Raw genomic sequence first — 144,179 nt, 5'->3', positions numbered from 1 at the left:
ATGTTACAGTCCTGGTGGTGGGAAGTACAGTGCCTATACTCTGAAGGATGAGTGAGGATGTTACAGTCCTGGTGGTGGGAAGTACAGTGCCTGTACTCTGAAGGATGAGTGAGGATGTTACAGTCCTGGTGGTGGGAAGTACAGTGGCTATACTCTGAAGGATGAGTGAGGATGTTACAGTCCTGATGGTGGGAAGTACAGTGCCTGTACTCTGAAGGATGAGTAAGGATGTTACAGTCCTGGTGGTGGGAAGTACAGTGCCTGTACTCTGAAGAATGAGTGAAGATGTTACAGTCCTGGTGGTGGGAAGTACAGTACCTGTACTCTGAAGGATGAGTGAGGATGTTACAGTCCTGGTGGTGGGAAGTACAGTGCCTGTACTCTGAAGGATGAGTGAGGATGTTACAGTCCTGGTGGTGGGAAGTACAGTGCCTATACTCTGAAGGATGAGTGAGGATGTTACAGTCCTGGTGGTGGGAAGTACAGTGCCTGTACTCTGAAGGATGAGTGAGGATGTTACAGTCCTGGTGGTGGGAAGTACAGTGGCTATACTCTGAAGGATGAGTGAGGATGTTACAGTCCTGATGGTGGGAAGTACAGTGCCTGTACTCTGAAGGATGAGTAAGGATGTTACAGTCCTGGTGGTGGGAAGTACAGTGCCTATACTCTGAAGGATGAGTGAGGATGTTACAGTCCTGGTGGTGGGAAGTACAGTGCCTGTACTCTGAAGGATGAGTGAGGATGTTACAGTCCTGGTGGTGGGAAGTACAGTGCCTGTACTCTGAAGGATGAGTGAGGATGTTACAGTCCTGGTGGTGGGAAGTACAGTGCCTATACTCTGAAGGATGAGTGAGGATGTTACAGTCCTGGTGGTGGGAAGTACAGTGCCTGTACTCTGAAGGATGAGTGAGGATGTTACAGTCCTGGTGGTGGGAAGTACAGTGGCTATACTCTGAAGGATGAGTGAGGATGTTACAGTCCTGATGGTGGGAAGTACAGTGCCTGTACTCTGAAGGATGAGTAAGGATGTTACAGTCCTGGTGGTGGGAAGTACAGTGCCTGTACTCTGAAGAATGAGTGAAGATGTTACAGTCCTGGTGGTGGGAAGTACAGTACCTGTACTCTGAAGGATGAGTGAGGATGTTACAGTCCTGGTGGTGGGAAGTACAGTGCCTGTACTCTGAAGGATGAGTGAGGATGTTACAGTCCTGGTGGTGGGAAGTACAGTGCCTATACTCTGAAGGATGAGTGAGGATGTTACAGTCCTGGTGGTGGGAAGTACAGTGCCTGTACTCTGAAGGATGAGTGAGGATGTTACAGTCCTGGTGGTGGGAAGTACAGTGGCTATACTCTGAAGGATGAGTGAGGATGTTACAGTCCTGATGGTGGGAAGTACAGTGCCTGTACTCTGAAGGATGAGTAAGGATGTTACAGTCCTGGTGGTGGGAAGTACAGTGCCTGTACTCTGAAGAATGAGTGAAGATGTTACAGTCCTGGTGGTGGGAAGTACAGTACCTGTACTCTGAAGGATGAGTGAGGATGTTACAGTCCTGATGGTGGGAAGTAAAGTACCTGTACTCTGAAGGATGAGTGAGGATGTTACAGTCCTGGTGGTGGGAAGTACAGTGCCTGTACTCTGAAGAATGAGTAAGGATGTTACAGTCCTGGTGGTGGGAAGTACAGTGCCTATACTCTGAAGGATGAGTGAGGATGTTACAGTCCTGGTGGTGGGAAGTACAGTGCCTGTACTCTGAAGGATGAGTGAGGATGTTACAGTCCTGGTGGTGGGAAGTACAGTGCCTGTACTCTGAAGGATGAGTGAGGATGTTACAGTCCTGATGGTGGGAAGTACAGTACCTGTACTCTGAAGGATGAGTGAGAATGTTACAGTACTGGTGGTGGGAAGTACAGTGCCTGTACTCTGAAGGATGAGTGAGGATGTTACAGTCCTGGTGGTGGGAAGTACAATGCCTGTACTCTGAAGGATGAGTGAGAATGTTACAGTACTTGTGGTGGGACGTACAGTGCCTGTACTCTGAAGGATGAGTGAGGATGTTACAGTACTGGTGGTGGGAAGTACAGTGCCTGTACTCTGAAGGATGAGTGAGGATGTTACAGTCCTGGTGGTGGGAAGTACAGTACCTGTACTCTGAAGGATGAGTGAGGATGTTACAGTCCTGGTCGTGGGAAGTAAGATAAGATAAGATTTCATTCGGATTTTTAACCCCGGAGGGTTAGCCACCCAGGATAACCCAAGGAAGTCAGTGCGTCATTGAGGACTGTCTAACTTATTTCCATTGGGGTCCTTAATCTTGTCCCCCAGGATGCGACCCACACCAGTTGACTAACACCCAGGTACCTATTTGCTGCTAGGTGAACAGGACAACAGGTGTAAGGGAACGTGTCAAAATGTTTCCACCCGCCGGGAATCGAACCCGGGCCCTCCGTGTGTGAAGCGGGAGCTTTAGCCACCAGGCCACCGGGCCACCTGTACTCTGAAGGATGAGTGAGGATGTTACAGTTCGGAGGATCATCTGAACTGATATATCAGCACACTTCTGGCAAGATTGGGATTGAATGAGCAATGGTGTTTCCCCTATGTTAGGTCACCCTACCTCAGTAGGAGACATCTAAAAATATGGTGGAACCTCGGTATATGACCAGCTCCCTACTTTTATTTATTTATTTAATAATTTGAACATACATACAGAGGTACAAAAAAATACAGGTAAGAGCAGCATGCCAAAGCCACTTGTATACATAGCATTACGGGCTGGCTTAAAATTAACTTAACTAAGCAATGATGTAATCAGTGATAAAACATTATTGTAAACAGTTAACAATAAAGCACAAATGAGTATTACAAAGACAAGTCATATGGTTGCATGCATTGTTGTACATTCAGTAGAATGGAGTATTCTGTTAGGTAGTGTATTTAAAAAATAACAAAGTTATATTGGGTCTTAGGTTTAACATTTATGTGATATAATTGTGAGAAACATTTAAGATATACAATTTATAAGGTTCAGTTATTCAGTATTTATTTGGTTTTGAGTGAGTAAGTGATCTTTGAGAAGAGACTTGAATTTATAAACAGTGTTTCTTTTATATTTACAGGTAATGAATTCCAGATTTTAGGGCCTTTTATGTGCATTGAGGTTTTGTATAGCGTGAGATGGACACGAGGAACATCAAAGAGTGATCTGTGCCTTGTGTTATGGTCATGTGTTCTGTTGAGGTTGGCAAGGAGATGTTTGAGGGGAGGGTTAATATCAGAGTTAAGTGTTCTATGTATGTAGTAGGTGCAGTAATAAGTATGGATGTTTTGTATGGTGAGTAGGTTTAGAGTTTTGACCAAACAAATATGACCTGCCAGAACTTCACTGTAAACTATTTTGTGTTTCTTCGCATTTTTTGTTTTCTTGTATTATTTGTATAAATAAGTCACCATGGGGCCTACGATGATTAGTGATAACAGCCAACCAAACAGAAAATTGGTTGGGAAGAACTTTGTTTGATACTCAAACAAAGTGGCACTCGAACAGCCATCTAGAATGAATTAAGGTCGCACGCCGAAGTTCCACCGTATATGTTTCATCTACTTACAGTTATTCCTCGCACACTAGCATTTCCAGCTTTCAAATGCACACACTTTTCCATCACATTTCGTATTTAGAATACACTACTGTGTGGTGATCCTTTCCTTACGTTGAATAGGGGTATAAAACAGCTCCAGTTAGCCAGAGTTACTTCATTTTCTGGCATATAAGGCACCCTTTTTCCCTACAAAGGTCTTAGAAAGTCAGCCTGAGCCTTATATGCTCATGGTTAGGATCAAGAGTATGTATTATGTTACACTTTACAAGTTGTTTACTAATGTTACGGTGCTGGAAACATCATCTTATATTTCTTATACTTTTGTGAGCCTTACATGCCACAAAATACAGTAACCAGTTAACAGGTCGTCATTTGACTACGACGCATGACAGGGGACACTGCCCTCTTTCCTGACAAACTAACCACCATCACTGCCCCCCCAGTTTTCATTTTAGTAATCTGTCAACAGAGCCATTAAAAGAAGAAGTGCTGCCGGAAAATAACGATATTTGCTATGAACTTGCTGATGCAGAATCCACTGAAGATCCGCCATCTGTTGTGGGCGACGACGACTCCAGCAACTTGTCATTGGTGACATCTGTCGGCACTCAGGTGAGGAGCTGCCAAGTTCTGGTTGGTTCCTCGTGTATTTCATTAATCATAGGCTAATGTGCCATATTTCTTTTTTTGTAGATTTTGATGTGCTACAAATGTTGTTTCATAGATTTTGATGTCTTACATGTCATTTTTCGTATATTTTGATGTCTTACGTGTCATTTTTCGTATATTTTGATGTCTTATGTGTCATTTTTTGTATATTTTGATGTCTTACGTGTCATTTTTCATATATTTTGATGTCTTACATGTCATTTTTCATATATTTTGATGTCTTACATGTCATTTTTCATATATTTTGATGTCTTACGTGTCATTTTTCATATATTTTGATGTCTTACGTGTTTTTTATAGATTTTGATGTGTTACATATTTCCTTTTTCATCAGTTTTGATGTTTGACATTCTTCTTGATCATACCCTTTTTTTTTTTAACATTTTACTGTCTTCCACTGAGGCAGAGTGACCCAAAAAAGAAGAAACACTTTCACCATCATTCACTTTATCACTGTCTTGCCAGAGACACACAAATACCACAGTACAGATGCCTCTCCAAATTGCAAATATCCCCACCCCTCCTTCAGAGTGCCGGCACTATACTTACCACCACCACCCCTCCTTCAGAGTGCCGGCACTATACTTACCACCACCACCCCCCCTTCAGAGTGCCGGCACTATACTTACCACCACCACCCCTCCTTCAGAGTGCCGACACTATACTTACTACCACCATCCCTCCTTCAGAGTGCCGGCACTATACTTACCACCACCACCCCTCCTTCAGAGTGCCGGCACTATACTTACCACCACCATCCCTCCTTCAGAGTGCCGGCACTATACTTACCACCACCATCCCTCCTTCAGAGTGCCGACACTATACTTACCACCACCACCCCTCCTTCAGAGTGCCGGCACTATACTTACCACCACCACCCCCCCTTCAGAGTGCAGGCACTATACTTACCACCACCACCCCTCCTTCAGAGTGCCGACACTATACTTACCACCACCATCCCTCCTTCAGAGTGCAGGCACTGTATTTACTACCACCATCCCTCCTTCAGAGTGCCGACACTATACTTACCACCACCATCCCTCCTTCAGAGTGCCGGCACTGTACTTACCACCACCGTCCCTCCTTCAGAGTGCAGGCACTGTACTTACCACCACCGTCCCTCCTTCAGAGTGCCGGCACTGTACTTACCACCACCGTCCCTCCTTCAGAGTGCAGGCACTATACTTACCACCACCATCCCTCCTTCAGAGTGCCAGCACTATACTTACCACCACCATCCCTCCTTCAGAGTGCCGGGACTATACTTACCACCACCATCCCTCCTTCAGAGTGCCGGCACTATACTTACCACCACCATCCCTCCTTCAGAGTGCAGGCACTGTACTTACCACCACCATCCCTCCTTCAGAGTGCCGGGACTATACTTACCACCACCATCCCTCCTTCAGAGTGCCGGGACTATACTTACCACCACCATCCCTCCTTCAGAGTGCAGGCACTATACTTACCACCACCATCCCTCCTTCAGAGTGCAGGCACTATACTTACCACCACCATCCCTCCTTCAGAGTGCAGGCACTATACTTACCACCACCACCCCTCCTTCAGAGTGCCGACACTATACTTACCACCATCCCTCCTTCAGAGTGCAGGCACTGTATTTACTACCACCATCCCTCCTTCAGAGTGCCGACACTATACTTACCACCACCATCCCTCCTTCAGAGTGCCGGCACTGTACTTACCACCACCGTCCCTCCTTCAGAGTGCAGGCACTGTACTTACCACCACCGTCCCTCCTTCAGAGTGCCGGCACTGTACTTACCACCACCGTCCCTCCTTCAGAGTGCAGGCACTATACTTACCACCACCATCCCTCCTTCAGAGTGCCAGCACTATACTTACCACCACCATCCCTCCTTCAGAGTGCCGGGACTATACTTACCACCACCATCCCTCCTTCAGAGTGCCGGCACTATACTTACCACCACCATCCCTCCTTCAGAGTGCAGGCACTATACTTACCACCACCATCCCTCCTTCAGAGTGCCGGGACTATACTTACCACCACCATCCCTCCTTCAGAGTGCCGGGACTATACTTACCACCACCATCCCTCCTTCAGAGTGCAGGCACTATACTTACCACCACCATCCCTCCTTCAGAGTGCAGGCACTATACTTACCACCACCATCCCTCCTTCAGAGTGCAGGCACTATACTTACCACCACCATCCCTCCTTCAGAGTGCAGGCACTATACTTACCACCACCATCCCTCCTTCAGAGTGCAGGCACTATACTTACCACCACCGTCCCTCCTTCAGAGTGCAGGCACTATACTTACCACCACCATCCCTCCTTCAGAGTGCTGGCACTATACTTACCACCACCGTCCCTCCTTCAGAGTGCAGGCACTATACTTACCACCACCATCCCTCCTTCAGAGTGCAGGCACTATACTTACCACCACCATCCCTCCTTCAGAGTGCCGGGACTATACTTACCACCACCATCCCTCCTTCAGAGTGCAGGCACTATACTTACCACCACCATCCCTCCTTCAGAGTGCAGGCACTATACTTACCACCACCATCCCTCCTTCAGAGTGCCGGGACTATACTTACCACCACCATCCCTCCTTCAGAGTGCCGGCACTATACTTACCACCACCGTCCCTCCTTCAGAGTGCAGGCACTATACTTACCACCACCATCCCTCCTTCAGAGTGCAGGCACTATACTTACCACCACCGTCCCTCCTTCAGAGTGCAGGCACTATACTTACCACCACCATCCCTCCTTCAGAGTGCACACTATACTTACCACCACCATCCCTCCTTCAGAGTGCAGGCACTATACTTACCACCACCGTCCCTCCTTCAGAGTGCAGGCACTATACTTACCACCACCATCCCTCCTTCAGAGTGCAGGCACAATACTTACCACCACCATCCCTCCTTCAGAGTGCAGGCACTATACTTACCACCACCATCCCTCCTTCAGAGTGCAGGCACTATACTTACCACCACCATCCCTCCTTCAGAGTGCAGGCACTATACTTACCACCACCATCCCTCCTTCAGAGTGCAGGCACTATACTTACCACCACCATCCCTCCTTCAGAGTGCAGGCACTATACTTACCACCACCGTCCCTCCTTCAGAGTGCAGGCACTATACTTACCACCACCATCCCTCCTTCAGAGTGCAGGCACTATACTTACCACCACCATCCCTCCTTCAGAGTGCAGGCACTATACTTACCACCACCGTCCCTCCTTCAGAGTGCAGGCACTATACTTACCACCACCATCCCTCCTTCAGAGTGCAGGCACTATACTTACCACCACCATCCCTCCTTCAGAGTGCAGGCACTATACTTACCACCACCATCCCTCCTTCAGAGTGCCGGCACTATACTTACCACCACCATCCCTCCTTCAGAGTGCAGGCACTATACTTACCACCACCATCCCTCCTTCAGAGTGCAGGCACTATACTTACCACCACCATCCCTCCTTCAGAGTGCTGGGACTATACTTACCACCACCATCCCTCCTTCAGAGTGCTGGGACTATACTTACCACCACCATCCCTCCTTCAGAGTGCTGGGACTATACTTACCACCACCATCCCTCCTTCAGAGTGCCGACACTATACTTACCACCACCGTCCCTCCTTCAGAGTGCAGGCACTATACTTACCACCACCATCCCTCCTTCAGAGTGCCGGCACTATACTTACCACCACCATCCCTCCTTCAGAGTGCTGGGACTATACTTACCACCACCATCCCTCCTTCAGAGTGCAGGCACTATACTTACCACCACCGTCCCTCCTTCAGAGTGCAGGCACTATACTTACCACCACCGTCCCTCCTTCAGAGTGCAGGCACTATACTTACCACCACCGTCCCTCCTTCAGAGTGCTGGCACTATACTTACCACCACCATCCCTCCTTCAGAGTGCTGGGACTATACTTACCACCACCATCCCTCCTTCAGAGTGCTGGGACTATACTTACCACCACCATCCCTCCTTCAGAGTGCCGGCACTATACTTACCACCACCATCCCTCCTTCAGAGTGCCGGCACTATACTTACCACCACCATCCCTCCTTCAGAGTGCTGGGACTATACTTACCACCACCATCCCTCCTTCAGAGTGCTGGGACTATACTTACCACCACCATCCCTCCTTCAGAGTGCCGGCACTATACTTACCACCACCATCCCTCCTTCAGAGTGCTGGGACTATACTTACCACCACCATCCCTCCTTCAGAGTGCAGACACTAAACTTACCACCACCATCCCTCTATACTTCAGAGTGCCGGCACTATACTTACCACCACCATCCCTCCTTCAGAGTGCTGGGACTATACTTACCACCACCATCCCTCCTTCAGAGTGCTGGGACTATACTTACCACCACCATCCCTCCTTCAGAGTGCCGGCACTATACTTACCACCACCATCCCTCCTTCAGAGTGCTGGGACTATACTTACCACCACCATCCCTCCTTCAGAGTGCAGGCACTATACTTACCACCACCATCCCTCCTTCAGAGTGCTGGGACTATACTTACCACCACCATCCCTCCTTCAGAGTGCTGGGACTATACTTACCACCACCATCCCTCCTTCAGAGTGCTGGGACTATACTTACCACCACCATCCCTCCTTCAGAGTGCTGGGACTATACTTACCACCACCATCCCTCCTTCAGAGTGCTGGGACTATACTTACCACCACCATCCCTCCTTCAGAGTGCTGGGACTATACTTACCACCACCATCCCTCCTTCAGAGTGCAGGCACTATACTTACCACCACCATCCCTCCTTCAGAGTGCTGGGACTATACTTACCACCACCATCCCTCCTTCAGAGTGCTGGGACTATACTTACCACCACCATCCCTCCTTCAGAGTGCTGGGACTATACTTACCACCACCATCCCTCCTTCAGAGTGCTGGGACTATACTTACCACCACCATCCCTCCTTCAGAGTGCTGGGACTATACTTACCACCACCATCCCTCCTTCAGAGTGCTGGCACTATACTTACCACCACCATCCCTCCTTCAGAGTGCAGGCACTATACTTACCACCACCATCCCTCCTTCAGAGTGCTGGGACTATACTTACCACCACCATCCCTCCTTCAGAGTGCAGGCACTATACTTACCACCACCATCCCTCCTTCAGAGTGCCGGCACTATACTTACCACCACCATCCCTCCTTCAGAGTGCTGGGACTATACTTACCACCACCATCCCTCCTTCAGAGTGCAGGCACTATACTTACCACCACCATCCCTCCTTCAGAGTGCTGGGACTATACTTACCACCACCATCCCTCCTTCAGAGTGCCGGCACTATACTTACCACCACCATCCCTCCTTCAGAGTGCTGGGACTATACTTACCACCACCATCCCTCCTTCAGAGTGCAGGCACTATACTTACCACCACCATCCCTCCTTCAGAGTGCTGGGACTATACTTACCACCACCATCCCTCCTTCAGAGTGCTGGGACTATACTTACCACCACCATCCCTCCTTCAGAGTGCAGGCACTGTACTTACCACCACCATCCCTCCTTCAGAGTGCCGGCACTATACTTACCACCACCATCCCTCCTTCAGAGTGCCGGGACTATACTTACCACCACCATCCCTCCTTCAGAGTGCAGGCACTATACTTACCACCACCATCCCTCCTTCAGAGTGCCGGCACTATACTTACCACCACCATCCCTCCTTCAGAGTGCTGGGACTATACTTACCACCACCATCCCTCCTTCAGAGTGCTGGGACTATACTTACCACCACCATCCCTCCTTCAGAGTGCTGGGACTATACTTACCACCACCATCCCTCCTTCAGAGTGCAGGCACTATACTTACCACCACCATCCCTCCTTCAGAGTGCCGGCACTATACTTACCACCACCATCCCTCCTTCAGAGTGCCGGGACTATACTTACCACCACCATCCCTCCTTCAGAGTGCAGGCACTATACTTACCACCACCATCCCTCCTTCAGAGTGCCGGCACTATACTTACCACCACCATCCCTCCTTCAGAGTGCTGGGACTATACTTACCACCACCATCCCTCCTTCAGAGTGCTGGGACTATACTTACCACCACCATCCCTCCTTCAGAGTGCTGGGACTATACTTACCACCACCATCCCTCCTTCAGAGTGCAGGCACTGTACTTACCACCACCATCCCTCCTTCAGAGTGCCGGCACTATACTTACCACCACCATCCCTCCTTCAGAGTGCCGGGACTATACTTACCACCACCATCCCTCCTTCAGAGTGCAGGCACTATACTTACCACCACCATCCCTCCTTCAGAGTGCCGGCACTATACTTACCACCACCATCCCTCCTTCAGAGTGCCGGGACTATACTTACCACCACCATCCCTCCTTCAGAGTGCTGGCACTATACTTACCACCACCATCCCTCCTTCAGAGTGCTGGGACTATACTTACCACCACCATCCCTCCTTCAGAGTGCTGGGACTATACTTACCACCACCATCCCTCCTTCAGAGTGCTGGGACTATACTTACCACCACCATCCCTCCTTCAGAGTGCAGGCACTATACTTACCACCACCATCCCTCCTTCAGAGTGCAGGCACTATACTTACCACCACCATCCCTCCTTCAGAGTGCTGGGACTATACTTACCACCACCATCCCTCCTTCAGAGTGCAGGCACTATACTTACCACCACCATCCCTCCTTCAGAGTGCAGGCACTATACTTACCACCACCATCCCTCCTTCAGAGTGCAGGCACTATACTTACCACCACCATCCCTCCTTCAGAGTGCCGGCACTATACTTACCACCACCATCCCTCCTTCAGAGTGCTGGGACTATACTTACCACCACCATCCCTCCTTCAGAGTGCAGGCACTATACTTACCACCACCATCCCTCCTTCAGAGTGCAGGCACTATACTTACCACCACCATCCCTCCTTCAGAGTGCTGGCACTATACTTACCACCACCATCCCTCCTTCAGAGTGCAGGCACTATACTTACCACCACCATCCCTCCTTCAGAGTGCAGGCACTATACTTACCACCACCATCCCTCCTTCAGAGTGCAGGCACTATACTTACCACCACCATCCCTCCTTCAGAGTGCAGGCACTATACTTACCACCACCATCCCTCCTTCAGAGTGCAGGCACTATACTTACCACCACCATCCCTCCTTCAGAGTGCCGGGACTATACTTACCACCACCATCCCTCCTTCAGAGTGCTGGCACTATACTTACCACCACCGTCCCTCCTTCAGAGTGCAGGCACTATACTTACCACCACCATCCCTCCTTCAGAGTGCAGGCACAATACTTACCACCACCATCCCTCCTTCAGAGTGCAGACACTATACTTACCACCACCATCCCTCCTTCAGAGTGCCAGCACTATACTTACCACCACCATCCCTCCTTCAGAGTGCAGGCACTATACTTACCACCACCATCCCTCCTTCAGAGTGCTGGCACTATACTTACCACCACCATCCCTCCTTCAGAGTGCAGGCACTATACTTACCACCACCATCCCTCCTTCAGAGTGCAGGCACTATACTTACCACCACCATCCCTCCTTCAGAGTGCAGGCACTATACTTACCACCACCATCCCTCCTTCAGAGTGCTGGGACTATACTTACCACCACCATCCCTCCTTCAGAGTGCTGGGACTATACTTACCACCACCATCCCTCCTTCAGAGTGCTGGGACTATACTTACCACCACCATCCCTCCTTCAGAGTGCTGGGACTATACTTACCACCACCATCCCTCCTTCAGAGTGCTGGGACTATACTTACCACCACCATCCCTCCTTCAGAGTGCAGGCACTATACTTACCACCACCATCCCTCCTTCAGAGTGCAGGCACTATACTTACCACCACCATCCCTCCTTCAGAGTGCTGGGACTATACTTACCACCACCATCCCTCCTTCAGAGTGCAGGCACTATACTTACCACCACCATCCCTCCTTCAGAGTGCCGGGACTATACTTACCACCACCATCCCTCCTTCAGAGTGCTGGCACTATACTTACCACCACCATCCCTCCTTCAGAGTGCTGGGACTATACTTACCACCACCATCCCTCCTTCAGAGTGCAGGCACTATACTTACCACCACCATCCCTCCTTCAGAGTGCCGGGACTATACTTACCACCACCATCCCTCCTTCAGAGTGCTGGGACTATACTTACCACCACCATCCCTCCTTCAGAGTGCAGGCACTATACTTACCACCACCGTCCCTCCTTCAGAGTGCCGGGACTATACTTACCACCACCGTCCCTCCTTCAGAGTGCAGGCACTATACTTACCACCACCGTCCCTCCTTCAGAGTGCAGGCACTATACTTACCACCACCGTCCCTCCTTCAGAGTGCCGACACTATACTTACCACCACCGTCCCTCCTTCAGAGTGCAGGCACTATACTTACCACCACCATCCCTCCTTCAGAGTGCAGGCACTATACTTACCACCACCGTCCCTCCTTCAGAGTGCCGACACTATACTTACCACCACCGTCCCTCCTTCAGAGTGCAGGCACTATACTTACCACCACCATCCCTCCTTCAGAGTGCTGGCACTATACTTACCACCACCATCCCTCCTTCAGAGTGCTGGGACTATACTTACCACCACCATCCCTCCTTCAGAGTGCTGGCACTATACTTACCACCACCATCCCTCCTTCAGAGTGCAGGCACTATACTTACCACCACCATCCCTCCTTCAGAGTGCCGGGACTATACTTACCACCACCATCCCTCCTTCAGAGTGCTGGCACTATACTTACCACCACCATCCCTCCTTCAGAGTGCCGGGACTATACTTACCACCACCATCCCTCCTTCAGAGTGCTGGCACTATACTTACCACCACCATCCCTCCTTCAGAGTGCTGGCACTATACTTACCACCACCATCCCTCCTTCAGAGTGCAGGCACTATACTTACCACCACCATCCCTCCTTCAGAGTGCAGGCACTATACTTACCACCACCATCCCTCCTTCAGAGTGCTGGGACTATACTTACCACCACCATCCCTCCTTCAGAGTGCTGGCACTATACTTACCACCACCATCCCTCCTTCAGAGTGCTGGCACTATACTTACCACCACCATCCCTCCTTCAGAGTGCAGGCACTATACTTACCACCACCATCCCTCCTTCAGAGTGCAGGCACTATACTTACCACCACCATCCCTCCTTCAGAGTGCTGGGACTATACTTACCACCACCATCCCTCCTTCAGAGTGCTGGGACTATACTTACCACCACCATCCCTCCTTCAGAGTGCTGGGACTATACTTACCACCACCATCCCTCCTTCAGAGTGCAGGCACTATACTTACCACCACCATCCCTCCTTCAGAGTGCTGGGACTATACTTACCACCACCATCCCTCCTTCAGAGTGCAGGCACTATACTTACCACCACCATCCCTCCTTCAGAGTGCTGGGACTATACTTACCACCACCATCCCTCCTTCAGAGTGCAGGCACTATACTTACCACCACCATCCCTCCTTCAGAGTGCTGGGACTATACTTACCACCACCATCCCTCCTTCAGAGTGCAGGCACTATACTTACCACCACCATCCCTCCTTCAGAGTGCTGGGACTATACTTACCACCACCATCCCTCCTTCAGAGTGCTGGCACTATACTTACCACCACCGTCCCTCCTTCAGAGTGCAGGCACTATACTTACCACCACCATCCCTCCTTCAGAGTGCTGGCACTATACTTACCACCACCATCCCTCCTTCAGAGTGCTGGCACTATACTTACCACCACCGTCCCTCCTTCAGAGTGCTGGCACTATACTTACCACCACCATCCCTCCTTCAGAGTGCTGGCACTATACTTACCACCACCATCCCTCCTTCAGAGTGCTGGGACTATACTTACCACCACCATCCCTCCTTCAGAGTGCTGGCACTATACTTACCACCACCATCCCTCCTTCAGAGTGCAGACACTATACTTACCACCACCATCCCTCCTTCAGAGTGCCGGGACTATACTTACCACCACCATCCCTCCTTCAGAGTGCTGGGACTATACTTACCACCACCATCCCTCCTTCAGAGTGCAGGCACTGTACTTACCACCACCATCCCTCCTTCAGAGTGCTGGCACTATACTTACCACCACCATCCCTCCTTCAGAGTGCTGGGACTATACTTACCACCACCATCCCTCCTTCAGAGTGCCGGGACTATACTTACCACCACCATCCCTCCTTCAGAGTGCTGGGACTATACTTACCACCACCATCCCTCCTTCAGAGTGCTGGCACTATACTTACCACCACCATCCCTCCTTCAGAGTGCAGGCACTATACTTACCACCACCATCCCTCCTTCAGAGTGCCGGGACTATACTTACCACCACCATCCCTCCTTCAGAGTGCAGGCACTATACTTACCACCACCATCCCTCCTTCAGAGTGCTGGGACTATACTTACCACCACCATCCCTCCTTCAGAGTGCTGGGACTATACTTACCACCACCATCCCTCCTTCAGAGTGCTGGCACTATACTTACCACCACCATCCCTCCTTCAGAGTGCCGGCACTATACTTACCACCACCATCCCTCCTTCAGAGTGCAGGCACTATACTTACCACCACCACCCCTCCTTCAGAGTGCTGGCACTATACTTACCACCACCATCCCTCCTTCAGAGTGCTGGGACTATACTTACCACCACCATCCCTCCTTCAGAGTGCTGGGACTATACTTACCACCACCATCCCTCCTTCAGAGTGCAGGCACTATACTTACCACCACCACCCCTCCTTCAGAGTGCCGGCACTATACTTACCACCACCATCCCTCCTTCAGAGTGCTGGGACTATACTTACCACCACCATCCCTCCTTCAGAGTGCTGGCACTATACTTACCACCACCATCCCTCCTTCAGAGTGCAGGCACTATACTTACCACCACCATCCCTCCTTCAGAGTGCTGGCACTATACTTACCACCACCATCCCTCCTTCAGAGTGCCGGCACTATACTTACCACCACCATCCCTCCTTCAGAGTGCTGGCACTATACTTACCACCACCACCCCTCCTTCAGAGTGCCGGCACTATACTTACCACCACCATCCCTCCTTCAGAGTGCTGGCACTATACTTACCACCACCATCCCTCCTTCAGAGTGCTGGGACTATACTTACCACCACCGTCCCTCCTTCAGAGTGCCGGGACTATACTTACCACCACCATCCCTCCTTCAGAGTGCAGACACTATACTTACCACCACCATCCCTCCTTCAGAGTGCCGGGACTATACTTACCACCACCATCCCTCCTTCAGAGTGCTGGGACTATACTTACCACCACCATCCCTCCTTCAGAGTGCAGGCACTGTACTTACCACCACCATCCCTCCTTCAGAGTGCTGGCACTATACTTACCACCACCATCCCTCCTTCAGAGTGCTGGGACTATACTTACCACCACCATCCCTCCTTCAGAGTGCCGGGACTATACTTACCACCACCATCCCTCCTTCAGAGTGCTGGGACTATACTTACCACCACCATCCCTCCTTCAGAGTGCTGGCACTATACTTACCACCACCATCCCTCCTTCAGAGTGCAGGCACTATACTTACCACCACCATCCCTCCTTCAGAGTGCCGGGACTATACTTACCACCACCATCCCTCCTTCAGAGTGCAGGCACTATACTTACCACCACCATCCCTCCTTCAGAGTGCCGGGACTATACTTACCACCACCATCCCTCCTTCAGAGTGCTGGCACTATACTTACCACCACCATCCCTCCTTCAGAGTGCTGGGACTATACTTACCACCACCGTCCCTCCTTCAGAGTGCTGGCACTATACTTACCACCACCATCCCTCCTTCAGAGTGCTGGGACTATACTTACCACCACCATCCCTCCTTCAGAGTGCCGGCACTATACTTACCACCACCATCCCTCCTTCAGAGTGCTGGGACTATACTTACCACCACCATCCCTCCTTCAGAGTGCTGGCACTATACTTACCACCACCATCCCTCCTTCAGAGTGCTGGGACTATACTTACCACCACCATCCCTCCTTCAGAGTGCAGGCACTATACTTACCACCACCATCCCTCCTTCAGAGTGCTGGGACTATACTTACCACCACCATCCCTCCTTCAGAGTGCTGGGACTATACTTACCACCACCATCCCTCCTTCAGAGTGCTGGCACTATACTTACCACCACCATCCCTCCTTCAGAGTGCTGGGACTATACTTACCACCACCATCCCTCCTTCATTGTGCTGGCACTGTACTTACCACCTGCATCCCCCCTTCATTGTGCTGGCACTGTACTTACCACCTGCATCCCCCCTTCATTGTGCTGGCACTGTACTTACCACCTGCATCCCTCCTTCATTGTGCTGGCACTGTACTTACCACCTGCATCCCCCCTTCATTGTGCTGGCACTGTAGTTACCACCACCATCCCTCCTTCAGAGTGCAGGCACTATACTTACCACCACCATCCCTCCTTCAGAGTGCAGGCACTATACTTACCACCACCACCCCTCCTTCAGAGTGCAGGCACTGTACTTACCACCACCATCCCTCCTTCAGAGTGCCGGGACTATACTTACCACCACCATCCCTCCTTCAGAGTGCAGGCACTATACTTACCACCACCATCCCTCCTTCAGAGTGCAGGCACTATACTTACCACCACCATCCCTCCTTCAGAGTGTTGGGACTATACTTACCACCACCATCCCTCCTTCAGAGTGCTGGGACTATACTTACCACCACCATCCCTCCTTCAGAGTGCTGGGACTATACTTACCACCACCATCCCTCCTTCAGAGTGCTGGCACTATACTTACCACCACCATCCCTCCTTCAGAGTGCAGGCACTATACTTACCACCACCATCCCTCCTTCAGAGTGCTGGGACTATACTTACCACCACCATCCCTCCTTCAGAGTGCAGGCACTATACTTACCACCACCATCCCTCCTTCAGAGTGCTGGGACTATACTTACCACCACCATCCCTCCTTCAGAGTGCTGGCACTATACTTACCACCACCATCCCTCCTTCAGAGTGCTGGCACTATACTTACCACCACCATCCCTCCTTCAGAGTGCAGGCACTATACTTACCACCACCATCCCTCCTTCAGAGTGCTGGGACTATACTTACCACCACCATCCCTCCTTCAGAGTGCTGGCACTATACTTACCACCACCATCCCTCCTTCAGAGTGCTGGCACTATACTTACCACCACCATCCCTCCTTCAGAGTGCAGGCACTATACTTACCACCACCATCCCTCCTTCAGAGTGCTGGGACTATACTTACCACCACCATCCCTCCTTCAGAGTGCTGGCACTATACTTACCACCACCATCCCTCCTTCAGAGTGCTGGGACTATACTTACCACCACCATCCCTCCTTCAGAGTGCTGGCACTATACTTACCACCACCATCCCTCCTTCAGAGTGCTGGGACTATACTTACCACCACCATCCCTCCTTCAGAGTGCTGGGACTATACTTACCACCACCATCCCTCCTTCAGAGTGCTGGCACTATACTTACCACCACCATCCCTCCTTCAGAGTGCTGGCACTATACTTACCACCACCATCCCTCCTTCAGAGTGCTGGGACTATACTTACCACCACCGTCCCTCCTTCAGAGTGCTGGCACTATACTTACCACCACCATCCCTCCTTCAGAGTGCTGGGACTATACTTACCACCACCATCCCTCCTTCAGAGTGCTGGGACTATACTTACCACCACCATCCCTCCTTCAGAGTGCTGGGACTATACTTACCACCACCATCCCTCCTTCAGAGTGCTGGGACTATACTTACCACCACCATCCCTCCTTCAGAGTGCTGGCACTATACTTACCACCACCATCCCTCCTTCAGAGTGCTGGGACTATACTTACCACCACCATCCCTCCTTCAGAGTGCTGGGACTATACTTACCACCACCATCCCTCCTTCAGAGTGCTGGCACTATACTTACCACCACCATCCCTCCTTCAGAGTGCAGGCACTATACTTACCACCACCATCCCTCCTTCAGAGTGCTGGGACTATACTTACCACCACCATCCCTCCTTCAGAGTGCTGGCACTATACTTACCACCACCATCCCTCCTTCAGAGTGCTGGCACTATACTTACCACCACCATCCCTCCTTCAGAGTGCTGGGACTATACTTACCACCACCATCCCTCCTTCAGAGTGCAGGCACTATACTTACCACCACCATCCCTCCTTCAGAGTGCTGGGACTATACTTACCACCACCATCCCTCCTTCAGAGTGCCGGGACTATACTTACCACCACCATCCCTCCTTCAGAGTGCCGGCACTATACTTACCACCACCATCCCTCCTTCAGAGTGCTGGGACTATACTTACCACCACCATCCCTCCTTCAGAGTGCAGGCACTATACTTACCACCACCATCCCTCCTTCAGAGTGCTGGGACTATACTTACCACCACCATCCCTCCTTCAGAGTGCTGGCACTATACTTACCACCACCATCCCTCCTTCAGAGTGCCGGGACTATACTTACCACCACCATCCCTCCTTCAGAGTGCAGGCACTATACTTACCACCACCATCCCTCCTTCAGAGTGCTGGCACTATACTTACCACCACCATCCCTCCTTCAGAGTGCCGGGACTATACTTACCACCACCATCCCTCCTTCAGAGTGCAGGCACTATACTTACCACCACCATCCCTCCTTCAGAGTGCAGGCACTGTACTTACCACCACCATCCCTCCTTCAGAGTGCTGGGACTATACTTACCACCACCATCCCTCCTTCAGAGTGCAGGCACTATACTTACTACCACCATCCCTCCTTCAGAGTGCTGGCACTATACTTACCACCACCATCCCTCCTTCAGAGTGCTGGGACTATACTTACCACCACCATCCCTCCTTCAGAGTGCAGGCACTATACTTACCACCACCATCCCTCCTTCAGAGTGCAGGCACTATACTTACCACCACCACCCCTCCTTCAGAGTGCTGGCACTATACTTACCACCACCATCCCTCCTTCAGAGTGCTGGGACTATACTTACCACCACCATCCCTCCTTCAGAGTGCTGGGACTATACTTACCACCACCATCCCTCCTTCAGAGTGCTGGGACTATACTTACCACCACCATCCCTCCTTCAGAGTGCTGGGACTATACTTACCACCACCATCCCTCCTTCAGAGTGCAGGCACTGTACTTACCACCACCATCCCTCCTTCAGAGTGCTGGGACTATACTTACCACCACCATCCCTCCTTCAGAGTGCAGGCACTATACTTACTACCACCATCCCTCCTTCAGAGTGCTGGGACTATACTTACCACCACCGTCCCTCCTTCAGAGTGCTGGCACTATACTTACCACCACCATCCCTCCTTCAGAGTGCTGGGACTATACTTACCACCACCATCCCTCCTTCAGAGTGCTGGGACTATACTTACCACCACCATCCCTCCTTCAGAGTGCTGGGACTATACTTACCACCACCATCCCTCCTTCAGAGTGCTGGGACTATACTTACCACCACCATCCCTCCTTCAGAGTGCTGGGACTATACTTACCACCACCATCCCTCCTTCAGAGTGCTGGGACTATACTTACCACCACCATCCCTCCTTCAGAGTGCAGGCACTATACTTACCACCACCATCCCTCCTTCAGAGTGCAGGCACTGTACTTACCACCACCATCCCTCCTTCAGAGTGCAGGCACTGTACTTACCACTACCATCCCTCCTTCAGAGTGCAGGCACTGTACTTACTACCACCATCTCTCCTTCAGAGTGCAGGCACTGTACTTACTACCACCATCCCTCATTTAGAGTGCCAGCACTATACTTACCACCACCGTCCCTCCTTCAGAGTGCTGGCACTATACTCACCACCACCATCCCTCCTTCAGAGTGCTGGCACTATACTTACCACCACCGTCCCTCCTTCAGAGTGCAGGCACTATACTTACCACCACCATCCCTCCTTCAGAGTGCCAGCACTATACTTACCACCACCATCCCTCCTTCAGAGTGCCAGCACTATACTTACCACCACCATCCCTCCTTCAGAGTGCTGGCACTATACTTACCACCACCGTCCCTCCTTCAGAGTGCTGGCACTATACTCACCACCACCATCCCTCCTTCAGAGTGCCAGCACTATACTTACCACCACCATCCCTCCTTCAGAGTGCCGGGACTATACTTACCACCACCATCCCCCCTTCAGAGTGCCGGCACTATATTTACCACCACCATCCCTCCTTCAGAGTGCAGGCACTGTACTTACTACCACCATCCCTCCTTCAGAGTGCAGGCACTATACTTACTACCACCATCCCTCCTTCAAAGTGCAGGCACTGTACTTACTACCACCACCCCTCCTTCAAAGTGCAGGCACTATACTTCCCACCTCCAGGACTCAAGTCCGACTAACTGGTATCACTGAATCACTTCACAAAATGTTAACTTGTTCACACTCTAACAGCACATCAGGTCCAGAAATCAATTTCCTCCACTCATTCCCACCTAACACTCTTAAACCTGTATGGCTATACATTAATCTGTTCAGAATGTACAATCGTACTCCGAGTTTCGACCATAATTCGTTCCCGAAGGCTGTTCGAGTGCCGTTACCGAACGAATTTGCTCCCATAAGGAATAATAAATTAGATTAGTCGGTTTCAGACCCCCAAAAATACACTTACAAAAGTACACTTACAAAAATACACTTACAAAAATACACTTACAAAAATACACTTACAAAAATACACTTACAAAAGTACACTTACAAAAATACACTTACAAAAATACACTTACAAAAGTACACTTACAAAAATACACTTACAAAAATACACTTACAAAAATACACTTACAAAAATACACTTACAAAAATACACTTACAAAAGTACACTTACAAAAATACACTTACAAAAATACACTTACAAAAGTACACTTACAAAAGTACACTTACAAAAATACACTTACAAAAATACACTTACAAAAATACACTTACAAAAATACACTTACAAAAGTACACTTACAAAAGTACACTTACAAAAATACACTTACAAAAATACACTTACAAAAGTACACTTACAAAAGTACACTTACAAAAATACACTTACAAAAATACACTTACAAAAGTACACTTACAAAAGTACACTTACAAAAATACACTTACAAAAATACACTTACAAAAATACACTTACAAAAATACACTTACAAAAATACACTTACAAAAATACACTTACAAAAATACACTTACAAAAGTACACTTACAAAAATACACTTACAAAAATACACTTACAAAAATACACTTACAAAAATACACTTACAAAAGTACACTTACAAAAATACACTTACAAAAATACACTTACAAAAGTACACTTACAAAAATACACTTACAAAAATACACTTACAAAAGTACACTTACAAAAATACACTTACAAAAATACACTTACAAAAATACACTTACAAAAATACACTTACAAAAATACACTTACAAAAATACACTTACAAAAATACACTTACAAAAGCACTTACATAATTGTTCGAGTTGGGAGCCGTACGAAACTTGAGGTACCACTGTACGTTTATACACAATTTTATTGTTTCTAATAAGATACAATCATAAAACTGTACAATGAATGATGAATATAATAATGTGCATTTTTTTGGTGCTGGTTTATTCTTAAGATTTTATAAATACTCTGTGAGTTATTGGAGAAATTATTTTTTTTGTTTTTTCATTTTTATTTGTCAGCAAGGGTCAGGTTTTAATTTTCTTGTCTTAGGTTTGTCGGGAAACAGGACAAGTGTTAGGTAAGGTCTGTCAGGGAACTGGACGAGTGTTAGGTAAGGTCTGTCAGGGAACTGGACGAGTGTTAGGTAAGGTCTGTCAGGGAACTGGACGAGTGTTAGGTAAGGTCTGTCAGGGAACTGGACGAGTGTTAGGTAAGGTCTGTCGGAACTGGACGAGTGTTAGGTAAGGTCTGTCAGGGAACTGGACGAGTGTTAGGTAAGGTCTGTCAGGGAACAGGACAAGTGTTAGGTAAGGTTTGTCAGGAAACAGGACAAGTGTTAGGTAAGGTCTGTCAGGAAACAGGACAAAGTGTTAGGTAAGGTCTGTCAGGAAACATGACAGGTGCTTCCTGACACAGGTCTTAGTCATATGACGACCGACAGCTGGAGCGTTTGGTCATCTGGCTGAGACCTTCCACTGGCTTACCTCTCTACCACTTCAAAAACTATAATTATAATTATAACCATTAGATCTATTTATTCTCTGCTTCCTTAGAATTGTAACTTTTTCAATGTCTATTTTATGACATTTTACCCACACTGGGGCTTTGTCAGTACAGTAAAGGCGCTTCTCGACTTACGAAGGTTCGGTTTATGGTATTTCAACTTTACGATGGTGCAGCAGCAATTACCTTGGAGATGAGACTTAAGATAATTACCCAACATGAAGGCAACAAGTCCATAACTTGTATTCATTTGTTGAATACAAGTTATGGACTGGTATTTAGTTACAGTAATTACAGTGGACCCCCGGTTAACGATATTTTTTCACTCCAGAAGTATGTTCAGGTGCCAGTACTGACCGAATTTGTTCCCATAAGGAATATTGTGAAGTAGATTAGTCCATTTCAGACCCCCAAACATACACGTACAAACGCACTTACATAAATACACTTACATAATTGGTCGCATTCGGAGGTAATCGTTATGCGGGGGTCCACTGTATTTGCTTATTTATTAAGTGACATTGGAACATAATGCCATCGTAAGTCAAGGACCACCTATAGTTATAAAGCCCTACTATAGGTGATTAAACCCCACTGGCATTATGTAACCCCCACTGGGATTATATAACCATCCACCACTGGGATTATATAACTTCCCACTGTGGGTGTAATGTGTATTCACATCACTGCCTTACTTACACCATTGTTATCTGACTTTGTGGTTTCTCACGTAGGAACACTCCGATTGTCTGCCGCCTCTACCCGCCGCATGCAGTGGTGTTTCCGAAGCTACCAGCTGTCAGCCTACAACAGTCGGAGTCACGCAAACAGGTGATGACTTACAGATGGAGTTTATGCTGTTTAAATATAGATATTTAAATCTGATGTAGGTAGTAGGTTGGTAGGCAGCAACCGCCCAGGGAGGTACTACCGTCCTGCCAAGTGAGTGTAAAACGGAAACCTGTAATTGTTTTACATGATGGTAGGATTGCTGGTGTCTTTTTTCTGTCTCATAAACATGCAAGATTTCAGGTACGTCTTGCTACTACTTCTTACACTTAGGTCACACTACACATACATTTTTTTTTTTTCAACAAACCAGCTGTATCCCACCAAGGCAGGGTAGCCCAAAAAGAAAAACGAAACACATACACGTACATGTACAAGCATATATATATACACACCCCTCTGGGTTTTCTTCTATTTTCTTTCTAGTTCTTATTCTTGTTTATTTCCTCTTATCTCCATGGGGAAGTGGAACAGAATTCTTCCTCCGTAAGCCATGCGTGTTGTAAGAGGCGACTAAAATGCCGGGAGCAAGGGGCTAGTAACCCCTTTTCCTGTATAAATTACTAAATTTAAAAAGAGAAACTTTCGTTTTTCTTTTTGGGCCACCCTGCCTTGGTGGGATATGGCTGGTGTGTTGAAAGAAAAAGAGAATATGGCAAGCATGTGTGAGAGTGTGCTAGATGGGAGTGAGTTGAGACAAATGGTTTTTGGGACTTGAGCTGTTGGAATGTGAGCATGGTAATATTTTATGAAGGGATTCAGGGAAACCGGTTAGCCAGACTTGAGTCCTGGAGGTGGGAAGCACAATGCCTGCACTTTAAAGGAAGGGTTTGGGATATTTGCTGTTTGGAGGGAAAATCCTAGAGGGACTAGTACCGAACTTGCACACGAAAATCACTCACTACGAAAGCAAAAGACTTGGCAGACGATGCACCATCCCCCCAATGAAAAGCAGGGGTGTCACTAGCACGTTAAGAGACCATACAATAAGTGTCAGGGGCCCGAGACTGTTCAACTGCCTCCCAGCACACATAAGGGGGATTACCAACAGACCCCTGGCAGTCTTCAAGCTGGCACTGGACAAGCACCTAAAGTCAGTTCCGGATCAGCCGGGCTGTGGCTCATACGTTGGTTTGCGTGCAGCCAGCAGCAACAGCCTGGTTGATCAGGCTCTGATCCACCAGGAGGCCTGGTCACAGACCGGGCCGCGGGGGCGTTGACCCCCGGAACTCTCTCCAGGTAAACTCCAGGTAAACATCCAAACTGTCGTATCTGAGTGCCTTTGGCAAGACAGTGATAGTGTCGCCGTTCTGCAGTAGGAAACAGCCAGCGTGCTGAAAAAAACAGAGTTCAACCCTTTCACTGTCGAGACCGCTGCTCACAAACTTGCTGTCAGTATCAAAGAATTAAAAAACAAAATAATTTTTTCTTATGAAATGATAAGAGAATCTTTTCCCAGTGGTAATGACACCAAAAGTACGAAATTTGATGGAAAACTTAGGGAATTATGATCTCGCAAAGTTAGCAGTCATGATGATATTTACGCTTCGGCGATTTTACCTGCTTTAACCCTTTGACTGTCGCGGCCGTATATATACGTTTGCGAGGTACCGTGTTTGACGTATATATACTCATAAATTCTAGCGGCTTCAAATCAGGCAGGAGAAAGCTAGTAGGCCCACATGTGAGAGAATGGGTCTGTGTGGTCAGTGTGCACCACATAAAAAAAATCCTGGAGCACGCAGTGCATAATGAGAAAAAAAAAACTCCGACCGTTTTTTTTAATTAAAATGCCGACTTTGTGGTCTATTTTCGTATAGTATTTGTGGTTGTATTCTCGTTTTCTTGGTCTCATTTGATAGAATGGAAACTATATTATAGAAATGGAGGTGATTTTGATTAATTTTACTATAAAAAGAACCTGAAAATGGAGCACAAAGTACAGGAAATGTTTGATTTTTGCCGATGTTCAAAAGTGAACAAATGATGTCATTTTCCAATAAATGTCCAACTAGCCATTCTAATACGCAGTCATGAATGGGTTGATGTAATTTTTACAATTATTACAGTATTGCAGTAGTCTGCATAACAGTAAATCTTCTATTTTTTGTTTGAATAAAATTTCAAAATAAAAAGCAAGAGTAATATCACAGGGACCTGGAGACATGACTGATGAACAAAGAAAATGTTATTTTAGAGCCAGGAATGTCTGCATTGTTCATTCTGGACCTTATTTTGAAATTGTCGTATTTTTTAATTTTCGTGAAATTGGCCAAATTGCAAATTTCTGACCATGTTATTGGGTAGTTGAAATCGGTAAATGGGCAGTTTCTTGTACTCAATCGATAGAAAAAATCGAGTTCTGAAGAAATAGTTATGAGTTTGGTTGACTGGAATAACGGAATTAGCCGAAAATAGGGCTCAAAGTGGGCGAAATTGCCGATTTTTAAATATCGCCGAAGTCGCTAACTTCGCGAGAGCGTAATTCCGTCAGTTTTCCACCAAATTTCGTTTTTTTGGTGTCTTTACAATCGGGAAAAGAATCTCTATCATTTCATAAGAAAAAATAATTTTTTTTTTTTTCGAATATTTTGCGACACCAGAAGCAACTTCAGGATTTGGCCCTTCGACAGTCAAAGGGTTAAACCCTATTTTCAGCCAGTTCCATTGTTCCAGTCGACCAAACTCAGCTATTTCACTAGAACTCCTTTTGTTCTATCGGCTGAGTACAAGAAATTGCCCATTTACTTATTTCAGCTACCCAATAAAGTGATTAGAAATTGGTAATTTGGCCAATTTCATACACAATTTAAGAAATGACAATTTCAAAATAGGGTCCAGAATTAGCAGTGCAAACATTCCTAGCACTAACATAACATTTTCTCTGTTCACTAGTCATGTCTCCAGACCCTCTTATATTACACTTGCTTTCCATTTTGAATTTTATTCACACAAAAAACAGATTTATTGTTATGTAGACCACTGCATTATTGCACAGATGGTATAAATATTATCAGTGAATTTGTGAAAGCATATTAGACCCACCAGTTGACGTGTATTGGACACGTGACGTGATTTATTTACTCTTGAACGTTTCTGCTACTTTGAGCTGAATTTCAATTTTTTTTATCTGTAAGCCATTCAAAATCATCTCTAGTTCTGTAATATATCTTCCAATCTATCAAATGAGATCAAGAAAACGAGAATACAACCATAAATACCATACGAAAATACACCACAAAGTCGCTGTTTTAAATGAAAAACACAGTCGGGATTTTTTCTCTCATTACGCACTGTGTGCTGCAGGATTTTTTTTTATACTGTGCACACTGACCACTCAGACCCATTCTCTCATATGTAGGCCTATCAGTTTTCTCCCGCAAGATTGGAAGCCACTAGAATTTTGGCATACTATTACAGGACCGACACTGGCTTGCAAGCCGTAATATTACGGGACCAACAGTGAAAGGGTTAAATCTGAAATATGGGCAGAAGGTTGCAGTTCAGTAGATTGGTTAAATTTTGACATCATTGTATATTGAAATATAGCGATTATGGAAATATAGCGATTATGGAAATATAGCTGTTATGGAAATATAGCTGTTATGGAAATATAGCTGTTATGGAAATATAGCTGTTATGGAAATATAGCTGTTATGGAAATATAGCTGTTATGGAAATATAGCTGTTATGGAAATATAGCTGTTATGGAAATATATAGCTGTTATGGAAATATAGCTGTTATGGAAATATAGCTGTTATGGAAATATATCTGTTATGGAAATATAGCTGTTATGGAAATATATCTGTTATGGAAATATAGCTGTTATGGAAATATAGCTGTTATGGAAATATAGCTGTTATGGAAATATAGCTGTTATGGAAATATAGCTGTTATGGAAATATATCTGTTATGGAAATATAGCTGTTATGGAAATATAGCTGTTATGGAAATATAGCTGTTATGGAAATATAGCTGTTATGGAAATATAGCTGTTATGGTTTAGAACACTTGTGCAACATCTTAGAATCCTTGTTGTGGAATCGTTTCATCAGTCAGTGGCTTCTTCAGGCCAATACAGAGAAAGGCGGAAGACGAGGAGGAGTTTGAGGTAATCAGTCCCCCAGCCTGGATGTGATGTGTCCGGTCCATCGATCTCGGACTGAAGAAAGTTGCATCAAACTGGTCCATGGTTGAGAGAAATGTGATTTAATTAAGTTTCATTAAAAATAGCTTTGATTTCACTATAAATATTAGTTCAGGGTTATATAAATTAGATTCTTTTATAAATAGAATTTGTGAGGAATTTCAGTGCTATTCTATTATTTTTACATTTCCTTGATAATGTGAAAAATCATTTAGTAATTTATACAGGAGAGGGGGTTACTAGCCCCTTGCTCTTGCCATTTGAGTTAATTCTTATAACGCATGGCTTATGGACGAAAAATTCTGTTCCACTTCCCCATGGAGATAAGAGGAAAGAAGAACAGGAACTAGTAAGAAAATAGAAGAAAATCCCGCTGGGTATGTATGTATATATGCTTGTACGTGTATGTGTAGTGTGACCTAAGTGTAAGTAGAAGTAGCAAGATGTACCTGAAATCTTGCATGTTTATGAGACAGAAAAAAGATACCAGCAATCCTACCATCATATATAACAATTACAGGTTTTCGTTTTACACCCACTTGGCAGGATGGTAGTACCTCCCTGGGTGGTTGTTGTCTACCAACCTACTATCACAGGACAGTAGTACTTCCCTGGGTGGTTGCTGTCTACCAACCTACTACCACAGGACAGTAGTACCTCCCTGGTGATTGCTGTTTACCAACCTATTACCACAGGATGGTACTACCTACCTGGGTGGTTGCTGTCTACCAACCTACTTCCACAGGATGGTAGTACCTTCCTGGGTGGTTGCTGTTTACCAACCTACTACCACAGGATGGTAGTACCTTCCTGGGTGGTTGCTGTTTACCAACCTACTACCACAGGATGGTAGTACCTTCCTGGGTGGTTGCTGTTTACCAACCTACTACCACAGGATGGTAGTACCTACCTGGGCAGTTGCTGTCTACCAACCTATTTCCACTGGATGGTAGTACCTCCCTGGGTGGTTGTTGTCTACCAATCTACTACCACAGGATGGTAGTACCTCCCCCAGGCGGTTACTGTCTACCAACCTACTGCCACAGGACGGTAGTACCTCCCTGGGCGGTTGCTGTCTACCAACCTACTACCACAGGATGGTAGTACCTCCCTGGGCAGCTGCTGTCTACCAACCTACTACCACAGGATGGTAGTATCTACCTGGGTGGTTGCTGTCTACCAACCAACTTCCACTGGATGGTAGTACCTCCCTGGGTAGTTTCTGTCTACCAATCTACTACCACAGGACAGTAGTACCTCCCTGGGTGGTTGCTGTCTACGAACCTACTACCACAGAATGATAGTATCTCCCTGGGTGGTTACCGGCTACCAACCTACTGCCACATGACAGTAGTACCTCCCTGGGCAGTTGCTGTATACCAACCTACTACCACAGGATGGTAGTACCTCCCTGGGCAGTTGCTGTCTACCAACCTACTAACACAGGATGGTAGTACCTTCCTGGGCAGTTGCTGTCTACCAACCTACTGCCACATTACAGTAGTACCTCCCTGGGCAGTTGCTGTCTACCAACCTACTACCTAGGAATATAACAATATAATTCACATTTTCCAGGTGTTCCTTCAGATGCCAGGAGAAAAATGGACACCCCATCCACCAGCAAAAATGAAAATCCACCGCAGAAATATTTGACATCAACGCAGACAATAGACATATGCAGGAGACTGGAGCAAGGTGAAGATACTAGTGTTCTGATGAAGGAGTACAAGATTGGAGCATTACCCTTACGTTCTATTCGCTCTGAAAAAGATCGACTACTAAAGTTCTTCACTGATTCATTGTCTTACAATGGTTCAGCATCTCACCAGTTTCAGGTGTCTGGCAAGGGTTCGGAAACTAACAAAGGCTCGGTATCTAACAAAGGTTCAACACCTGACAAAGTCACAATGTCTGATAAAGGTTCAGAATCTAATAAAAATTTGGTGTTTTATGAAGGTTCAACATCCAACAAACGTTCAAGGTTTGATAAAGACTCAGTGTCTAACAAAGGTTCAATGTCACACAGTGGTTCAATGTATCACAAAGGTACTGTATTAAAAAAAGGCTCAATATCTGACAAAGGTTTTGTGTTGAATAGAGATTCAGTATGTAATAGGGGTTCTATATTTGGCAAAGGTTTGATGTTTAACAAAGAGTCAGCGTCCGACAAAGGTTCCTCATCTAACAAAGGCGTTGATAAGAGGAAACTTATACCAAAGCGTAAATTGGAAGTCTTGGACGCGGTGCTTTACGAGTGGTTGAAACTGAAATGGCTGGCAGGTGTCCAAGTGTCTCGACCAACTCTCTCTGAAAAGGCAAACGATTTTTATAAGAAGTTGAATGTTACTAATCAGTTTTTGCTATCTGAAAAGTGGTTGTCTCATTTCATAACCCGTCATGGGGTCAGGCTGGACGAATGTGACGAACAGAACACAGACAGTCATGAAACTGCTGAAACATGCTCGGAAATTTTTGCTAGCCTTGTTGAAGAGCATGATTTATCACCTGAACAGATTTATAATGCCAAAGAGATGCATTTGTTCTGGCGTTGCCTCCCTGCTTCTGTGCTTGTAGGTTTAGGTGAATCCAGCGCAATGGCAGCCAGGCGGAATAAGGACAGTCTGATGGTGTTAACCTGTGCTAATGCGGCAGGCACCCATAGGTTAAAATTACTTGTTGTGGGTAAATGTAGCAACCCTAGAGCTATTAAACATGTGACCCATCTACCGGTGGTTTACAAAGCTCAAAGCAATTCATGGTTGGACAAGGAAAACTTTCAAGATTGGTTTTATCATCATTTTGAACCAGAGGTGAAACAGCATTTCAAAAAAATTGGTTTACCTCAAGCCAGCAAAGCTATTCTTATATTGGATAATTGCAGAGCCGACCCTAATGAATTTGAGTTAGTTTCTGGCAATATTTTCACCACTTATCTTCCTTCTAATGTTACATCTCTAATTCAGCCCATGGAGCAAGGCGTTATCCAGACTATAAAGTCGAACTACAGAAGAGACTTCCTTAGAAAACTCGCTCATTTCCACGGTAGTATACAGGACTTTCAAGCAGCTTATAGCATGAAAGATGCAATCTACAGTGTAGCGTGTGCCTGGAATGATATTAAGAGCTTCACTTTAAGAAAAGCCTGGATCAAATTGTGGCCTAATGTTATGTTTGACGTGTCATCTGAGGAGGAAGATTTTGAAGGGTTTGGATTACAGGCAAAGAAATCGGTATTCTCCATTTTGGATGTTTTTAAAAATGCACTGCCTCCCAGTGCAGTTGCCAGTTTACATGAAGACGATTTCCAGGAATGGCTGGATGCTGACCAAACTGCCGAATTGACTCGGGAAGTGACTGATGATGATATCATTCAGAGTGTTTTAAATCCAGTTCATGAAACGAGTGAAGAAGAAGATTATGAAGTGCAAAGAGTGATAACCTGGGCTAAAGCTATTGAAAACCTAAAAGAACTCATTGAATTTACTGAAAGTAAGGCATGTTTTTCTGCACAGGAAGTTATGCTATTCCATAGATTACACTCGACATTTCTTCAAAAAAGGCACAGTAGTACCATCCAAGAAGATATCAGAGATTTCTTCAAAAAGGCCTCTAAAAATTATCAAAAAACATGCTCATTAATTGAGATGGATGAACCACTGACCCTGACAAATTCCTCGACGGAAGTTGAAACAGAAAAAGCACCTAGCAGTCCGCCAGTGCCAGAGTCATCTTAACCCTTAAATGGTCCAAACGTATATATACGTTTTTTCAACATCTGATAGTATGTAAAAAAATGTAGATCTTGTTTTTTTTTTGTTTTACATGTGAAAACGTGTAAAAAAACTTTTATCTACTTTTTTTTTTGTTATATTTGAAAATATGTAAAAAAAAGTAGATCTACTTTTGTAGCTACGAATTTGAACGTCGATTTGTTTGGACCGTTTAAGGGTTAATCTACAAACTTGTGCCATAAATTTTTAACAACATAAATCTAGAAACTGTTGTATTAATGTTGGTAGTATTACCAACATTATGTTAGGTAAAAGGCCACAAGTGCGACTAATGTGACATATTAGGTCAATGTTTTGCTCTCCAGGAGCATTGACAAAGCTCCTGGAGAGTGAAACATTACCACAATAAAATGTCATATTAGTTGCACTTGTGGCCTTTTACCAAACCAGAAACTGTTATTTCAGAATATTTAGTTAACCAAGAGATCTGTATTTAACATAGCCTATATATTTTATATTTTGGATACATAAACCTTTTTATGTGGGTGACTTGATAGTGGGGAAAGGCTCTTGATCTTAGGAATTGGAGTTATTTTCTCCATGTCACTGATGCCCTATAACCTCCCTGGAGGCTTGGCACTGCCCATGATTATAATTGCAGATTAACCCTTAAACTGTCCAAACATAGATCTACGTTCACGTGCGTAGCGCTCCGAATGTAGATCTACGTTTTATTTTAAACGCTTTCTTACGTAAAAAAAAAAACGTAATTTACATTCAGAGCGCTATGTACATGAACGTAGATCTACATTTGGACAATTTAAGGGTTAAGAATACAATAAAGCTATCTGCAGTATACAAAATGGTAACATTATATTTTTTGTTGTTAACACATCAGCCGTCTCCCACCAAGGTAGGGTGGCCCGAAAAAAAAAAAATTGAATGAATGATGGTTTTTCTTTTCAGGCCGCCCTACCTTGTCGGTATTGTATGCCATTCTTGTACAACTACCATTTTGTGTACTGTTAATAAAATGTTGTTAAGTACAAACAAAACACTAACATAAATGTGCATTTCAGGCAGACTAATCTTAATGCATCTTAGCGATACCCAAAGCGTAGTTTCGTGGATCATCATATTTCAGGATCCTTCATTATGTTCAAAATACTGTACGTAGAGCAGGTCATCAAGTATGTGTTGATTGGTTATTGAGCATGCAACACGACTCAAAAAAATGTAATGAGTACTTGTTAGTGGTAAATGATAACCCATCATAGATACAGAAACTCAGAAAAATAATTGGTCTGTATAATTTGACTTGCTGGGGTCCCTTCAACTGAAGAGGACCCCAGCAAGGGGTCAAAATATTTTTTTGAGTTTCTGTATCCATGTGGGTTAATGACCATCCAATAAAATACTGTTCTAGCTAATTCCTGAACTGATACTGCTCTAAAATGAATTGTGCAAAAAATAGGGGCCTATGAAAGTTATGTCATTAGATTTTTTTAAAAAATCCAGGCCTTGTCCACTGAAGGAACTCAAAAATTTATGATTCTTTTGTAGTAGCTTTGCAGATTGGTGTAAATACAGTAATTGGCAAGAAATATAAGTGAGCAAAATATTTTGTGTTAGTGCAATGATTTTAGCATTTTTGTAAATCATTTTTTATAGTATCAAGAATATACATTATAATGTAAATCTGTAAGTCTTAAGAAAATAGGTTTAAGGCACACTTATTTTTTTATATGTATAGTTTAAGATTCTTGGCATTTTTACGAGGTTAAGTTTTAATTTTTTTGATAATATACATTACAGGTATCCTGTAAATCTATAAACATTACATCCCTCAAGGGAGGGTCCTTAATGCTAGTGAGGGGCTCTTGATCCAAGGAATTGAAGTTATCCTCCCATTCCTTGGATCAAACCCAATTACCTCTCATTTTCCAGGCACCATATCACATCTACATGGTTAGCTCCTGAATGCATTACTAGTAATAATAATGTAATGTAAATATACAATAAAAGTAGATTGAAGACTTTTTTTTAAACTTGCCAAGGCAGTGTAACCCAAAGAAGAAAATACATCCACCATCATTCATCCAATTGCTGTCTTGCCAAAATGCATAACTGTGGGCTTCAACATGCTCTCAAGTGTCACCCATTTCTGTATAGACAATGTGTCATGTTAAAATTAACTTGTAAGTGTTCACATTACCCTCCAGTTGGAACACAGTTCAACTAACCCTTTATTAGAGTGCAAGCACTATGTACCACCTCCAGGACTTGTGTCCTGCTAACTGGTTTTTCTCCAAAAGTTACCTGGAGTATACCTGGAGGGTGTTTCAGGTGTCAAAGCTATGCCCTGGTCCATGACCAGGTCTCGTGGTTAATCAGGACCTGATCAACCAGGCTGTTACTGCTGGTTGTACGTAAACCAACGTATGAGCCATAGCCCGTCTGTTCAGGTACTGACTTCAGGTGCCTGTCCAGCTCCTTGAAGACAACCAGGGGTCTTGAAGACAACCAGGAGTCTATTGGTAATCCCCATTATGTATGCTGGGAAGCAGTTGAACAGTCTTGGGCCTCTGACACTGTATTGTCTCTCAGTGTACGCATGGTGCCCATGTTTTTCACTGGGGGATGTTGCACTGCCATCACATCTATTAAAAATCACTTGTCTCCATTCATTCCTACTTAACACACACAGTCCTGATGATGCTCAGTCATCTAACACTAAACTTCTCTTACTCCACCATTTTAGGATGTCTTCTACATCCCACCCATAATGAACACATGCACATTGGGGCCAGGAGCTGTGACTCAACTCCTACAATTACAAATAGGTAAGATGACTACTGTGATATCACACATATTTTAATCTGAAGTGTGGTCTCAACTTGATTTTTACAAGACAGCCTGCATAATCCTGCGGGAAACAAACCATACCCCGGCCGGGATTGAACCCGCGGTCAGAGAGTCTCAAAACTCCAGCCCATCGCGTTAGCGCTTCCCTTTGATTATAATAATTTACAAGACAGCAATTGATTGAATGATGGTGAATGCTTTCTCTTTTTTGGGGAGCTTGTGATCCAAGGAATTGGATGCATCTCCTTCCTTGAATGCCTTTTGTTTCCCAGACACTACTAACCCATGTGGGTTTAGCACTTACCCCAAGTTTTTTAAAAAAATATGCAGCTGAGAACTGGTATTAGAATACAACCTGTCAAGAAGGGTTCCATGATACTGGTGAGGGGCTCTTGATCCAAGGAACTGGATCGAACCTGAGTGTGTCTCGCCCCCTCCATGTGCTATAGGACTCCTATGGGTTTACCACTTCAAACTAAGTTTATTACCCCTGATAAATTACAGTGAACCCTTGCATTAAGTTTATTCAGGTATACACAAATACAGTTTATTTATTTATTTCCAATTTGTGCACACATACAGAGGTACAAAAAAAATACAGATAAGAGCAGTATGCCAAAGCCACTTATACTATGCATAGCATTACGGGCTGGCTTAAAATTAACTTAAGATTAACTAAGCAATGATTATTATTATTATTATAATCAAAAAGAAGCGCTAAGCCACAAGGACTATACACTGTATAGTCCTTGTGGCTTAGCGCTTCTTTTTTTGATTATAATAATAATAATAACAAGGACTATACAGCGCTGCTATTAAGCAATGATGAAATCAGTGATAAAACATTAATGTAGACAGATAACTATAAAGCACAAGTGAGTATTACAAAGACAGGTCATATGGTTGCATTCAGTTAGGTAGATACATATACATATACATATACATAGCAGCATAATGACACCACAAGAATATTTACCAGGGTGTTTTATATGTGCTAGTACTGGTTTAGCGCTTCTTTTTTTATTATAATTACTTGTGCTATTGTGTCTAAAAAAAAAAAAAACTTGTATTATGAACGGTACAGTTGTCCAAAACTACACTAATGGATGGGTTCGTTATGGCTCGAGAACCGTGCAGTGAACCCTTCAATAATACCCACCAGGAAATTTACCTGGGTGTTTTATGTGCTTGTGCTATTGTGTTCTGATTTTTCTGAGGTTATTACGCAAGAATCTTTATAAAATTCCTTAGGAAGGCTGTAAAACGTTATTTTATGAACGGTACAAGTGTCCATAACCACAATGGACGGGTTCATTATGGCCTGAGGATCAATTAATGAACCCTTCAACTCAACAATAACAAACACCAGAAAATATTTCAAGTTTCTGCAGTCATTCTAAAATAGCATTTATAAAATACCTCAGCAAGGCTGTAAAACGTTACTTTATGACCAGTACAAGCGTCCATAACCACAAAAATAAACGGGTTCACTACGGCCTGAGGACCGCCTGGTGAACCCTTCAACCCAACAATAACAACAACAAGACGCCAACATTACCTCATCATCGGGGTCTTTTTTCACTGTCTTTTTCGTAATTTTTTTTTATTTTTCCCTCCACAATGGTCTTTAAAAATGCCAAGTCGAGGCGTCCAGGAGACCATAGACGGAAGAGGAAACATGATGAGCAGGAGAGAGAGAGAATTAAACGTGTGAAGAGAGATTCATATGTAGTAACTGACCAGGAATCACACGTTGATGATTCTAAGATTGATGATATTGTATCTAACATTTGTAAATCAAAGATTGATGAATCTAACTTTGATAAAGATAATGTTGATGAATCTAAGATTGATGAATCTAATAATGAATGTAAGATTGATGAATCAGAGATTGATGTATCTAATATTGATGAATCTAACATTAATAAATCTAACATTGATGATTCTGTTAGTGAATCCAACATCGATGAATCTTGTATTGATGAATCGAACATTTGCAGATCTAAGGTTGATGAATCTAATGTCGATTCATCAACCCTGAGTAACAAAGGTGAATGTTCGAGGTCTATGATGAATTGCAAGGTTGTGGTCGGGGCTTCACTGGAAACCATAGAGCAGGAGCTGTTGTTGTGGTATCAACAGAAGTGCGAAGAGCAGCGGGATGCGCCGGTCTACGGCTGGATGATCTGCGACAAGGCCAGAGAATTGTATGGGAAGTTGAGGATGACGGAGACGGTGTCGTTCTGCCCCAGTTGGCTGGAGTCGTTCAGGTCCCGTCACGGTATTACCGCCAGGAAGAACTTTAACGAAGAGAAGTATTCTGCCGGCGAAGTTGACGGCTACCAGAGTCAGTTTGCTGAACTGGTGACCAGACACCAGTTGACGGCAGACCGGATATATAACGTCGACGAGACCGGATTATTTTGGCGCAGGTTTCCCTTGGGGAATCACAGCCACAACGGAGAGCCGCAGAATAACGAGGATCGACTGACTGTGGTTTGTTGTGCAAATGGTGCCGGAACGCACCGCTGTAAATTAATGGTGATAGGCAACAGTGTTGAGCCTAAAGGTGTGAAAAACCTTCCGATCATCTATAGGGTTCACAAAGATTCTTACATAAATCAAGTTCTCTTTCAAGATTGGTTTTATAATCATTTTGTTCCTGAAGTCAAGAAAAACTTCATAAAAACGGGTCATCCAGCAGACAGTACGGCACTGTTGTTGCTCGACAAAAGTAACGCTCACCCTAGGCTGCAAGATTTACGCAGCGGTAATATCTTTGCAGAGTTCTTGCCTGACAGTAAAACTGGTTTAATACAACCGATGGAACAAGGAGTCGTTCAGGACGTCAAAGCTCGTTACAGGAAAATTTTTATACGGAGGTTAATCGCACACAACGGAAGTATGGAAGAATTTAACAAAAGTTTCACCATTAACGAAGCAATTTCTGACATTACAAAAGCTTGGGAACTTGTTACAAATTCAAGTTTGAAAAAAAGTTGGAGAAAACTCTGGCCCGACATTTCTTTTATTGATTCTGACGACGAGGAATTTGAAGGTTTTAAACCAAAGAGAATAAGTAAGAGGAACTCTCTGAAACAAGAAATATTAGATGACATTAAAGTTATCGAGGCTCCAGAAGTGAAGAAAATGTTCGAGTCGGAGAACCTGGAAGAGTCCATTGATAAGTGGCTAGACTGTGACGATGCTGCCCCAACAATAGATCGTCTGACTAATCATGAAGTTGGTGACAGTCTTAAAAATCCAAACACAACAGTTGAAATACACTCTGTTGATTCTGATGACAATGAAGACATCCATCCATCGTCTTCAGATCATAATCCAACGACTTTCAACTCCAATCGAACTCCAAACAAATGTGTTGAAACTGATGATAATGAAGAAATCAGTGCATCAATTTTGGATCAAAATTCCAAGGACAAAAAAGAATCCATTGATAAACTGGGAGATCATGACAAAGTCGGCCCCACGACACAATGTTGCACCGAAGATGATCTCACTGAAATTGTTCAACGTCCTAAAACGATTGATGAAACCGATTCTGACGATTCTGATAATGAAAGCCCTCTACCAACCCTAGAGGAGAGTTTGAAGAAAGTAGAAACCTTAATTCGTTTCATGGAGTCTAGAAAGGAATTTACTCATGAGCAAATCATAGAGCAATATCAAATAGAAAAAATTCTCTTGTCTCTGAAAATACAGACACTGGAGCAGCATTCCTCAAACACCGTTTCAAAAAAGCATATTAAATCATCACCGTCTCCACCTGTTCGATCGCCAAGCCCCATTAGACGGATAAAACCAATTTTTAAGGTAACTAAAATGAAACTTAGCACTTATGTGTACCTGTGCATAAACTAACAAATTTCACCCTTCAAACCATACCACAGGCGGGGATAGAACCCACGATCAGAGAGCCATAAAACTCCAGACTGACATGTTAGCCACTGGGCCCTTCAAGGGGATTTTCTTGATGCTGGTGAAGAGCTCTTGATCCAAGGATTTAGCCCTCTACAAGTTTATTGTTTCCCCCTCCTGTATATAATAATAAATTTTTTTTTTTTATTATCACACTGGCCGATTCCCACCAAGGCAGGGTGGCCCAAAAAAGAAAAACTTTCACCATCATTCACTCCATCACTGTCTTGCCAGAATGGTGCTTTACACTACAGTTTTTAAACTGCAACATTAACACCCCTCCTTCAGAGTGCAGGCACTGTACTTTCTATCTCCAGGACTCAAGTCCGGCACTGCCAGGTTAACTGAATCCCTTCATAAATGTTACTTTGCTCACACTCCAACAGCACGTCAAGTATTAAAAACCATTTGTCTCCATTCACTCCTATCAAACACGCTCACGCATGCCTGCTGGAAGTCCAAGCCCCTCGCACACAAAACCTCCTTTACCCCCTCCCTCCAACCTTTCCTAGGCCGACCCCTACCCCGCCTTCCTTCCACTACAGACTGATACACTCTTGAAGTCATTCTGTTTCGCTCCATTCTCTCTACATGTCCGAACCACCTTAACAACCCTTCCTCAGCCCTCTGGACAACAGTTTTGGTAATCCCGCACCTCCTCCTAACTTCCAAACTACGAATTCTCTGCATTATTTTCACACCACACATTGCCCTCAGACATGACATCTCCACTGCCTCCAGCCTTCTCCTCGCTGCAACATTCATCACCCATGCTTCACACCCATATAAGAGCGTTGGTAAAACTATACTCTCATACATTCCCCTCTTTGCCTCCAAGGACAAAGTTCTTTGTCTCCACAGACTCCTAAGTGCACCACTCACTCTTTTCCCCTCATCAATTCTATGATTCACCTCATCTTTCATAGACCCATCCGCTGACACGTCCACTCCCAAATATCTGAATACGTTCACCTCCTCCATACTCTCTCCCTCCAATCTGATATCCAATCTTTCATCACCTAATTTTTTTGTTATCCTCATAACCTTACTCTTTCCTGTATTCACTTTCAATTTTCTTCTTTTGCACATCCTACCAAATTCATCCACCAATCTCTGCAACTTCTCTTCAGAATCTCCCAAGAGCACAGTGTCATCAGCAAAGAGCAACTGTGACAACTCCCACTTTATGTGTGATTCTTTATCTTTTAACTCCACGCCTCTTGCCAAGACCCTCGCATTCACTTCTCTTACAACCCCATCTATAAATATATTAAACAACCACGGTGACATCACACATCCCTGTCTAAGGCCCACTTTTACTGGGAAATAATTTCCCTCTTTCCTACACACACTAACTTGAGCCTCACTATCCTCGTAAAAACTCTTCACTGCTTTCAGTAACCTACCTCCTACACCATACACCTGCAACATTGCCCCCCTATCCACCCTGTCATACGCCTTTTCCAAATCCATAAATGCCACAAAGACCTCTTTAGCCTTATCTAAATACTGTTCACTTATATGTTTCACTGTAAACACCTGGTCCACACACCCCCTACCTTTCCTAAAGCCTCCTTGTTCATCTGCTATTCTATTCTCCGTCTTACTCTTAATTCTTTCAATAATAACTCTACCATACACTTTGCCAGGTATACTCAACAGACTTATCCCCCTATAATTTTTGCACTCTCTTTTATCTCCTTTGCCTTTATACAAAGGAACTATGCATGCTCTCTGCCAATCCCTAGGTACCTTACCCTCTTCCATACATTTATTAAATAATTGCACCAACCACTCCAAAACTATATCCCCACCTGCTTTTAACATTTCTATCTTTATCCCATCAATCCCGGCTGCCTTACCCCCTTTCATTTTACCTACTGCCTCACGAACTTCCCCCACACTCACAACTGGCTCTTCCTCACTCCTACAAGATGTTGTTCCTCCTTGCCCTATACACGAAATCACAGCTTCCCTATCTTCATCAACATTTAACAATTCCTCAAAATATTCCCTCCATCTTCCCAATACCTCTAACTCTCCATTTAATAACTCTCCTCTCCTATTTTTAACTGACAAATCCATTTGTTCTCTAGGCTTCCTTAACTTGTTAATCTCACTCCAAAACTTTTTCTTATTTTCAACAAAATTTGTTGATAACATCTCACCCACTCTCTCATTTGCTCTCTTTTTACATTGCTTCACCACTCTCTTAACCTCTCTCTTTTTCTCCATATACTCTTCCCTCCTTGCATCACTTCTACTTTGTAAAAACTTCTCATATGCTAACTTTTTCTCCCTTACTACTCTCTTTACATCATCATTCCACCAATCGCTCCTCTTCCCTCCCGCACCCACTTTCCTGTAACCACAAACTTTTGCAGAACACTCTAACACTACATTTTTAAACCTACCCCATACCTCTTCGACCCCACTGCCTATGCTCTCATTAGCCCATCTATCCTCCAATAGCTGTTTATATCTTACCCTAACTGCCTCCTCTTTTAGTTTATAAACCTTCACCTCTCTCTTCCCTGATGCTTCTATTCTCCTTGTATCCCATCTACCTTTTACTCTCAGTGTAGCTACAACTAGAAAGTGATCTGATATATCTGTGGCCCCTCTATAAACATGTACATCCTGAAGTCTACTCAACAGTCTTTTATCTACCAATACATAATCCAACAAACTACTGTCATTTCGCCCTACATCATATCTTGTATACTTATTTATCCTCTTTTTCTTAAAATATGTATTACCTATAACTAAACCCCTTTCTATACAAAGTTCAATCAAACGGCTCTCATTATCATTTACACCTGGCACCCCAAACTTACCTACCACACCCTCTCTAAAAGTTTCTCCTACTTTAGCATTCAGGTCCCCTACCACAATTACTCTCTCACTTGGTTCAAAGGCTCCTATACATTCACTTAACATCTCCCAAAATCTCTCTCTCTCCTCTGCATTCCTCTCTTCTCCAGGTGCATACACGCTTATTATGACCCACTTCTCGCATCCAACCTTTACTTTAATCCACATAATTCTTGAATTTACACATTCATATTCTCTTTTCTCCTTCCATAACTGATCATTCAACATTACTGCTATCCCTTCCTTTGCTCTAACTCTCTCAGATACTCCAGATTTAATCCCATTTATTTCCCCCCACCGAAACTCCCTTACCCCCTTCAGCTTTGTTTCGCTTAGGGCCAGGACATCCAACTTCTTTTCATTCATAACATCAGCAATCATCTGTTTCTTGTCATCAGCACTACATCCACGCACATTCAAGCATTCCAGTTTTATAAAGTTTTTCTTCTTCTCTTTTTTAGTAAATGTCTACAGGAGAAGGGGTTACTAGCCCATTGCTCCCGGCATTTTAGTCGCCTCATACGACACGCATGGCTTACGGAGGAAAGATTCTTTTCCACTTCCCCATGGACAATAGAAGAAATAAAGAGGAACAAGAGCTATTTAGAAAAAGGAGAAAAACCTAGATGTATGTATATATATATGCATGTGCGTGTCTGTGAAGTGTGACCAAAGTGTAAGTAGGAGTAGCAAGATATCCCTGTTATCTAGCGTGTTTATGAGACAGAAAAAGACACCAGCAATCCTACCATCATACAAAACAGTTACAGGTTTCTGTTTCACAGTCATTTGGCAGGACGGTAGTGTACTTCCCTGGGTGGTTGCTGTCTACCAACCTACTACCTATAATAATAATAATAATAATAATAATTCATTTTATAAATTTCACATTGTTAGCAGTAAATTATGCTGTATGATCCTGCAGGTTTAGTGCTTCCCCATGATAATAATAATAATTATAATAATAGCAATAAATTAGAAGCATTGTTCAGAAAATATTAATTCCTTAAAACACATTACAGTATTTACACAAAGTAACGATGGAATAAAAACTCCCGAGTACCGTCATAGAAGCTAAGATGTTGTGTAGTTTTAAAAATAGGTTGGATAAATACATGAGTGGGTGTGAGTTGGACCTGACTAGCTGTGCTACTAGGTCGTTTGCCATGCTCTTTCTTAAGTGACGTGTCTGACCTCACTAGGTCAAGGCATTGGCTTAAGCTGGTGCGAGAATTGGACCTGCCTCACATGGGCCAGTAGGCCTGTTGCAGTGTTCTTTCTTTCTTATGTTCTTAAAGTCAATTAAATTGCCGTTACCAAAGTAAAATTTTTACACTGTCATAATTTGATATACAGTGGAACCTCAAATATCGAACTTTCTTCGGTCCAGAAGGCTGTTCGAGTGCCACTACCGAACGAATTTATTCCCATCAGGAATAATGTAAATTAGATTAGACCATTTAAGACCCTCAAAAATACACTAATAAAAGCACTTACAAAAATACACTTACATAATTGGTTGAGTTGGGAGCGGTTCGATTTTTGAGATTCCACTGTACTGTAATTTAGTGTATAAATGTTAATAATGTATCATAGAGTGTAAGTGTGTTTCTAATTTGTTTTTCTTGTTATTAACACATCAACCATTTCCAACCAAATTTGTGTGGCCCAAAAAGAAAAACTTTCACCATCATTCACTCCATCATTGTCTTGCCAGAGGCGTGGTTACACTACAGTTAGAAAACTGTGACATTAACATCCCTCCTTCAGAGTGTAGACACTGTACTTTTAATTATTTTTGTATAAAATCAGAGTAACCGAGAGAAGGAGAGGGTGGATTAGACCTGACTAAGGTTAGTAGACCTAGTGTAGTTCACCTCTGTTATACTGGTGCTCCTAGACTTACAATGGGGTTATGTTTCTTCGAATCCATCATAAGCTGAAAACATTGTAAGTCAGTTATGAATACAGTGGAACCTGGGTTTTCGTATGCCCTAGTTATTCTCCACAAAATGTATTTTTTGCTAATATTTTTGGGTGTCTGGAACGGATTAATTGGATTTACATTATTTCTTATGGGAAATATTAACAAAAAAATACGTGCTTGGTTCCAACCAACCGGTCGTAAGTCAAAATGGATGCAAGTTGAACCTTATGCTTTTAGTACTATATTTTATAGTGTAAGGTTTAGGACAGTTTATTTGCATACAAAACATTCATATGCATAAAAACATATGAAAACATTCGTATGCATGAACAGAAAAGTACAAAATAACTTAAGCTAAGCTGTAAACAGTACGGTCATAAGTACGAGTGGTCGTATGTCAAGCAGGTCATAAATCGGATGGTACTTGTAATCAATGTGTGTGTAAATCAATGTAAGGTAATTATCTAAAGTTTCATCTCCAAAGTAATTGCTGCAGCACCATTGTATAATCGAAATATCATAAGTTGAATCATCAAAAGTCGAGGACCACCTGTAGTATGCATTTACATTTTTGTTATTTCTAGATACCTTATTAATGAATGGTCGTTTTTCTTCAGCGCAAGAATAGTTCAGATGGTGAGACTATGCCCAAGAAGAAGAGGAACCTGTTGATGTTAGACGAGAAGGTGAGGATGTTGGACTTTCTGGCTCGTGGCGACTCGAATACCTCAGTGGCCAGAAGATTTGGTATTAACTCATCAACATTGCAATCCATTAAGAAGTGTGAGAAGAAGATTAGGGATAATGTGAAGAGTAGTAGTGCAGTGGGTGCCAAAATGATCAAAAGTGTTCGTAATCCCAACCTAGTGAAGATGGAGACTCACCTTAATGTCTGGATTGAGGACATGCATCAAAGAAATATAACATTTGACCGCTCCACCATACGTAAGAAAGCCAGTACAATATATGAGAGTCTTGTATCATCCAGTGGGGAAGATAGTAATGCACCCTTCTTTGTTGCTAGTAGTGGCTGGTTTTTAAAGTTTATGAAAAGGTATGGTCTGCATGATATTAATATCACGGGAGAGACTGCATATCTTAATGCAGCTCAGAACTATGTTTCTGAATTTAAGCAGATCGTAGAAGAGGGGAAATACCTGCCAGAGCAGGTGTTTAATGCTGACGAGATGACCCTCTTCTGGAAGAGGATGCCAGAACGAACTTACATCTCCAAGAATGAAAAATGTGCTCCTGGTTTTAAGGCAGCTAAAGACAGGTTGACTGTCCTCCTCTGTACCAATGCTAAGGGAGACTGTATAATCATGCCAATGTTACTCTACCACTCTTTTAACCCCCGGGCACTTAAAAACAGAGATAAGGATAATATGTCAGTTTTCTGGAGGTTCAATACAAACTCCTGGCTCAATAGACATATTTTTAGGGAATGGTTTCACCAATGCTTTGTACCTGGAGTCGAGGGCTATCTCAAGTCCAAGCAGTTGCCTTTTAAAGCCTTACTGCTCCTAGACAATGCTCCTACCCACCCACGTGACTTAACTCACTCATATCCTAACATCAAGGTAGAGTTCTTGCCTCCTCAGATGGCTCCTATACTTCAGCCTTTAAATCAAGGGGTTATTGAAGCATTTAAGAGGTATTACACAATATGCACTTTCCGCCGTATTTTCAGTAGCATCGAAAGAGATCCAGAAAAGGACTTGGACAAGTGTTGGAAGGAATATAATATTGCACACTGTATTGAAAATGTCAGGGAGGCAATTGATGAGGTCACAGAATCTGCCATCAATGCCTGTTGGAAGAAGTTGTGGAGCGAAGCGGTGAATGACTTCAGCATGTTACCCGATGTTGAGGAGGAGGTGAGAAGAATTCTTAGGCTGGCTCGGCAATTTGGAGGTGAAGGTTTTGTTGACATGAAGCAGACAGAGGTGGAGGAACTACTTGCTTCTCACAACGCTCAGCTGACGAATGAGGAAGTTGAAGAGATGCTAAAGGATGATGAGACAGATAAGAATGACCCTGTTGATTCCAGCACAAGCAAATTGAATCTGAAAAACTTGTCGCAGCTGAAGGCAGACATAACATCAGTGATCGAGAGATATTCTGCACTGGATCCTGTGAAGGAGCGAAGCACGAAGTTCAAGAGAGGACTAGAGGAATTGTTCGAACCTTATAACAAACTCCATCAGTCCCAGCTTTCGTGCAAGCCTGCGATCGACTCACGTTTTTTTAAAGTTGAATCATCGTCCACAGGAATGACCACTTCCAACACCATCGAAGAAACATCTGCATCTACCTGTGAAATACCTGTGACTACAGAAGTAACTACAATGGCCAACAACAAACAAACAACTGCAGAAAATCCCAACAAAGCAACAACTGCAGCTGCCAGTACCACCAACAAAACTACAGCTGAAACCACCACCAAATCAACAACTGCAGCTGTAACCACCACCACCAAATCAACACCTGCACCTACAACCACCACTAACATAACTGCACCTGCAACCACCACTAACAAATCAACAACTATAGCTGAAACCACCACCAAAAAATCAACATCTACAGCCACCCCCACCAAAGCAACAACTGCACCTGCAACCACCACCACCAAATCAACACCAGTACCTGCAACCACCACCACCAAATCAACACCAGTACCTGCAACCACCACCACCAAATCAACAACTGCACCTGCAACCACCACCACCAAATCAACACCAGTACCTGCAACCACCACCACCAAAGCAACAACTGCACCTGCAACCACCACCACCAAATCAACACCAGTACCTGCAACCACCACCACCAAATCAACACCAGTACCTGCAACCACCACCACCAAAGCAACAACTGCACCTGCAACCACCACCACCAAATCAACACCAGTACCTGCAACCACCACCACCAAATCAACACCAGTACCTGCAACCACCACCACCAAAGCAACACCAGTACCTGCAACCACCACCACTAAATCAACACCTGTACCTGCAACCACCACAAACAAAACAATTGCAGCTATAACCACCACCAAAGTAACAACCACAACCAGCACCAACAAATCACTAACTACAGCTGCCACAACAGCAACCACAGTCACCACCAGAGCAATAACCAGAACCACCACTTTCAACAATACAACAACCACAGCAGCCACCACAGAAAGAGCCACATCGTCCTCCACAAGAAGTCGTCACTAACAAGTTATCCTCCGAGGATCATGAAGAATTAGACTTCTTATGCCACAGGTAAAGTGAATTGAAATGTATTCATAATTAATAATAAGAATAATATTTTTTTCTAGGTAGTAGGTTGGTAAACAGCATCCACCCAGGGAGGTACTACCGTCCTGCCAAGTGAGTGTACAATGAAAACCTGTAATTGTTTTACATGAATTAGGATTGCTGGTGTCTTTTGTCTGTCTCATAAATATGCAAGATTTCAGGTACGTCTTGCTACTTCTGCTTACACATAGATCACACTACACATACATGTACAAGCATATATATACACACCCCTCTGGGTATTCTTCTATTTTCTTTCTAGTTCTTGTTCTTGTTTATTTCCTCTTATCTCCATGGGGAAGTGGAACAGAATTCTTCCTCCGTAAGCCATGTGTGTTGTAAGAGGCGACTAAAATGCCGGGAGCAAGGGGCTAGTAACCCCTTCTCCCATATAAATTACTAAATTTAAAAGAGAAACTTTCGTTTTTCTTTTTGGGCCACCCTGCTTTGGTGGGATACGGCCGGTGTGGAAAGAAAGAATAATATTTTTTATTTTGACATGATGTGTACAGTGGTACCTCGGGATACGAACTTAATTCATTCCAGAAGGCTGTTTGAGTGCTGATACCGAATAAATTTATTCCCATAAGGAATAATGTATATTAGATTAATCCGTTTTAGACCCCCAAAAATACACTTACAAAAGCACTTACATAAATACACTTACATAATTGTTCGTGTTTTGAGCTGTTCGTATCCCGAGGTACCACTGTATTATGTACTCTAAGTAAAGGTACGTAAAAAAAAATATTTCTGCATGTTCACAACAGGACCCTGACCAAGCCAGGATAAGACTACTATAATATTGTTTAAGTAAGTTTATTTATATACAGGTACACATAAATACAGTGGACCCCCGCATAACGATCAGCTCCCAATGCGACCAATTATGTAAGTGTATTTATGTAAGTGCATTTGTACATGCATGTTTGGGGGTCTGAAATGGACTAATCTACTTCACAATATTCCTTATGGGAACAAATTCGGTCAGTACTGGCACCTGAACATACTTCTGGAGTGAAAAAATATCATTAATCGGGGGTCCACTGTACAATTGTCATACATAGTGACGTGTGTAAATTACCCGCCAGGACGACCCAGAAGTGTCAGAGAAAGTGACTTACAGTGGAACCTTGGTCTTCGTATGCCCTAGTTTATATGTAAAACTATATAGTTATTCTCTCTAAAATGCATTTTTTGTTAATATTTTTGGGGGTCTGGAATGGATTAATTGGATTTACATTATTTCTTATGAGAAATATTGCTTCAGTTTTCATACAATTCAGGTTTTTGTCAGACTTTTTCGAACGGATTAATGACGAAAACCGAAGTTCCACTGTATTTCCATTGAGGTCCTTATACACTGTATGCCATTGGGGTCCTCTTATTCCATTGGGGTCCTTGTATTTCATTGGTTAGGTAAGATTTGTCAGGAAACAGGACAAGCGTTTCCTGACGCAGGTCTTAGACGATAACCCACCTTTGGAGCTTTTGGTCATCTGACCGAGGCCTTCTGCTGGCTTACCAGTCCACCTCTTTAAAAATTATAGTCATAGTTAAAACCATTTATAATATTTCATTGGGGTGTCTGTATCCCATTGGGAAAACATTTCTCTTTAGCAGATCTTTTGATATCATTTATCATAGTGTTTATTTTTTCATTATTATTATCCTGTTTATAGGTTGATGTGCGGGTGTTTGTGAATTTATTGAAAGAACAAGTATTCCATAGTAACAAAAACCCAAATTAGCATTATTGTTAAATGAGTTTCATTAATAGACCCCTGGCTGTCTTAACAAGGCACTGGACAGGCACCTAAAGTCAGTACCTGACCAGCTGATCTGTGGTTTGTACGTCGAATTGCGTGTGGCCAACAGTAACAGCCTGGTTGATCAGGCCCTGATTCACCATGAGGCCAGGTCACAGACCGGGCTGTGGGGGCGTTGACCCCTGAAACCCTCTCCAGGTAAACTCCAGATCTTGCCACTAGATGGCACTATGTTAAATTAAATTTTTTTTATCTGCCACATTTCAAATTTCTGTCTTTATTTCTTACAGAGAGAATCACAGATCATCCGGAACTTTTACATAACACTTGCAAGATAGTGAGGTTTCCTGTGGCTCAGCACCAACGGTCTGTTGCAGGAAATAGTTTATGTACTTGCTAAAAGTTTTTGACCCTCCTGGTGGGAATCCTCGTACAATATTTTAAAAGGAAGAACTGGCGACTCGTGGCTCAGTGGCAGCACCTTTGGGTTATAACCAAAGGTTCTGCGTTTGATCCTGGGCAGGGTAAGACATATGAGCAGTTTCCTTGCACTTCTTGTCCTTATTCACTTAACAGCAAGTAGGTACCTGTATTCACTTAATAGCAAGTAGGTACCCTTATTCACTTAACAGCAAGTAGATACCCTTACTCAATAGCAAGTAGGTACCCTTACTCACTTAACAGCAAGTAGGTACCCTTATTCACTTAACAGCAGGTAGCTACCCTTACTCACTTAACAGCAAGTAGGTACCCTTACTCACTTATCAGCAAGTAGGTACCCTTATTCACTTAACAGCAAGTAGGTACCCTTATTCACTTAACAGCAGGTAGCTACCCTTATTCACTTAACAGCAAGTAGGTACCCTTATTCACTTAACAGCAAGTAGGTACCCTTATTCACTTAACAGCAAGTAGGTACCCTTATTCACTTAACAGCAAGTAGGTACCCTTATTCACTTAACAGCAGGTAGATACCCTTACTCACTTAACAGCAAGTAGGTACCCTTATTCACTTAACAGCAAGTAGGTACCCTTATTCACTTAACAGCAAGTAGGTACCCTTATTCACTTAACAGCAGGTAGCTACCCTTATTCACTTAACAGCAAGTAGGTACCCTTATTCACTTAACAGCAAGTAGGTACCCTTATTCACTTAACAGCAAGTAGGTACCCTTATTCACTTAACAGCAAGTAGGTACCCTTATTCACTTAGCAGGTAGATACCCTTACTCACTTAACAGCAAGTAGGTACCCTTATTCACTTAACAGCAGGTAGCTACCCTTACTCACTTAACAGCAAGTAGGTACCCTTATTCACTTAACAGCAAGTAGGTACCCTTATTCACTTAACAGCAGGTAGCTACCCTTACTCACTTAACAGCAAGTAGGTACCCTTATTCACTTAACAGCAGGTAGATACCCTTACTCACTTAACAGCAAGTAGGTACCCTTATTCACTTAACAGCAAGTAGGTACCCTTATTCACTTAACAGCAAGTAGGTACCCTTATTCACTTAACAGCAGGTAGCTACCCTTACTCACTTAACAGCAAGTAGGTACCCTTATTCACTTAACAGCAAGTAGGTACCCTTACTCACTTAACAGCAAGTAGGTACCCTTATTCACTTAACAGCAGGTAGATACCCTTACTCACTTAGCAGCAAGTAGGTACCCTTATTCACTTAACAGCAAGTAGGTACCCTTACTCACTTAACAGCAAGTAGGTACCCTTATTCACTTAACAGCAGGTAGATACCCTTACTCACTTAACAGCAAGTAGGTACCCTTATTCACTTAACAGCAAGTAGGTACCCTTACTTAACAGCAAGTAGGTACCCTTATTCACTTAACAGCAGGTAGCTACCCTTACTCACTTAACAGCAAGTAGGTACCCTTATTCACTTAACAGCAAGTAGGTACCCTTACTCACTTAACAGCAAGTAGGTACCCTTATTCACTTAACAGCAGGTAGCTACCCTTACTCACTTAACAGCAAGTAGGTACCCTTATTCACTTAACAGCAAGTAGGTACCCTTACTCACTTAACAGCAAGTAGGTACCCTTATTCACTTAACAGCATGTAGCTACCCTTACTCACTTAACAGCAAGTAGGTACCCTTATTCACTTAACAGCAAGTAGGTACCCTTACTCACTTAACAGCAAGTAGGTACCCTTATTCACTTAACAGCAAGTAGGTACCCTTATTCACTTAACAGCAAGTAGGTACCCTTACTCACTTAACAGCAAGTAGGTACCCTTACTCACTTAACAGCAAGTAGGTACCCTTACTCACTTAACAGCAAGTAGGTACCCTTATTCACTTAACAGCAAGTAGGTACCCTTATTCACTTAACAGCAAGTAGGTACCCTTACTCACTTAACAGCAAGTAGGTACCCTTACTCACTTAACAGCAAGTAGGTACCCTTACTCACTTAACAGCAAGTAGGTACCCTTATTCACTTAACAGCAAGTAGGTACCCTTATTCACTTAACAGCAAGTAGGTACCCTTATTCACTTAACAGCAGGTAGATACCTGGGTGTGAAAGAAGACATATATTTTTATTTATGACATTGAAAGAAGTGTCTCATTTTACGTGTCTCTTCACTCGTGGTGAAACCTTACCTATTAATGTCATAATTGTATATACAGTGGACCCCCGCGTAACGATTACCTCCGAATGCGACCAATTATGTAAGTGTATTTATGTAAGTGCATTTGTACGTGTATGTTTGGGGGTCTGAAATGGACTAATCTACTTCACAATATTCCTTATGGGAACAAATTCGGTCAGTACTGGCACCTGAACATACTTCTGGAGTGAAAAAATATCATTAACCGGGGGTCCACTGTATTTCAATTTTACTTTGGTACTAAAGCAATTACTTTGGAGATGCAACTTGGAGGTAATTACCCAGTATGATTTACTTTTAGGTACTGGTATTTAGTTTGTTACGGTAATTATTTACATATTCAGTGACGATAATTATTTATTTTCTTATTTAGGATATCATTATTTTTTGAATTACGATATTTGTAACTTACGATGGGTTTGTCAGAATGCAACCCCATCGTGAGTCAAGGACCACCTGTGTGTGTCACCAGTATCCTGCCAGTATCTCCATGCCTTGTACAACCAGGTACCTGAGTGTCAGCCAACTGTTGTATATACACCCTTAACTCTACATAAATGTCTTTCCACGCCTTGTTGGTGTTACCATTTATGTCCTGTCGTGGGTAATATTGTGGGAGGTTATACAGCCGAGCATTGAAAGAGCTGATGTCAGGTAACAACCAAACATTTTATACCTTTGCACAGTATACACAATGTAGTTTACATGCAATAAAATATTGTTAGACACAAAAGAAAACTGCTGACATGAGGTGCATTTCTGGCAGCTCTTACTTTAAAAATTCAGTGGTGTAAACAAATAAAAATGAGAAATAACTTGTACTCGGGGTGGCAGCTTACGAGGTTTTTAAGTGAGGCTTACTTGTGATTTGTTCCTGCCATGGTATTGTAACCATTTTTTGTGTAAAAATAACATGTGTATGGAGTCGTCATCTCAGCAGCTAGTACTGAGATTACTTCCTCAACAGTTGGGCTTGTTAATAATAACTCACAAATAAGCCAAACTTTAAAGAAACTTGATATGACCTCTTAGGCCATGCTGGAACATTATAATATCAACAGTGACTTAATAATGATTTGAGATGAACTTGAACTTCATCTAAAGTTCAGTTTGAAGGCTATTTGTGAATTGGTCCACCTGGGCTGTGGTTTGTACATCAGTTTACGTGTGGCCAGCATCTGGTTGATCAGTCCCTGATCCACCACGAGGCCTGGTCATGGACCGGGTCATGGGGGCGATGACCCCTGAAGCCTCTCCAGGTATACAGTGCTAATGTTATCTAGCAAAGAAAAATCTTTATAAGACGGAAATTTTGTACAAACATTTAAAAATAAATTAATTAAGGTTACCAACTATAACATATATTTTAAACTTTTTTATATTTTTATATTGTCCAAAACTTTCATGTTTAAAATAAATATATTGTACAGGTTCACATCCCTTTATCCGAAATTCTGAAATTCGAAAAGTTCCTAAAACTGAAGTTTTTTCGTGGAGTGTGGAGCGTCGGTCATCTCAGTGCTGGGTCACGCCGCCACATAGTGGCGTTGACAATCATTCTGAAATTCAAAACAATACAGGCCCCAAGGGTTTTGGATAAAGGGATGAGGACCAATTTATGTAATACACCTACCATCTGACTTACGACCTGCTCGACTTACGACCACTTGACTTACGACCGTGTTTTTTATGCCAAATTTCTGGGAAATAAACAAGTATTTGTGTTGTAATAAAGTTGGTAGAATTACCGACAATATGTAAAGTAAAAGGACACAAGTGCAATTAATGTGACATTTATTGTGGCAACGTTTCGCTCTCCAGTAATAGCTTGATAAAGCTCCTGGAGAGCGAAACGTTGCCACAATGAAATATCACATTAGTTACACTTGTGTCCTTTTACTTTACAAGTATTTGTGTTGTACACAGTGTTTATGCTAAACCTTACAGTATAAAATACAGTACTAACAGCATAAAAAGTAAAGTAAAACATGAAATACCAAAATAAAACAGTAAAATAAAGTCATTACAAAAATGTTTTGTTGATATTCAGTAGTAAAGTTCGACTTACGACCGGTTTCTCGGAACCGAACTCGGTCGTAAGTCGGATGGTAGGTGTACTTTATCGCATCTACGTATTTATATTCTAGAGGAACAGAGTTATGCTTGTGGTGTCCTGCCTTCAATGCTTTGCTTATCATATACGTATTTATTGTAAACATTCCTTTGATATACCTTTGACGGCTTTTGAGTATGTATCTAGATAGGCTAGTCTGGTATTAGCTTGATCAACCAGGCTGTTGCTGACCTGCTGCCCCACACATTCATCACAGCCTGGTTGATCTGGCACCTAGTGAAGATACTTGTCCAGCTTCCTGTTGAAGACTTCTGCACTTGTTACAACAGTGTTTCTGATATTTTCTGGTAGGATGTTGAATGATCTGATATGAGTGAATGGAGACAAGGAGTTGTTAATGGACATACTGTTGGAGTGCGAGCAAGGTAATGAGGGGATTCAGGCAAACCGGGTAGCTGGACTTGAGTCCTGGAGGTGGGAAGTACAGTGGAACCCCGAGTTTGGAACTTTCTTCGTTCCAGAAGGCTGTTCAAGTGCTGATACCGAATGAATTTGTTCCCATAAGGAATAATGTAAATTAGATTAATCTGTTTCAGACCCCCAAAAATACACTTACAAAAGCACTGACAATAATACACTTACATAAATAAATAAAGTTTCTTTGTATAGGTTATGATGTGTAATTAGAATTTTGATTTGCTAAGTACAAAGATAGCCATTATCATGCCGAGGCATTTCAGGTAAACTAATCCTAATACACCTACCCTCCGACTTACGACCTGCTCGACTTACAACCACTCGACTCACGACCGTGTTTTTTATGCCAAATTTCTGGGAAATAAACAAGTATTTGTGTTGTAATAAAGTTGGTAGAATTACCGACAATATGTAAAGTAAAAGGACACAAGTGCAACTAATGTGACATTTATTGTGGCAACGTTTCGCTCTCCAGTAATAGCTTGATAAAGCTCCTGGAGAGCGAAACGTTGCCACAATGAAATATCACATTAGTTACACTTGTGTCCTTTTACTTTACAAGTATTTGTGTTGTACACAGTGTTTATGCTAAACCTTACAGTATAAAATACAGTACTAACAGCATAAAAAGTAAAGTAAAACATGAAATACCAAAATAAAACAATAAAATAAAGTCATTACAAAAATGTTTTGTTGATATTCAGTAGTAAAGTTCGACTTACGACCGGTTTCTCGGAACTGAACTCGGCCGTAAGTCGGATGGTAGGTGTACATAGTAACTAATTAAAACTAGATAAGATAATAGTACATAGTAATTATACTTAATAAACATGGAATAGTGGTTAGTTGTTTTATAGTCTTATTTGGACTTAATAAATCTCATGTAAACTTAGTACAAAATCTAATTTACAAGTAATGGTGCAGGTGGTAATATTTTATGGATTGGTAGAATTAAAAGCCAGGAGGTCACATGATAAGACTAATTAGCAGATGTTTTGGCAGATTTGGTTAATATTGAGAAACAAAATGATTTTATGGAATGGCAGAACTAAGAGCCTAGAGGTCACATGATAGTAGATGTTTGGTTGATTTGGTTAATATTGTGAGATAAGATGATTTTTTAGCAGAGTCCTAAATTTATAAGTTGTCTGGGGATCCTTGACCAGTTCCGGTAGCGAGTTCCAGATCTTCGGACCTTTTATGTGCATAGCGTTCTTGCATAGTGAGAGTCTGACTCGAGGGATGTTGAAAAGTGCCTTATGCCTTGTATTGTGACTGTGCATTCTGTTGTAACTGTCGAGTAGTTTTAGGGGAGGGTTTACAGTGGAGTTTAAAGTTCTGTACAGTGGACCCCCGGTTAACGATTTTAATCCGTGCAAGAGGGATAATTGTTATGCGAAATAATCGTTATGCGAATGAATTTTCCCCATAAGAAATAATGGAAATACAGTGGACCCCCGCATAACGATGGCATCACATAGCGATTTTTCCGCATACCGATTACTTTTATCGCAAAATTTTTGCCGCGCATACCGATTAAAAACCCGCTTACCGATTTTCGTCCGAGACGCGTCCAATGTGCCCTCAGCCAGCCTCACATGTGCCGGCCGTCCCATTGTTTACCAGCCAGCCTCCGCGGTAACATCCAAGCATACACTCGGAATATTTCGTATTATTACAGTGTTTTCGGTGCTGTTTCTGGAAAATAAGTGACCATGGGCCCCAAGAAAGCTTCTAGTGCCAACCCTGTGGTAAAAAGGGTGAGAATTAGTATGGAAATTAAGAAAGATTTTGAAGGGTTTGGGGCTAACCCTGAGAAGCCTATGCCAGTTGTGGAATCCATTGTGCCTACTTCAAAGATTAAGGAAATGTGTGCACAGTGGGTTGAACTGCAAACCTTTATAGATGAAAATCACCCTGACACAGCTGTTGCAAGCCGTGCTGGTGACTATTTCAATGACAATGTTGTGGCCCATTTTAGACAAATCGTAAAGGAACGGGAGGTACAGAGCTCTATGGACAGATTTGTTGTGCGACAGAGGTCCAGTGACTCTCAAGCTGGTCCTAGTGGCATTAAAAGAAGAAGGGAAGTAACCCCGGAAAAGGACTTGCTACCTCAAGTCGTAATGGAAGGGGATTCCCCTTCTAAACAGTAAGAAGATAATGCTCTCCCCTCCTCCCATCCCATCAATCATCACCAGATCTTCAATAAAAGTAAGTGTCATGTAATTGTGCATGCCTTTTTCAGTTTGTGTGTATTAAAATTAACATTTCATGTGGTAAAAAAAAAATTTTTTCATACTTTTGGGCGTCTTGCACGGATTAATTTTATTTCCATTATTTCTTATGGGGAAAATTCATTCGCATAACGATTATTTCGCATAACGATTATCCCTCTTGCACGGATTAAAATCGTTAACCGGGGGTCCACTGTAAAATTAATCCGTGCAAGACGCCCAAAAGTATGAAAAAAAATTTTTTTTACCACATGAAATGTTAATTTTAATACACACAAACTGAAAAAGGCATGCACAATTACATGACACTTACTTTTATTGAAGATCTGGTGATGATTGATGGGATGGGAGGAGGGGAGAGCATTATCTTCTTACTGTTTAGAAGGGGAATCCCCTTCCATTACGACTTGAGGTAGCAAGTCCTTTTCCGGGGTTACTTCCCTTCTTCTTTTAATGCCACTAGGACCAGCTTGAGAGTCACTGGACCTCTGTCGCACAACAAATCTGTCCATAGAGCTCTGTACCTCCCGTTCCTTTACGATTTGTCTAAAATGGGCCACAACATTGTCATTGAAATAGTCACCAGCACGGCTTGCAACAGCTGTGTCAGGGTGATTTTCATCTATAAAGGTTTGCAGTTCAACCCACTGTGCACACATTTCCTTAATCTTTGAAGTAGGCACAATGGATTCCACAACTGGCATAGGCTTCTCAGGGTTAGCCCCAAACCCTTCAAAATCTTTCTTAATTTCCATACTAATTCTCACCCTTTTTACCACAGGGTTGGCACTAGAAGCTTTCTTGGGGCCCATGGTCACTTATTTTCCAGAAACAGCACCGAAAACACTGTAATAATACGAAATATTCCGAGTGTATGCTTGGATGTTACCGCGGAGGCTGGCTGGTAAACAATGGGACGGCCGGCACATGTGAGGCTGGCTGAGGGCACATTGGACGCGTCTCGGACGAAAATCGGTAAGCGGGTTTTTAATCGGTATGCGCGGCAAAAATTTTGCGATAAAAGTAATCGGTATGCGGAAAAATCGCTATGTGATGCCATCGTTATGCGGGGGTCCACTGTATATGTAGTAGGCACAATAATAAGAGTGTATGTCTTGTATATTTAGCAAGTTGAGTCTTCTGAAAAGTGGTGTGTGCTGTCTAGCCCAGGAGCTGGTTATCACCCACACAGCAGTGTTTTGTTGGATTATTAAGGGTCTAAGGTGGTTGGCTGTGGTAGAGCCCCAGGCACAGATACCATAGGTGAGGCAAGGATATATTAGAGAGTGGTACAGGGTAAGGAGAGTCGTTTGTGGTACATAGTAGCATATCTTGGAAAGGATTCCTACTGATTTGGAAATTTTCTTGGCTATGTGATGGGTATGGGACTGAAATTTAAGATTACAGTCAAGGAGAAGACCCAGAAACTTGCCCTCCGTGCGTCTTGATATAGAGGAACCATTTAACAGTGTGTTGAGTTGAATATTTGGTCGAGTTGGAAGCAGTTTGAAACTCGGGGTACTACTGTACAGTGCTTGTATCCTGAAGGAAGGATGTCATCAGAATTGTGATATCAGCACACTTCTGGCAAAACAGAGATTGAATGAATGATGGTAAATGCGTTTACTTCTTTGGGTCACCGTACCTTGGCATGACATAGCTGTTAAAATAAAAAAAATATATGTAGATGTTAACCCCTTCAGGGTCCAAGGCCAAAATCTGAAGTGGTGCCCCAGTGTCCAAGAATTTAAAAAAAAAAAAAAATTTATTTTTTCTTATGAAATGGTAGAGAATCTTTTTGTGAATGTAATAAAACAAAAAATACGAAATTTGATGGAAAATTGACGAAATTATGCTCTCGTGAATTTTGATGTGTCAGCGATATTTACGAATCGGCGATTTTGCCAACTTTGACTCCCATTTTAGGCCAATTACATTATTCCAGTCGACCAAATTCTCAGCTATTTCACTAGTATTACTTCCATTCTATCGATTGAGCACAAGAAATCGCCAAGTCAACTGTGTCAACTACAAAATAAAGTGACCGGAAATTGGTAATTTGGCCAATTTAACACAAAGTTCAAAATATTCCAATTTCAAAATAGGGTCCAGAATAAACAATGTAGGTATTCCTGGCACTAAACTAACATTTCCTCTGTTCATTAGTTATGTTTTGAGGCTTTACAAATAAATTCCATTTTGATTTTTTATTCACATAATGAATTTTTATTCACACCAAAAAATAGAAGATTTACTGTTATGCAATATTGTAATAATTGTATAAATATCATCACCACATTTGTGAATGTATATTAGACCCACCAGCTGACGTGTATTAGACGTGTGAGGTCGTTTGTTTACTCTTGAATATCGGCAAAAAGTTAACATTTCCGCTACTTTGAGCTCAGTTTCAAGCCATTTTCAGTGCTAAAACCAATCAAAATCATCTCTATTTCTGTAATATGTCTTCCATTCTATCAAATGAGACCAAGAAATCACAAATACAACTATAAAAAACATACGAAAAAACACTGCAAAGTCGCTGTTTTAATCGAAAATCATGGTCTCAGTTTTTTTTTCTCTCATTATACACAGTGTGGTGCAGGATTTGTTTTATGTGGTGCACACATACCACATAGATGTATTCTCTCATATCTAGGCCCAAATTTACCACTCACAATTTATCAGAGTGAGCTGAGCTCATGGCGTAGATCTACGGTTTGGACCCTGAACGTAAAGCCGTAGATCTACGGAACAGACCCTGAAAGGGTTAAATCTCTGGTGACTGTAGCACGATTATACATATAGTATCATCATGTGCGAGACAGATGTTATATGTACAGTATAGTCATGTGCGTGACAGATATATGTACAGTATAGTCATGTGCGAGACAGATATATGTACAGTATAGTCATGTGCGAGACAGATATATGTACAGTATAGTCATGTGCATGACATATATGTACAGTATAGTCATGTGCGAGACAGATATACATGTACAGTATAGTCATGTGCGAGACAGATATACATGTATGTACAGTATAGTCATGTGCGTGACAGATATATGTACAGTATAGTCATGTGCGAGACAGATATATGTACAGTATAGTCATGTGCGTGACAGATATATGTACAGTGTGCGAGACAGATATATGTACAGTATAGTCATGTGCGTGACAGATATATGTACAGTATAGTCATGTGCGTGACAGATATATGTACAGTATAGTCATGTGCGTGACAGATATATGTACAGTATAGTCATGTGCGTGACAGATATATGTACAGTATAGTCATGTGCGTGACAGATATATGTACAGTATAGTCATGTGCGTGACAGATATATGTACAGTATAGTCATGTGTGACAGATATATGTACAGTATAGTCATGTGCATGACAGATATATGTACAGTATAGTCATGTGCGTGACAGATATATGTACAGTATAGTCATGTGCGTGACAGATATATGTACAGTATAGTCATGTGCGTGACAGATATATGTACAGTATAGTCATGTGCGTGACAGATATATGTACAGTATAGTCATGTGCGTGACAGATATATGTACAGTATAGTCATGTGCATGACAGATATATGTACAGTATAGTCATGTGTAAGGACACAGACGTTATACATACAGTATCATGTACGAGACATTTGTCTGCTACAAATACAATTTTTCTGTAACACTACCTAGCTGTATAACCCATGTGGGTTTAGTCCTTAGTTCTGATTGTAATAATAATAATAATAATAATAATAATAATAATAATAATACCTATTACTTGTACATTACTACAACTTATTATTCACAAAACAGAGTACTGCACTAGGCCTACTGGCCTATGTTAGATAGGCCAGGAGGCTTATTGAAGTTATTTACTTCAGTTTCAGCACTGTATAACCCTTTCATGTTTAGTGCTTAATTTGATTATAGCATTATTATTATTTGTTTCGCTAATGTTATTTGGAGTTTAACACATTGGTCATCTCCCACTGAGGTTGTGTGACCTGAAAAAGAAAGACCTTCACCATCACTCGCACTGTCACTGTCTTGCCAGTGGCACACAGATACGACAGTTTAGATGTCCCTCTAAACAGTAAATTTCCCAAATCCCTTCTTTAGATCTAAGTGCAGGCACTGTACCTCCCACCACCAGGACTCAAATCTGACTAACTAGTTTCTCTGAATCCCTTCGCAAAATGTTAATGCGTTTGTACTCCAACAGCTCATCAAGTCCCAAAACTATTTGTCTCCACTCCTATCTAACATGCTTATACATGCCTGCTGTATGTCCAAGCCCCTCACACATAAAACCTCTTTTATCCCCTCCATCCTTTCTTAGGACAACCACTACTACTCCTACTCTCCCCCCCCCCCCCACTATAGATTTATACATCCTCTAAGCCATCCTATTTTGCTACATTCTCTCTAAGTGGCCAAACCACCTCAACAACCCCTCCTCAGCCCTCAGAATAATACTTTTAGTAATGCCACGCTATGAATTCTCTGCATATTTACACCACACATTGCCCTTAGACAAGACATCTCCACTGCCTCCAGCCTCCTCGCTGCAGCATATGTATATGCAGCCCAAACTGATAATACTAACAATGTCTCTCTCCAGCCTAGGAATTCACACACTGAGATTTTTGGATTCAATACTCATAATAAAAGAAGTTAGAAATTACACGAGAAAACATCATGAGACAGCCATCACACAGAAACAAGGTAACATTTAACTGACTAAACCTGTAACTATGTAGATAATATATGTACCAGGTATACTACCAAGAACTACCATCCACTACTCAACATGTCTCAAGATCTAGTGTGATTATTATAATCATAATAAAGTGAATACAGGAAAGAGTAAGGTTATGAGGATAAAAAGATTAGGTGATGAAAGATTGAATATCAGATTGGAGGGAGAGAGTATGGAGGAGGTGAATGTATTCAGATATTTGGGAGTGGACGTGTCAGCGGATGGGTCTATGAAAGATGAGGTGAATCATAGAATTGATGAGGGGAAAAGGGTGAGTGGTGCACTTAGGAGTCTGTGGAGACAAAGAACTTTGTCCTTGGAGGCAAAGAGGGGAATGTATGAGAGTATAGTTTTACCAATGCTCTTATATGGGTGTGAAGCATGGGTGATGAATGTTGCAGCGAGGAGAAGGCTGGAGGCAGTGGAGATGTCATGTCTGAGAGCAATGTGTGGTGTGAATATAATGCAGAGAATTCGTAGTTTGGAAGTTAGGAGGAGGTGCGGGATTACCAAAACTGTTGTCCAGAGGGCTGAGGAAGGGTTGTTGAGGTGGTTCGGACATGTGGAGAGAATGGAGCGAAACAGAATAACTTCAAGAGTGTATCAGTCTGTAGTGGAAGGAAGGCGGGGTAGGGGTCGGCCTAGGAAAGGTTGGAGGGAGGGGGTAAAGGAGGTTTTGTGTGCGAGGGGCTTGGACTTCCAGCAGGCATGCGTGAGCGTGTTTGATAGGAGTGAATGGAGACAAATGGTTTTTAATACTTGACGTGCTGTTGGAGTGTGAGCAAAGTAACATTTATGAAGGGGTTCAGGGAAACTGGCAGGCCGGACTTGAGTCCTGGATTGGGAAGTACAGTGCCTGCACTCTGAAGGAGGGGTGTTAATGTTGCAGTTTAAAAACTGTAGTGTAAAGCACCCTTCTGGCAAGACAGTGATGGAGTGAATGATGGTGAAAGTTTTTCTTTTTCGGGCCACCCTGCCTTGGTGGGAATCGGCCAGTGTGATAATAAAAAAAATAAAAATAAAGTGATAAACCCACAGGGGCCATACAGCACTGCAGGGTAGGGCATGATAAGGGTGTAATATCCTGGATCAGAAACTAGCGAGGGTGGAGAATATAACAGGTAGAATTAGTAAGTTTGGTGACGAGTGTTAAAATTATGTCAGCATGACAATGTTTGAACAAATCCCTCAAGGGAGGTCCCTTGATGCTGATGAAGGACTCTTGATCTAGGGAATTGGACTGTGCTCTAGTTCCCTGAATTAAGGCTGAATACCTTCCACATCTCCCCCACAGGCGCTGTATAATCCTACGGATTTAGCGCTTTCCCCTTGATTATACAGTGGACCCCCGCTTAACGATCACCTCCAAATGCGACCAATTATGTAAGTGTATTTATGTAAGTGCGTTTGTACGTGTATGTTTGGGGGTCTGAAATGGACTAATCTACTTCACAATATTCCTTATGGGAAAAAATTCGGTCAGTACTGGCACCTGAACATACTTCTGGAGTGAAAAAAGTTCGTTAACCGGGGGTCCACTGTAATAATGTTTGTACAGAAATGAGTGATATTTAGGTTATTATTATCATGGGGGAGTGCTAAACCTGTATGTTATACAGCACCTGGGGGGTGGATGGAAGGCATTCAGGAAACTGGAGCACAGATCTAATTCCCTAGAATTAAGAATTAATCTAAGTCTGCTGGAAATGCCTAGCCATGCTAGGTGTCGTAGTGGCCCCCTCTGTAATTAGTATTTTATAACATGTAAACCATAAAATACCCAAAACCTGTAAACCCCACATTGTAACCCCTTTTTTTTTTTTTTTTCAACAAGTCGGTCGTGTCCCACCGAGGCAGGGTGACCCACCGAGGCAGGGTGACCCACCGAGGCAGGGTGACCCACCGAGGCAGGGTGACCCACCGAGGCAGGGTGACCCAAAAAGAAAGAAAATCCCCAAAAAGAAAATACTTTCATCATCATTCAACACTTTCACCACACTCGCACATTATCACTGTTTTTGCAGAGGTGCTCAGAATACAACAGTTTAGAAGCATATACGTATAAAGATACACAACATATCCCTCCAAACTGCTAATATAGAGAATAAACTTGAATTGAATTGAATAGATCAAAAGCCCCTCACCAGCATCAAGGAACCTCTCTTGAGGGGGACATTAAGTGTACATGCAGAAAGCCCCTTAGTATACAGAGTATTCTGGTCATTATTATTATAATCAAGGGGGAAGCGCTAAACCCGGAGGATTATACAGCGCCTGGGGGGGGGATGGGGGATGTAGTATTCTGGTCAAACTTAAGCCTATCTTAGGAAGTATAATCATCTTCCCTGGCTATAAATTGAACAGCAGCGCTGTATAGCCCTTGTGGCTTAGCGCTTCTTTTTGATTATAATAATAATACTATAAATTGAACAACCACCAGACTTAGGTCTGCTGTGCAGGTGGAATGCAGTCTTGATGAAGTCTGCAGTTGATGTTTGTATTTATTGACCACAGCTTGGTATTCTCACACAAACTAAGCTAATAATTTTAATTTTATTATAGAGGATAAATCAAACTTAAGATTATGTCATTTATATAAATAAAAGTTAATCAGTGTTTTATTTAACTTATTATATTCCCCTCAAAAAGGGCACCCTGATGACAGCAGAGCATCCAAGGAGTTGAAGCTACCCTTCCTTAGATCAAACCTGATTGGCTCCCAGGTGCTGTATGACCATTACAGATACACAAATGACCTGCACACAGAAGAAAGAATCTAAAATGATGTTTCAATCCGACTCGGACCTTTAACCAGTGTATAAGCAATTAATGATCTAGGTCAGACCAAAACGTCATCATAAACCATACCACGGGTTCAAACCCCACCCGTGGTATGGTTTGTTTGCAATCGTGTCATTACGATTTCGTGAGTCATCATAAATTTCTTTCTCTTACGTGCGAGTTATTTGTATAATCCAGTCATGGACTTTTTTTTTTTTCTGACCATTATGGACTTTGCTCTTCTCCATCAATGTACTGATATATGAAAATATAGTCTTTTGAGTTGTATTCATGGAGCAGTGCTAAACCCACAAGGACTGTCCAACCCCTAGGCTATGGAAGGTAATCAGTTTTGATCTGGGGAACGTCAGTGGGCAACTACAATTCCTTGGATGAAAAGTCCACTACCAATACTGTGGCACCTCTTATAAGCTGAACAATACTATATATCAAGATGTACATCATAATATATCCAGAAATTGAGCATTGTTCATGATCAACATTAATCATTAAAGTCATGTATAATCATCAATGTTGTACATTTTTGTATAACATATCCATCACAACCAGGATGTGATGGATATGTGGGCTAGCAGGATACCAGTAGTAACAGTCTGCTTGACCAGACAAGCTTGACTGCATAGGAAATTCTCAAAACCCATCAAAGGGAGGTAAAGGTATAGAAGATCATTCACTGAAATTTATGCTCTTTTGAAAGTGATAGTTGAAGTTTAGGTTTCGGTGGTGGTGGCTGCTATAGCTGCTTTGACAGTGTTTGCGGCTGTGGCTGTAGATTATGCTCTGGAGGTGGTGACCGTAGCTTTTGCTTCAGTAGTTGTGGTTGAAGTTATTGATTTGGAGGTGTTGAAAGGGGTGATTGAGGTGCAAGACTTTTTAACTTGATAAAAACGTGGGATGGGCTCCCCTTTGGCTGACTGGCGAAGACGTTTATAGAGTTCGTTGTAGGGACGACACAACACCTCCATTCCTTTCTTAAACTCCAAGCTCCGCTGCTTTACTGGATCCATTGCAAAAATTCTATCAGTGATAGAAGTCAGATCATTCCTCAACTCTGACAGATTTTCCAGATTCAGTGTATCTGCTTTGGAATCACTGTTACTGTCTACAATTTCAATCTTCTGCATCTCTTCGACTTCCTCATTCGTCAGCTGAACGTTGTGAGAAGCAAGTAGTTCCTCCACCTCTGTGTGCTTCATGTCAACAAAACCTTCACCTCCAAACTGCCAAGCCAGCCTAAGAATTCTTCTCACCTCCTCCTCAACATCGGGTAACATGCTGAACTCATTCACCGCTTCGCTCCACAACTTCTTCCAACAGGCATTGATGGTAGATTCTGTGACCTCGTCAATTGCCTCCCTGATATTTTCAATACAGTGTGCAATATTATATTCCTTCCAACATTTATCTAAGTCTCCCTCTGGATCACTTTTAACGGCATTCAAAATACGACGGAAAGTGCACATTGTGTAATACCTCTTAAATGCATCAGTTAAAGGCTGAAGTATGGGAACCATCTGAGGAGGCAAGAACTCTACCTTGATGTTAGGATATGAGTGAGTTAAGTCACGTGGGTGGGTAGGAGCATTGTCTAGGAGCAGTAAGGCTTTAAAAGGCAACTGCTTGGACGTCAGATAGCCCTCGACTCCAGGTACAAAGCATTGGTGAAACCATTCCCTAAAAATACATCTGTTGAGCCAGGAGTTCGTATTGAACCTCCAGAAAACTGACATATTATCCTTATCTTTGTTTTTAAGTGCCCGGGGGTTAAAAGAGTGGTAGAGTAACATTGGCATGATTATACAGTCTCCCCTAGCGTTTGCACAGAGGAGGATGGTCAACCTGTCTTTAGATGCCTTAAAGCCAGGAGCACATCTTTCATTCCTAGAGATATATGTCTGTCCTGGCATTCTTTTCCAGAAGAGGGTCATCTCGGCAGCATTAAACACCTGCTCTGGCAGGTATTCCCCCTCTTTTATGATACGCTTGAACTCAATAACATAGTCTGTTTTCACCAACGTCTTGACATTCCTTTTCCTATTAGGTACAGACGCACCGTCATCATTATTCTTGCGCTGAGGAAACGTAATGCTGAGTTAAAAATAAACAGTTTTATTACTCGACAACAGAATGATCATACACAATGGTCTAAGGTGAAACACTTGTCATCAAAAGCATTTAAGGCAAAAATAATAAATCAGTACAGTGCCTACACTCAAAACAAGAGATTGGGGATATTCGCTGTTTAGAGGAACGTCTAAACTGTCGTATCTGGGCACCACTGGCAAGACAGTGATAGGTGTGATAAAAAAAAATAATTTAGCATTTTATAATTCTTTTGGGTTTAGCACTTAGTTTTGATGATAATAAATAATAAGTATAATAATAAGTAATAATAAAAATGATGTGATAATATAAATACAGTGGACCCCCGCTTAACGATCACCTCCAAATGCGACCAATTATGTAAGTGTATTTATGTAAGTGCGTTTGTACGTGTATGTTTGGGGGTCTGAAATGGACTAATCTACTTCACAATATTCTTTATGGGAAAAAATTCGGTCAGTACTGGCACCTGAACATACTACTGGAATGAAAAAAGTTCGTTAACCGGGGGTCCACTGTATATTAATAATATAAATAATAATAATATTGAAGTAGGGACATCATAGTTTATCTGGAGTTTATCTGGAGAGAGTTCCGGGGGTCAACGCCCCCGCGGCCCGGTCTGTGACCAGGCCTCCTTAGGTCAGTGTCCCAGGATGCGACCCACACCAGTCGACTAACAACCAGGTACCCATTTTACTGATGGGGAACATAGACAACAGGTGGAAAAAAACACGTCCAATGTTTCTACTCTGGCTGGGAATCGAACCCAGGCCCTCACCGTGTGAAGCCAGAGCGTTAACCACCAGGCCACCAGAGCCGTTGGAGAGTAATCTGAACTGTGACATCGGTAAGTAAGTTTAGTTAGGTAAAGGTATACATAAGTACAAATATACACAGTAAATTACCCCAATTTAACCCAAATTTACACTGTATGATAACTGTACTTACGGGAAGACAACGGACAGTGAATATAAGATGGTGTGATGTGTTGCTTGCTGGGTCACTCTACCATGGCAGGAGACAACCTGGAGGGTGTATACCTGGAGGATGTATACTTGGAGGGTGTATACCTGGAGTATACCTGTAGGGTGTATACCTGGAGGGTGTTCTGGGGGGTTAATGCCCCCATGGCCCAGTTCATGGCCAGTTTAAAAAAAAAAAAATCTCACCTTGAGAGTTTTACACCTGAAGTGTGTAGATTCATCCTCCAGTTTTAGAGCTGGAGTCACTGGAAGCACAGTCTTCCTCGAGGGACTCGACCCCCTGACTTTAGAGGCAGGAATTACGTGCATTGCTGCCTGGTCGTTCCGGATACTTGTCTTCGGTGGTTGTTCGTTATGGGGAGTGCCCACTCAGTCTGTTGAGAGATTGCTAAATTACAATTGGAGGTATTATTTTATTTGCAAGTTTATTTAGGTACAGGTACACATATGTATAATTATCATACATAGTAACTATTATAAGATAAGATTTTGTTTGTATTTTTAACCTCGGAGGGTTAATAAGCCAGGATAACCCAAGAAAGTCAGTGGGTCATCCAGGACTGTCTGTCTTATTTCCCTGTTCAGTACATCCACACTTATTACTGTGCAATCTATATCTACAGGACCTTAAATTCCAATATTAACCTTGACCTAAAACGCTTTCTTGATAGTTGTGACAGGACCCACAGGCATAACACCAGACACAAACATCTCTATGACATTCCCCGTGTTCGACTAAACCTTTACAAAAATTCAATGTATTTCAAAGGCCCTAAAATCTGGAACACCCTACCTGAAAACTCTAGAACTGCAGACACATTCATCACCTTCAAAACTACAGTTAGAAAACATCTTATCTCCCTGATCCACCACCTAACTACATGGTGGTTCACAATTGCACTCACTCACCCGCTGACTATAAACCCAGAAATACTAATCTTAATCTTAAAATAATGAATCCTAACTAGTCATAAGTTTGCCTATGATACTCCAACATAGACACTTTGTATTGTGCCAAAACAAAAGCATTCACATTGCTAAACTCACAAATTATAATGTAGTCACTTAGCCTTAATACCATAATCTGTAAGGATTTAATGTAGATAAATGGTTCAGAGAACCAACACGTTGATAAATTAGACACATGTGCAACTCTTGGGTATCTTTATTGAAGAAACGTTTCGCCACACAGTGGCTTCATCAGTCCATACAAAGGAGAATCTTGAAGAACAGGAGGAGAATGAGGTAATCAGTCCCTCAACCTTGAGTCGATGTGGTCTAATTTATCAACATGTCGATTCTCTGAACCATTCATCTACAAACCTGTCAGACACTGCAATTTCTTGGGATCTTAATACTTGGGAATTCTTCACTTGCCTAATTCTTGAGCACGACCTACTTCCACATTGAACAAATGTGACACCACCTATGACTGCTGCACCTCTCCTGCCATACGGTTTATAAGCTCCTTCTCCGCACATATGCCGTATTCTATTCAAGACTGATGGACTGAACACATCGACTCAAGGTTGAGGGACTGATTACCTCATTCTCCTCCTGCTCTTCAAGATTCTTCTTTGTATGGACTGATGAAGCCACTGTGTGGCGAAACGTTTCCTCAATAAAGATACCCAAGAGTTGCACATGTGTCTAATTTAACAAGGATTTAATGTTAAGAATTAATCTAATTCTGCTCGAAATGCCTAGCCATGCTAGGTGCCCTAGCGGCCCCCTCTGTAATTAGTATTTTATAACATGTAAACCACACATTGTAACCCTTATAGAGAATAAACTTTGATTTGATTCGAGTAACACCGTAACAGCGTTACGTTATATTCATGGGGAAGCTCTAAACCCGTAGGATTATACAGCTCCTGTGGGGAGGATGAAAGGCATTCAGGTTTAATTCAGGGAACCGGAGCACAGATCCAATTCCCTAGATCAAGAGCCCTTCAACAAGGAATCTCCCTTAACGGGAACTGCGTTACAGTAACCGCTGTGTAAATCGCTCACCAGCATAACAAAAAAGTCACATAAAGTGACTTATTTCCATTGTGGTCATTGTAATTTATTATTTTTTAAAGTCTATCTGAACCTCACTGGTTCCAAAATATGAGTGTTGAACCTCACTTTTAAACCTGAATTACCACTCATCAACAGGCTCAACATCTCTATTTTCTCTCACACAACATTCATCAATCTCCTCTGCAACTTCTGCATCGTGCAACAGCACTTACTTCCAAAAAACGTATGAAACGTCGAGCGTCTGACGTCAAGTTGGACAGTGTTGTTTGTTGTGGGTTTATAGGGCCACTGAAGGTGCCGCCGTACCAAGTCCTATATGGACACATTACAGAGAATGTATTGTCTACGTTTCGCCCACACACTGGGCTTTATCTAGTCACGAATGAGTCTACAAGGGCAAAGAGCCGTTATTGTCTACGTTTTGCCCACACAGTGGGCTTTATCTAGTCACAAATTGGTCTATATGGGCAAAGTGTATTTACCACTTTTCGCCCACATAGTGGGTTTTATCTAGTCACGAATGAGTCTACAAGGGCAAAGAGTCATTATTGTCTACGTTTCGCCCACACACTGGGCTTTATCTAGTCAAAATGGGTCTACATGTGTGGGTGGCCTGGTGGCTAAAGCTCCCGCTTCACACACGGAGGGCCCGGGTTCGATTCCCGGCGGGTGGAAACATTTCGACACGTTTCCTTACACCTGTTGTCCTGTTCACCTAGCAGCAAATAGGTACCTGGGTGTTAGTCGACTGGTGTGGGTCACATCCTGGGTGTTAGTGGACTGGTGTGGGTCGCATCCTGGGGGACAAGATTAAGGACCACAATGGAAATAAGTTAGACAGTCCTCGATGACGCACTGACTTTCTTGGGTTATCCTGGGTGGCTAACCCTCCGGGGTTAAAAATCCCAACGAAATCTTATCTCTTATCTTATCTTACATGGGCAGTGTATTTACCACTTTACGCCCACACAGTGGGCTTGATCTAGTCACAAATGGGTCTATATGGGTAAAGAGTCTTTATTGCCTACGTTTCGCCCACACAGTTCGCTTTATCAAGTTGCGAACAGGTTAATCTACATGAGTAAATTTGCTTGTAACTTGAAAAAGTCTGTGCGAATGTTGGTCATCAAACTTACACCTGTTAACCATATTTATCTTCTGCTGGGCTATAAAAACATCTGGTTATACAATGTAAACCAAGGACCTTAATAGACATCAAGGACCCAATGGAAACCAAGGACACCAACTGAAACCAAGGACCCTAATTGAAACCAAGGACCACAATGGAACCAAGGACCACAATGGAACCAAGGACCACAATGGAACCAAGGACCACAATGGAACCAAGGACCACAATGGAACGAAGGACCACAATGGAACGAAGGACCACAATGGTACCAAGGACCACAATGGAACCAAGGACCACAAAGGAACCAAGGACCACAGTGGAACCAAGGACCACAATGGAACCAAGGACCACAATGGAACCAAGGACCACAGTGGAACCAAGGACCACAATGGAACCAAGGACCACAATGGAACCAAGGACCACAATGGAACCAAGGACCACAATGGTACCAAGGACCACAATGGAACCAAGGACCTCAATGGGCATTAAGGATCCCAGTGGAAACCAAAGACCCAAATGGACACCAAGGACCACAATGCACAATAAGGACCCCAGTAAACACTAAGGACCACAATAGACACCAAGGACCACAATGGACACCAAGGACAACAGCGGGCACCAAGGGCCACAATAAGCAACAAGGACTCCAATAGACAACAAGGACTTCAATAGACAACAAGGACTCCAATAGACAACGAGGACTCCAAAAGACAACAAGGACTCCAATAGACACCAAGGACCACAATGGACACCAAGGACCACAATAGACAACAACAAGAACTGCAGTAGACACCAAGTACCACAATGGACACCAAGGACTACAATGGACACCAAGGATCACAGTTGCTACCAAGGACCCCAATAGACAAGGCCCGGTGGCCTGGTGGCTAAAGCTCCCGCTTCACACATGGAGGGCCCGGGTTCGATTCCCGGCGGGTGGAAACATTTCGACACGTTTCCTTACACCTGTTGTCCTGTTCACCTAGCAGCAAATAGGTACCTGGGTGTTAGTCGACTGGTGTGGGTGGCATCCTGGGGGACAAGATTAAGGACCCCAATGGAAATAAGTTAGACAGTCCTCGATGACGCACTGACTTTCTTGGGTTATCCTGGGTGGCTAACCCTCCTGGGTTAAAAATCCCAACGAAATCTTATCTTATTTATTTATTTATTTATTTATTTATTTATTTATTTATTTATTTATTTAAAAATTTGTGCACACATACAGAGGTACAAAAAATACAGAAAAGAGCAGTATGCCAAAGCCACTTATACTATGCATAGCATTACGGGCTGGCTTAAAATTAACTTAAGATGTACTAAGCAATGATGAAATCAGTGATAAAACATTAATGTAAACAGATTACTATAAAGCACAAGTGAGTATTACAAAGACAGGTCATATGGTTGTATGCATTGTTGTACATTCAGTAGAATGGAGTATTCTGTTAGGTAGTGTATTTAAAAAATATTAAAGTTAGATTGGGTTTTAGGTTTAACATTTATGTGATATAATTGTGAGAAACATTTAAGATATACAATTTATAAGGTTCAGTTATTCAGTATTTATTTGGTTTTGGGTGAGTAAGTGATCTTTGAGAAGAGACTTGAATTTATAAACAGGTAGTGTTTCTTTTATATTTACAGGTAATGAGTTCCAGATTTTAGGGCCTTTTATGTATCTGGATCTGGAGAGAGTTCCGGGGGTCAACGCCCCCGCGGCCCAGTCTGAGACCAGGCCTCCTGGTGGATCAGAGCCTGATCAACCAGGCTGTTGCTGCTGGCTGCACGCAAACCAACATACGAGCCACAGCCCGGCTGATCCGGAACTGACTTTAGGTGCTTGTCCAGTGCCAGCTTGAAGACTGCCAGGGGTCTGTTGGTAATCCCCCTTATGTGTGCTGGGAGGCAGTTGAACAGTCTCGGGCCCCTGACACTTATTGTATGGTCTCTTAACGTGCTAGTGACACCCCTGCTTTTCATTGGGGGGATGGTGCATCGTCTGCCAAGTCTTTTGCTTTCGTAGTGGGTGATTTTCGTGTGCAAGTTCGGTACTAGTCCCTCTAGGATTTTCCAGGTGTATATAATCATGTATCTCTCCCTCCTGCGTTCCAGGGAATACAGGTTTAGGAACCTCAAGCGCATTGAGTTTTTGCATAGTGTGAGATGAACACGAGGAACATCAAAGAGTGATCTGTGCCTTGTGTTATGGTCATGTGTTCTGTTGAGGTTGGCAAGGAGATGTTTGAGGGGAGGGTTAATATCAGAGTTAAGTGTTCTATGTATGTAATAGGTGCAGTAATAAGTATGAATGTTTTGTATGGTGAATAGGTTTAGTGTATTGAATATTGGTGGAGTGTGCTGCCTATAGTGAGAATTTGTTATCATTCTAACTGCAGCCTTTTGTTGGGTAATTAGTGGTCTGAGATGGTTACTTGTTGTTGAGCCCCATGCACAAATTCCATAGGTGAGATAGGGGTAAATAAGAGTGATAAAGGGCCAGGAGGGCTGACTGTGGAACATAGTACCGTATCTTCGATAGTATGCCTACAGTCTTGGAAATTTTCTTAGAAATTTGTTGTATATGTGTATGAAATTTGAGTCTATTATCAAGGTGGATTCCTAAGAATTTTCCCTCTGTTAGCTTTGTGATAGGTGATCCGTTTATCATTATGTTAAGAGGGACATCTGTAGCTCTGTTACCAAACTGAATGAAGTAGGTTTTGTCAATGTTTAGTGTAAGTTTGTTAGTCCTCATCCAGGTAGATATTTTCTGTAATTCTGTATTTACAGTATTGGCTAGTGTGACTGGGCTCGGGTGAGAGAAGACGTATGTAGTGTCATCTGCAAATAGTGTGGGTTTGAGTAATTGCGAAGCATTTGGTAGGTCATTTATGTATAGGAGAAAGAGAAGAGGGCCAAGGACACTTCCCTGTGGGACACCAACTGTAATTGGTTGTGCAGAAGAGTTTGCCCCATTTGCATACACATATTGGCTTCTGTTGCTGAGGTATGACTTGAGGTAGTTGAGGGAGTGCCCTCTTATACCATAGTGTGACAATTTTACGTGGAGCAAGTCATGGTTAACTGTATCAAAAGCTTTACGTAAGTCAATGAAGATCCCCAGTGGGACTTCTTTTTTCTCTATTGCAGTGTATATATGTTCTAGCATGTGTATAATAGCATCATTAGTATTTTTATTTGGCCTGAATCCAAATTGGCAGGGGTTGAGTATGTTTCGGGAGATAAGGTAGGAGTAGATTCGTTTATGAATTAATTTTTCGAAGATTTTTGAGAGAGGGTGTAAGTTGGATATTGGCGTATAGTTATTCAACTCTGTTTGGTCTCCTCCTTTGTGGATCGGGGTGACCCTTGCTATTTTGAGTACTGTGGGGAAGGTGGAGGATTCAATGGATTTGTTAAAGAGTGTTGGAATGATTGGTGATAGCACTTGTGACACTTTTTTGTATATAAAGGGTGGTAAGGTATTTAAATCTCCTGCCTTGTTTTTTTATCTAGACACCAAGGACCACAATGGACACCAGTGACCACAGTGGACACCAAGGACCACAATAAACAACAAGGACCCAGTAGACACCAAGGACCACAATGGGCACCAAGGACCACAATAAACAACAAGGACCCAATAGACACCAAGGACCACAATGGGCACCAAGGACCACAATAAACAACAAGGACCCAATAGACACCAAGGACCACAATGGGCACCAAGGACCACAATAAACAACAAGGACCCAATAGGCACCAAGGACCACAATGGGCACCAAGGACCACAATAAACAACAAGGACCCAGTAGACACCAAGGACCACAATGGGCACCAAAGACCACAATAAACAACAAGGACCCAGTAGACACCAAGGACCACAATGGGCACCAAGGACCACAATAAACAACAAGGACCCAATAGACACCAAGGACCACAATGGGCACCAAGGACCACAATAAACAACAAGGACCCAATAGACACCAAGGACCACAATGGGCACCAAGGGCCACAGTGGACGCCAAGGACCACTATATACAACAAGGACCCAATAGACACCAAGAACCACAATAGACAATAAGGACTCTATTGGAAATCAGTCTGACTTTTTTTTATAAGGGGGGGATATCCTGGTGGGTATTTGACATATGTTAAACTATGTGTGATAACTGTACATGTGTGTATTATTATTATTATTATTATTATAATAAAAAAGCGCCAAACCTACAAGGGTCATGTGTAGCTGTACCTAAATAAACTTAATTCCTCTCTGAGCACCTGGAACCAGAGCTCAATACGGCGCCATTTATGGCTGCCCTATAATCCCACAACAAATTCAGTTTTCTCATTTTGGGATCATTTTTTTCTCTCCTCTGGACAATATTGTTGTTCTGGGCAGCAGATATTAACTCTTTTTTCTGCATTTGCTGAGTGAAAAGTGACAGGAAGTGGTAGACGTGCCCATACCTCTCACATGCCCGGTATTGAACCCGGGTCTTCCATTGTGAGCTCCACCATAACTACAAGTACCAGAATAACATTATTTAGTCAAGATAGTTGTGTTGTGAAGGATAAAAGAGAGTGTGTCTCTGGACACCAAGGTAGCCGTTTTATGGAGGTTCGACGCTGGCGAGAAAGTGTGCGCCGTTGCCCGTCACATCGCAGCGCTGTATAGCCCTTGTGGTTTAGCGCTTCTTTTTGATTATAATGATAATAATACTCATCACATTGGATTACCCAAATCAATGGTGCATACCATTATTAAGAACTGCAATAAAAATGCAGAGAGCGAATCGTGCGAATCCCGGCACCGCTGCCAGAATTACCCGCACTCGTAATTTGTTTGTTCCAGAAGTTGAAAATGCAAAGGAGTTCAATTTCCAGGTGAGTAAGGGATGGTTCAACCGATTTAAGAAATGAGGCAACCTGCATAGCTTTGTACTGATAGGCGAAGCCGTGACCGGTGCCGATACTGAAGCTGCTATGATATTTGAGTGTGAGTTTAGAAAGATCGTCAACGACGGAGGCTACACACCACCGCAGCAAATTTTCAGTGTTGATGAAACTGGTCTATACTGGAAGCGTTTACCATCACGGACAAACATACGAGGAAACGAGGAAACAACTCCTGGATTAAAGGCATCAAAAGACCGTCTTGAACTACTATTGGGAGGAAACGCAGTGGAGGATTTGAAGTTAAAGCCCATGTTGGTCTACCACTTGAAAACACCCTGGGCCATAAAGAAATTCGAACCTAATTTCCCTATGATCTGGCTGGCCAATAAAATAGCTCGCATAACTAAAAGTATTTTTAAGCATCGGTTTTCAACTTATTTCTGCCCAACGGTTGAAAAATACTGCACTGAGAAAAATCTTCCCCACAAGGCACTGCTGGATAATGCCACGTGTCACCCCAGTACGTTAAGAAAAATTTCCAAACATATCAAGGTTGTGTCCCTAGACAACCACATAATTCATTCGACCAATGGAACAAGGTGTTATTAAGACATTTAAGGTTTGTCATGTGAGGAATGTGTTGTCTAAAGTCATTAGAGACATCAACGGTAAGGATAAACCACCAATCAACGACGCTGTATCTAGAAGAACGGGGAAAACAGCCATTACCCGACTCGGTGCAGTGATCAGAAGATGACTATCATTGGTGAGTTCTCTCTTAATTTCACTGTATTTTGTACAGGCATATCTTGTTAATACGGCACTTCGCTTCAGAGCACTTTGCTAATAGGGCACAACTTCATCGTATTTTGGACAGGCATACCTTGTCAACACAGCGCTTCACTTTAGAGCGTTTCACTAGTACGAAGCTTTTCAGTTATGGTGTATTCATGTTTATTATTTTCGGCACTCGCCTTGCTCTTAACCCTTAAATGGTCCAAACGTATATATACGTTTTTTCAACATCTGAAAGTATGTAAAAAAATGTAGATCTTTTTTTTTGTTTTACATTTGAAAATGTGTAAAAAAAACTTTTATCTACATTTTTTTTTGTTGGGTTTGAAAATATGTAAAAAAAAAGTATTATTATTATTATTATTACAATCAAGGGGGAAGCGCTAAACCCGGAGGATTATACAGCGCCTGGGGGGGGGGATGTGGAAGGCATTCAGGCTTAATTTGGGGAACTGGAGCACAGATCCAATTCCCTAAATCAAGAGCCCCTCACCAACATCAAGGAACCTTCCTTGAGGGGTCAAAAAAAAAAAAAAAAAAAAAAAAAGTAGATTTACTTTTGTAGCTACGAATTTGAACGTCGATTTGTTTGGACCGTTTAAGGGTTAAGATGGTTTTCAGTAATTATTATTTTTTTTAACTTATTATTTTTACATTTGCATTTTTTTTTAGGCCTAGTGCTATAGCATACTTAATGATAGAGTAAACATGATTTTAGGCTTTAATACGCACTGACAAGTGACAAAAAGGCTGTGATTTGCTTTAAGGTGATACTGGCTTTACGATGATGGTGTGGAACATAATTCGCCATATTAGCAAGATAAGATTTCATTCGTATTTTTAACCCCGGAGGGTTAGCCACCCAGGATAACCCAAGAAAGTCAGTGCGTCATCGAGGACTGTCTAACTTATTTCCATTGTGGTCCTTAATCTTGTCCTCCAGGATGCGACCCACACCAGTCCACTAACACCCAGGTACCTATTTGCTGCTAGGTGAACAGGACAGGTGTAAGGAAACAAGTTGAAATGTTTCCACCCGCTGGGAATCAAACCCGGGCCCTCCGTGTGTGCAGCGAGAACTTTAGCCACCAGGACACCTGACCTGTACTCTGCTTGCTGGCTCGTGTTCATTCAGTGTTGCAGGTTGTTGGTGTCTGTTAGTTCCAACACATTGTAACCTTTACAAAGAAATAAAAGCTAAATCTTTATCTTTAACAAAAATTTCTTCACCGAAGTAATTGCTCTTGCACCATCGTAAAGTCAAAATATCGTAAGTTGAACCATCGTAAGTCAAGGGGCATCTGTAGTAGGATTAGTCTGCCCGAAATGCACAGTATTTTAACTGCTTTCTTTTATGCCTGACAATGTTATATTACATGCAAACTACATTACTATACTGTAGACAAGAAATACAGGTACTCCTTACTTAAGTGAGGAGAACCTGTATTAAGTGTATTGTAAGTGTATTTTAAGTGTATTCTAAGTATTTTAAGTGTATTCGAAGTATTTTAAGTGTATATTAAGTGTATTCTAAGTGTATTTTAAGTGTATTCTAAGTATTTAAAGTGTATTCTAAGTGTATTCTAAGTGTATTTTAAGTGTATTCTAAGTGTATTTTAAGTGTATTCAAACCTAACCATTCTGTAATCTGGCAAACTCACTAATCCGGCACACTACAGGTCCCAATGATGCCGGATTAGTGATGGCCGACCTGTACTGTGTACAGCATCATATGTGTACATGTACTTACGTGTTGTTTATTTGCTACTTTTTAGCATTATTCTGATTTAACAGACACTCCGACATACTCCCATTAGTCCGCTATTAGAATTCTCATCACCTAATCATAATAAAACCTCTAATTCCTTAAAGACTAAACTTGATAAAAACCATATACAGTGGACCCCCGCATAACGATCACCTCCGAATGTGACCAATTATGTAAGTGTATTTATGTAAGTGCGTTTGTACGTATATGTTTGGGGGTCTGAAATGGACTAATCTACTTCACAATATTTCTTATGGGAACAAATTCGGTCAGTACTGGCACCTGAACATACTTCTGGAGTGAAAAAATATCGTTAACCGGGGGTCCACTGTACTAGTATGAACTAATAGTATACAGTGGACCCCCGGTTAACGATATTTTTTCACTCCAGAAGTATGTTCAGGTGCCAGTACTGACCGAATTTGTTCCCATAAGAAATATTGTGAAGTAGATTAGTCCATTTCAGACCCCCAAACATATACGTACAAACGCACTTACATAAATACACTTACATAATTGGTCACATTCGGAGGTAATCGTTATGCGGGGGTCCACTGTATTCAATTCTCTTATATTCATTGTAAGTCCTAAATTGATATTTACACTCACCCATGTGACCGTGTGTATAAAATTACTCATATTGTTTTTAACTTATTTATCTTAAGTTTGCCAGAAATGCTCGGTATACAGTGAACCCCCGCATAACGATATTATTTCAATCCAGAAGTCTGTTTGGGTGCCGTTATAGACCGAATTTGTTCCCATAAGACATATTGTGAATTAGATTAGTCCGTTTCAGACCCCCAAAAATACACCTACAAAAGCACTTACAAAAATACACTTACATAATTGGTCGAGTTGGGAGCTGATCGTTATGTGGGGGTCCACTGTATATAGGGGTTTTCTACATGTACACCCAAATGTCATTCACCTTTGTACAAACATTGTATCATGCTTAAATAAAGTACATTTATCCTTATACCTATAATAAAGTTTAATTGCTAGATTATGCGCAATAAGTGTAGAATTATCATTTTTTTCACTGCTGGGAAGCACTTTACGACTTCTCTTAGAACTGCCAGGCTCGGCGGCTCGGTGGCCTGGTGGCTAAAGCTCCCGCTTCACACACGGAGGGCCCGGGTTCGATTCCCGGCGGGTGAAAGCATTCCGACACGTTTCCTTACACCTGTCCTGTTCACCTAGTAGCAAATAGGCACCTGGGTGTTAGTCGACTGGTGTGGGTCGCATCCTGGGGGACAAGATTGAGGACCCCAGTGGAAATAAGTTAGACAGTCCTCGATGACGCACTGACTTTCTTGGGTTATCCTGGGTGGCTAACCCTCCGGGGTTAAAAATCCGAACGAAATCTTATCTTATCACTGCTTTTGCACTTTGCGGTCATTATGCTCCATAACCTGTATCAATATAGAGTTTGAATTATTATTAGTCTGCCCAGAATGCCTAGCCATGCTAGTGGCCCTCTCTGTAATTAGTATTTTATATGTAAACCACACGTTGTAACCAATATTAAATAATATGTAAAACCAACATTGTAATCTCTACAGAGAATAAACTTTTGATTTGATTTGAATTAAGGATTATTTTGAGGCCTCAGTAAACCATGGATAATTGAAACAGCAGAAATTGAATCCATGGTTATGGGGGTTCCACTGTTTACCTGGAGTTTACCTGGAGAGAGTTCCGGGGGTCAACGCCCCGGCGGCCCGGTCTGTGACCAGGCCTCCTGGTGGATCAGAACCTGATCAACTGTAATGGCATAAAATTTAACAAAAGTACAGACTTTGGCAAGCTCACCACTCTGAAGGATTTATGGAGATGTTATAGTTCAGAGGGTCATGTGAAGTGTGATGTCAGCACACTTCTGGCAAGGTAGTGATTGAATGATGGTGAATGTGTTTCCTTTATTTTTTGGAAGGGAAGGATGGAAAGTGGAAAGGTGACCCTACCTTGGTGGGAGATGATTGACGTGTTAAAAAAAGATAAGACAGTATACAAATTATTACAGTAGGACTGCCGTATCCATGAGTCCAGTTCCTGTGGTTTCAGTTATCTTCTGTTTACCCTGGTCCAAAAATAACACTTAATTTTGCTTAATAATAACACCAAAGTGCAAAAGTAGTGATGGTAGTTCATGAAAGCCCAAGAGAAGCTGTGAAGTGCTTCCCATCAGTTAAAAAAATGATAATTCTCAACTTGCTGTGTGTAATTTATCGATTAAACTTGATCACAGGTATGTAACTAAATGAAAAATTACTTAAACATAGGGTACACTGCTGTCCACGGCTTCGGGTATCCACGGTAGGTCTTGGAACATATCCCTGTGGATACAAGGGTCCTACTGTATAATCAAATTAAGCATTAAGCCTGTAAGAATCGTACAGCACCATGGCGAAATCCAAAACTGGGTAATTAATTTATACCAAATTATTAAAAGTTTTAATCTATTGTTGTTGTTGTATAGTGATTAACTCTTAGTGTAGGGAAGAACCCCAGACACCTCATCTGACCTTGATTATCAATTATTATTATTATTATTATGCTTATGAGAGAGAAATAAACACACAGGGGCCATACTATGCCCAGGGAATGGAAGAACGATTCAAAGAAAGACCAGGTCCAGTTCCCTGGATCACCACATTGCTATGTATTATAATTAACAATGGGTAGTAACCTATACATCTGTGAAACCCAAATAAAACAAGCTAATTACAACAATTAAAAAAAATTGTACGTACAGAATTTATTTAATGAAATGCCTCACTATTCAAATACAGTTACCCGCCTTTACTAATTCTACCTCTGTTATATTCTGCACCCTCGCTAGTCTATGATCAACCATATTAAATTGTAAAACAACCTAATATTGTACAGTGGACCCCCGGTTAACGATATTTTTTCATTCCAGAAGTATGTTCAGGTGCCAGTACTGACCGAATTTGTTCCCATAAGAAATATTGTGAAGTATATTAGTCCATTTCAGACCCCCAAACATACACGTACAAACGCACTTACATAAATACACTTACATAATTGGTCGCATTCGGAGGTAATCGTTATGCGGGGGTCCACTGTATTTATAAATGTAAGTGTCATAAATTGTACTACCTCATATTAACACTTAAACGGTCCAAACGTATATATACGTTTTTTCAACATTTGAAAGTACAGTGGACCCCCGCTTAACGATCACCTCCAAATGCGACCAATTATGTAAGTGTATTTATGTAAGTGCGTTTGTACGTGTATGTTTGGGGGTCTGAAATGGACTAATCTACTTCACAATATTCCTTATGGGGAAAAGTTCGGTCAGTACTGGCACCTGAACATACTACTGGAATTAAAAAAGTTCGTTAAGCGGGGGTCCACTGTATGTAAAAAAAATGTAATTTTTTTTTTTTACATTTGAAAATGTGTAAAAAAACTTTTATCTACATTCGTTTGTTTGTTATATTCAAAAATATGTAAAAAAACGTAGATATACTTTTGGAGCACTACGGATTTGAACGTCGATCTGTTTGGACCGTTTAAGGGTTAACAATAGAGTGAATATTGACTGTTTGTATTCTACCACTCGTCACCTGTCTAGACTTAAGTAGCCTATAAGTAGTATTAGGTTAAAACTGCCCGAAATGCCATGGCATGATAGTGGCTTTTTTTGCTCCAATCATACCATATGTAAACACACATTGTGACCTTAGCGAAGAAATAAATATTTTATTTTATTTTATTTATTTTATTAGAATGCCCTACCCTGCAGCACTGTATGACCCTTGTGGGTTTAGTGCTTAGTTATGATTAAAATAGTAATCAAATACAGTTAGTCTTATACACGAGTACTTTTTCTCCACGTCTCAGGTTATGACATCAGTGTGAGAGCTTAGTGGAGTCTCCAACAACTGCTGACATCGGAGGTTGTGCACGCTGGTATTACAGAAACAGGTAAGAATGGCCTGTGACCTGGTCATAATGGGTTGGAGCAAAACTCAACAGTAATATTTAACTTGTATTTCCTTCACCAGATATATATGCAATTATTTTTTTTATTATTATCACACTGGCTGATTCCCACCAAGGCAGGGTGGCCCGAAAAAGAAAAACTTTCACCATCATTCACTCCATCACTGTCTTGCCAGAAGGGTGCTTTACACTAGTTTTTAAACTGCAGCATTAACACCCCTCCTTCATATACAATTATGTACACTATGTACAAAGATAGGAATAGTCAGTGTACCGCACGGTGACAGAATGGCAAAAGCAAAAGTCAGAGAGAGAGTGCACCGTACTTAGCCAGCTAGTAGGCAAATCTGTCAAATGCTGACCGCGAGTGCCCCTCAAGGAAGGTTCCTTGATGTTGGTGAGGGGCTCTTGATTTAGGAAATTGGATCTGTGCTCCAGTTCCCTGAATTAAGCCTGAATGCCTTCCACATCCCCCCCCAGGCGCTGTATAATCCTCCGGGTTTAGCGCTTCCCCCTTGATTATAATAATAATAATGACCGCGAGTGAACCACATCACCTCAGTACTTGGCGGGCTCACCTGTGATTGGACAATGAATCAAGGTACTGATTTAATGATGGGTACCCTAAAAATTGTTAAACTCTTAGCACCCAGTTCGCTGGTTGGGAGGCAGCCTATTGGGAGTGTATACATATGCCGAATAAATTGTAACGTACTCTTTGCATGCCACACTGGTGAGATGAATCAACATGTACTGATCTTGCAATTATGTTTCCCAGCAAAGATAGTAGAAAAAGGGACTTTAATACACTGTTATTGGGTATCTCTAATTGTATTCCTTGATGATGCAGTGTCTGACAAGCTGTATTATTATTATTATTATAATCAAAGGGAAGCGCTAAACCCGTAGGATTATACAGCGCCCGGGGGGGGATGTGGAAGGCATTCAGGCTTAATTCGGGGAACTGGAGCACAGTTCCAATTCCCTAAAACAAGAGCCCCTCACCAACATCAAGGAACCTTCCATGAGGGGGGATGACAAGCTGTAAATGGTCCAAGTCGGACAAAAATGTCGTCGTAAGCTCCTTTCTCCTATGTGCGGGTTATTTGTGTATATAGTACTATTAGACGTGTAACATCTGGGTGTCTTAATTCTTCATCTTGTCATTATACCATTCATGTACAACAGTTATTAACCCTTTGACTGTTTTCGACGTATAAATACGTCTTACGAGCCAATGTTTCTGACGTATATATACTCAATAATTCTAGCGGCTTCAAATCAAGTGGGAGAAAGCTGGTAGGCCCACATGTGAGAGAATGGGTCTGTGTGGTCAGTGTGCACCACATAAAAAAAATCCTGCAGCACACATTGCGTAATGAGAAAAAAAAACTCTGATCGTTTTTTTGGAATAAAACGCCGACTTTGAGGTGTATTTTCGTATAGTATTTATCGTTGTATTCGCGTTTTCATGGTCTTAGGTGATAAAATGGGAAACATATTACAGAAATAGAGATGATTTTCATTACATTTACGATGAAAACGACCTTGAAACTGAGCTCAAAGTAGCGGAAATGTTCGATTTTTACCAATGTTCAAGAGTAAATAAATCACACCACACGTCCAATACACGTCAACTGGGGAGTCTAATATTCTTTCACTAGTGCACTGATATTATTTATACCATTTTTACAATAATGCAGTCGTCTGCATAACAGTAAATTTTGTATTTTTTTGTATGAATAAAAAATCAAAATAGAAAGGAATAATAATATAAGAGGGGCCTAGAGATGTGACTAATGAACAGAGCATATGTTATTTTAGTGCCACGAATGTCTACCTTGTTTATTCTGGACCCTATTTTGAAATTGGCATCTTTTTTATTTTGTGTGAAATTGGCCAAATTGCCAATTTCTAACCACCATATTGGGTAGTCCAAATTAGTAAATGGGAGGTTTCTTGTACTCAGCTGATAGATAAAATGGAGTTCTAAAGAAATAGCTATGAGTTTGGTCAACTGGAACAATTGAATTGGCTGAAAATAGGGCTCAAAGTCGGCGAAATCGCCGATTCGCATATGTCGCCGAGACCGCTAACTTCGCGGGAGCATAATTCCACGAGTTTTCGACCAAATTTCGAACTTTTGGTGTCATTACCATCGGGAAAAGATTCTCTATCATTTCATAAGAAAAAATAATTTTTTTTTTTTCAAAAATTGAGCGACATAGAATGACAGTTTCAGAGAGGGGCCTGAAACAGTCAAAGGGTTAAAAATCAGTGAAGATGAAAACTCGAGTCATCACCTGGCTCATGGCCAGACTTGGGAACATTAAAATGGTACAAAATACCGACAGGTTGTTAGGTAAGACACATATGCAACAGTTAGGTATCTTTATTTCGAAACGTTTCGCCTACACATTAGGCTTCTTCAGTCGAGTACAGAAAAGTTGATAGAAGCAGAAGAGACTTGAAGACGATGTAATCAGTCCATCACCCTTGAAGTTTTGAGGTGGTCAGTCCCTCAGTCTGGAGAAGAGTATTGTTCCATAGTCTGAAACTGTTGCATATGTGTCTTACCTCATCAAATGTATACCATAGGTATATACCATCTCCTGAGCTCTGCACTTTTGCCATGTTAGACTGCATCATTAATTGAAACAGCTAATGACATAATCGTTCTCTAAACCTGAATGGGTCTGGTTGAAGAAAAGTCACATGTGATATGGTTGTATATGTATATCAGAATTCAGATATTTAGGAGTGCACGTGTCAGCGGATGGGTCTATGAAAGATGAGGTGAATCATAGAATTGATGGGGGAAAAAAAGTGAGTGGTGTACTGAGGAGTCTGTGGAGACAAAGAACTTTATCCATGGAAGCAAAGATGGGAATGTACGAGAGTATAGTTATACCAATGCTCTTATATGGGTGTGAAGCATGGGTGATGGATGTTGCAACAAGGAGAAGGCTGGAAGCAGTGGTGATGTGTATGAGGGCAATGTGTGGTGGGAATATAATGCAGAGAATTTGTAGTTTGGAAATTAGTAGGTGCAGGATTACCAAAACTATTATCCAGAGGACTGAGGAGGGGTTGTTGAGGTGGTTCGTACATGTAGAAAGGATGAAACAAAATTGAATGACTTCAAGAGTGTATAAATCGGTAGGGAATGACTTAAAGAGTGTATAAATCTGTAGTGGAGGGAACGCAGGGTAGGGGTTGGCCTAGGAAAGGTTGGAGGGAGGTGGTAAAGGAGGTTTTGTGTGTGAGGGACTTGGACTTCCAGAAAGCATGCATGAACGTGTTAGATAGGAGTGAATAGAGACAAATGGTTTTTAGGAGTGTGAGCAACGTAACACTTATGAAGGGATTCAGGGAAACCGGCAGGCAGGACTTGAGTCCTGGAGATGGAAAGTACAGTGTCTGCACTCTGAAGGAGAGGTGTTAATGATGCAGTTTTGTAACTGTAGTGTAAGAGCCCCACTAGCAAGACAGTGATGGAGTGAGTGATGGTGAAAGTTTTTCTTTTTCGGGCCACCCTGCCTTGGTGGGAAACAGCCGATGTGTTAATAAAAAAAAAATCTGAATGGGTCTGGTTGAAAGTCACATGTGATATGGTTGTATAAGAGGCAGCATGACCATGTCAAAGACATAGACGGTTCATCGCAAGATTGAGACCCGTGCCAGGACTGCTGTCTTGGCAAACATTATACATACGTCAAAGACATAATTTTTGAGGGGCAAATATGGCTGCTAGTGGCTTGGGTTTGAGAATGACCTGCCTAGTATGGGCCAGCAGGCAAAACATAGGTGTGTGCAACACTCAGGTATCTTTATTGTGGATATGTTTTACCAGCCAGTGGCTTCCTGTACTGGACTGAGGAAGCCACTGGCTTGTGAAACACTTCTAGGTGTTGCACATTGTCTAATTTGTCAACATGTCTCGGGTCAGGCCTAGTGTGCAGTGAGAATGAGCCACAATGCAGTGTCCTGAAGGTTAGGCACATGAATGCAAAATGAGTTGTAATCAATAACTTTCAGTTAACAAACAGAATGGCAGCTGGGGAGGTGAACTGCAGCCTGCAGATTGACAGTCTGGCGCTCAGTCAGTAGAGCGTTGGACTGTCATTCTGCAGGCAGCAGTTCACCTTCCCGTCCACCATTCTGGTAGGTATATGTTACTTTGGGTATTATTAATATTATTACTACAATCAAGGGGGAAGCGCTAAACCCGGAGGATTATACAGTGCCGGGGGGGGGGTGTGGAAGGCATTCAGGCTTAATTTGGGGAACTGGAGCACAGATCCAATTCCCTAAATCAAGAGCCCCTCACCAACATCAAGGAACCTTCCTTGAGGGGTTACTTTGGATAGCAACACCAGTTTCATGGACCAAGAAATAAGGTGAACACAAGCTAGAGTAAAACACAAACAATACTTATAAGTAGATAGACTAAGCTAACACTCAGATCTGCTATCCCTCTACCCACAGTAGCGCTCTATGACCCTTGTGGGTTTAGTGCTTAATTTTAATAATAATAATCTACCCCACAATAAAAATTAGTGGGGTTCGCCACTATCTACAGTTTCAGGTATCCACGGTAGGTTTTGGAACATGCTGATACAAGCCTGCAGGAAGCACAAGCCCCTAAAACTTAAAGCCTCTTTTATTCCTTCCTTCCATTTGTTCCTGGGACATATTGCATAAAATAAAAAAAAATTAAAAGTGATATTTTATTAAAAATCAGAAGTACAAGTATATATGTGAATATATGTAGGTATATATGGTCTTTACAAACACACATCAATATAAAACCCAGAAGTGTATATTCACAATCATATAATACACTAAACTTGCACCACCTCACCAGCAGCAACAGCTTGGTTGATCAGGCCCTGATCCACCACTAGACCTGGTCACAGACTGAGCCGTAGGGGTGTTGAACCCCGAAACCTCCTCCAGGTATACTCCTGGTGTATGAGGGCCCCCCCATATACAGCACCTATTTTCGGTTCCACAGTTTTGTTGGCTTTCAACTAAGCCATTGTACCATCCACCAGTGACTATCACATGTGGATGGAACAAAATGAACAATGAATAACAAAAAAAGGCACAATACCGTGACTGGAACGATACACAATTAACCCGCACATAGAAGAGAGGAGCTTACGATGACGTTTCAGTCCGACTTGGACCAGTGTGATTTTGTAAATGGTCCAAGTCAGACCGAAACATCGCTTTAAGCTCCTCTCTTCTATGCATGGATTATTTGTGTATAACGAACAATGGCTTGATTTGAAGTGAATGGAAATGTGGAACACTAAAATGAGGTGCTGTATAAGAGGGGCCCTCATGCATTTACACTGGTGGTGGGAAATTTGCATTAAGTGTGTAATAGATGTGTTGTATGGTCTGCGTTGTGGCGTCAATGCAGGTGTCGTAATAGCCATCATCATTGTCAATCCAATCTTCTTCGAGTGGCTCTGAGGAGAAATAAACAAATCAAGAATGGTAAATATAACAGAACCCCCATATCCGCAGTTTACTGTGGCCCAAAATACCCCCTTAATTTTGCTTAAAAATGGCCTCAAAGTGCAAAAGTAGTGATGGTGGCAGTTATTCAAAGCCTAAGAGAAGCTGTGAAGCGCTTCTCATCAGTGAAAAAGTGACAAGTCTCCTCTTACCGTGCATAATTTATCAATTAAATTTTATAATAGGTATGTATAGGAATTATATATGATTCACTACTATCCCTGGTTTCAGGTATCCACAGCAGGTCTTGCAATGTATCCCCTGTGGATAAGGAGGGATTACTGTATACTATATTGGAGTTAATAAGAATGCAAGGAGCAAGGAGGAATAACATCTTGTAGGAGTGAGGAAGAGCCAGTTGTGAGTGTGGGGGAAGTTCGTGAGGCAGTAGGTAAAATGAAAGGGGGTAAGGCAGCCGGGATTGATGGGATAAAGATAGAAATGTTAAAAGCAGGTGGGGATATAGTTTTGGAGTGGTTGGTGCAATTATTTAATAAATGTATGGAAGAGGGTAAGGTACCTAGGGATTGGCAGAGAGCATGCATAGTTCCTTTGTATAGAGGCAAAGGTGATAAAAGAGAGTGCAAAAATTATAGGGGGATAAGTCTGTTGAGTGTACCTGGTAAAGTGTATGGTAGAGTTATAATTGAAAGAATTAAGAGGAAGACGGAGAATAGGATAGCAGATGAACAAGGAGGCTTTAGGAAAGGTAGGGGGTGTGTGGACCAGGTGTTTACAGTGAAACATATAAGTGAACAGTATTTAGATAAGGCTAAAGAGGTCTTTGTGGCATTTATGGATTTGGAAAAGGCGTATGACAGGGTGGATAGGGGGGCAATGTGGCAGATGTTGCAAGTGTATGGTGTAGGAGGTAGGTTACTGAAAGCAGTGAAGAGTTTTTACGAGGATAGTGAGGCTCAAGTTAGAGTATGTAGGAAAGAGGGAAATTTTTTCCCAGTAAAAGTAGGCCTTAGACAAGGATGTGTGATGTCACCGTGGTTGTTTAATATATTTATAGATGGGGTTGTAAGAGAAGTAAATGCGAGGGTCTTGGCAAGAGGCGTGGAGTTAAAAGATAAAGAATCACACACAAAGTGGGAGTTGTCACAGCTGCTCTTTGCTGATGACACTGTGCTCTTGGGAGATTCTGAAGAGAAGCTGCAGAGATTGGTGGATGAATTTGGTAGGGTGTGCAAAAGAAGAAAATTAAAGGTGAATACAGGAAAGAGTAAGGTTATGAGGATAACAAAAAGATTAGGTGATGAAAGATTGAATATCAGATTGGAGGGAGAGAGTATGGAGGAGGTGAACGTATTCAGATATTTGGGAGTGGACGTGTCAGCGGATGGGTCTATGAAAGATGAGGTGAATCATAGAATTGATGAGGGAAAAAGAGTGAGTGGTGCACTTAGGAGTCTGTGGAGACAAAGAACTTTGTCCTTGGAGGCAAAGAGGGGAATGTATGAGAGTATAGTTTTACCAACGCTCTTATATGGGTGTGAAGCATGGGTGATGAATGTTGCAGCGAGGAGAAGGCTGGAGGCAGTAGAGATGTCATGTCTGAGGGCAATGTGTGGTGTGAATATAATGCAGAGAATTCGTAGTTTGGAAGTTAGGAGGAGGTGCGGGATTACCAAAACTGTTGTCCAGAGGGCTGAGGAAGGGTTGTTGAGGTGGTTCGGACATGTAGAGAGAATGGAGCGAAACAGAATGACTTCAAGAGTGTATCAGTCTGTAGTGGAAGGAAGGCGGGGTAGGGGTCGGCCTAGGAAGGGTTGGAGGGAGGGGGTAAAGGAGGTTTTGTGTGCGAGGGGCTTGGACTTCCAGCAGGCATGCGTGAGCGTGTTTGATAGGAGTGAATGGAGACAAATGGTTTTTAATACTTGACGTGCTGTTGGAGTGTGAGCAAAGTAACATTTATGAAGGGATTCAGGGAAACCGGCAGGCCGGACTTGAGTCCTGGAGATGGAAAGTACAGTGCCTGCACTCTGAAGGAGGGGTGTTAATGTTGCAGTTTAAAAACTGTAGTGTAAAGCACCCTTCTGGCAAGACAGTGATGGAGTGAATGATGGTGAAAGTTTTTCTTTTTCGGGCCACCCTGCCTTGGTGGGAATCGGCCAGTGTGATAATATAAAAAAAAAATAAAGAATGCTATTTATGCTTGAAAACTAAGAGTCGTTAAAATGGCATAGCTGATTAAAAATGGAAAATATCTGAATGCAATTAAGAAATACTGCTTGCAAATTGCAATCCTGCAACCGTGAACAGGCGAGTACACACATATACACACACAATAGCAACCAGTGAAGTGGCAGGGCCACGAGCTGTGACTCGACCCCTGCAACCATAAATAAGCGAGTACACACACACAATAACAACCAACGAAGAGGCAGGGCCATGAGCTGTGACTCGACCCCTGCAACCACATATAGGTGATTACTGTCTTTGCAGTGGCATGCACATACAACAGTTCAGATATTACTTCAAACAGCCAATATCCCAAACCCCTCCTTTAATGTGCAGACACTGTACTTCCCACCTCCAGGACTCTAGTCTGGCTGACCAGTTTCTCTGAATCCCTTCATAAAATATGACCCTGATCACACTCCAATTGTTTTTATGTCCTTTATTTTTCACATATATACATATTTTTATATATAAAAAAATATATATATAAAATATATATTTTTTTTTAACAAGTCGGCCATCTCCCACCGTTTAACACTTTACGTTCGAGTCTATGAACTCCGACAAGGGAGACACAAGTATGTATCCTATTTAATACATTAAATTAAACTCACCATCTTTCACTTCAATCAAGTCATCGTGTATGTTGCTCATCGAGTCATCACAGACGTCGTCTCTCTGAAAGCGACAAAATACAAACATCACCAAAGTGTACAGACTCACTGAATGTTGCTAGTGAAGAATCACTGACAGATGGTTACGCAGGTGAAGGTTTATTAGTGAATATTAACTGTGAAGTCTTTAAATCCTTACCAATAGAGCTTAATATAAATTATGTTTATGAAATCTAAATAATTCCCAATAGAGACCCCTTAATTATAATAATTCCCAATAGAGCTTAATATAAATTATGATTGTGAAGTCTAAATCCTTCCCCACAGAGCTTAATATAAATGCCTAAGAATATAAACATAAACGTGACCAAATCTTCGCTACACACCCACGGTGGGTGTGACGAGTCATGTGTGAGGTCACAAGAGAGGTAATATCTCAGCCTTATACACCTTCTCTTTTCTTTTTGATTATAATAATAATAATACGCCTTCTCTTCTGTTAATATTACTAATCCTTGATAATGTGAGAAATCATGAAAGCGCTTGGGATTACACTACTTTTTCACTGTAGTTATTTTTCATATTGTGATCTTATTGCGTAAAATACGCTGTATAGCCCTTGTGGCTTAGCACTTCTTTTTGATTATAATAATAATAATTGCGTAAAATAGAATAATGATTTAAAAACCAGAAAAAATCTCACGAACTCTGGTGGCCTGGTGGTTAACGCTCTCGCTTCACACGGTGAGGGCCTGGGTTCGATTCCCAGCCAGAGTAGAAACATTGGACGTGTTTCTTTCCACCTGTTGTCTATGTTCCCCATCAGTAAAATGGGTACCTGGGTGTTAGTCGACTGGTGTGGGTCGCATCCTGGGACACTGTCCTAAGGAGGCCTGGTCACAGACCGGGCCGCGGGGGCGTTGACCCCTGGAACTCTCTCCAGATAAACTCCAGATATACCTGGAAGAGTACAATCCAATTTTTTATAAAGCTGCTGTGTGTAGCGAGACTTTTTGTCAATGAAATTGAAAAAATACATCAAAAGTAAAAAATTGAATACTACGTACTGTACCACGAAGGCCTCTCCACGAGTTATTCAATTTTAATATGTTTTTCAATCCCATTTGGAAAAATTTGCACCATATAGAGGACCTTTATGAGAGCTGACTGACCACACAATTTAAAAAATACTGTAATAGAGATAAAAATACAAATTTCTCAGTGGTTTTTGCCCATCTTAAATATCTGTTCTATTGAGGTACGGTGTATGAGAGCGTGTTAGCAGTACCCAATGGTGCACCCTATTTCTGTGATGCCCCGAAGTGCACCTGAGGTTTGTGATACCCAGCAGTGTATCTATGTTAATGACTGATAGTGCCTCTAGTCTTAAGTACCGATCTATGTTAATGATCAATAATGCCTCTAGTCTTAAGTACCAAATGTGTAAATTGCACTATTTTATCCTGTATTTACATGAAATTAGATTTACAAAAGTGTAAATGCATGATAGCACATGGAATTTGTTATTCAATAAATCCTGCACATTAACCCTTTGACTGTCACAACCCCCAATCCTGAGGTGTCTCCTGGTGTCGCAAAATTTAAAAAAAAAAAAAAATTATTTTTTCTTATGAAATGATAGAGAATCTTTTCCCGATTATAATGACACCAAAAAAACGAAATTTGATGGAAAACTGGCGGAATTATGCTCTCGCAAAGTTAGCGACCTCAGCGCTGTTTACAAATCGGCAATTTCGCCCACTTTGAGCCCTATTTTTGGCTAATTCCATTGTTCCAGTCGCCCAAACTCATAGCTATTTCTTTAGAACTCCATTTTTTCTATCGATTGAGTACAAGAAACTGCCCATTTACCGATTTCAACTAACTAATAATGTGGTCAGAAATTTGCAATTTGGCCAATTTCATGAAAACTGAAAAATATGACAATTTCAAAATAGGGTCCAGAATGAACAATGCAGACATTCCTGGCTCTAAAATAACATTTTCTTTGTTCATCAGTCATGTCTCCAGGCCCCTCTGATATTACTCTTGCTTTCTATTTTGAATTTTTATTCAAACAAAAAATAGAAGATTTACTATTATGCAGACTACTGCAATACTGTAATAATTGTATAAATAACATCAACCCATTCATGACTGCATATTAGAATGGCTAGTTGGACATTTATTGGACAATGACATCATTTGTTTACTTTTGAACATCGGCAAAAATCAAACATTTCCCCTACTTTGAGCTCCATTTCTAGGTTCTTTTTATAGTAAAATCAATCAAAATCACCACTATCTCTATAATGTTTTCCATTCTATCAAATGAGACCAAGAAAACGAGAATACAACAATAAATACTATACTAAAATAGACCACAAAGTCGGCATTTTAATTAAAAAAAAACGGTCGGAGTTTTTTTTTCTCATTATGCACTGTGTGCTCCAGGATTTTTTTTATATGGTGCACACTGACCACACAGACCCATTCTCTCACATGTGGGCCTACCAGCTTTCTCCTGCTTGATTTGAAGCTGCTAGAATTTATGAGTATATATACGTCAAACACGGTACCTTGTAAGACGTATATATACGGCCGCAACAGTCAAAGGGTTAAGACGTAAATATTTCATCCATTTATCCTCAATAATATTCCTGAGTGTTAAGACAACTCATCGTGACCTTAGGACCACCTATACAGAGGCTTGTTCTGTATACTGGTGTCTGCCCACATACCTATTGGTGGTACATCCACCGACCTACCGTAGGTGCCGAATGGTGACAAAAAGTACGACATTGGTGCCACACTCACCCTAGACTGCCTGGGTCTTGGTTTCTGCAAGGTTTGTGACTTATTGACTTTTTGGTATCTTGCTGGTGTGTAGATTTTCTGTGAGATATTTGGACTGCTGTCTTTCTGATAGATTTTTGGACTGTTGGCCTTCTGATAGATTTTTGATTTGTCAGCTTTCCGTGGAACTTCTGGTGTGACATTTTTCTGCAGAATTTCTGCCTTTTCATTTTTCTGGTTGAGGAGTGTATCAATTTCATCCGGTGAGAGAAAGTCAGCAAATTTTGTCGACTTCTTCCTCAACCGAGCAGAGCGCAACACACCTACAGAGATACACAGTGTTAGTGTGGTATATCACTTGCGTGTATTTAATAAACTTGCATCTCCCTATTCTCAACCACATTCTCAACCGAACCACATTCTCAACTGAATCACATTGTCAATTGAACGTCATTCTCAACCAAACCTTCAAGAAAAAATATTTCGACAAATATACTGATAGCATCAGTGTATATATACAATGATTAACACTGTATATGCTGTACACTGACAGCAGCAGTGTATGTACACTGAACAGAAGTCTATACACACTGATAACAGCGGTATATGCACACTTAGTGGCCACTTTGATAGGTACATCGGCTCGTTAATGTCAATATCTAATCAGTCAATGAAGGTCAATGCCCCTGAGGCCTGGTCCAATGGCCTCTGAATCTCAATCTAACAGAGCACCTTTGTGGTATAGTGGAATGGGAGACTCACAGCATGACTGCAGTAACTGTGAGATGCTATAAGAGAGGGAGATTTCAATCGGATTTATAACCCCGGATACATACATACATAACCCCAGGATGTGACCCACACCAGTCGACTCACACCCAGGTACTGCACCTATTTGCTGCTAGGTGAACAGGACAACAGGTGTCAGGAAACACATCGAAATGTTTCCACTTCACCAGGAATCAAAGCCAGGCCCTCTGCATGTGAAGTGAGACCTTTGCCAGCCAGGTAATGGGGCCCTAGCCCTATCATGTCAACATGGACCAAAATCTCCAAGGAAGGTTTCCACTGCCTTGTTCAATCTATTCCACGAAGAATTTGGGCTGTCCTGAGGGCAACGGAAAACACCCTACCTGGTACCACAAGAGTGTACCTAATAAACCAGACACTAAATGTATAACTGCCGACAGCATCAGGATGAAATTATACCTCGAGGGGAAAAAATTCAATTTCCATGAAATAGAAAAACCCTCAGGAAAAACAAAGTGGAAATAAATTTTGAGATGAGTTAGAGAACCAGCGTAGCTGTGAAACACAAGCCGTCGCTGCTGCCGACGAGGCATTTTCCTTACAGGCAAAACAATGAAAAACAAAAAACAGGAAAGAGATTTTACGATTTCGTTAAAGTTAACTTGACACAAAACAATTATATGTGAGTTGGATCAAGATGATTATAAATAAATAAATAAATATAATTATTATTATTTATTATATATTAATAATATTGATATTATTATTAATTATATTACTATTTCTATTCCCCTCAAGGAAGGTTCCTTGATGTTGGTGAGGGGCTCTTGATTTAGGGAATTGGATCTGTGCTCCAGTTACCCGAATTAAGCCTGAATGCCTTCCACATCCCCCCCCCCATGCACTGTATAATCCTACGGGTTTAGCGCTTCCCCTTGATTATAATAATAATACTCTTTCTATTATTATTATTATTGCTATTATTATCAATTATATTACTATTTCTGTTATTGTTAATTATGTTAATATTTCTATCATTATTATTATTAATAATATTATTACTATTATTATTATTACCATTATTATCATTATCATTATTATTATTATTATTATTATTATTATTATTATTATTATTATTATACAGGTTATACAGAGTCTGGAATGTGATTTGTATTCATGTCTGGTTTTAAGAATGGCTCTGATTCCTTGAATCAAGAGCCCTTGATTATCATCAAGGGCTCTGGAGTGGTGGTGACTATCTAGATGATTGTGTGTACATGTGTGCACACATGTGTACTTGTTTGTACATCTCTAGTACCATTAACATGTTAAATATTCATCAACTACTGTATGATTAACATATTAATAACACTTACCGTCGTTCTCTTCAGTTGAGGCGTCGATGACATGCGTCCCCGAGTCGCCTCTTTTGTCACCTCCCTGGAAGTTACAAAATATAATAATAATTATGATAATGATTAGAAAATAATTATAATAATGATTTATGATGACCATCTCCCACTGAGGTTGAGCGACCCCCCCCCCTCCCCAAATAGTAGTAGTAAGTAAGTAAGTAAGTTTATTCAGATATACACAAATACAGTTACATAGAATTATCATACATAGCAGCATATGTGTAGACAACCTGGGATAACCCAAAAAAGTCAGACAGAGTGACTTATTTCCATTGGGGTCCTTTAGTAGAAGTAATAGTACTTACCACAACTACTACTACTATTACTATTAATACTATTACTACTACTACTACTATTAACACTACTACTGCTGCTACTATTACTACTACTAATATTAACACTACTACTGCTGCTACTATTACTACTACTAATATTAACACTACTACTGCTGCTACTATTACTACTACTACTATTAACACTACTACTGCTGCTACTATTACTACTACTAATATTAACACTACTACTGCTGCTACTATAACTACTAATATTAACACTACTAATGCTGCTACTATTACTAATACTACTATTAACACTACTACTGCTGCTACTATTACTACTACTACTATTAACACTACTACTGCTGCTACTATTACTACTACTTACTACTACTATTTACTACTACTACTACTACTAACTACTACTAAATACTACTACCAGAATAAACCCCATCCACTCCTTGATAGCAGCACAATATCATGATACAATACATACCAAATCTTACTGCATAAATCAGCACTTACTCTACGGGTATTTTGATATTCAACGAATGCAGGTCTTTTTTTTTTACATTACGTCGTAATTAAACTATTCTGCACATTGCAATTTCTTTCCCAAGTGCAATTTTCACTAGGATGTGCTTTTTTTGGCTTTTTTGCGAAAAAATCGCACATGGAGAGGGACCCATAAGGTCTATTATAAAGCTTCTCTACACAGTCTTGACTTTTTTTTTGCAAGTGACAATGTCTTTATAGTAAGTGCTATTCAATACTGGATATAGTAACAGCCTGGTTGATCAGGTCCTGATCCACCGTGAGGCCTGGTCATGAACCGGGTCATGGGGGCATTGACCCCCAAAACACCCTCCAGGTATTTAGGGAAGTACAGTGGACCCCCGGTTTACGATATTATTTCATTCCAGAAGTATGTTCAGGTGCCAGTACTGAACGAATTTGTTCCCATAAGGAATATTGTGAATTAGGTTAGTCTATTTCAGACCCCTAAACATACACATACAAACGCACTTACATAAATACACTTACATAATTGGTCGCATTGGGAGCTGATCGTAAACCGGGGGTCCACTGTATATGAGGGAAAGAGGGACAGGACCAAGAGAAGAAGACAAAGAAGTGGTAGTAGTATTAGTATTAGTAGTATTAGTATTAGTAGTCGAAAGTTGAGAGTAGTTTTAGTGACAAAATAGAAATGGAAGGTTTGCTAGAGAGATTATTGACAGTTAATGACTTGGAGTTCGCAAAATAACTCACTGGCGACGGCCTCACTCGCAGTTTCTTGGTGGATGATTTTTGAATGTCAATCTTCCGTTTCAAACGGCTGTGAATTTTGTTTGCCGGTTTGAGATGAGTGTCAGTCCCATCTGCTGGTCTGACATGAGAGTCATTCCCGTCCACTGGTCTGACATGAGAGACATTCTCATCCACTGGTCTGACATTCGAGTCATTCTCATCCACTGGTCTGACATTCGAGTCATTCTCATCCTCTGGTCTGACACGAGTGTCATTCTCATCTGCTGATTTGAGACGAGTGTTGCTTACACCTGGTGTCTTAAAGTTGCCGAACTTGGCAGAGTTCTTCCTCGCCGAGACAGAGCATGGCACACCTTTGGAAATACAATACTCTTATCAGTGATATTTCAACTTTACGATGGTGCAGCAGCAATTGCTTTGGAGATTAAACTTAAGATAATTACCCAACGTGAAAGCAGCAAGTACTAAATTTGTATTCATTTATTTACTCTCCAGTGACAGCAGTTATTTTACTTATTTATTATATACAGTCTCTCCTCACTTACCGACGTAGTTCTGTTCCTAAGACCACATCGGTAAACGAATTTGTCACTAAGTAAGGAGCATACTATAATGGTAGTGAGTTTGGGTCAGCCATCTTTGATGTTGTTTTAATGTCACTTTTGCACCATTTATAACATTTCTGGTATATTTTTAAATGTTTATACAGTAGTGTAGTGTATATTGTAATAAACAGAATAGAGGAAATCCACTCTGATATACATTATTTAGGTATGCATAATGGTCAGAGAGCCCATCGTAAGTCCGAGGCATCGGTAAATGAGTACGTCACTAAGTGAGGAGAGGCTGTATTCATATACAGCTTACAATGTTTTCAATGTGCGATGGGTTCATCGGTACATAACTGAATTGTAAGTGAAGAACCATCTGCTAATCCCCGGATTAAGCTAAGCTCACACTTGGTAATTCCCTACAATCTATTACGTTTAACAAGCTAATTACAACTTACCATCTTTCCCATCAATCAAGTTGCCCTTATTGTGGTTTTTGGAATCTTCATGAACATCGTCTTTCTGAAAGTGTCAAAATATGAATTTTGAAATTACAGCATTGTTAAATCTTAAGGATAAATTGGATCATTAATTATCCAGCTCCACTGGATAATTGATTATGGAAGGATAAGTTGGATCATGGATTACCCAGCACCGTTGGATGGAGATTGCCAACAGTGGCTTTCTGAAAGTGTCGAAATATGAATGATAAAATTCTAGCATTGTTAACCCTTAAAATGTTCAAACGTAGATCTACGTTCACTCACGTACAGCTGCAAACGTAGATCTACGTTCACTCACGTACAGCTGCAAACGTAGATCTACATTCACTCACATACAGCTGCAAACGTAGATCTACGTTCACTCACGTACAGCTGCAAACGTAGATCTACATTCACTCACATACAGCTGCAAACGTAGATCTACGTTCACTCACGTACAGCTGCAAACGTAGATCTACGTTCACTCACGTACAGCTGCAAACGTAGATCTACGTTCACTCACGTACAGCTGCAAACGTAGATCTACATTCACTCACATACAGCTGCAAACGTAGATCTACGTTCACTCACGTACAGCTGCAAACGTAGATCTACGTTTACTCACGTACAGCTGCAAACGTAGATCTACGTTCACTCACGTACAGCTGCAAACGTAGATCTATGTTCACTCGCGTACAGCTGCAAACGTAGATCTACGTTCACTCACATACAGCTGCAAACGTAGATCTACGTTCACTCACGTACAGCTGCAAACGTAGATCTACGTTCACTCACGTACAGCTGCAAACGTAGATCTGTGTTCGATTTTACATGCTTTCTTATGTAAAAAAAAGTAGATCTATGTTCGGAGCGCTACACATGTGAACGTAGATCTACGTTTGGACAGTTTAAGGGTTAAATCTCAAGAATAACTAAGATCATGGATTATCCTAAACTGCTGAATGGAGATTGCTAACTGGTAATCATGTTATTATCCCTATTGGCTGCACATTCATTTTCCATTAAGATTACACCATTATTAAATCTGCATGATGTAAATGATTTGGAAAATCCACAGGTTGAAGAACATAGCACTTGTGCAACATTTGGGAACTTTTATTGAGGAAACACTTCACCAGCCAATGGCTTCTTCAGTCCAATACAGAGAAGAACAGTGAAAGATGAGGAGAATGAGGTAATCAGTCCCCCGGCCTCATGGATATGTCGAATCATGGATTATCCAATGCCATTGGAGGGAGGTTGTCGTTAATTAATGGATATAAGTCACTCTGACGTTTTTTTGTGTTATGTTAGTGGATAATTTACACTATGTATGATAGTTGTAGTTATGTTTACCTGTACCTAAATTAACTTACAGAATGCATAAATGGTGTCAAAATCACTGCCAGAGTTGAACTTTCGACAATTATTATTATTATTATTATTATGATGATTATTATGATTATTATGATTATTATGATTATTATGATTATTATGATGATTATTATGATTATTATGATTATTATGATTATTATGATTATTATGATGATTATTATGATTATTATGATTATTATGATTATTATGATTATTATGATGATTATTATGATTATTATTATTATTATTATGATTATTATTATGATTATTATGATGATTATTATGATGATTATTATTATGATTATTATGATTATGATTATTATTATGATTATTATGATTATTATTATGATTATTATGATTATTATGATTATTATGATGATTATGATTATTATTATGATTATTATGATTATTATGATTATTATTATGATTATTATGATTATTATGATTATTATTATGATTATTATGATTATTATGATTATTATGATTATTATGATTATTATGATTATTATGATGATTATGATTATTATTATGATTATTATGATTATTATGATTACTATTATGATTATTATGATTATTATTATGATTATTATTATTATTATTATTATTATGATTATTATGATTATTATTATGATTATTATGATGATTATTATGATTATTATGATTATTATGATTATTATGATTATTATGATATTATTATGATTATTATGATTATTATTATGATTATTATGATATTATGATTATTATGATTATTATGATTATTATGATTATTATGATTATTGATTATTATGATTATTATTTATTATAATTATTATTATTATTATTATTATTATTATTATTATTATTATTATTATTATTATTATTATTATTATTATTATTATGATCATGATTATTATTATGATTATTATGATTATTATGATTATTATGATTATTATTACAATTATTATGATTATTATGATTATTATGATTATTATGATTATTATTATGATTATTATGATTATTATGATGATTATTTATTATTATGATTATGATGATTATTATTATTATTATGATTATTATGATTATTATGATTATTATGATTATTATGATTATTATGATTATTATTATTATTATTATTATGATTATTATTATGATTATTATGATTATTATGATTATTATTATTATTATTATGATTATTATTATGATTATTATGATTATTATGATTTATTATGATTATTATGATTATTATGATTATTATTATGATTATTATGATTATTATGATTATTATGGTTATTATGATTATTATGATTATTATTATGATTATTATGATTACTATTATGATTATTATGATTATTATTATGATTATTATGATTATTATGATTATTATTATGATTATTATTATGATTATTATGATTATTATGATGATTATTATGATTATTATGATTATTATGATTATTATTATGATTATTATGATTATTATGATTATTCTTATTATTATTATGATTATTATGATTATTATGATTATTATTATGATTATTATTATTATTATTATGATTATTATTATGATTATTATGATTATTATTATGATTATTATGATTATTATTATGATTATTATGATTATTATTATGATTATTATTATGATTATTATTATTATTATTATGATTATTATTATGATTATTATGATTATTATTATGATTATTATGATTATTATTATGATTATTATGATGATTATTATGATTATTATGATTATTATGATTATTATGATTATTATTATGATTATTATGATTATTATGATTATTATGATTATTATGATTATTATGATTATTATTATGATTATATGATTATTATGATTATTATTATGATTATTATGATTATTATGATTATTATGATTATTATGATTATTATTGTTATTATTATTATTATTATTATTATGATTATTATGATTATGATTATTATGATTATGATTATTATGATTATTATGATTATTATGATTATTATGATTATTATGATTATTATGATTATTATTATGATTATTATGATTATTATTGTTATTATTATTATTATTATTATTATTATTATTATTATTATTATTATTATTATGATTATTATGATTATTATGATTATTATGATTATTATTATTATTATTATTATTATTATTATTATTATTATTATTATTATTATTATTATTATGATTATTATGATTATTATTATTATGATTATTATGATTATTATGATTATTATGATTATTATTATGATTATTATGATTATTATTATGATTATTATGATTATTATGATTATTATGATTATTATGATTATTATTGTTATTATTATTATTATTATTATTATGATTATTATGATTATGATTATTATGATTATGATGATTATTATGATTATTCAGGTAGTGTTTCTTTTATATTTACAGGTAATGAATTCCAGATTTTAGGGCCTTTTATGTGCATTGAGTTTTTGCATAGTGTGAGATGGACACGAGGAACATCAAAGAGTGATCTGTGCCTTGTGTTATGGTCATGTGTTCTGTTGAGGTTGGCAAGGAGATGTTTAAGGGGAGGGTTAATATCAGAGTTAAGTGTTCTATGTATGTAATAGGTGCAGTAATAAGTATGAATGTTTTGTATGGTGAGTAGGTTTAGTGTATGTGTACCTGTGTCTAAATAAACTTAGGTGTTGAAATCTATCAGCCTAAGCTGGAAGACTTCAGTACAGCAATGAGGACACTCAAGTACTAAATAAAAAAGTCAATTGGAGAGATATTGTTAATGATGTGAATAATGATGGAGGTTTTTTTTCTTCTTTTTTGGGTCACCTGCTTCAGTGGGACACGGCTGATGTGTTAATTAAAAAAATATATTGTTAAATACAAACTTCCATGCTATACAGTGATGTTTTAACATTTACTCGCAATATTATAACAATCAGAGCTGTATAGTCCTTGTGGCTTAGCGCTTCTTTTTTGATTATAATAATAATAATATAACAATCAGAAGTAAGTGATAAACCTTCAAGGGTTACACAGCTTTACTCACCACAGAAAGTGATGTGGTAGAACTAGCAGCGCTTCGTGCTGGACGGGACAGAGGGCGTCGTGCTCGTTTTGAATGTTTTTTAATGGGCTTTTTTAAGGTTTGCTTTTTATTACGCTTTTTCAAGCTTTGCTTTTTTTTAATTAAGGCCTGTTTTTTGAGTGCTTTTATCTTAATTGACAAAAGTGTCTTCTGTATCTGGTACTGACTAATGACTTGTTCCGGGGAAAAATTGTTTTTGGACTCCATGAAACGTATCAGGTCTTTCACACTCTTCAAACTCTCCTTCAGGGTCGGTGGAGGAATTTCCTCGTGACCGTCAGAATCATCGGGATCGCTCTCAATGCTCTTCTTAGCATTCTCAATGATGCTAATCAGGTCATCATCAGTTAGACGATCTGTTGTTGGGGCAGCATCGTCACAGTCTAGCCACTTATCAATGGACTCTTCCAGGTTCTCCGACTCGAACATTTTCTTCACTTCTGGAGCCTCGATAACTTTAACGTCATCTAATATTTCTTGTTTCAGAGAGTTCCTCTTACTTATTCTCTTTGGTTTAAAACCTTCAAATTCCTCGTCATCAGAATCAATAAAAGAAATGTCAGGCCAGAGTTTTCTCCAACTTTTTTTCAAACTTGAATTTGTAACAAGTTCCCAAGCTTTTGTAATGTCAGAAATTGCTTCGTTAATGGTGAAACTTTTGTTAAATTCTTCCATACTTCCGTTGTGTGCGATTAACCTCCGTATAAAAGTTTTCCTGTAACGCGCTTTGACGTCCTGAACGACTCCTTGTTCCATCGGTTGTATTAAACCAGTTTTACTGTCAGGCAAGAACTCTGCAAAGATATTACCGCTGCGTAAATCTTGCAGCCTAGGGTGAGCGTTACTTTTGTCGAGCAACAACAGTGCCGTACTGTCTGCTGGATGACCCGTTTTTATGAAGTTTTTCTTGACTTCAGGAACAAAATGATTATAAAACCAATCTTGAAAGAGAACTTGATTTATGTAAGAATCTTTGTGAACCCTATAGATGATCGGAAGGTTTTTCACACCTTTAGGCTCAACACTGTTGCCTATCACCATTAATTTACAGCGGTGCGTTCCGGCAGCATTTGCACAACAAACCACAGTCAGTCGATCCTCGTTATTCTGCGGCTCTCCGTCATGGCCGTGATTCCCCAAGGGAAACTTGTGCCAAAATAATCCGGTCTCGTCGACGTTATATATCCGGTCTGCCGTCAACTGGCGTCCGGTCACCAGTTCGGCAAACTGACTCTGGTAGCCGTCAACTTCGCCGGCAGAATACTTCTCTCCGTTAAAGTTCTTCCTGGCGGTAATACCGTGATGGGACCTGAACGACTCCAGCCAACCGGAGCAGAACGACACCGTCTCCGTCATCCTCAACTTCCGGTAGAACTCTCTGGCCTTGTCGCAGATCATCCAGCCATAGACCGGCACGTCCCGCTGCTCCTCGCACTTCTGTTGATACCACAACCACAACACCATGTCTAGCTCGTCCAGCCTAGACCGAACAACAGTCAGCTTCTTCCTAGGCCTACCCCGAGGCCTACGCTTCACCTCCATACCAACCTCACCCAATCCAACCTCAATGAATCCCCTTAACAACCCCACACGATTATAATCATAAACCTCTAAACCCGCAAGGGACGTACACCAACAACCCCCCCAAATACAAAATCCGAGTTACCACCAGCCAAAAAAAAAAAAAAGTCTTCAGTCTAGGCGCTCTTATTTATGTCACTTTTCCGCTCAATTTTCAACACAACACTTGTAATATTGCACAATGTTGCAGCTGCAGTTGTCTCAAGTTCCTGCTAGTGCATGATCAACATCTATCATGCAAAGATTGCAACAAGTGAGATGATTTAGTGAAGATAAAGACCCTCCCGCCCTGAGTCTTTGTTGTTGTTGTTATTGTTGGGTTGTAGGGTCACCGCGGTCCTAGGACCGTCTGGTTATGTTGTGTGGTTACTGCGGTCCTAGGACCGTCTGGTTATGTTGTGTGGTTACTGCGGTCCTAGGACCGTCTGGTTATGTTGTGTGGTTACTGCGGTCCTAGGACCGTCTGGTTATGTTGTGTGGTTACTGCGGTCCTAGGACCGTCTGGTTATGTTGTGTGGTTACTGCGGTCCTAGGACCGTCTGGTTATGTTTATTTATTTTATTTATTTATTTATTTATTTATAATTTGAGCACACTTACAGAGGTACAAAAAAATACAGAAGAGCAGCATGCCAAAGCCACTTATACTATGCATAGCATTACGGGCTGGCTTAAAATTAACTTAAGATTAACTAAGCAATGATGAAATCAGTGAAAAACATTAATGTAAACTGATTACTATAAAGCTCAAGTGAGTATTACAAAGACAGGTCATATGGTTGCATGCATTGTTGTAAATTCAGTAGAATGGAGTGGTTACTGCGGTCCTAGGACCGTCTGGTTATGTTGTGTGGTTACTGCGGTCCTAGGACCGTCTGGTTATGTTGTGTGGTTACTGCGGTCCTAGGACCGTCTGGTTATGTTGTGTGGTTACTGCGGTCCTAGGACCGTCTGGTTATGTTGTGTGGTTACTCCGGTCCTAGGACCGTCTGGTTATGTTGTGTGGTTACTGCGGCCCTAGGACCGTCTGGTTATGTTGTGTGGTTACTACGGTCCTAGGACCGTCTGGTTATGTTGTGTGGTTACCGCGGCCCTAGGACCGTCTGGTTATGTTGTGTGGTTACTATGGTCCTAGGACCGTCTGGTTATGTTGTGTGGTTACTGCGGTCCTAGGACCGTCTGGTTATGTTGTGTGGTTACTACGGTCCTAGGACCGTCTGGTTATGTTGTGTGGTTACCGCGGCCCTAGGACCGTCTGGTTATGTTGTGTGGTTACTACGGTCCTAGGACCGTCTGGTTATGTTGTGTGGTTACCGCGGCCCTAGGACCGTCTGGTTATGTTGTGTGGTTACTACGGTCCTAGGACCGTCTGGTTATGTTGTGTGGTTACCGCGGCCCTAGGACCGTCTGGTTATGTTGTGTGGTTACTACGGTCCTAGGACCGTCTGGTTATGTTGTGTGGTCACCGCGGCCCTAGGACCGTCTGGTTATGTGTGGTTACTACGGTCCTAGGACCGTCTGGTTATGTTGTGTGGTTACCGCGGCCCTAGGACCGTCTGGTTATGTTGTGTGGTTACTACGGTCCTAGGACCGTCTGGTTATGTTGTGTGGTTACCGCGGCCCTAGGACCGTCTGGTTATGTTGTGTGGTTACTACGGTCCTAGGACCGTCTGGTTATGTTGTGTGGTTACCGCGGCCCTAGGACCGTCTGGTTATGTTGTGTGGTTACTACGGTCCTAGGACCGTCTGGTTATGTTGTGTGGTTACTGCGGTCCTAGGACCGTCTGGTTATGTTGTGTGGTTACTATGGTCCTAGGACCGTCTGGTAATGTGTGGTTACTACATTCCTAGGACCGTCTGGTTATGTTGTGTGGTCACCGCGGCCCTAGGACCGTCTGGTTATGTTGTGTGGTCACCACGGCCCTAGGACCATCTGGTTATGTTGTGTGGTCACCGCGGCCCTAGGACCGTCTGGTTATGTTGTGTGGTCACCGCGGCCCTAGGACCGTCTGGTTATGTTGTGTGGTCACCGCGGCCCTAGGACCGTCTGGTTATGTTGTGTGGTTACCGCGGCCCTAGGACCGTCTGGTTATGTTGTGTGGTTACTATGGTCCTAGGACCGTCTGGTTATGTGTGGTTACTACGGTCCTAGGACCGTCTGGTTATGTTGTGTGGTTACTACGGTCCTAGGACCGTCTGGTTATGTTGTGTGGTTACTACGGTCCTAGGACCGTCTGGTTATGTTGTGTGGTTACTATGGTCATAGAACCGTCTGGTTATGTTGTGTGGTTACTACGGTCCTAGGACCGTCTGGTTATGTTGTGTGATTACTACGGTCCTAGGACCGTCTGGTTATGTTGTGTGGTCACCGCGGCCCTAGGACCGTCTGGTTATGTTGTGTGGTCACCGCGGCCCTAGGACCGTCTGGTTATGTTGTGTGGTTACTGCGGTCCTAGGTTTGTGTGGTTACTGCGGTCCTAGGACCGTCTGGTTATGTTGTGTGGTTACTACGGTCCTAGGACCGTCTGGTTATGTTGTGTGGTTACTACGGTCCTAGGACCGTCTGGTTATGTTGTGTGGTTACTATGGTCATAGAACCGTCTGGTTATGTTGTGTGGTTACTACGGTCCTAGGACCGTCTGGTTGGTCCCTATGTTGTGTGGTCACTACGGTCCTAGGACCGTCTGGTTGGTACTTTATGTTGTGCGGTTACTACGGTCCTAGGACCGTCTGGTTGGTACTTTATGTTGTGTGGTTACTACGGTCCTATCACCGTCTGGTTGGTACTTTACGTTGTGTGGTAACGACGGTCCTAGGACCGTCTGGTTGCGACTTTATGTTGTGTGGTTACTACGGTCCTAGGACCGTCTGGTTGGTACTTTATGTTGTGTGGTTACTACGGTCCTAAAACCGTCTTGCTGAACCATTATGTTGTGGGGTCACCATGGTCCTAGGACCGTCTTGTTGAACCCTTATGTTGTGGAGTCACCATGGTCCTAGGATCGTCTTGTTGAACCCTTATGTTGTGGGGTCAAAATGGTCCAAGGACCGTCTTGTTGAACCCTTATGTTGTGGGGTGACCATGGTCCTAGGACCGTCTTGTTGAACCCTTATGTTGTGGAGTCAACATGGTCCTAGGACCGTCTGGTTATGTTGTGTGGTTACTACGGTCCTAGGACCGTCTGGTTATGTTGTGTGGTTACCGCGGCCCTAGGACCGTCTGGTTATGTTGTGTGGTTACTACGGTCCTAGGACCGTCTGGTTATGTTGTGTGGTCACCGCGGCCCTAGGACCGTCTGGTTATGTGTGGTTACTACGGTCCTAGGACCGTCTGGTTATGTGTGGTTAATACGGTCTTAGGACCGTCTGGTTATGTTGTGTGGTTGCTATGGTCCTAGGACCGTCTGGTTCACCCAGCCTCCCTCGAGACCCAAGCTCTGGATGCATATTTGTGTAGTCACGTGGACCCCTAGGGACCCGTCTGGTTAATTGTTATTGTTGTGTGTCTGGACCCTTCAGGACCGTCTGGAATTTATATTGGTATTGTAAGTTTACGCGGCCCTAGGAACCCGTCTGGAATCCCTATTGTGTGTAAGTTTACTATAGGTCCTAAGGACCGATCTGGTTATGTGTGGTTCTCACAGGTCCTAGGACCGTCTGGATTATGTTAATGTGGTTACCTACGGTCCCTGGACCGTCTGGATTATGTTGTGGTTGGGACTACGGTCCTGAAGGACCCGTCTGGTTATGTTGTTGTGGTTACTATGGTCCATTAGAACCCGTCTGGTTGGTTATGTTATTAGTGGTTACTACGGTCCTAGGGACCCGTCTGGTTATGTTGTGTGGATTTTACTCACGGTCCTAGGGGACCGTCTGGATTTATGTTGTTGTAGTCACGCGGCCCTAGGACCGTCTGGTTATGTTGTGTGGTCACCGCGGCCCTAGGACCGTCTGGTTATGTTGTGTGGTTACTGCGGTCCTAGGTTTGTGTGGTTACTGCGGTCCTAGGACCGTCTGGTTATGTTGTGTGGTTACTACGGTCCTAGGACCGTCTGGTTATGTTGTGTGGTTACTACGGTCCTAGGACCGTCTGGTTATGTTGTGTGGTTACTACGGTCCTAGGACCGTCTGGTTGTGTTGTGTGGTTACTACGGTCCTAGGACCGTCTGGTTATGTTGTGTGGTTACTACGGTCCTAGGACCGTCTGGTTGGTCCCTTATGTTGTGTGGTCACTACGGTCCTAGGACCGTCTGGTTGGTACTTTATGTTGTGCGGTTACTACGGTCCTAGGACCGTCTGGTTGGTACTTTATGTTGTGTGGTCACTACGGTCCTAGGACCGTCTGGTTGGTACTTTACGTTGTGTGGTTACTACGGTCCTAGGACCGTCTGGTTGGTACTTTATGTTGTGTGGTTACTACGGTCCTAGGACCGTCTGGTTGGTACTTTATGTTGTGTGGTTACTACGGTCCTAAAACCGTCTTGCTGAACCATTATGTTGTGGGGTCACCATGGTCCTAGGACCGTCTTGTTGAACCCTTATGTTGTGGAGTCACCATGGTCCTAGGATCGTCTTGTTGAACCCTTATGTTGTGGGGTCAAAATGGTCCAAGGACCGTCTTGTTGAACCCTTATGTTGTGGGGTGACCATGGTCCTAGGACCGTCTTGTTGAACCCTTATGTTGTGGAGTCACCATGGTCCTAGGACCGTCTTGTTGAACCCTTTTGTTGTGGGGACAAAATGGTCCTAGAACCGTCTTGTTGAACCCTTATGTTGTGGGGTGACGAACAAAATTCGAGGTTAACTATATTTCTCATATATTATATTTTGACCATTATTGTGGCTGGAGATATTATAAATTATTATTCTCTTCTCTCCTAGCTTCCACTATAGAAGAAATATCTAAATATGGAAATCTACAGGAAATTGATGTATCTCATCGTGGTGTTGGACGTTATGACCATTTTTGTTGGGCTATATTGTTATTTTGATGAGTGGGCCCAGGAGCTGGAAGAGGACCGGATGCGACTCCAAATGGAGGTCCAGGAAGCCTCCTGGGCTTGTGAATCATTTTCCCAGAGAATTTGTAGGATCCCTGGGATGGGGATAATATTTAATTGTGATAATTATACCCCCTTATATCTCCCTGGAAGGCAGGTGAGCTCTTGGTGGGCACCAAGCTCCTGGCCTCTTCTGGGAATCATCTTTAGATTGTACCAAGCCAGCAAGGATGTTGAGGAGCTGGAGATTCTCCTCAAGGAGATGAAAGAATCCTGCCAGGATAATTCATCCTCCCAAGTGATGCTGGTTCATCTGTGGGTTATTGTGACAGTGTTAGGAGTGTTGTACTACACCTGGCGATTCTTCCGTACCAGACTTCTCAAGTCACTTACACATACCAGCACCAGTGACACAGTGGTGAGTGGTGAGTTAGTACCTGCTACCACTGATGATGCTGGTAGCTCAACACCCCTCCCCAACCCCAATACCCTCCCCAACCCCATCACCATCCCCAAACCCATCACCATCCCCAAACCCATAACCATCCCCAAACCCACCATCCCCAACCCTACAGGGTATGGAGTTTTTGTAGCCAATGTACCCACTTTGTGCAGGTACAGGACTGTAAACCAGCTTCTGAAAAAATCCGGCGGTTTAATCAAATTCATAATGCCACGAAGACGCAGAGGTCATCGTAGATATGGCTTTGCAATTTTTAAAAATAAGGATTACGAAAGACGAGCACTGATGCTGAACGGCCATGTGTTGACTGGTCCAAGAGGTGAGACCCCACAGAAAATGGTAGTTGAGCCAGCATACAAGCAAGTATTAATTGATGATGCAAAACCCAAAGTAAAACCACCAGTCCAGAATGCACAACAACATGGAAAACCACAAATTCTGGGTAATAAGAAGTGTGTTTTAAAACATTATAATACTAAAGGGTATTGGGTAGTGTGAACACCATTGCTGCTCCCACCAAGGCTAGACTTCCCAGCTACCATGTTTATGCTACCTCCAAGTCTAGGCCTCCCTGCTACCATGTTCATGCTACCTCCAAGTCTAGGCCTCCCAGCTACCAAGTTCATGCTACCTCCAAGTCTAGGCCTCCCTGCTACCATGTTCATGCTACCTCCAAGTCTAGGCCTCCCAGCTACCAAGTTTATGCTACCTCCAAGTCTAGGCCTCCCTGCTACCATGTTCATGCTACCTCCAAGTCTAGGCCTCCCAGCTACCATGTTTATGCTACCTCCAAGTCTAGGCCTCCCTGCTACCATGTTCATGCTACCTCCAAGTCTAGGCCTCCCAGCTACCATGTTTATGCTACCTCCAAGTCTAGGCCTCCCTGCTACCATGTTCATGCTACCTCCAAGTCTAGGCCTCCCAGCTACCATGTTTATGCTACCTCCAAGTCTAGGCCTCCCAGCTACCATGTTTATGCTACCTCCAAGTCTAGGCCTCCCTGCTACAAAGTTCATGCTACCTCCAAGTCTAGGCCTCCCAGCTACCATGTTCATGCTACCTCCAAGTCTAGGCCTCCCAGCTACCAAGATCAAAGTCAACATCAAAGACACAAGTCCCATAGAACTTTGGTTGATTCCTAGGACCTTGTACCCTTTAAGTCAAGGCCTTTTTGTTGGTCAAAAATTAGTTTTTTTTTTTTTGTATGAGAGCATTAAACTCCTAAGAGTTATAAGAGGACAGTCATTAAAGTTTATTTTATTATTATTATTATTATTATTATTATTATTATTATTATTATTATTACTATTATTATTATTGTTTTTACATGAAAGTGTACAAACACCAAGACTTGTTCATCTCCCAGTGTCACCACATATATCACCATCACTATTCATTACATCTATCATTATACATTACATCTTTCACTATCACTATTCATCACATATATCACCATCACTATTCACCACATCTGTCACCATCACTATTCACAATATCTCTCACCATCATTATACATCTTTCACTATCACTATTTATCACATATATCACCATCACTATTCACCACATCTGTCACCATCACTATTCACAATATCTCTCACCAACATTATACATCTTTCACTATCACTATTTATCACATATATCACCATCACTATTCACCACATCTGTCACCATCACTATTCACAATATCTCTCACCAACATTATACATCTTTCACTATCACTATTCACCACATGTATCACTATCATTATTCACTACATCACCATCACTATTCACCACATCTGTCACCATCACTATTCACAATATCTCTCACCATCATTATACATCTTTCACTATCACTATTCATCACATATATCACCATCACTATATACAAGGGCAGAACAACAAAATTCGAGGTTAACTATATTTCTCATATATTATATTTTGACCATTATTGTGGCTGGAGATATTATAAATTATTATTCTCTTCTTTCCTAGCTTCCACTATAGAAGAAATATCTAAATATGGAAATCTACAGGAAATTGATGTATCTCGTCGTGGTGTTGGACGTTATGACCATTTTTGTTGGGCTATATTGTTATTTTGATGAGTGGGCCCAGGAGCTGGAAGAGGACCGGATGCGACTCCAAATGGAGGTCCAGGAAGCCTCCTGGGCTTGTGAATCATTTTCCCAGAGAATTTGTAGGATCCCTTGGATGGGGATAATATTTAATTGTGATAATTATACCCCCTTATATCTCCCTGGAAGGCAGGTGAGCCCTTGGTGGGCACCAAGCTCCTGGCCTCTTCTGGGAATCATCTTTAGATTGTACCAAGCCAGCAAGGATGTTGAGGAGCTGGAGATTCTCCTCAAGGAGATGAAAGAATCCTGCCAGGATAATTCATCCTCCCAAGTGATGCTGGTTCATCTGTGGGTTGTTGTGACAGTGTTAGGAGTGTTGTACTACACCTGGCAATTCTTCCGTACCAGACTTCTCAAGTCACTTACACATAAGAACATAAGAAAGGAGGAACACTGCAGGAGGCCTGCTGGCCCATACTAGGCAGGTCCTTTACAATTCATCCCACTAACAAAACATTTGCCCTACCCAATTTTCAATGCCACCCAAGAAATAAGCTCTGATGTGAAAGTCCCACTCAAATCCAACCCATCCCATTCATGTACTTATCCAACCTAGATTTGAAACTACCCAAAGTCCCAGCCTCAATAACCCAACTAGGTAGACTGTTCCACTCATCAACTACCCTATTTCCAAACCAATACTTTCCGATGTCCTTTCTAAATCTAAACTTATCTAATTTAAATCCATTACTGCGCGTTCTCTCTTGGAGAGACATCCTCAAGACCTTATTAATATCCCCTTTATTAATACCTATCTTCCACTTATACACTTCGATCAGGTCTCCTCTCATTCTTCGTCTAACAAGTGAATGTAACTTAAGAGTCTTCAATCTTTCTTCATAAGGAAGATTTCTGATGCTATGTATTAATTTAGTCATCCTACGCTGAATGTTTTCTAACGAATTTATGTCCATTTTGTAATACGGAGACCAGAACTGAGCTGCATAATCAAGGTGAGGCCTTACTAATGATGTATAAAGCTGCAGTATGACCTCTGGACTTCTGTTGCTTACACTTCTTGATATAAATCCCAGTAATCTATTTGCCTTATTACGTACGCTTAGGCATTGCTGTCTTGGTTTAAGGTTGCTGCTCACCATAACCCCCAAGTCCTTTTCGTAATCTGTATGGCTAAGTTCTACATCATTTAATTTATAAGTACTAGGGTTATGGGCACTCCCAAGCTTCAGAACCTTGCATTTATCTACATTGAACTGCATCTGCCACTTTTCTGACCAAGAATAGAGTTTGTTTAAATCCTCCTGAAGTTCCCTAACATCTACGTTTGAATCAATTATCCTACCTATCTTTGTGTCATCGGCGAATTTGCTCATATCACTAGTAATTCCCTCATCAAGATCATTGATATATATTATAAATAACAACGGGCCCAAGACTGATCCCTGTGGAACGCCACTTGTTACAGATCCCCACTCGGATTTAACCCCATTTATGGACACTCTCTGCTTCCTGTCAGTGAGCCATGACTCGATCCACGAGAGCACTTTTCCCCCAATGCCATGAGCAGCCACTTTCTTTAACAGTCTATGGTGCGGAACTCTATCAAAAGCCTTACTAAAATCTAGGTAAATAATATCAAATTCTTTATTGTGGTCAACAGCCTCAAAAGCTTTACTGAAGAAAGTTAATAAATTAGTTAGACAAGACCGGCCTCTTGTGAATCCATGCTGAGTATCATTAATCAAGCTATGCTTATCGAGATGGCTTCTTATAATCTCAGCTATAATTGACTCTAGTAATTTGCCTACAATTGAGGTCAGGCTTATTGGGCGGTAATTTGACGGTAACGACTTGTCCCCTGTTTTAAAAATAGGAGTTACATTAGCCATCTTCCACATATCAGCCCCTCAAGGAAGGTTCCTTGATGTTGGTGAGGGGCTCTTGATTTAGGGAATTGGATCTGAGCTCCAGTTCCCCGAATTAAGCCTGAATGCCTTCCACATCCCCCCCCCAGGCGCTGTATAATCCTCCGGGTTTAGCGCTTCCCCCTTGATTATAATAATAATAATAATTCCACATATCAGACACTACACCTGTTTGAAGAGATAAATTAAAAATATTAGTTAATGGTTCACAGAGTTCCATTTTGCATTCCTTAAGAACCCTTGAAAAAACCTCATCAGGACCCGGCGACTTATTTTGCTTCAGTCTGTCTATCTGCCTCACAACCATCTCACTAGCGACTGTGATGTTACATAATTTATCTTCTTCTAGCCCACTGTAAAAATTAATTACTGGAATATTGTTAGTGTCTTCCTGTGTAAAAACTGAGAGAAAATAATTATTTAAAATCAAGCACATTTCATTCTCATTGTCAGTAAGGTGCCCATAGTTATTTTTAAGGGGACCTATCTTATCTCTAACTTTTGTTCTATAGACCTGGAAAAAACTTTTTGGGTTAGTTTTAGAATCCCTAGCAACTTTAATTTCATAGTCCCTTTTAGCTTTTCTTATCCCCTTTTTAATGTCCCTCTTAATGTCAATATACTGATTCATAAGATGACCCTCACCTCTTTTGATACGCCTATAAATTCCTTTCTTATGCCCTAGTAGATATTTGAGCCTATTATTCATCCATTTTGGGTCATTTCTATTTGATCTAATTTCTTTATATGGGATAAACGCTCTTTGAGCAGCATGTATAGTGTTCAGAAAACTGTCATATTGATAGCTCTCTTCGTTACCCCAGTCAACAGATGATAAGTGTTCTCTAAGCCCATCGTAATCTGCTAAGCGAAAATCTGGGACTGTTACTGAGTTATCGCTACTATCGTACTTCCATTCAATGCTAAATGTAATTGACTTGTGGTCGCTAGCACCCAGTTCCTCTGAAATTTCTAAATTATTAACAAGGGATTCATTGTTTGCCATAACTAAGTCAAGCAGGTTATTTCCCCTTGTAGGTTCTGTCACAAACTGCTTCAAAAAACAATCCTGAAATACTTCTAAGAAGTCGTACGATTCTAAATTCCCAGTCAAGAAATTCCAATCAACATGACTAAAGTTAAAGTCTCCTAGAATTACTACATTATCGTGCCTTGTGGCCTTAACAATTTCCTCCCATAGTAGTTTCCCTTGGTCCCTATCTAAGTTAGGGGGACGGTATATCACTCCTAAAATCAGTTTTTCATGCCCCTCTGAAAATTCTATCCAAACAGACTCTGTATGTGTTACTTCAGACTTAATACCCGTTTTTATGCAACAGTTCAAGCGATCTCGGACATACAATGCCACCCCACCCCCCCTCCCAATACTTCTATCTTCTTGGAACAATTTAAAACCCTGAATATGACATTCCGCAGGCATGTCCCGACTTTTTGAATTAAACCACGTCTCAGTTAAGGCAAATACATCAATGTTACCTACACTAGCAACTAATCTCAACTCGTCCATCTTATTCCTAGCACTACGGCAATTAGCATAATAAACATTGAAAGACTCTCCTTTCTCTTTACCCTTCCTGCTCATTTCTATTTTCCTACTAAACCTATTACTGTCCTTATCACCCAAGGTCCCTGGCTTTTCAATATCTATCTCGTTCTTATTATTACTAGTTTCCCTAGAACTCGTAATATTACTACACTGGGACTTCACTGTTTTCCTGCCAAAACCCATACCACTAACTATTCCTAGTTTAAAGTCCTAACTGCTCCCTCCACTGCAGTTGCCAGTGCTTCCACCCCACACCTAGATAAGTGAACCCCATCCCTAGCATACATGTCATTTCTGCCATAGAAGAGGTCCCAGTTGTCAATGAATGTTACCGCATTTTCCTTACAGTATTTGTCCAGCCAGCAATTGACACCAATTGCCCTGGACAACCATTCACTTCCAACTCCCCTCCTTGGCAAAATACCACATATGAGAGGGTTCCCACCCTTACTTCTAATTATTTCTATTGCTGACCTATACCTGCTAATCAGGTCCTCACTCCTACGTCTGCCAACATCGTTGCCTCCAGCACTGAGACAGATAATAGGATTGCTCCCATTACCTCTCATGATGTCATCCAGACCAGTGATACAGTGGTGAGTGGTGAGTTAGTACCTGCTACCACTGATGATGCTGGTAGCTCAACACCCCTCCCCAACCCCAATACCCTCCCAAACCCCATCACCATCCCCAAACCCATCACCATCCCCAAACCCATAACCATCCCCAAACCCACCATCCCCAACCCTACAGGGTATGGAGTTTTTGTAGCCAATGTACCCACTTTGTGCAGGTACAGGACTGTAAACCAGCTTCTGAAAAAATCCGGCGGTTTAATCAAATTCATAATGCCACGAAGACGCAGAGGTCATCGTAGATATGGCTTTGCAATTTTTAAAAATAAGGATTACGAAAGACGAGCACTAATGCTGAACGGCCATGTGTTGACTGGTCCAAGAGGTGAGACCCCACAGAAAATGGTAGTTGAGCCAGCATACAAGCAAGTATTAATTGATGATGGAAAACCCAAAGTAAAACCACCAGTCCAGAATGCACAACAACATGGAAAACCACAAATTCTGGGTAATAAGAAGTGTGTTTTAAAATATTATAATACTAAAGGGTATTGGGTAGTGTGAACACCATTGCTGCTCCCACCAAGGCTAGACTTCCCAGCTACCATGTTTATGCTACCTCCAAGTCTAGGCCTCCCAGCTACCATGTTTATGCTACCTCCAAGTCTAGGCCTCCCTGCTACAAAGTTCATGCTACCTCCAAGTCTAGGCCTCCCAGCTACCATGTTCATGCTACCTCCAAGTCTAGGCCTCCCAGCTACCAAGATCAAAGTCAACATCAAAGACACAAGTCCCATAGAACTTTGGTTGATTCCTAGGACCTTGTACCCTTTAAGTCAAGGCCTTTTTGTTGGTCAAAAATTAGTTGTTTTTTTTTTGTATCAGAGCATTAAACTCCTAAGAGTTATTAGAGGACAGTCATTAAAGTTTATTTTATTATTATTATTATTATTATTATTATTATTATTATTATTATTATTATTATTATTATTATTATTACTATTATTATTATTGTTTTTACATGAAAGTGTACAAACACCAAGACTTGTTCATCTCCCAGTGTCACCACATATATCACCATCACTATTCATTACATCTATCATTATACATTACATCTTTCACTATCACTATTCATCACATATATCACCATCACTATTCACCACATCTGTCACCATCACTATTCACAATATCTCTCACCATCATTATACATCTTTCACTATCACTATTCATCACATATATCACCATCACTATATACAAGGGTAGAACAACAAAATTCGAGGTTAACTATATTTCTCATATATTATATTTTGACCATTATTGTGGCTGGAGATATTATAAATTATTATTCTCTTCTTTCCTAGCTTCCACTATAGAAGAAATATCTAAATATGGAAATCTACAGGAAATTGATGTATCTCGTCGTGGTGTTGGACGTTATGACCATTTTTGTTGGGCTATATTGTTATTTTGATGAGTGGGCCCAGGAGCTGGAAGAGGACCGGATGCGACTCCAAATGGAGGTCCAGGAAGCCTCCTGGGCTTGTGAATCATTTTCCCAGAGAATTTGTAGGATCCCTGGGATGGGGATAATATTTAATTGTGATAATTATACCCCCTTATATCTCCCTGGAAGGCAGGTGAGCTCTTGGTGGGCACCAAGCTCCTGGCCTCTTCTGGGAATCATCTTTAGATTGTACCAAGCCAGCAAGGATGTTGAGGAGCTGGAGATTCTCCTCACCTGGAGTTTACCTGGAGAGAGTTCCGGGGGTCAACGCCCCCGCGGCCCGGTCTGAGACCAGGCCTCCTGGTGGATCAGAGCCTGATCAACCAGGCTGTTGCTGCTGGCTGCACGCAAACCAACATACGAGCCACAGCCCGGCTGATCCGGAACTGACTTTAGGTGCTTGTCCAGTGCCAGCTTGAAGACTGCCAGGGGTCTGTTGGTAATCCCCCTTATGTGTGCTGGGAGGCAGTTGAACAGTCTCGGGCCCCTGACACTTATTGTATGGTCTCTTAACGTGCTAGTGACACCCCTGCTTTTCATTGGGGGGATGGTGCATCGTCTGCCAAGTCTTTTGCTTTCGTAGTGGGTGATTTTCGTGTGCAAGTTCGGTACTAGTCCCTCTAGGATTTTCCAGGTGTATATAATCATGTATCTCTCCCTCCTGCGTTCCAGGGAATACAGGTTTAGGAACCTCAAGCGCTCCCAATAATTGAGGTGTTTTATTTATTTATTTATTTATTTATTTATTTATTTATTTATTATAAATTTGTGCACACATACAGAGGTACAAAAAAATACAGATAAGAGCAGTATGCCAAAGCCACTTATACTATGCATAGCATTACGGGCTGGCTTAAAATTAACTTAAGATTAATTAAGCAATGATGAAGTCAGTGATAAAACATTAATGTAAACAGATTACTATAAAGCACAAGTGAGTATTACAAAGACAGGTCATATGAAGGATTCTGTTAGGTAGTGTATTTAAAAAAATAATAAAGTTAGATTGGGTTTTAGGTTTAACATTTATGTGATATAATTGTGAGAAACATTTAAGATATACAATTTATAAGGTTCAGTTATTCAGTATTTATTTGGTTTTGGGTGAGTAAGTGATCTTTGAGTAGAGACTTGAATTTATAAACAGGAAGTGTTTCTTTTATATTTACAGGTAATGAATTCCAGATTTTAGGGCCTTTTATGTGCATTGAGTTTTTGCATAGTGTGAGATGAACACGAGGAACATCAAAGAGTGATCTGTGCCTTGTGTTATGGTCATGTGTTCTGTTGAGGTTGGCAAGGAGATGTTTGAGGGGAGGGTTAATATCAGAGTTAAGTGTTCTATGTATGTAATAGGTGCAGTAATAAGTATGGATGTTTTGTATGGTGAGTAGGTTTAGTGTATTGAATATTGGTGGAGTGTGCTGCCTGTAGTGAGAATTTGTTATCATTCTAACTGCAGCCTTTTGTTGGGTAATTAGTGGTCTGAGATGGTTAACTGTTGTTGAGCCCCATGCACAAATTCCATAGGTGAGATAGGGGTAAATAAGAGAGTGATATAGGGCCAGGAGGGCTGACTGTGGAACATAGTACCGTATCTTCGATAGTATGCCTACAGTCTTGGAAATTTTCTTAGAAATTTGTTGTATATGTGTATGAAATTTGAGTCTATTATCAAGGTGGATTCCTAAGAATTTTCCCTCTGTTAGCTTTGTGATAGGTGATCCGTTTATCATTATGTTAAGAGGGACATCTGTAGCTCTGTTACCAAACTGAATGAAGTAGGTTTTGTCAATGTTTAGTGTAAGTTTGTTAGTCCTCATCCAGGTAGATATTTTCTGTAATTCGGTATTTACAGTATTGGCTAGTGTGACTGGGCTCGGGTGAGAGAAGACGTATGTAGTGTCATCTGCAAATAGTGTGGGTTTGAGTAATTGCGAAGCATTTGGAAGGTCATTTATGTATAGGAGAAAGAGAAGAGGGCCAAGGACACTTCCCTGTGGGACACCAACTGTAATTGGTTGCGCAGAAGAGTTTGCCCCATTTGCGTACACATATTGGCTTCTGTTGCTGAGGTATGACTTGAGGTAATTGAGGGAGTGCCCTCTTATACCATAGTGTGACAATTTTACGTGGAGCAAGTCATGGTCAACTGTATCAAAAGCTTTACGTAAGTCAATGAAGATCCCCAGTGGGACTTCTTTTTTCTCTATTGCAGTGTATATATGTTCTAGCATGTGTATAATAGCATCATTAGTATTTTTATTAGGCCTGAATCCAAATTGGCAGGGGTTGAGTATGTTCTGGGAGATAAGGTAGGAGTAGATTCGTTTATGAATTAGTTTTTCAAAGATTTTTGAGAGAGGGTGTAAGTTGGATATTGGCCTATAGTTATTCAACTCTGTTTGGTCTCCTCCTTTGTGGATCGGGGTGACCCTTGCTATTTTGAGTACTGTAGGGAAGGTGGAGGATTCAATGGATTTGTTAAAGAGTGTTGCAATGATTGGAGATAGCACTTGTGACACTTTTTTATATATAAAGGGTGGTAAGGTACTTAAATCTCCTGCCTTGTTTTTTAGTGCATTGATAATAAGGGAGACTTCGTATGGGTTAGTCGGAGCTAGGAACAGTGTGTTCGGGTAGTTGCCGGTGAGGTAGTTATTTGGTGGGGTATCTGAGCTTGGGATTTTATGGGCAAGGTTTTGTCCTATAGTGGAGAAGAAATCATTGAGTCTGTTTGCTGTTTCTGTTGGTGGGAGTTGGGGTTCATCTGATTTTGCTAATTTTATTTCGCTATTTCGTGATATCTTTTTTGTTCCCAGAATTTCAGATAGTGTTTTCCAGGTCTTTTTTATATCACCTCGTAAGTTGGATAATCTGTTCTCATAATACAATTTTTTTGCCCTTCTTATCAGGCTGGTTAGGATTGACGAGTAACGTTTTGTTTGGTCTCTGGTTATGTGACCCATTCTGTACTGTTTTTCATATAGGTGTTTTGTATTTATGGATTTGAGAATGCTGGGTGTTAGCCAGGGACTGTTCAGTCTCTTTGCTGTCATCTGTTTAGTTTTTTTAGGGCAGTGCTTGTTATAGAGGTATTGGGTCTTTTTTAGAAAATTATTAATACATTCGTCAATATCTGTATAGATTTCTAGCTCAGTGTGCCAATCAATGTTTGCTAATGCTGTTGCGAAGTTATTAATGGCTGCCTCATTGTGAAGTCTGAAGGTGACTTTAGTAGTGTCTTGGGGTAGTTTACCAAGAGTTGTTATGAGGAAAGTAGGGTAGTGGTCTGTGGTATTATCTGTAATTATGCCTGATTTTAAAGGGGATATGGTGTTGGTCCAGATGTGGTCAAGTAGGGAAACACTAGTCTCTGTAACTCTTGTAGGTTTTGTTACTGTTGGTAGTAACATACAGTTACTCATTGTGTTTGTGAATTCAGTAACGTGTGGGTCCTGGTCTTGCAGGAGATTTATATTGAAGTCACCTGAGAGTAGTAAGTGATCTTTGTTCATGCGTGCATCAGTTATCATACTTCCTAGATTTTGACTAAATTGGCTAATGTTTGACTGTGGAACTCTGTAGATGTTTATCAATGTGAGAGGTTTTTGTAGGTATTTGGATTTGAATTTAGCTATTATATATTCCCCATGTTCATCCCTTGTGCAAGTATTAGTGATACATTCTAGTTGGTCTGAGTAGTATATGGCTGTGCCACCCCCTTGTTGGTCTGGCCTACAGTTGTGTATGGCTGTGTAACCAGGAATGGCATAGACATCTGCACTATCAGGCTTTAGCCAGGTTTCAGTTAGTGTAATGATGGACATATTGGCATGTAAGGAATTTAGTAATGCTATGAGGTCATCGTAATGCTTGCTTAATGATCTGATATTGTAGTTAAAGATAGTTATGTTGTTGTTGGCACTGAGAAGTGCCTTTGATTGTTCTGCAGTGTAGTAATTACAGTAACTGTTTGATTCATTTAAGTCATTAAATAAGAGGTTGGTATCAGGATCAATGCTTGTAATCATAAGATTTGTAGTGAATCTATAGTTAGAATTAAGTATAAAACAAAGTAAATAGTCTTAAGCTAAAAAATAGCACCTGAATTATTTAACAAATGTAAAATAATGAGCTAAGGGACTAATACAAATAAAGTGATGATCATATAATAGTGCTTGGGAATATGATAGTAGGTAGTACTATAAAGGTAATTTTTTAAAGTTATAATTATAGTTTAAAATTATAATAAAAAGGGACTAATATAGGTTGTGAATAAATGAGCTTTGGAATATAATGGCAAGATTGTGAGCTTATTCTACTTTAGCACCTGAGAATAGCACCTTGATTATTTTAACAGTTGTGGATATATAAACTAGGATAGTTATATAAAGCTAAAATAAAGGAGAAAATATAAAAGGGACTAAAATTAAGTAATGGTAAGCAAAGTTAAATGGACAGATGGTAGGAATTATAATATAAACTTATAATATAAAAATACAATTTGAAATGGTACTTGCAATTGCACTAGAGTCTGGTATGGGTTGTTGACAAGATCAAGGTTATAACTATAGATTTAAATTGACAAAATAAAATTCACAATTAAAGTACAAAAGAATAATAGTAAAAAATCACAATGGTAATGTCTTGGTTATAATATGATAGTAAGATGGTAGACAGGTACCCAGGTACACAGGTACAAAGGATAATACAAAGGTTGGGGTTGAATATAAAAACTTGAAAATTTGGCAACAAAATGTTATGGGAAGTATAAAATAATGTTTAATGTACAAAAGTAAAATTGACTGGTAGTAAATATGGTGTTTAATAAAATTTTAGTAAGTAATAATGATTACAAAAAAGTGAAATAGTAATGTTTATTTCATTCAATATTGCACTGGTAGTTATACTTGAGGTTATATGGCAGTACAAGGTAATTAAGAGTAATCTAGGATAGTAAATGTGGTATTAAAACAGGTAAAGGTAATTAGTCAAGTAATGGTTATTAAATGTCAAAAATGTTAAGAGTAAATTGAAATTTTAGTAAAAATGATATTTATTAATTTTAGTAAGTAATATCAATTGTAGTATTTAAAAAAAATATGAGGTAGTAATATGGACAGAGAAAGTATCAATTCAGCTAATGTTCAAGCGAACAATAGTAAATAAGAAAATCACATAAGGTGATTTATGCTTACTAGTAAAATCACAAAATGAGGTAGTTGATTATTTAAATACTAAGAGATTGTACAATGAAATTTGAACAATAATGGAGCAAAACATACACTACACTACGTAGACTTTTAAGTTGGACATTGTTTAGTTATTCTCTGTAAGATTAGTATCCCTGAGAAATCGTGATAGATCATTCTCGTTCGTGATTGTATACAGTTGACCTACATTTGTTTTCCTAACTAGAATTTTATCTCCGTTATGCGCGCCGTGAAAGTTCTCTGTACATTTTCTAGGTCGGCAATTTCACCTGCCTTGAAAGGTGCTGTTAGTGTGCAGCAATATTCCAGCCTAGATAGAACAAGTGACCTGAAGAGTGTCATCATGGGCTTGGCCTCCCTAGTTTTGAAGGTTCTCATTATCCATCCTGTCATTTTTCTAGCAGATGCGATTGATACAATGTTATGGTCCTTGAAGGTGAGATCCTCCGACATGATCACTCCCAGGTCTTTGACGTTGGTGTTTCGCTCTATTTTGTGGCCAGAATTTGTTTTGTACTCTGATGAAGATTTAATTTCCTCATGTTTACCATATCTGAGTAATTGAAATTTCTCATCGTTGAACTTCATATTGTTTTCTGCAGCCCACTGAAAGATTTGGTTGATGTCTGCCTGGAGCTTTGCAGTGTCTGCAATGGAAGACACTGTCATGCAGATTCGGGTGTCATCTGCAAAGGAAGACACGGTGCTGTGGCTGACATCCTTGTCTATGTCGGATATGAGGATGAGGAACAAGATGGGAGCTAGTACTGTGCCTTGTGGAACAGAGCTTTTCACCGTAGCTGCCTCGGACTTTACTCTGTTGACGACTACTCTCTGTGTTCTGTTAGTGAGGAAATTATAGATCCATCGACCGACTTTTCCTGTTATTCCTTTAGCACGCATTTTGTGCGCTATTACGCCATGGTCACACTTGTCGAAGGCTTTTGCAAAGTCTGTATATATTACATCTGCATTCTTTTTGTCTTCTAGTGCATTTAGGACCTTGTCGTAGTGGTCCAATAGTTGAGACAGACAGGAGCGACCTGTTCTAAACCCATGTTGCCCTGGGTTGTGTAACTGATGGGTTTCTAGATGCGTGGTGATCTTGCTTCTTAGGACCCTTTCAAAGATTTTTATGATATGGGATGTTAGTGCTATTGGTCTGTAGTTCTTTGCTGTTGCTTTACTGCCCCCTTTGTGGAGTGGGGCTATGTCTGTTGTTTTTAGTAACTGTGGGACGACCCCCGTGTCCATGCTCCCTCTCCATAGGATGGAAAAGGCTCGTGATAGGGGCTTCTTGCAGTTCTTGATGAACACAGAGTTCCATGAGTCTGGCCCTGGGGCAGAGTGCATGGGCATGTCATTTATCGCCTGTTCGAAGTCATTTGGCGTCAGGATAACATCGGATAGGCTTGTGTTAATCAAATTTTGTGGCTCTCTCATAAAAAATTCATTTTGATCTTCGACTCTCAGTCTGGTTAGCGGCTTGCTAAAAACTGAGTCATATTGGGACTTGAGTAGCTCACTCATTTCCTTGTTGTCATCTGTGTAGGACCCATCTTGTTTAAGTAGGGGCCCAATACTGGACGTTGTTCTCGATTTTGATTTGGCATAGGAGAAGAAATACTTTGGGTTTCTTTCGATTTCATTTATGGCTTTTAGTTCTTCCCGCGATTCCTGACTCCTAAAGGATTCTTTTAGCTTAAGTTCGATGCTTGCTATTTCTCTGACCAGTGTCTCCCTACGCATTTCAGATATATTGACCTCTTTTAGCCGCTCTGTTATTCTTTTCCGTCGCCTGTAAAGGGAGCGCCTGTCTCTTTCAGTTTTACATCTACTCCTCCTTTTTCTTAGAGGAATAAGCCTTGTGCATACATCGAGTGCTACCGAGTTAATCTGTTCTAGGCATAAGTTGGGGTCTGTGTTGCTTAGTATATCTTCCCAGCTTATATCGGTTAGGACTTGGTTTACTTGGTCCCAAGGAGATGAAAGAATCCTGCCAGGATAATTCATCCTCCCAAGTGATGCTGGTTCATCTGTGGGTTGTTGTGACAGTGTTAGGAGTGTTGTACTACACCTGGCAATTCTTCCGTACCAGACTTCTCAAGTCACTTACACATACCAGCACCAGTGACACAGTGGTGAGTGGTGAGTTAGTACCTGCTACCACTGATGATGCTGGTAGCTCAACACCCCTCCCCAACCCCAATACCCTCCCAAACCCCATCACCATCCCCAAACCCATCACCATCCCCAAACCCATAACCATCCCCAAACCCACCATCCCCAACCCTACAGGGTATGGAGTTTTTGTAGCCAATGTACCCACTTTGTGCAGGTACAGGACTGTAAACCAGCTTCTGAAAAAATCCGGCGGTTTAATCAAATTCATAATGCCACGAAGACGCAGAGGTCATCGTAGATATGGCTTTGCAATTTTTAAAAATAAGGATTACGAAAGACGAGCACTAATGCTGAACGGCCATGTGTTGACTGGTCCAAGAGGTGAGACCCCACAGAAAATGGTAGTTGAGCCAGCATACAAGCAAGTATTAATTGATGATGGAAAACCCAAAGTAAAACCACCAGTCCAGAATGCACAACAACATGGAAAACCACAAATTCTGGGTAATAAGAAGTGTGTTTTAAAATATTATAATACTAAAGGGTATTGGGTAGTGTGAACACCATTGCTGCTCCCACCAAGGCTAGACTTCCCAGCTACCATGTTTATGCTACCTCCAAGTCTAGGCCTCCCAGCTACCATGTTTATGCTACCTCCAAGTCTAGGCCTCCCTGCTACAAAGTTCATGCTACCTCCAAGTCTAGGCCTCCCAGCTACCATGTTCATGCTACCTCCAAGTCTAGGCCTCCCAGCTACCAAGATCAAAGTCAACATCAAAGACACAAGTCCCATAGAACTTTGGTTGATTCCTAGGACCTTGTACCCTTTAAGTCAAGGCCTTTTTGTTGGTCAAAAATTAGTTTTTTTTTTTTTTGTATCAGAGCATTAAACTCCTAAGAGTTATAAGAGGACAGTCATTAAAGTTTATTTTATTATTATTATTATTATTATTATTATTATTATTATTATTATTATTATTACTATTATTATTATTGTTTTTACATGAAAGTGTACAAACACCAAGACTTGTTCATCTCCCAGTGTCACCACATATATCACCATCACTATTCACCACATCTGTCACCATCACTATTCACAATATCTCTCACCATCATTATACATCTTTCACTATCACTATTCATCACATATATCACCATCACTATTCACCACATCTGTCACCATCACTATTCACAATATCTCTCACCATCATTATACATCTTTCACTATCACTATTCATCACATATATCACCATCACTATATACAAGGGTAGAACAACAAAATTCGAGGTTAACTATATTTCTCATATATTATATTTTGACCATTATTGTGGCTGGAGATATTATAAATTATTATTCTCTTCTTTCCTAGCTTCCACTATAGAAGAAATATCTAAATATGGAAATCTACAGGAAATTGATGTATCTCGTCGTGGTGTTGGACGTTATGACCATTTTTGTTGGGCTATATTGTTATTTTGATGAGTGGGCCCAGGAGCTGGAAGAGGACCGGATGCGACTCCAAATGGAGGTCCAGGAAGCCTCCTGGGCTTGTGAATCATTTTCCCAGAGAATTTGTAGGATCCCTGGGATGGGGATAATATTTAATTGTGATAATTATACCCCCTTATATCTCCCTGGAAGGCAGGTGAGCTCTTGGTGGGCACCAAGCTCCTGGCCTCTTCTGGGAATCATCTTTAGATTGTACCAAGCCAGCAAGGATGTTGAGGAGCTGGAGATTCTCCTCAAGGAGATGAAAGAATCCTGCCAGGATAATTCATCCTCCCAAGTGATGCTGGTTCATCTGTGGGTTATTGTGACAGTGTTAGGAGTGTTGTACTACACCTGGCAATTCTTCCGTACCAGACTTCTCAAGTCACTTACACATACCAGCACCAGTGACACAGTGGTGAGTGGTGAGTTAGTACCTGCTACCACTGATGATGCTGGTAGCTCAACACCCCTCCCCAACCCCAATACCCTCCCCAACCCCATCACCATCCCCAAACCCATCACCATCCCCAAACCCATAACCATCCCCAAACCCACCATCCCCAACCCTACAGGGTATGGAGTTTTTGTAGCCAATGTACCCACTTTGTGCAGGTACAGGACTGTAAACCAGCTTCTGAAAAAATCCGGCGGTTTAATCAAATTCATAATGCCACGAAGACGCAGAGGTCATCGTAGATATGGCTTTGCAATTTTTAAAAATAAGGATTACGAAAGACGAGCACTGATGCTGAACGGCCATGTGTTGACTGGTCCAAGAGGTGAGACCCCACAGAAAATGGTAGTTGAGCCAGCATACAAGCAAGTATTAATTGATGATGCAAAACCCAAAGTAAAACCACCAGTCCAGAATGCACAACAACATGGAAAACCACAAATTCTGGGTAATAAGAAGTGTGTTTTAAAACATTATAATACTAAAGGGTATTGGGTAGTGTGAACACCATTGCTGCTCCCACCAAGGCTAGACTTCCCAGCTACCATGTTTATGCTACCTCCAAGTCTAGGCCTCCCTGCTACCATGTTCATGCTACCTCCAAGTCTAGGCCTCCCAGCTACCAAGTTCATGCTACCTCCAAGTCTAGGCCTCCCTGCTACCATGTTCATGCTACCTCCAAGTCTAGGCCTCCCAGCTACCAAGTTTATGCTACCTCCAAGTCTAGGCCTCCCTGCTACCATGTTCATGCTACCTCCAAGTCTAGGCCTCCCAGCTACCATGTTTATGCTACCTCCAAGTCTAGGCCTCCCTGCTACCATGTTCATGCTACCTCCAAGTCTAGGCCTCCCAGCTACCATGTTTATGCTACCTCCAAGTCTAGGCCTCCCTGCTACCATGTTCATGCTACCTCCAAGTCTAGGCCTCCCAGCTACCATGTTTATGCTACCTCCAAGTCTAGGCCTCCCAGCTACCATGTTTATGCTACCTCCAAGTCTAGGCCTCCCTGCTACAAAGTTCATGCTACCTCCAAGTCTAGGCCTCCCAGCTACCATGTTCATGCTACCTCCAAGTCTAGGCCTCCCAGCTACCAAGATCAAAGTCAACATCAAAGACACAAGTCCCATAGAACTTTGGTTGATTCCTAGGACCTTGTACCCTTTAAGTCAAGGCCTTTTTGTTGGTCAAAAATTAGTTTTTTTTTTTTGTATCAGAGCATTAAACTCCTAAGAGTTATAAGAGGACAGTCATTAAAGTTTATTTTATTATTATTATTATTATTATTATTATTATTATTATTATTATTATTATTATTACTATTATTATTATTGTTTTTACATGAAAGTGTACAAACACCAAGACTTGTTCATCTCCCAGTGTCACCACATATATCACCATCACTATTCATTACATCTATCATTATACATTACATCTTTCACTATCACTATTCATCACATATATCACCATCACTATTCACCACATCTGTCACCATCACTATTCACAATATCTCTCACCATCATTATACATCTTTCACTATCACTATTTATCACATATATCACCATCACTATTCACCACATCTGTCACCATCACTATTCACAATATCTCTCACCAACATTATGCATCTTTCACTATCACTATTTATCACATATATCACCATCACTATTCACCACATCTGTCACCATCACTATTCACAATATCTCTCACCAACATTATACATCTTTCACTATCACTATTCACCACATGTATCACTATCATTATTCACTACATCACCATCACTATTCACCACATCTGTCACCATCACTATTCACAATATCTCTCACCATCATTATACATCTTTCACTATCACTATTCATCACATATATCACCATCACTATATACAAGGGCAGAACAACAAAATTCGAGGTTAACTATATTTCTCATATATTATATTTTGACCATTATTGTGGCTGGAGATATTATAAATTATTATTCTCTTCTTTCCTAGCTTCCACTATAGAAGAAATATCTAAATATGGAAATCTACAGGAAATTGATGTATCTCGTCGTGGTGTTGGACGTTATGACCATTTTTGTTGGGCTATATTGTTATTTTGATGAGTGGGCCCAGGAGCTGGAAGAGGACCGGATGCGACTCCAAATGGAGGTCCAGGAAGCCTCCTGGGCTTGTGAATCATTTTCCCAGAGAATTTGTAGGATCCCTTGGATGGGGATAATATTTAATTGTGATAATTATACCCCCTTATATCTCCCTGGAAGGCAGGTGAGCCCTTGGTGGGCACCAAGCTCCTGGCCTCTTCTGGGAATCATCTTTAGATTGTACCAAGCCAGCAAGGATGTTGAGGAGCTGGAGATTCTCCTCAAGGAGATGAAAGAATCCTGCCAGGATAATTCATCCTCCCAAGTGATGCTGGTTCATCTGTGGGTTGTTGTGACAGTGTTAGGAGTGTTGTACTACACCTGGCAATTCTTCCGTACCAGACTTCTCAAGTCACTTACACATAAGAACATAAGAACATAAGAAAGGAGGAACACTGCAGGAGGCCTGCTGGCCCATACTAGGCAGGTCCTTTACAATTCATCCCACTAACAAAACATTTGCCCTACCCAATTTTCAATGCCACCCAAGAAATAAGCTCTGATGTGAAAGTCCCACTCAAATCCAACCCATCCCATTCATGTACTTATCCAACCTAGATTTGAAACTACCCAAAGTCCCAGCCTCAATAACCCAACTAGGTAGACTGTTCCACTCATCAACTACCCTATTTCCAAACCAATACTTTCCGATGTCCTTTCTAAATCTAAACTTATCTAATTTAAATCCATTACTGCGCGTTCTCTCTTGGAGAGACATCCTCAAGACCTTATTAATATCCCCTTTATTAATACCTATCTTCCACTTATACACTTCGATCAGGTCTCCCCTCATTCTTCGTCTAACAAGTGAATGTAACTTAAGAGTCTTCAATCTTTCTTCATAAGGAAGATTTCTGATGCTATGTATTAATTTAGTCATCCTACGCTGAATGTTTTCTAACGAATTTATGTCCATTTTGTAATACGGAGACCAGAACTGAGCTGCATAATCAAGGTGAGGCCTTACTAATGATGTATAAAGCTGCAGTATGACCTCTGGACTTCTGTTGCTTACACTTCTTGATATAAATCCCAGTAATCTATTTGCCTTATTACGTACGCTTAGGCATTGCTGTCTTGGTTTAAGGTTGCTGCTCACCATAACCCCCAAGTCCTTTTCGTAATCTGTATGGCTAAGTTCTACATCATTTAATTTATAAGTACTAGGGTTATGGGCACTCCCAAGCTTCAGAACCTTGCATTTATCTACATTGAACTGCATCTGCCACTTTTCTGACCAAGAATAGAGTTTGTTTAAATCCTCCTGAAGTTCCCTAACATCTACGTTTGAATCAATTATCCTACCTATCTTTGTGTCATCGGCGAATTTGCTCATATCACTAGTAATTCCCTCATCAAGATCATTGATATATATTATAAATAACAACGGGCCCAAGACTGATCCCTGTGGAACGCCACTTGTTACAGATCCCCACTCGGATTTAACCCCATTTATGGACACTCTCTGCTTCCTGTCAGTGAGCCATGACTCGATCCACGAGAGCACTTTTCCCCCAATGCCATGAGCTGCCACTTTCTTTAACAGTCTATGGTGCGGAACTCTATCAAAAGCCTTACTAAAATCTAGGTAAATAATATCAAATTCTTTATTGTGGTCAACAGCCTCAAAAGCTTTACTGAAGAAAGTTAATAAATTAGTTAGACAAGACCGGCCTCTTGTGAATCCATGCTGAGTATCATTAATCAAGCTATGCTTATCGAGATGGCTTCTTATAATCTCAGCTATAATTGACTCTAGTAATTTGCCTACAATTGAGGTCAGGCTTATTGGGCGGTAATTTGACGGTAACGACTTGTCCCCTGTTTTAAAAATAGGAGTTACATTAGCCATCTTCCACATATCAGACACTACACCTGTTTGAAGAGATAAATTAAAAATATTAGTTAATGGTTCACAGAGTTCCATTTTGCATTCCTTAAGAACCCTTGAAAAAACCTCATCAGGACCCGGCGACTTATTTTGCTTCAGTCTGTCTATCTGCCTCACAACCATCTCACTAGCGACTGTGATGTTACATAATTTATCTTCTTCTAGCCCACTGTAAAAATTAATTACTGGAATATTGTTAGTGTCTTCCTGTGTAAAAACTGAGAGAAAATAATTATTTAAAATCAAGCACATTTCATTCTCATTGTCAGTAAGGTGCCCATAGTTATTTTTAAGGGGACCTATCTTATCTCTAACTTTTGTTCTATAGACCTGGAAAAAACTTTTTGGGTTAGTTTTAGAATCCCTAGCAACTTTAATTTCATAGTCCCTTTTAGCTTTTCTTATCCCCTTTTTAATGTCCCTCTTAATGTCAATATACTGATTCATAAGATGACCCTCACCTCTTTTGATACGCCTATAAATTCCTTTCTTATGCCCTAGTAGATATTTGAGCCTATTATTCATCCATTTTGGGTCATTTCTATTTGATCTAATTTCTTTATATGGGATAAACGCTCTTTGAGCAGCATGTATAGTGTTCAGAAAACTGTCATATTGATAGCTCTCTTCGTTACCCCAGTCAACAGATGATAAGTGTTCTCTAAGCCCATCGTAATCTGCTAAGCGAAAATCTGGGACTGTTACTGAGTTATCGCTACTATCGTACTTCCATTCAATGCTAAATGTAATTGACTTGTGGTCGCTAGCACCCAGTTCCTCTGAAATTTCTAAATTATTAACAAGGGATTCATTGTTTGCCATAACTAAGTCAAGCAGGTTATTTCCCCTTGTAGGTTCTGTCACAAACTGCTTCAAAAAACAATCCTGAAATACTTCTAAGAAGTCGTACGATTCTAAATTCCCAGTCAAGAAATTCCAATCAACATGACTAAAGTTAAAGTCTCCTAGAATTACTACATTATCGTGCCTTGTGGCCTTAACAATTTCCTCCCATAGTAGTTTCCCTTGGTCCCTATCTAAGTTAGGGGGACGGTATATCACTCCTAAAATCAGTTTTTCATGCCCCTCTGAAAATTCTATCCAAACAGACTCTGTATGTGTTACTTCAGACTTAATACCCGTTTTTATGCAACAGTTCAAGCGATCTCGGACATACAAAGCCACCCCACCCCCCCTCCCAATACTTCTATCTTCTTGGAACAATTTAAAACCCTGAATATGACATTCCGCAGGCATGTCCCGACTTTTTGAATTAAACCACGTCTCAGTTAAGGCAAATACATCAATGTTACCTACACTAGCAACTAATCTCAACTCGTCCATCTTATTCCTAGCACTACGGCAATTAGCATAATAAACATTGAAAGACTCTCCTTTCTCTTTACCCTTCCTGCTCATTTCTATTTTCCTACTAAACCTATTACTGTCCTTATCACCCAAGGTCCCTGGCTTTTCAATATCTATCTCGTTCTTATTATTACTAGTTTCCCTAGAACTCGTAATATTACTACACTGGGACTTCACTGTTTTCCTGCCAAAACCCATACCACTAACTATTCCTAGTTTAAAGTCCTAACTGCTCCCTCCACTGCAGTTGCCAGTGCTTCCACCCCACACCTAGATAAGTGAACCCCATCCCTAGCATACATGTCATTTCTGCCATAGAAGAGGTCCCAGTTGTCAATGAATGTTACCGCATTTTCCTTACAGTATTTGTCCAGCCAGCAATTGACACCAATTGCCCTGGACAACCATTCACTTCCAACTCCCCTCCTTGGCAAAATACCACATATGAGAGGGTTCCCACCCTTACTTCTAATTATTTCTATTGCTGACCTATACCTGCTAATCAGGTCCTCACTCCTACGTCTGCCAACATCGTTGCCTCCAGCACTGAGACAGATAATAGGATTGCTCCCATTACCTCTCATGATGTCATCCAGACCAGTGATACAGTGGTGAGTGGTGAGTTAGTACCTGCTACCACTGATGATGCTGGTAGCTCAACACCCCTCCCCAACCCCAATACCCTCCCAAACCCCATCACCATCCCCAAACCCATCACCATCCCCAAACCCATAACCATCCCCAAACCCACCATCCCCAACCCTACAGGGTATGGAGTTTTTGTAGCCAATGTACCCACTTTGTGCAGGTACAGGACTGTAAACCAGCTTCTGAAAAAATCCGGCGGTTTAATCAAATTCATAATGCCACGAAGACGCAGAGGTCATCGTAGATATGGCTTTGCAATTTTTAAAAATAAGGATTACGAAAGACGAGCACTAATGCTGAACGGCCATGTGTTGACTGGTCCAAGAGGTGAGACCCCACAGAAAATGGTAGTTGAGCCAGCATACAAGCAAGTATTAATTGATGATGGAAAACCCAAAGTAAAACCACCAGTCCAGAATGCACAACAACATGGAAAACCACAAATTCTGGGTAATAAGAAGTGTGTTTTAAAATATTATAATACTAAAGGGTATTGGGTAGTGTGAACACCATTGCTGCTCCCACCAAGGCTAGACTTCCCAGCTACCATGTTTATGCTACCTCCAAGTCTAGGCCTCCCAGCTACCATGTTTATGCTACCTCCAAGTCTAGGCCTCCCTGCTACAAAGTTCATGCTACCTCCAAGTCTAGGCCTCCCAGCTACCATGTTCATGCTACCTCCAAGTCTAGGCCTCCCAGCTACCAAGATCAAAGTCAACATCAAAGACACAAGTCCCATAGAACTTTGGTTGATTCCTAGGACCTTGTACCCTTTAAGTCAAGGCCTTTTTGTTGGTCAAAAATTAGTTGTTTTTTTTTTGTATCAGAGCATTAAACTCCTAAGAGTTATTAGAGGACAGTCATTAAAGTTTATTTTATTATTATTATTATTATTATTATTATTATTATTATTATTATTATTATTATTATTATTATTATTACTATTATTATTATTGTTTTTACATGAAAGTGTACAAACACCAAGACTTGTTCATCTCCCAGTGTCACCACATATATCACCATCACTATTCATTACATCTATCATTATACATTACATCTTTCACTATCACTATTCATCACATATATCACCATCACTATTCACCACATCTGTCACCATCACTATTCACAATATCTCTCACCATCATTATACATCTTTCACTATCACTATTCATCACATATATCACCATCACTATATACAAGGGTAGAACAACAAAATTCGAGGTTAACTATATTTCTCATATATTATATTTTGACCATTATTGTGGCTGGAGATATTATAAATTATTATTCTCTTCTTTCCTAGCTTCCACTATAGAAGAAATATCTAAATATGGAAATCTACAGGAAATTGATGTATCTCGTCGTGGTGTTGGACGTTATGACCATTTTTGTTGGGCTATATTGTTATTTTGATGAGTGGGCCCAGGAGCTGGAAGAGGACCGGATGCGACTCCAAATGGAGGTCCAGGAAGCCTCCTGGGCTTGTGAATCATTTTCCCAGAGAATTTGTAGGATCCCTGGGATGGGGATAATATTTAATTGTGATAATTATACCCCCTTATATCTCCCTGGAAGGCAGGTGAGCTCTTGGTGGGCACCAAGCTCCTGGCCTCTTCTGGGAATCATCTTTAGATTGTACCAAGCCAGCAAGGATGTTGAGGAGCTGGAGATTCTCCTCACCTGGAGTTTACCTGGAGAGAGTTCCGGGGGTCAACGCCCCCGCGGCCCGGTCTGAGACCAGGCCTCCTGGTGGATCAGAGCCTGATCAACCAGGCTGTTGCTGCTGGCTGCACGCAAACCAACATACGAGCCACAGCCCGGCTGATCCGGAACTGACTTTAGGTGCTTGTCCAGTGCCAGCTTGAAGACTGCCAGGGGTCTGTTGGTAATCCCCCTTATGTGTGCTGGGAGGCAGTTGAACAGTCTCGGGCCCCTGACACTTATTGTATGGTCTCTTAACGTGCTAGTGACACCCCTGCTTTTCATTGGGGGGATGGTGCATCGTCTGCCAAGTCTTTTGCTTTCGTAGTGGGTGATTTTCGTGTGCAAGTTCGGTACTAGTCCCTCTAGGATTTTCCAGGTGTATATAATCATGTATCTCTCCCTCCTGCGTTCCAGGGAATACAGGTTTAGGAACCTCAAGCGCTCCCAATAATTGAGGTGTTTTATCTCCGTTATGCGCGCCGTGAAAGTTCTCTGTACATTTTCTAGGTCGGCAATTTCACCTGCCTTGAAAGGTGCTGTTAGTGTGCAGCAATATTCCAGCCTAGATAGAACAAGTGACCTGAAGAGTGTCATCATGGGCTTGGCCTCCCTAGTTTTGAAGGTTCTCATTATCCATCCTGTCATTTTTCTAGCAGATGCGATTGATACAATGTTATGGTCCTTGAAGGTGAGATCCTCCGACATGATCACTCCCAGGTCTTTGACGTTGGTGTTTCGCTCTATTTTGTGGCCAGAATTTGTTTTGTACTCTGATGAAGATTTAATTTCCTCATGTTTACCATATCTGAGTAATTGAAATTTCTCATCGTTGAACTTCATATTGTTTTCTGCAGCCCACTGAAAGATTTGGTTGATGTCTGCCTGGAGCTTTGCAGTGTCTGCAATGGAAGACACTGTCATGCAGATTCGGGTGTCATCTGCAAAGGAAGACACGGTGCTGTGGCTGACATCCTTGTCTATGTCGGATATGAGGATGAGGAACAAGATGGGAGCTAGTACTGTGCCTTGTGGAACAGAGCTTTTCACCGTAGCTGCCTCGGACTTTACTCTGTTGACGACTACTCTCTGTGTTCTGTTAGTGAGGAAATTATAGATCCATCGACCGACTTTTCCTGTTATTCCTTTAGCACGCATTTTGTGCGCTATTACGCCATGGTCACACTTGTCGAAGGCTTTTGCAAAGTCTGTATATATTACATCTGCATTCTTTTTGTCTTCTAGTGCATTTAGGACCTTGTCGTAGTGGTCCAATAGTTGAGACAGACAGGAGCGACCTGTTCTAAACCCATGTTGCCCTGGGTTGTGTAACTGATGGGTTTCTAGATGCGTGGTGATCTTGCTTCTTAGGACCCTTTCAAAGATTTTTATGATATGGGATGTTAGTGCTATTGGTCTGTAGTTCTTTGCTGTTGCTTTACTGCCCCCTTTGTGGAGTGGGGCTATGTCTGTTGTTTTTAGTAACTGTGGGACGACCCCCGTGTCCATGCTCCCTCTCCATAGGATGGAAAAGGCTCGTGATAGGGGCTTCTTGCAGTTCTTGATGAACACAGAGTTCCATGAGTCTGGCCCTGGGGCAGAGTGCATGGGCATGTCATTTATCGCCTGTTCGAAGTCATTTGGCGTCAGGATAACATCGGATAGGCTTGTGTTAATCAAATTTTGTGGCTCTCTCATAAAAAATTCATTTTGATCTTCGACTCTCAGTCTGGTTAGCGGCTTGCTAAAAACTGAGTCATATTGGGACTTGAGTAGCTCACTCATTTCCTTGTTGTCATCTGTGTAGGACCCATCTTGTTTAAGTAGGGGCCCAATACTGGACGTTGTTCTCGATTTTGATTTGGCATAGGAGAAGAAATACTTTGGGTTTCTTTCGATTTCATTTATGGCTTTTAGTTCTTCCCGCGATTCCTGACTCCTAAAGGATTCTTTTAGCTTAAGTTCGATGCTTGCTATTTCTCTGACCAGTGTCTCCCTACGCATTTCAGATATATTGACCTCTTTTAGCCGCTCTGTTATTCTTTTCCGTCGCCTGTAAAGGGAGCGCCTGTCTCTTTCAGTTTTACATCTACTCCTCCTTTTTCTTAGAGGAATAAGCCTTGTGCATACATCGAGTGCTACCGAGTTAATCTGTTCTAGGCATAAGTTGGGGTCTGTGTTGCTTAGTATATCTTCCCAGCTTATATCGGTTAGGACTTGGTTTACTTGGTCCCAAGGAGATGAAAGAATCCTGCCAGGATAATTCATCCTCCCAAGTGATGCTGGTTCATCTGTGGGTTGTTGTGACAGTGTTAGGAGTGTTGTACTACACCTGGCAATTCTTCCGTACCAGACTTCTCAAGTCACTTACACATACCAGCACCAGTGACACAGTGGTGAGTGGTGAGTTAGTACCTGCTACCACTGATGATGCTGGTAGCTCAACACCCCTCCCCAACCCCAATACCCTCCCAAACCCCATCACCATCCCCAAACCCATCACCATCCCCAAACCCATAACCATCCCCAAACCCACCATCCCCAACCCTACAGGGTATGGAGTTTTTGTAGCCAATGTACCCACTTTGTGCAGGTACAGGACTGTAAACCAGCTTCTGAAAAAATCCGGCGGTTTAATCAAATTCATAATGCCACGAAGACGCAGAGGTCATCGTAGATATGGCTTTGCAATTTTTAAAAATAAGGATTACGAAAGACGAGCACTAATGCTGAACGGCCATGTGTTGACTGGTCCAAGAGGTGAGACCCCACAGAAAATGGTAGTTGAGCCAGCATACAAGCAAGTATTAATTGATGATGGAAAACCCAAAGTAAAACCACCAGTCCAGAATGCACAACAACATGGAAAACCACAAATTCTGGGTAATAAGAAGTGTGTTTTAAAATATTATAATACTAAAGGGTATTGGGTAGTGTGAACACCATTGCTGCTCCCACCAAGGCTAGACTTCCCAGCTACCATGTTTATGCTACCTCCAAGTCTAGGCCTCCCAGCTACCATGTTTATGCTACCTCCAAGTCTAGGCCTCCCTGCTACAAAGTTCATGCTACCTCCAAGTCTAGGCCTCCCAGCTACCATGTTCATGCTACCTCCAAGTCTAGGCCTCCCAGCTACCAAGATCAAAGTCAACATCAAAGACACAAGTCCCATAGAACTTTGGTTGATTCCTAGGACCTTGTACCCTTTAAGTCAAGGCCTTTTTGTTGGTCAAAAATTAGTTTTTTTTTTTTTTTGTATCAGAGCATTAAACTCCTAAGAGTTATAAGAGGACAGTCATTAAAGTTTATTTTATTATTATTATTATTATTATTATTATTATTATTATTATTATTATTATTACTATTATTATTATTGTTTTTACATGAAAGTGTACAAACACCAAGACTTGTTCATCTCCCAGTGTCACCACATATATCACCATCACTATTCATTACATCTGTCACCATCACTATTCACAATATCTCTCACCATCATTATACATCTTTCACTATCACTATTCATCACATATATCACCATCACTATTCACCACATCTGTCACCATCACTATTCACAATATCTCTCACCATCATTATACATCTTTCACTATCACTATTCATCACATATATCACCATCACTATATACAAGGGTAGAACAACAAAATTCGAGGTTAACTATATTTCTCATATATTATATTTTGACCATTATTGTGGCTGGAGATATTATAAATTATTATTCTCTTCTTTCCTAGCTTCCACTATAGAAGAAATATCTAAATATGGAAATCTACAGGAAATTGATGTATCTCGTCGTGGTGTTGGACGTTATGACCATTTTTGTTGGGCTATATTGTTATTTTGATGAGTGGGCCCAGGAGCTGGAAGAGGACCGGATGCGACTCCAAATGGAGGTCCAGGAAGCCTCCTGGGCTTGTGAATCATTTTCCCAGAGAATTTGTAGGATCCCTGGGATGGGGATAATATTTAATTGTGATAATTATACCCCCTTATATCTCCCTGGAAGGCAGGTGAGCTCTTGGTGGGCACCAAGCTCCTGGCCTCTTCTGGGAATCATCTTTAGATTGTACCAAGCCAGCAAGGATGTTGAGGAGCTGGAGATTCTCCTCAAGGAGATGAAAGAATCCTGCCAGGATAATTCATCCTCCCAAGTGATGCTGGTTCATCTGTGGGTTATTGTGACAGTGTTAGGAGTGTTGTACTACACCTGGCAATTCTTCCGTACCAGACTTCTCAAGTCACTTACACATACCAGCACCAGTGACACAGTGGTGAGTGGTGAGTTAGTACCTGCTACCACTGATGATGCTGGTAGCTCAACACCTCTCCCCAACCCCAATACCCTCCCCAACCCCATCACCATCCCCAAACCCATCACCATCCCCAAACCCATAACCATCCCCAAACCCACCATCCCCAACCCTACAGGGTATGGAGTTTTTGTAGCCAATGTACCCACTTTGTGCAGGTACAGGACTGTAAACCAGCTTCTGAAAAAATCCGGCGGTTTAATCAAATTCATAATGCCACGAAGATGCAGAGGTCATCGTAGATATGGCTTTGCAATTTTTAAAAATAAGGATTACGAAAGACGAGCACTGATGCTGAACGGCCATGTGTTGACTGGTCCAAGAGGTGAGACCCCACAGAAAATGGTAGTTGAGCCAGCATACAAGCAAGTATTAATTGATGATGCAAAACCCAAAGTAAAACCACCAGTCCAGAATGCACAACAACATGGAAAACCACAAATTCTGGGTAATAAGAAGTGTGTTTTAAAACATTATAATACTAAAGGGTATTGGGTAGTGTGAACACCATTGCTGCTCCCACCAAGGCTAGACTTCCCAGCTACCATGTTTATGCTACCTCCAAGTCTAGGCCTCCCTGCTACCATGTTCATGCTACCTCCAAGTCTAGGCCTCCCAGCTACCAAGTTCATGCTACCTCCAAGTCTAGGCCTCCCTGCTACCATGTTCATGCTACCTCCAAGTCTAGGCCTCCCAGCTACCAAGTTTATGCTACCTCCAAGTCTAGGCCTCCCTGCTACCATGTTCATGCTACCTCCAAGTCTAGGCCTCCCAGCTACCATGTTTATGCTACCTCCAAGTCTAGGCCTCCCTGCTACCATGTTCATGCTACCTCCAAGTCTAGGCCTCCCAGCTACCATGTTTATGCTACCTCCAAGTCTAGGCCTCCCTGCTACCATGTTCATGCTACCTCCAAGTCTAGGCCTCCCAGCTACCATGTTTATGCTACCTCCAAGTCTAGGCCTCCCAGCTACCATGTTTATGCTACCTCCAAGTCTAGGCCTCCCTGCTACAAAGTTCATGCTACCTCCAAGTCTAGGCCTCCCAGCTACCATGTTCATGCTACCTCCAAGTCTAGGCCTCCCAGCTACCAAGATCAAAGTCAACATCAAAGACACAAGTCCCATAGAACTTTGGTTGATTCCTAGGACCTTGTACCCTTTAAGTCAAGGCCTTTTTGTTGGTCAAAAATTAGTTTTTTTTTTTTGTATCAGAGCATTAAACTCCTAAGAGTTATAAGAGGACAGTCATTAAAGTTTATTTTATTATTATTATTATTATTATTATTATTATTATTATTATTATTATTACTATTATTATTATTGTTTTTACATGAAAGTGTACAAACACCAAGACTTGTTCATCTCCCAGTGTCACCACATATATCACCATCACTATTCATTACATCTATCATTATACATTACATCTTTCACTATCACTATTCATCACATATATCACCATCACTATTCACCACATCTGTCACCATCACTATTCACAATATCTCTCACCATCATTATACATCTTTCACTATCACTATTTATCACATATATCACCATCACTATTCACCACATCTGTCACCATCACTATTCACAATATCTCTCACCAACATTATACATCTTTCACTATCACTATTTATCACATATATCACCATCACTATTCACCACATCTGTCACCATCACTATTCACAATATCTCTCACCAACATTATACATCTTTCACTATCACTATTCACCACATGTATCACTATCATTATTCACTACATCACCATCACTATTCACCACATCTGTCACCATCACTATTCACAATATCTCTCACCATCATTATACATCTTTCACTATCACTATTCATCACATATATCACCATCACTATATACAAGGGCAGAACAACAAAATTCGAGGTTAACTATATTTCTCATATATTATATTTTGACCATTATTGTGGCTGGAGATATTATAAATTATTATTCTCTTCTTTCCTAGCTTCCACTATAGAAGAAATATCTAAATATGGAAATCTACAGGAAATTGATGTATCTCGTCGTGGTGTTGGACGTTATGACCATTTTTGTTGGGCTATATTGTTATTTTGATGAGTGGGCCCAGGAGCTGGAAGAGGACCGGATGCGACTCCAAATGGAGGTCCAGGAAGCCTCCTGGGCTTGTGAATCATTTTCCCAGAGAATTTGTAGGATCCCTTGGATGGGGATAATATTTAATTGTGATAATTATACCCCCTTATATCTCCCTGGAAGGCAGGTGAGCCCTTGGTGGGCACCAAGCTCCTGGCCTCTTCTGGGAATCACATAAGAACATAAGAACATAAGAAAGGAGGAACACTGCAGGAGGCCTGCTGGCCCATACTAGGCAGGTCCTTTACAATTCATCCCACTAACAAAACATTTGCCCTACCCAATTTTCAATGCCACCCAAGAAATAAGCTCTGATGTGAAAGTCCCACTCAAATCCAACCCATCCCATTCATGTACTTATCCAACCTAGATTTGAAACTACCCAAAGTCCCAGCCTCAATAACCCAACTAGGTAGACTGTTCCACTCATCAACTACCCTATTTCCAAACCAATACTTTCCGATGTCCTTTCTAAATCTAAACTTATCTAATTTAAATCCATTACTGCGCGTTCTCTCTTGGAGAGACATCCTCAAGACCTTATTAATATCCCCTTTATTAATACCTATCTTCCACTTATACACTTCGATCAGGTCTCCTCTCATTCTTCGTCTAACAAGTGAATGTAACTTAAGAGTCTTCAATCTTTCTTCATAAGGAAGATTTCTGATGCTATGTATTAATTTAGTCATCCTACGCTGAATGTTTTCTAACGAATTTATGTCCATTTTGTAATACGGAGACCAGAACTGAGCTGCATAATCAAGGTGAGGCCTTACTAATGATGTATAAAGCTGCAGTATGACCTCTGGACTTCTGTTGCTTACACTTCTTGATATAAATCCCAGTAATCTATTTGCCTTATTACGTACGCTTAGGCATTGCTGTCTTGGTTTAAGGTTGCTGCTCACCATAACCCCCAAGTCCTTTTCGTAATCTGTATGGCTAAGTTCTACATCATTTAATTTATAAGTACTAGGGTTATGGGCACTCCCAAGCTTCAGAACCTTGCATTTATCTACATTGAACTGCATCTGCCACTTTTCTGACCAAGAATAGAGTTTGTTTAAATCCTCCTGAAGTTCCCTAACATCTACGTTTGAATCAATTATCCTACCTATCTTTGTGTCATCGGCGAATTTGCTCATATCACTAGTAATTCCCTCATCAAGATCATTGATATATATTATAAATAACAACGGGCCCAAGACTGATCCCTGTGGAACGCCACTTGTTACAGATCCCCACTCGGATTTAACCCCATTTATGGACACTCTCTGCTTCCTGTCAGTGAGCCATGACTCGATCCACGAGAGCACTTTTCCCCCAATGCCATGAGCTGCCACTTTCTTTAACAGTCTATGGTGCGGAACTCTATCAAAAGCCTTACTAAAATCTAGGTAAATAATATCAAATTCTTTATTGTGGTCAACAGCCTCAAAAGCTTTACTGAAGAAAGTTAATAAATTAGTTAGACAAGACCGGCCTCTTGTGAATCCATGCTGAGTATCATTAATCAAGCTATGCTTATCGAGATGGCTTCTTATAATCTCAGCTATAATTGACTCTAGTAATTTGCCTACAATTGAGGTCAGGCTTATTGGGCGGTAATTTGACGGTAACGACTTGTCCCCTGTTTTAAAAATAGGAGTTACATTAGCCATCTTCCACATATCAGACACTACACCTGTTTGAAGAGATAAATTAAAAATATTAGTTAATGGTTCACAGAGTTCCATTTTGCATTCCTTAAGAACCCTTGAAAAAACCTCATCAGGACCCGGCGACTTATTTTGCTTCAGTCTGTCTATCTGCCTCACAACCATCTCACTAGCGACTGTGATGTTACATAATTTATCTTCTTCTAGCCCACTGTAAAAATTAATTACTGGAATATTGTTAGTGTCTTCCTGTGTAAAAACTGAGAGAAAATAATTATTTAAAATCAAGCACATTTCATTCTCATTGTCAGTAAGGTGCCCATAGTTATTTTTAAGGGGACCTATCTTATCTCTAACTTTTGTTCTATAGACCTGGAAAAAACTTTTTGGGTTAGTTTTAGAATCCCTAGCAACTTTAATTTCATAGTCCCTTTTAGCTTTTCTTATCCCCTTTTTAATGTCCCTCTTAATGTCAATATACTGATTCATAAGATGACCCTCACCTCTTTTGATACGCCTATAAATTCCTTTCTTATGCCCTAGTAGATATTTGAGCCTATTATTCATCCATTTTGGGTCATTTCTATTTGATCTAATTTCTTTATATGGGATAAACGCTCTTTGAGCAGCATGTATAGTGTTCAGAAAACTGTCATATTGATAGCTCTCTTCGTTACCCCAGTCAACAGATGATAAGTGTTCTCTAAGCCCATCGTAATCTGCTAAGCGAAAATCTGGGACTGTTACTGAGTTATCGCTACTATCGTACTTCCATTCAATGCTAAATGTAATTGACTTGTGGTCGCTAGCACCCAGTTCCTCTGAAATTTCTAAATTATTAACAAGGGATTCATTGTTTGCCATAACTAAGTCAAGCAGGTTATTTCCCCTTGTAGGTTCTGTCACAAACTGCTTCAAAAAACAATCCTGAAATACTTCTAAGAAGTCGTACGATTCTAAATTCCCAGTCAAGAAATTCCAATCAACATGACTAAAGTTAAAGTCTCCTAGAATTACTACATTATCGTGCCTTGTGGCCTTAACAATTTCCTCCCATAGTAGTTTCCCTTGGTCCCTATCTAAGTTAGGGGGACGGTATATCACTCCTAAAATCAGTTTTTCATGCCCCTCTGAAAATTCTATCCAAACAGACTCTGTATGTGTTACTTCAGACTTAATACCCGTTTTTATGCAACAGTTCAAGCGATCTCGGACATACAATGCCACCCCACCCCCCCTCCCCACCAGTGACACAGTGGTGAGTGGTGAGTTAGTACCTGCTACCACTGATGATGCTGGTAGCTCAACACCCCTCCCCAACCCCAATACCCTCCCCAACCCCATCACCATCCCCAAACCCATCACCATCCCCAAACCCATAACCATCCCCAAACCCACCATCCCCAACCCTACAGGGTATGGAGTTTTTGTAGCCAATGTACCCACTTTGTGCAGGTACAGGACTGTAAACCAGCTTCTGAAAAAATCCGGCGGTTTAATCAAATTCATAATGCCACGAAGACGCAGAGGTCATCGTAGATATGGCTTTGCAATTTTTAAAAATAAGGATTACGAAAGACGAGCACTGATGCTGAACGGCCATGTGTTGACTGGTCCAAGAGGTGAGACCCCACAGAAAATGGTAGTTGAGCCAGCATACAAGCAAGTATTAATTGATGATGGAAAACCCAAAGTAAAACCACCAGTCCAGAATGCACAACAACATGGAAAACCACAAATTCTGGGTAATAAGAAGTGTGTTTTAAAATATTATAATACTAAAGGGTATTGGGTAGTGTGAACACCATTGCTGCTCCCACCAAGGCTAGACTTCCCAGCTACCATGTTTATGCTACCTCCAAGTCTAGGCCTCCCAGCTACCTCCAAGTCTAGGCCTCCCAGCTACCATGTTCATGCTATCCAAGTCTAGGCCTCCCAGCTACCATGTTTATGCTACCTCCAAGTCTAGGCCTCCCTGCTACAAAGTTCATGCTACCTCCAAGTCTAGGCCTCCCTGCTACAAAGTTCATGCTACCTCCAAGTCTAGGCCTCCCAGCTACCAAGATCATGCCACCTCCAAGTCTAGGCCTCCCAGCTACCAAGATCAAAGTCAACATCAAAGACACAAGTCCCATAGAACTTTGGTTGATTCCTAGGACCTTGTACACTTTAAGTCAAGTCCTTTTTGTTGGTCAAAAATGAGTTTTTTTTTTTGTATCAGAGCATTAAACTCGTAAGAGTTATAAGAGGACAGTTATTAATGATTACTATTATTATTATTATTATTATTATTATTATTATTATTATTATTATTATTATTATTATTACTATTATTATTATTGTTTTTACATGAAAGTGTACAAACACCAAGATTTGTTCATCTCCCAGTGTCACCACATATATCACCATCACTATTCATTACATCTATCATTATACATTACATCTTTCACTATCACTATTCATCACATATATCACCACTACATCTATCACCATCACTATTCACACATCTGTCACCATCACTATTCACAACTATCTATTCACCATCACTATTCACCACATCTGTCACCATCACTATTCACTATCACTCATTATACATCTTTCACTCTATTCATCACATATATCACCATCACTGTATACAAGGGCAGAACAACAAAATTCGAGGTTAACTATATTTCTCATATATTATATTTTGACCATTATTGTGGCTGGAGATATTATAAATTATTATTCTCTTCTTTCCTAGCTTCCACTATAGAAGAAATATCTAAATATGGAAATCTACAGGAAATTGATGTATCTCGTCGTGGTGTTGGACGTTATGACCATTTTTGTTGGGCTATATTGTTATTTTGATGAGTGGGCCCAGGAGCTGGAAGAGGACCGGATGCGACTCCAAATGGAGGTCCAGGAAGCCTCCTGGGCTTGTGAATCATTTTCCCAGAGAATTTGTAGGATCCCTGGGATGGGGATAATATTTAATTGTGATAATTATACCCCCTTATATCTCCCTGGAAGGCAGGTGAGCCCTTGGTGGGCACCAAGCTCCTGGCCTCTTCTGGGAATCATCTTTAGATTGTACCAAGCCAGCAAGGATGTTGAGGAGCTGGAGATTCTCCTCAAGGAGATGAAAGAATCCTGCCAGGATAATTCATCCTCCCAAGTGATGCTGGTTCATCTGTGGGTTGTTGTGACAGTGTTAGGAGTGTTGTACTACACCTGGCGATTCTTCCGTACCAGACTTCTCAAGTCACTTACACATACCAGCACCAGTGACACAGTGGTGAGTGGTGAGTTAGTACCTGCTACCACTGATGATGCTGGTAGCTCAACACCCCTCCCCAACCCCAATACCCTCCCCAACCCCATCACCATCCCCAAACCCATCACCATCCCCAAA

General features: G+C 41.5%; 5 protein-coding genes and 1 long non-coding RNA gene across 9 annotated transcripts in view; 4 read left to right on the top strand and 2 right to left on the bottom strand.

Moving 5' to 3' along the window:
• LOC138850944 (uncharacterized) overlaps positions 1-33,311 on the top strand; it is a gene marked incomplete at its 5' end in the record, with an annotated part of 35,149 nt that extends 1,838 nt beyond the window's left edge. Inside the window, 3 exon segments of the mRNA XM_070105373.1 lie at positions 4,067-4,209; positions 23,349-23,445; positions 29,127-33,311. Coding sequence (XP_069961474.1) covers positions 4,067-4,209; positions 23,349-23,445; positions 29,127-31,285 — 2,399 coding nt within the window.
• Positions 33,312-35,658: 2,347 nt separating this feature from the next.
• On the top strand, positions 35,659-48,665 carry LOC128702479 (uncharacterized). The gene is made up of 3 exons (XM_070105372.1): positions 35,659-37,981; positions 43,505-46,156; positions 48,252-48,665. Exons 1-2 carry the CDS (start codon positions 35,768-35,770, stop codon positions 46,106-46,108), a joined length of 4,818 nt encoding a protein of 1,605 aa, XP_069961473.1. The 5' UTR covers positions 35,659-35,767; the 3' UTR covers positions 46,109-46,156; positions 48,252-48,665.
• Positions 48,666-62,693: 14,028 nt separating this feature from the next.
• On the bottom strand, positions 62,694-68,364 carry LOC128702478 (tigger transposable element-derived protein 1). Its single transcript, XM_053796716.2, has 3 exons — positions 68,283-68,364; positions 66,232-66,419; positions 62,694-65,028 (listed from the first exon to the last, which is right to left on the bottom strand). The coding sequence occupies exons 2-3, from the start codon at positions 66,352-66,354 to the stop codon at positions 63,730-63,732; spliced, it is 1,422 nt and encodes a 473-aa protein (XP_053652691.2). The 5' UTR covers positions 66,355-66,419; positions 68,283-68,364; the 3' UTR covers positions 62,694-63,729.
• A 5,146-nt stretch (positions 68,365-73,510) lies between these two features.
• LOC138855530 (uncharacterized) lies at positions 73,511-97,933 on the top strand. 3 transcript variants are annotated; one of them, XR_011394768.1, is made up of 3 exons: positions 73,511-74,867; positions 80,541-80,624; positions 97,592-97,933. It is a non-coding gene; the product is annotated as an uncharacterized lncRNA (long non-coding RNA). The 3 variants fall into 3 exon arrangements; XR_011394770.1 differs by lacking the exon at positions 97,592-97,933 and adding an exon at positions 86,403-86,977; XR_011394769.1 differs by lacking the exon at positions 97,592-97,933 and adding an exon at positions 85,231-85,333.
• On the bottom strand, positions 85,359-102,862 carry LOC128702476 (jerky protein). 2 transcript variants are annotated; one of them, XM_070105359.1, is made up of 7 exons: positions 100,908-102,861; positions 96,490-96,553; positions 95,481-95,833; positions 93,895-93,958; positions 91,790-92,091; positions 88,973-89,036; positions 85,359-86,122 (listed from the first exon to the last, which is right to left on the bottom strand). In XM_070105359.1, exons 1-7 carry the CDS (start codon positions 102,486-102,488, stop codon positions 85,998-86,000), a joined length of 2,553 nt encoding a protein of 850 aa, XP_069961460.1. In that variant the 5' UTR covers positions 102,489-102,861; the 3' UTR covers positions 85,359-85,997. The 2 variants fall into 2 exon arrangements, with proteins under 2 accessions (XP_069961460.1, XP_069961461.1); XM_070105360.1 differs by lacking the exon at positions 91,790-92,091 and having other exon boundaries at positions 85,984-86,122; positions 100,908-102,862.
• Positions 102,863-143,504: 40,642 nt separating this feature from the next.
• Positions 143,505-144,179, top strand: part of LOC138855529 (uncharacterized) — a 5,771-nt gene continuing 5,096 nt past the window's right edge. Inside the window, exon 1 of the mRNA XM_070105358.1 lies at positions 143,505-144,179. This exon is cut by the window's right edge and continues 610 nt beyond it. Coding sequence (XP_069961459.1) covers positions 143,553-144,179 — 627 coding nt within the window. The 5' untranslated portion in view covers positions 143,505-143,552.

This window comes from Cherax quadricarinatus, chromosome 98 (assembly GCF_038502225.1).
Source record: "Cherax quadricarinatus isolate ZL_2023a chromosome 98, ASM3850222v1, whole genome shotgun sequence".
Lineage (NCBI taxonomy): Eukaryota > Metazoa > Arthropoda > Malacostraca > Decapoda > Parastacidae > Cherax > Cherax quadricarinatus.
This window is presented reverse-complemented; position numbering and strand designations above follow the sequence as displayed.

What these genes read in the sequence shown, in the direction of transcription:
- LOC128702479 (XM_070105372.1), top strand. Translation starts at nt 35,768, where the DNA reads ATGGTCTTTAAAAATGCCAAGTCGAGGCGTCCAGGAGACCATAGACGG. An exon ending in GGATAAAACCAATTTTTAAG is followed by an intron (nt 37,982 to 43,504) that starts GTAACTAAAATG and finishes GTTTTTCTTCAG; the next exon opens with CGCAAGAATAGTTCAGATGG.
- LOC128702478 (XM_053796716.2), bottom strand. Translation starts at nt 66,354, where the DNA reads ATGCACGTAATTCCTGCCTCTAAAGTCAGGGGGTCGAGTCCCTCGAGG. An exon ending in TCAGGTGTAAAACTCTCAAG is followed by an intron (nt 65,029 to 66,231) that starts GTGAGATTTTTT and finishes ACGTTTCCTCAG; the next exon opens with CGCAAGAATAATGATGACGG.
- LOC128702476 (XM_070105359.1), bottom strand. Translation starts at nt 102,488, where the DNA reads ATGGAGGTGAAGCGTAGGCCTCGGGGTAGGCCTAGGAAGAAGCTGACT. An exon ending in CTACCACATCACTTTCTGTG is followed by an intron (nt 96,554 to 100,907) that starts GTGAGTAAAGCT and finishes TGACACTTTCAG; the next exon opens with AAAGACGATGTTCATGAAGA. An exon ending in CTTGATTGAAGTGAAAGATG is followed by an intron (nt 86,123 to 88,972) that starts GTGAGTTTAATT and finishes ATTTCTCCTCAG; the next exon opens with AGCCACTCGAAGAAGATTGG.